The sequence below is a fragment of the Rissa tridactyla genome, chromosome 8 (genome assembly GCF_028500815.1).
Source record: "Rissa tridactyla isolate bRisTri1 chromosome 8, bRisTri1.patW.cur.20221130, whole genome shotgun sequence".
Classification (NCBI taxonomy): Eukaryota; Metazoa; Chordata; class Aves; order Charadriiformes; family Laridae; genus Rissa; species Rissa tridactyla.
The window spans coordinates 31131891-31256995 of record NC_071473.1 but is presented as its reverse complement, the minus strand read 5'-3'; the positions used below and the strand labels follow the sequence as shown (position 1 = coordinate 31256995).

Here is a 125105-nt window from a genome sequence, read left to right as displayed (position 1 = left end):
CAGACAAAACCATTTTATTGCCCCAGTCCTCAGACTGGAGACTAGCTCCAGGTTGTAGCCATTTAGATGAAAGCATACACTACTTTCTCCACGAAGAGCTTTACAGCATGGTTAAACATTGATATCCCAGGATTATGATACATAGACAGTACTGCGCTCACCTCTAAGGCTGCATGGTACAATACCTATTCACAGGATGTCAAAGGGCTGTCAGGTGTTTTGCTGTAAATAATTATTCTAAAGGCAGTCAGCTGTGTAGATGACCGGGTGATTTTTCAGCCCAGCCGTGAGTGGGTCAGGTTCTGCTTTCACACCCCCCAGAGGAAAGGCAGGAGTACGGGGCTCCCTGGGTGACACCGTGCTGCATTTACAGCTGCCTGAGCGCAGTGTGGCTTCTCGCACTGCAGTGCCACCGGCAGCCTTTGCAGCCGGAGCCCAACAGATTAAGTCTGCATACACTTTGTGAGATCAGACTCAAGCTTGAATAATCGGATGATATTTGATATATCAAGTCTCTTGAAAAATAGAGAGCAGTTATTCCACTGTGGGCTAGATCTGAAGCCTCTTGAAGTCAGCGGGATTTTTTTCTCTTTAAATTTGCAGAGGGCTGTAAAGCAGCATATGCTCTTTTATATACTTTGTCATGGTGGTTAGACTTTGAGGATAAAGTGGCAGACAGGTCACTTCATGCTCAAACTGAACTGCTTTTCAGGCTTCTTCTGGTCGGGATGAGAGCTAGAGAGCAGGTCTGAAAATGGGCTGGATGTGGCAAACTACACATCAGACCTTGCAGCTAGGAACCCTGAATTATCACTTGGTCTGTGCAGTACTGCCCTCCTCTAGAAACTCTCTTAGCGAGGCTGTAGAGGGAAGACCTGATTTTCCAAATTCTTATTAAAAACTGCATTAAAGAACTTTATTACTATGCTGGAGTGTATAAATCAGACTTTTGTTTACCCAATTAAAAAGTCACTATCATAAATTCTCATTTTGTCTACGGTACATGCAGCAAGTAAAATCATATAGATTTGCGCACCAAAACTCTCCAGAAATTGTGTTTCTCTTCCTCTTTTTTATACTTCTAATTATACTTTTAAAGGGAGGAAACTGTACCAAGCTACCTCACAGCAATGCTATGAATATTATTGGCTTGCAATGTGTATGAAATGCTTTAAAAGCAAAACATGCTATGTGAGTGTATCTTCCTATTTATTAAAGGAATAAAAAATTAATTTATAAGTCTGGTTAAAAAGATACTATGAGTGTTTTTTTCAGGGTCACTGATATTTTTTATCTGTTTAGACTGAGTGAAAGCTGGAAGCCAGCTTTTACAACAGATTTCGTACAAATCTAAAGAATTCGATTGTCTATTCTAATTCATTTGGTCATCAAATAGATTTTCAATTCTATTAAAAAAAATGAAAACAATCATTTATTCCATCAGAAAAAGCATGTCTTTGGGGACTGGGTATAAAATAAATGAGAAATGCTGCAAATGATACTGTGGTTAGAAACTTTCCACTGTGTCATCAGAGACATTGCTGGAGCACTGTTGGCCCATATACAAGAGTCTCTATAAAGGAATCTGCCGTATGTGGGGGAGAGAGATACTAAATCATAGGAAATATAAAGAAACTTCATGCTTTTGGCTTCAAATGCTATCATTCCTTTCCTTTTTTGCATCTGTATCAAATGTCAGGGTCACTGAAAAATGTTCGTTTTTTCCTTTCTGATACTTTGTCTCCATGGATAGAGGAATGTACGCCAGGTGCATAACCAGACAGACTTTCTTTGCTTTTCTTTATACCTAGTCCAGTGGGGGAGAAGAAACTCGTAGGGAAACTTGGGGATAATCTTTATCACCCTGTGATCCAGCAGCTCTATATGCTTAGCAGTGATATATTTGGGACCCAGCTGAAAAAAGTATGTAAGGGTGTGCGTATTGAGGCATACGAGTTGTATCACTGAAGCCAAGTACCTGGGTTTATGGCTGAATACCTTGCTTGATCAGGAATATTGAACTATATCTTTTCACATGGAAGTCCCTGGTAGAGCAGCCACTGACCTTGCTGGGAACAGCTGCTCCTAACCCTGGTTGAAGCATCATAAACTCATTTTGTATCTCAGTGTTTTTCAGGCCCCTCCCCCCCACCCTTTTTTTTTTTCCTCTTTTCGTCCTGAGAGGTGAGACAAGACTTTTGAAAAGTAGTTTTATTTTATTATTTCATATATGCTTTTCTGTCTCAGGTCTTTCAGGAAGATAATTAATTTGAAAACATTTTCTGTCTTTTTTTTTGCCAGTTCCTGTATGATGAAATTGTCCCTTGTTTGTCCCTCAGACAAATGTCCCCCAAAGAAAGTGTACCTGATTTCAAAAGCTTGGCAACAATCCCTCCTTTGACTCTTGCACATCATATTGTTTTGCAACCACTTAACACAAAAAATGGAGTCAGGAGGAGTTTCTCATCTCGTGGGCATTTTCACAAGTGGCATTTCATTTGGGCACGTAAGGTTGTTTAGAACAGGCTTTGGAAATGGACAGATGAATGAACAGTGACCTTTTCAAAGAGTTTTAATCCCTGACTTGCATTTAGTGAGGTCAGTCAGGATTTTGTAATTTTTCTGTAACATTTTGGATGTTGCTTTTCTTAATCCAGGATGGTCCTTCTTGTCTTTTTATGCCATCTGAAGGTATCATCACCTTTATTATCAATGCATCTCAGAAAAGGTAAATGTTCAGCACAGGACACATCAAGTGAGGAACGTGATCCTCGTTCTACCGAAAGTCCAGGGCAAACGTGGCATTGACCCTGGCATGGCGCCTACCAGGCATGAGCTCTCTGCTCCTGAGAGTAGACCAGTTGGTTTCAGCTGGAGGTTTGATTAGGTGGAAAGAGATTTACAAAGCCTGTTCTTTGATCTGGAAATCACTCTCTCAAAACTTTTCTTCATTTCAGTCCTTCCAATATTCCTCCTGATCTATCACAGACATTTAAAATTCTTTTGGATTCTTCAGTGTATTTTCTCCACCTTCATGAATTTTATATTATTTTACATGTGCAAAACCAAGGCATTAAAAATACAGTTTTATGACTTTCCCCCAGTAGTTCTGTAAAAGAAATTAAGAGAATCTGATATATCTGGCAATCTCCACCTTTTGGGTTTTTCAGTGAAGTAATTGCACTACTGAAATGTAAAAATCTAATTTATTAAATTATTTCCATCAATTGATTATCAATTCCTGTTTAGTCTTATGTTATGGATGCACTATTAGATGTCTTGTTAGTTTTGTTTTCTCACATATATATATATTTATCACATGTTATGTTTATCACCTCAGTAATAGAATGTAATGGCACTAAAATACATTTCAGTATATGCTACTCCTTACTGATGATTTTCAGCATATTCAAATGCAACTCTGGTGAGCAGTAGCATGCTAAGTTCTTTGTGGGTGTTCAAAATGCAAACTGTTTTCCCCGATTACATTAGTCAGAATATTTTAGCTGTTTCATATGTTTCTGTTCTCTGTTTGGATGACCAGAATTTAATAGAAACCATATTTGGAGATGAATAATGAATTGTAGGAATTACAAAATTGCTTCCTGTGACTTTTCCCTAATAATTACTTACGAAATTTTATTTCAGTGAATATTTCTGCTAATAAATTAATACTAGAAAAGGAGGTAAATGCAGACATTTGTAAGTACTTTCTTAGGTTAAATGAGCAACTAGGAAACCTTCAGGCCTGCTTAGGAGGAAAACTCAGTTCTATGCAGAAGGAAACGCACAGCTGTAGCTCACAGAAATCGTTTTTTGGCCTTAACTGAAGGAATAGCATGAGCTTTGGTGGGACACAGATTTAGTGCTAGCTCTCTGCACTGGAGAAATAAAACTTGGTGTGAGAAGAGCTATCTAGGCAAGTTTTATCTGCCTGCCTGCCTGTCTGTCTATGCAAGCAGCTTCAATTTTAATTTCTTGCATACCTCCTTTTCTTCAATAATCTAATTTATTGGCGTACAGAGAGAAACGATATTGATTAGTTACTCATGGAATCTTTTCAAAGCTTATCTAGGAGATATTTACTAGAAATGGGAGCAGAGTGTTTGACTTTGTGAGAAAAGGACAGATTTCTGTGAAATGGGCAGGGGGAAATTACTTCCATGTACGTAGCAGTAACAGGTGTTGTGAACTCATCCATCATTTCACACAGCACTCAGGAGCAGAAAACAGTTTCTTCTTAGTATACTATTAATAAAGTATCATCAATATATTACTTTGGAAGGAGGAGAAGAGAAAGAGAGGACAAAGAGTCTTAAAGTGGATCTTAAGTGAAGGAAGCTGCATGTGTGTTACACCACACACTGACTGGCTTTGTTTGAGACCATAGAGTAAGTGGGAGCTGAATCACAGAACCCCAGAACCACAGAATGGTTGGGTTGGAAGGGACCTCTGGAGATCATCTAGTCCAACCCCCCTGCCAGAGCAGGGTCACCCAGAGCAGGTTGCACAGGAACACGTTCAGGCGGGTTTGGAATGTCTCCAGAGACGGAGACTCCACCACCTCTCTGGGCAGCCTGTGCCAGGGCTCTGCCACCCTCAAAGTAAAGAAGTTCCTCCTCATGTTTAGGTGGAACTTCCTATGCTCAAGTTTGGGCCCTTTACCTCTTGTCCTGTTGCCGGCCACCACTGAAAAGAGCCTGGCCCCAATCCTCCTGACACCCACCCTTTAAGTATTTATAAGCGTTGATAAGATCCCCCCTCTGTCGTCTTTTTTCCAGACCGAAGAGACCCAAATCCTTCAGCCTTTCCTCATAAGAGAGGTGTTCCAGTCCCCTAATCATCTTGGTAGCCCCTTGCTGTACCCTCTCCAGCAGTTCCCTGTCCTTCTTGATCCGGGGAGCCCAGAACTGGATACAGTGGCCCAGAACTGGACACAGTAGCTAATAGAAGGTGGAAGACTGGCAAAAGAAAGCAGTTCAGAATGGCATTTCGTGTCTAAGCAGAGGGGCTCTCCTTACTGAAACTTATTTATTGAACCAGGAATAGAAGGATGTCTGGAGGCTGATAAACGGTAGAACAGCATGTAACGCACACTTGATGGGCCACCTTCCAGCCAGAGGGAGGAGGAATCAAAGTTTAGTGCTCAAGCAGTGGGTCAGATGTGGTGCAGAGGAACGCTTCCACTTCTTTCTGTCTTCCCAATGAGCGAGTGCAGAATTTGTTGCAATTTCAAAGCTGACTTTCATTGGGAAGGACGCTGGACAGGAGAGAAAAGTAGGGTAAAGGTCATTCAGAAATAAGGATTTCTGATCATTTTAATAACTGTGAGAAATGTAGCACCTGGCAGGAGAGATAAGTGGATTTTCCTAAGCTGTGTTATAGGCAGGTAAATATTGCTCTGGTTTATGGCACTAATAATTAAACAGAACACTAGTCTTTCTCTTGGCAATTTTAAATTTAAGGTGGTTGTTTTCCAGAGGCATATGCTGAAATCTGAACAACGGTAGCTACTTTAGATGTAAGCTTCATAATAAAATACCATATATATTCTGTCCAGTGGATATCTTCCATAAGCTTATGTAGCACTAAAGAAACACATTTTTTTCATTGTCTTCCAAGTCATCTAGGCACCACTCTTGGTAAACATTGCAGTTCTTAAAAAACAGGACAAGTAGACTTCAGATCTGAGAAAGGCTTCATTCCTTCAAGAACATCTTCTCCCTAGCGCAGTTACATGAATAATAGATTAGTATAACATATTAATTAATATTTTTATATCTTTTTATACAATGTCCTCACAGTTTGTTAGACAGTATACTTATTTTGTTTTCTATGCTTAGACCACAGTAAAAAAGGCAGGTGAACCTGGAACTTGTGTGCCTATATTTCTTGGGAGAGCAGGAGCACCTGGGATTTCCGAGGAGCCCTGACTTTCAGGGAGCAACTTTAAATCGGACTGTTAATGCATCTGCAGTGGCAAGCAAATCTTTATCTCCTGTTGCCATTCTGTTTGTATAGTGCCTAGACAAAGTTCTTAATCTCAGACTACGGGTTCTGGGTACAGATGCTCTGTACCCTTATTAACTGTAAACTCACATTATTCTCATCCTAAAACTGTTACTCTTGCTTTCCTCTGGTCACTGCTGCCTAGCCTCCCATTAGACTGAAATGCTTTTCAGTGATCCAGACAACAGTGTGTACAATTAAGATGGAGATCTGATCACGAACTCTGGAAAATACTGTAGTACAAATATACACATATATACATATATATAAGTAGTAAGAGATATTCAATAAAGCAATAGCAGGATGATAAAAAAAGAAATCAACCAAGCTTTTGACAGGGCCCTGAGTTCCTGATGGGTCTGACGAGCTTCACCTGGGCCCCCAGTCACATGGTCCTCGCCCACTAGGCTACAGGCTCATTTAAGCTCCAGCTGAGGACTCAGCCTATTTCCTGAGGTGTGCTGGATGGGGCCCTGTTCCTAAATTATTCTTTGGATTTTTTGGCTTGACCTCAGACCTGGATGATTTTATTGCTTTCACTCAATGGCTGCTGAAGCACTGGTAGGACTTGACACTACTCTACTTGACCGGCTCCTGTGCCATGGGACTGCACTCTGTTGGTGAGTTTCCTGCCCAGTCTATGTTGCTACTGCCCTTATTTCCCAGTTTACTTCCTATTAGGCTGCACCTGGCCCTTGCTCTTCCCTGACACCTTCTGTAGGTGCTCTCCTCATCCCTTTCTAAGAATGGGTAATAACTATTTCTATAATGAAGCATAGGGACTTGCTGGTGACTCACATGTCCTTTTCAGTTAGAATGTGGAGGCTTTTCAGAATGTGGAGGCTTTTCAAATAGCAGTCTGCTTGTCTTGGGATTCTCCCTATAGATACATAGGTTTGGATTTTTTTCTTTTATAAAGGGGGAAGCAATTTTGCTTGTATAGCTCACAACAAAAGACAGCTAAGAAGAACATGCTCTTTCCCTTTGGTGGTGTCTGAACAGGGTACCACTGTCCTTAGAATCATAGAATGGTTTGTCTTGGAAGGGACCTTTAATGGTCACCTAGTCCAACCCCCATACAATGAGCAGGCACATCTTCAACCAGGTCAGGTTGCTCAGAGCCCCATCCAACCTGACCATGAATGTCTCCAGGGATGGGGTATCTACCACATCTCTGGGTAACCTGTGCCAGTGATTCACCACCCTTGTTCTAAAAAACTTCTTCCTTGCATCTAGTCTAAATCTACTGTCTTTTTGTTTAAAATCATTGCCCTTTGTCCTACCGCAACAGGCCCTGCTAAAACATTTGTGCCAGTCTTTCTTATAAGCCTTCTTTAAGTACTGGAAGGCTGCTATAGGGTCTCCTCAGAGCCTTCTCTTCTCCAGGCTGAACAACCCGAACTCTCTCAGCCTGTCTTCACAGGAGAGGTGCTCCAGCTGTCTGATCATCCTTGTGGCCCTCCACTGGACCTGTTCCAACAGGTCCCTGTCTTTCCTGTGCTGGGGGCCCCAGAGCTGGATGCAGTACTCCAGGTGGGGTCTCACCAGAGAAGAGAGGCAGAACTACCTCCCTTGACATGCTAGCCATGCTTCTTTTGATGCAGCCCAGGATATGGTAAGCCTTCTGGGTTGGGAGCTCACATTGTTGGCTTGTGTCTAGCTGACATGACTTTTGCCTTTTTTCCTGATTTCTTTCACCTGGGGACCAAGAGCTCTTATGCTCAATGGAAAGCATTTTTAAAGGTCTGCCAGCTCTGTTCTGCTACTTTGTTCCTGAGGGCCTTGTTCTTGACCTTCACAAGATCTTGTGAAAAGCTTGCACCAGCTCCAGTTGGGGTGGTTGATGTGTGGGCCCTGCTCACTAGTGCCTTGAGAGGGGAGAGAGCGCTTGTTCAGGTGAGAAGTTAGGGCCAGAACATGTGTAATGTGCAGCTCAAGCCTATTTCTGAAAAAATAACCCCTGTGCCTTTTGTTACCATTAACTCAGTGCCATGTTTGACACTCATGCATCAGTTGATGGGAGGTAATGACTGAACAATAACTATTGATTTTTCATTTCATATTAACAGTGTGGCAAGTTCTGAGTCTGATAGTGAAGGTAGGATGCCAGCGTAGACATTCCTGTTTGCTGTAAAAGAAGTGTCGTCTTGCCTTTCCTGGATCCCTACCTTGTAACTCAAGAAGCTATATAGACTTCTCTCATTAAGGCATCAGAGTTTCATAAACTAAAAATATACACAATTTGGTGATGATTTTCAGTCTTGGAGCAAACATCCATTCAGGCTAAAATTAATAAACGTACCAGATCAATTATTTACCCACAGGACACTGAGACAAATGACAAACAATGAATGACAGAAGAGGGATGGAATGGGGTGGAAGTTTTTTCTGATTCAAGATCAGTGTTCAGGCAAACTGACTGACTGACTTCCGTTGGTGGAGATTCCAACCAGCTCTATCATTTTCTTTATAAAAAGAAATAATGAACTAGAATTGTTTCCTAATTTATCCTGCTGAGAGTTGCTTTAGTCAAGCCACTGACACTGTAGTTATATAAAATGTTGGGAAGGGACAAGAGCTGAGACTTACTGTTTTGAAGTTTCAAAAGTTTGGAAAATGTTCTGTGATTTTGCAACAGACTCTAGGATTTTGGCATGCAGTCAAGCATTTCTGTATCATTTCTCCTATAGTATCAGCAGACTTAAGAAACTAGCAGAATTCATGTGAAATTGTCGTAGCTTAAAATGTTTCCACAACATGAATAAAAGCATGTTTTGTTACTTCAAACACAAATGTCTTTATCTCTTGCTTCTTCATTCTGTTACTGTTTGATCTCATTCCCCCTCCCTTTGACTTTAGATGTCATTTTTCTTTTTTTGCCTGGTCCTTCACTGTCTTCTGTTGTGTATGGCTTTTGTCTGGCTGCTGCTTCCCACATGCGTCTGAAATCTTATCTTGGCACCTGCACTGAGAATCTTCTGAAATGCAGATGTTGAGGATGTTCCCAAGTTAGGCTTCTGTGCTTGTTGCAGTAACAGCACTGCTGCTGTTAGTAGAAATTATTCCTTTATATATAAAAAGGGGTACAGTATATATTCTATATATGCAACACTAAAATAGCAGGCAACACGAATAACCTAAGGCTGTACTCTTGCACAGTAGTCTTTGGAAGAATAAGGATTGCTTTTAACCTTTGAGCTTGTACTATATTTCTTAACATCTTTTGATAGCCGTTGCCTCAATTGCAGCACGGCATTTGGATTTTTTCTGCTGGAAAGTTGCAGTCTATGATGTTGTTTTGGTTCCCAAGTCCCTCTGACTACACCGGATGCGGGGGGCTGTTGGGACCCCATTCCTGAGCTAGTCTGTGCTGAAAGAGGCTGTAGAGGGAAAACCTGTTTTGCAGGGAGCTTTTTTTGAGCAGAACGGTTTCAAGTTTAGTGGTTCTGCGGCATAAAAAGGCATAAAAAAAAAAAACCAAAAAAACAAACCCACAACACCCCCCACTCCCTCCCAAAAAAAATCCAAACAAAAAAACCCACTCAAACCCCCAGAAACCCCAAACACGACAGCAAATGCTAAAAAGCTTTAGCTCTATGGCTTTATAACAGATTCTTCTGGGATTTGAAGCTAATCCGGATCCTATCGCAAAAGCTTGTTGAGAAAGGCTTCAGCTCAGACAGACATGTCAATATGTCTAACTGCTTCATACATAGGAGGTAACTGTGGTGATAACATCAAAAGTATTCACACATCATACCTGGAAGGGATCTGTTAGGCTGAGTTCTATACAGTCTTTACAAGAAGGTATTGTATCTTACCTGTGAAGCCTTTTAATGCCTTGACTGCTATAAAAACAACTATGATACAACTTCAGTATATTACAGTTTGACCAACCTGCCTAAAAACTAAACATCCCAGAACTTCCACAGCTATGTTTTTGATTCTGCCAAACCATCTTTGAGACGAGCTGACTGGAAAATACAATTTAAACATGTTAAAATGAAACTCTAAGAATACTGAGCCTTCCACGCAATACCTCTCTGTGCACAGGGGAATTCTGAGACCTGGCAGAGTTTCACAGGTTGGACCTGTAAGCCTGCAGCTTTCTGCTTATGGAAGATAAAAAGAACCATCTTTAAAGCAGCCAGCCAGAAGTGGCTGGAGAGTGAATGAGGTGATCCTCACTTTATCTTACTTGATTTCATTACCCACAATGTTGAAATCTGTCTGCAATGTATGGTACTTTGTACTTCTCCTTAAGCCTCAATTGCTTTTATACCATTGTTCTGAGAAGCCATTTAGAGAATTTTGAATCGCTGTGATGATATGATTCAGTCCTAGAGTCACTCCAAAGCACAAAGGCCCTATTGTCCCACCAGGTTACTGAATTGTTGTAAAGGAGAGTTTGCTACTTGTCGTTTTCAGAATGGTTTATTACGTTTCAAGCGTGCCACACAAGAGAAGAATCCTTAATAAAGTACATGACTTAGAGATGAAGCCTACTTAGTGCCCTTCCCACAGAGTGTGAACGTTCCTTTAGATAAGACACCACTAATACAGTCCACAGTTCTCCACAGCAAGTGTCATATTTCCAGGACCACCCACCTGCTTCATAAGTGGTTACATAGTTTCACTAACAAGGAATTAGGTTTTGTCACATGTATTAATGGTTTTATTATGGCCTAATGGTTTTCACAGAAACTTGCACTGGTTTTATGAATGTGTATATTAAATTAGGGTTGGATTATTGCCAGGTGTGTTTCTATTGGGATTATAGTAGAAACTAAGTGAGATGAGGGGAGGGCAGCAGATGTTGTCTACCTTGACTTCAGCAAGGTGTTTGACACGGTCTCCCACAGCATCCTCGTAGGGAAGCTTTGAAAGTGTGGATTAGATAAATGGACACTGGGGTGGATTGAAAACTGGTTGAAAGACAGAGCTCAGAGGGTCATGATTAGGGGCACGGAGTCTAGTTAGAGGTCAGTAACAAGTGGTGTTCCCCAGGGCTCAATAGTGGGTCCAGTCCTGTTCAATATATTCATCAATGACCTGGATGAGGGGATAGAGTGCACCCTCAGCAAATTTGACGATGACACAAAGCTGGGAGGGGTGGCTGACACACCAGAAGGCTGTGCTGCCATACAGTGAGACCTGGACAAGGCTGGAGATTTGGGCAGAGAGGAACCTTAAGGAATTCAATAAGGGCAAGTGTAGGGTGCTGCACCTGGGGAGGAATAACCCCATGCACCAGTACAGGTTGGGGGCTGACCTGCTGGGGAGCAGCTCTGTGTAAAGACACCTGAGAGTCCTGGTGGACAACAGGATGACCATGAGCCAGCAATGTGCCCTTGTGGCCAAGAAGGCCAATGGCATCCTGGGATACATCAAGAAGAGTGTGGCCAGCAGGTGGAGGGAGGTCATCCTCCCCCTCTACTCTGCCCTGGTGAGGCCGCATCTGGAGTGCTGTGTCCAGCTCTGGGCTCCCCAGTTCAAGAAGGACAGGGAACTGCTGGAGAGGGTACAGCAAGGGGCTACCAAGATGATTAGGGGACTGGAACACCTCTCTTATGAGGAAAGGCTGAAGGATTTGGGTCTCTTCGGTCTGGAAAAAAGACGACAGAGGGGGGATCTTATCAATGCTTATAAATACTTAAAGGGTGGGTGTCAGGAGGATTGGGGCCAGGCTCTTTTCAGTGGTGGCCGGCAACAGGACAAGAGGTAAAGGGCCCAAACTTGAGCATAGGAAGTTCCACCTAAACATGAGGAGGAACTTCTTTACTTTGAGGGTGGCAGAGCCCTGGCACAGGCTGCCCAGAGAGGTGGTGGAGTCTCCGTCTCTGGAGACATTCCAAACCCGCCTGAACGTGTTCCTGTGCAACCTGCTCTGGGTGACCCTGCTCTGGCAGGGGGGTTGGACTAGATGATCTCCAGAGGTCCCTTCCAACCCTACCAATCTGTGATTCTGGCTAAAACAATGGAATTACACCTGAATGCTGAATTGTACTGATTTATCAACGTTTAGCAAGTGCTTTAGCAATATTAACAGCTTTAGTAATATCCATCCTAAAACTCTGTTTAAATGGGACAGTCATAATAACAGAAGGGGAAATTCACTGAAATATAACATGCATCTTTGGAATCAGAACAACATTTTAGAGAGGCCAATAGAACTGGTTTGGCTGATTTACAGTTTCTGCTGGATTTATAAGTGTTTTGTTATTTCCCGATTTTGAATGGGATGAAGTGTTATTAGCTGAAATTCAGCAGATTTCACCTTCTTAGGGTGAAATGATGGTGGTGGGTGGAAGAAGACAAAGTCCTTTCCTTCTCCCCTTAGAAATCAGCAGGGCAGAACTCCACCTTGTGCTTCCTGGATGACTGGGCAGAGAGATCCCTCGAGTACCTAAGGAAGCAGCCTTACTCCCACCACGTCACATGTGTTTTTACAAGCAATTACATCATGTTCTATGGACTCTTATATTTCTTATTTGTAACTTTCTGCGGACAGAAAGTTTTTTGACTTTGTGTTACTTTATTTCTCCTTCTTTGTAGTTATCAAATGAATTAAAACAAGTCTTTATTGATTTCAAGAAAAATAATAGTGTGAGGCAATGCTGTTTCCATTAATGTAAGCAGTTTCTGTACAAAAAGGATTCAGCTCTGTTAATAGGGAGGAACTATTCTGCAGCGGGGTTTCCTGTACATCTGTGCTAGAGAGGAGCACATCTCATCCTAGTGAGGGAAGAGCAGCATGTGAAGCTATTAGAGATGACCTGTAATATGGAGTAGAAAAAATGTCCAGATGAATGCATAAAAATACCTTTATCATGTTGGTATTTGTGTTGAAGCGAACCATTTTATAATCCAAGCTGCTATGAAGGACTGCCCTACCAGGATGAGTACAAAGAGAAGGCAGAGTAGTCTGTTGATCTGCCTTATGTAGTCTACATAACATGCACTGGAGTTAATTTGGAAAGTGTCAAAAATGTATTTTTAATTGTGTGATGTGATTTGCTTTACAGGAAAACACCCCAGATGAGACATGTATAATAGTGTATAACATGCACAAGGAAGCTAGAACGCTTTTGGTGAGCTTTAAGCAGCATTTAAAATTGCAACCCCACAGGATGTTTTTATCTCATAAAATATTAGTAGCATTACAGCTGAGATCTGTTGTGTTTTAATACCATGTTATTGTTATATGTCTCTTATCTGTATACATGACTCTGCAACACCAGTTAATCACTCTTCACGTAATGCGATTCAAAAAAGTTTTGTTAAAGTCAGTAATGAGCTACACTGATTCACGCTTGCTGAAGATCTAGTCCAAGGTTCATAAAGTGCATTGAAATAAGAGGTAACAGGTACCACAGAAATGCAAAACATTATGTCAGCGAGATAAATGGAAGAAGGCTGTCTTCCATTTTTACCAGTGAGAAAACACAAAAGTCTGAAAGTCTTGGGCACATTGTACCTTTAATCTGCAATCGTTTACATTTTTCTGGTGTTGGGTCTGAATTTTGTTATGCCTAGTGAAATATCCTGCAATATCGGGCATGAATGGAGTTTTTTAATTAATAGACTGAGGCAAAAGAATTTTAGAAGTATTTCAGTTTAAAAGGGAGAAACTGATTGAAATGCTATTCATACTTTCAAAATGCTTGGTCAGAAAACCTAGCTCTATCATGTTTGGTTTTGCTGGGGTGGGGGGGAGGTGAGGGATGACTTCACATTGCAAACTTGATCAATGCTTCTACATGCTATCATGTTACAAATAATTGTGAAGAGGAAGATGTATCAGTGACACATGTGATAGACTCTGTCAGTCTTGAGGCCTGGCTATTCTTTATGCTTTTGCTCCAGCAGAGTATCTGGGAATTTACTTTAGTTTGGGAACCTTGGCCAGGGAGCTTGGGAGCCAAATCAGGAATGATGTCTATTTGAACTGGCAGACAGTGAATGACTGGCACTGAGCATAAGTAATCTGTGTTGTGAAGCTTTAAGGTGCCATTAGTTTTGAGAAAGTACTTACTGTCAGTATTCCTGAAATACTAACTTTTTGAGGCATAGAGGTCTGTCCTTTTGAATATTCGTGAGTAAAGCATAAGGTAATCCCTCTTGTAGGCATTATGTATGTGCATCCCACAGTGAAAAATGTGTGTCCTTGGGCCTGGTGGGACAAATTCTTCCCTTGGCTACATGAGAGAAAATGCAGAGTAAAGCCGTAGCTGTTGCTGATTTCTGCAGTGATGCAAATGAGAGCTGAATTCACCCCAATGCCTATATCTGGTATTTTGCATAGAAATGCTCACTGTGCTGAAACATACTCGCATTTGCAAGAATGTGTCTGTGTAGTTTACATTTCCAATTTTAATTTTTGAGCCATGCGTAAGAGACTCCAGGGAACAGTGTGTACTGTCAGCAGAAGTTATCTTTTTGATGAATCAGGCACATTGTTTGTACCCCTGCATTTGATAGACGTGTTGTAATAAGGTCCTGAACTGCTTACTGTGTCTTTATGTACCTTCCCTCTCAGCAGTTGTAACTATTGTGCTGCTTGACCTATATTAATGGTACTACAAACAACAAGTTTAACCATTAACTTGTGAGCCCTGTTTAAATGGATTTTTGCCAAGAGATGAGAACCAAAGATTTAAGGAGGTAAAAATTAAAAAAAGAGGGCTACCCAATGTAAAGTTTTTCAGTGCTTACTGGTCCGATGTGAAGGGTGGGAGGGAGTTCAAAGATCTAAGAATAAAACCTAACATGACGTTATTATGATTTGAACAACTAGAGCCATTCAAGGTATGTAAAAATGCCATCTTAGATGTTTTGTTTGTTAAATAGCTTGTGCATTTTATCTCTTTGGTTATTCCAATGAGGCTTGCTCGCTGTATTATCTATATCCATACATACTCTGTACCAAGAACAGGCTGAGAGGGTTACACTGAAGGGGGTAAATAATGCCTGCTACTGCTGCCTGGGAAAAGAGAGGCTGGCTCTCAGTAACTTGTGAGGAGATAGTGAAAGCCAGAAAGAGTCCAAGTGAAAGGATCCGGTGTCAGACTAGCGCTTGACATACAGAAAGAGCAGTCTGATTCAGCTTGATTTAGTTGGGCTGCATCTCGGAAACTTAACTTCTTGCACAGAACTTGAATTTTAGATCATTTAATAGAAGCCAAAACTCTAATTTCTGATATGCATGACTACGTCATCTCAGGAATAAGCATCTGTGACAGATTCATAGTAACTGCCCTGTACGTGCACAAAGCCAACAGCAAATGTGTGATGGGTCAGTACCTGGTGTGATTTGATCCTTCATGGAAAAGTGATTCTATGTCTCTAAGCTTATTGACATCAGTGATTTTTGACTAAGGCCCTTAAAGGGTGGGCATACAAAAGTTAAATGGGGGGTGGAGGCTGGGAAGTGGTATGTTCTGGGATGTCCTGCCAAAACCTCTGTTTTCCTTGATAAAGCTGCCTCTTCTCATGCATGCAGGCATTTAAATCTGCTACTGTTTTCATTTGGTGGTTATCTCTCTCTCTGCTGGGATTTCACCATTCTGGCTCCACAAGGCATATGTAGGGTGTCTTGTGCAATCAAATAGTGTGTGTCCTGCTGGGTCCTGGTGATAATGCCAGAAATGTGTGCTTTAGCTAAAAGTAGCAGCTGATATTCATAGGTGCAAATGTCTGTGGTTCATTCTCTGCAGCTGAGCTGTTCTCAGGCATTGTTACAGATGTGGGTTAAGCATTAGGTAGCCCTGTGCACATAATCAAAACTGAGAATCTGAGTGAAAATCCCTCACACTTGTTTGAGAGTCTGTTGCGGAAACACAAAATTACCTATTTTACTTTAAGTGCAGCAAAACACGCTGTTAGAAAACATGCTTTAGAAACATATGGCATTTGTGCGTTTGTCCTTATTCCGATGTAGTTAAACTGAGGTGAGTAGAACTTTATCTGTCTTGTCTGTCTTGTCACTAATACAGATTTTTTTTTTTTTTTTTTGGTTGAAACAGGTAAACTGAGACAAATCCTTGCCATTCCTGATCTCAAGAGTTGTTAACTGAGTAATACTCTTTGGGCCTTTATGTGAAGATTGCAAATAGGTTGGTAAACATTTAATTAAACTACAAGAAGCTTTGTAATAGGAAGGGAAGCAGTGAGCAAGACTATCAACAATTTAGTGATGTATAAGCCAAGTCAGGGAGGGAATCCCGTGATTGTGGCTGCCAGAATTCTCTAACCAGTGGCTTCCTTGTCTCTCTTGGATTCCTAAAGAAAAAAGAGGCACAGTCACCCTTATGAGGAAGTGATCTGAGAGTCAACAGGAAAAAACCAGAAACATTGGGGAAGGCTTGTTGGGAGCAAACAAAAATGCAACTTTGGCCACAGGATTGTTCTTGCCTCTAGGTTTCTGTCATTGCACTTCTCTCCCCTGATGCCAGTAATTCCCAAGGTTTCCATTTAAGCAAGTTAAACTGGTAAAAAGCCTTGCGTATAGGTGATTCCTAAGGGTTATTTCTGCTTGTGTTAGTTCGTTATTCCTGAAATTTTCAGAAGCAAGTTTAGCTGAGGGAAATCTGTTTTAAAGTTTGTCCATACATGTAGCGGCATGAATTTCTTTAATCTGGATTAGCAGGCACAGTTTTGCTTCACCCAGAGCAAAGGTGGGAGCAGGGCAGGCCCCCATGCTTACTCCCCTCTTCTGTGTCTCTATCCCTTCAATTCGGAAACAGCTATGTTCAGAATGAGGTCACAGCACGGTGATTTTGTTCTGAACATTAAATTTTGTTCTAGCAGCTGTGCTGGCTGGCACCCATGCAAAGAAATTTAGCATTTTCCACTGTATTGGTACAACAGTATGATTTTTATTTTCCTCGGAGCCTAATGGGCACGTTCCGGCTTGTAATCATGAGAGGGTCTGGCAGATGAGCTTTTGAGATGCTTGTTAGAACTCTGGTGAGCAGCTCCCTATAGTTTTGTGTGTTCAAACAGCTTGCAAGTCATTAGATTTTTCTCCTTCTGGTGACTCTAGGTGGGAAGGCTTGTTTACTTACTAGTTTAAAGCACCTTGTTTAGGTGTTCACATGTTAACCTGATGAGAAGGAAAGGGAAAATCTGAAGTAGAATGAACCTTTTTGCCTTTTTTGTGAGAAATGAAAGAAATTTAGTCACAGAATGTGACCTGTACAAATATGGGCAAGACAGGCTAAAGTAAAGCAGCAGATTCAACTTCATGTCTTCTTATAGCTTGCAAAACAGTTATCTGCAAAGAGGTCCAGTGACAATAAACTGACACAACAGAGCACAATGCAGTTTCTTTTTGCTCCTTTAGTCAGTCTATCCTGCAGCAGCTGCCATAATAGGACAGCATCTATTAGTATCTTGATACTTTCTATGTTAAAAGGTTAGTGTGAGCTGTCTTGAGAGAATTTTGTCTCATATCAGAGCTATAAACCTTATCTCAGTAAATAGAATAAAGCTGGCTAATGATCACTAACTTTATGTTCTTTTCTTTCAGGGGATAGGTTTGAAAAGGTAGTAATTTCTTTCAACAATACCAAAAGCATTTTAGAGAAAATAGTCTTCATTACATATCAGTAAAGATAAGTAGACTTTTTTTAGGCTACTTATCACCTGTATTCTCATGTAGAGTGTAAGTATGGTGTGGATAGATCTTGCTTCTGAGTATTTATATCCCAGGTCCATGCGCTTCTTAGGCAGACCTCCTATGGAAGTTAGTGGGAGTCTTGCATGTTTTAGGATTGTGTGATTTTATTTTTATTGAAGATATCTCAGAGAAGACAAACTCGTTAGAATAATCAGGGAGAAATGGAAACAACTTGTGTTCATTATGTAGCTCTTCTGAAACGGAGGGTTGCCAGCTGGAGGCAGACATATGTATGTACAAGATTGCAGCTGGGAGGGCAATCTAAATTCCTTAAAAGCAACTAGATGGTGCTTGTATTTATTGCAAACTGTGTGCAAGGTAAAGCTCAGGAGCAAGGAAATCTGTTGTGAAATGGCAAGAAAAGGATCATGTTTGCAAACAAGTACATTTTAAATGAGTAATAGGATCAAGTGAGCATTATATCCAGATCTTGTGAGACACCTTGGGATCCCCACGTGCACATCAAGCACGGATAGATAAAAAAACCCAAATTGTACAGGACCAGAGTGTCTCTATTTGTACCCAAAAGACTGGGACATAATGTCAGTTATTCACTGAAAATCAGGAGTTTCTCCAGCTCAGTATATTTGGACTTTTAATGGCATTCAAATTGATATACAGAAGCAGGTCTTTTACCCCAAGAAGCCCTTTCTTTTCTTTTTTCTATTTTTTTTCTTCTCCTCAGCCTCACTTAATTGCTTTCTCTGTTAATGCTTGCTGTACCTCTCTTAGCACTTGCTCCTGCCGGAGTCTCTCTTTTGATAAGTTTCAGCTATGCTATTCACTCCAGCGATCTTACTTGGCACTTATTCCAAAGGATGCACTAGTTTCTAAATGAAATAGTTCTGCTTCGTTTGTTTCCTTGTGCTTGTATCTGCTACCTTATGAACTCTACAGTACTACATGCAGGTTATCAAAAGCTGTTCTATTAAATTATGCATTAACCAGCAGTAGATGTTTACAGTGTGTGTTTAATGGCATAATATCACAAACATCGCACAGTATAAGGACAATAGCTCTGTAAAAAGTATATTGTTATGAGCTAAAAAACTGAAATAATCAGGATTTAGAACTCAGTAAAATGAGAATTTTGGTCAGACCAGCCTCAGGAGTTTACAGACTATAAAATGTACCCTGTGCAGACTGTCTTCCCTTGTCTTTATGTGGGAAAACACCTTGGAGTTTTGTCTGTGTGAGGGTTATAGGGCTGAAGCTCAATTGCAGTAGTATAGAACTTCAGCTGTGCCAAATCACATATCTCGGAATGATTTGAACATTTTCAGAACTGGTGATACTTGAATGTTTTAGTGCCTTTCTTCACAAAGACTCACCCTTATCAGCATCACATTAAAGGGGTGCTGAAAGCAGATGATGAATCTTATACGACAAAATGTTGCAAACCTTTGAGAAATATAATTAAACTGTTCTTAATATCAGAGTCATGAAAAGGTTCGTAAGAGAAGAACCTGTTTATTTGCAAGCTGCTTCAGGAAAGAAGCCTGCCTGGAAAGTGCCTGCCTCTACTGTCCTATTAGTTGGTTTTGGTTGTATAGAACTAGCATCCAGGCATCCAAAGGAATGTGTCCCTGTTTTGCTAGCTATTAGTACGTATGTAAGCTATTAGGATTTGCTTGGAGGTTTTTGTCATCTGAGGATGTGAAGGTAAAAGAAAGTGTTATAATGTTTTGGGTTTTGGATGGGGCTAGGTACGAAGTGATGAAGTACTTTACCAAGCTCGAATGAGACGGGAAGCAACTTAGTTCTTTTGATTGTGGTCTGATGTCTTACCAGGAAGACGTTATGGATGTGAGACTCCAAGTTAACGTTTTTCTTCAAAAGATGACTGTTTCCATAAAAAATGGCACATTGCGTTGTAGCTCAGCTCTTTCTTTGCCTTTTAAATCAGATTCTCACAAGACAGTGTAATCTTTGACAGAAGCGTTATTTCTGTAACAGCTGGTCTACTTGCTATTTTTGGTCCAAAACTCGTAGTCTTGGCCATCCACTCGCTTGCTTCCTGGCCGTTCCTGTATTCCTATAAAATATATACTGTCCCAACATAATAGTTAATATTGCAAGACTTAATATTTTGAGGTTGAAGATAAGAAATTAAATGCTGTTAATGTGGTGGATACGTTGTGGACTCTGAGGACATGGGTTGATTCTGCACTGGAGTAGTGTAGATCCTGAATGTCTCTATTTTTTATATTGGCAGGTTCTGGTCATGCTTCCCTGGTCCAGGGCTACTCGTGACTTTGTTCCTTGAGTTGCTAGTTCTGGTACACCTGTCTTCCAGCCGTGCTCATGGAAGGTCAGTCAATGTCCCTTAGTGTGTAATGTGGGAAGTAGGCACCGAGCCTTATTTAGTTCTTCTGCTTGAGTACTCCTTTCCTGCCCTATTCTAGTCATACTGAATTTTCCATTTGGGGAACTGTAGCTGGACCAAGGTTTTTGAGGACTGAGGAACTGGATTTTACTCAAATCCAAAAGAGGTCTTAGTTTCTGTGACATTGCATGGGATCAGCATCCTGAGACCATCGTGTTATCTAGAGTAATCAGAAAAGAGTCTTCCTGGAGACATGTTAGGAAACTAAAAATACAGTTTTTACTGGAGAATAATGCTGAGTTTCCCCAGTGGTCCAGATACTGGGGATGAGATAGAAGTGCCCATAAAGCTCACTTATTTTCTGGCAAACATATTTTTACTACTTCCACCCAGAAGGCTCTTCTTCACAACCACAGACAGGCCAGTCTGAAGTTACTCTTTCATGACCCTCACTTAAAAAAAGTGGCATCTCTTATTATGAAAGACTTAATGGTGCTTTTAATAATGTTTTTAATATTTTATTCTTTGGGGAGTCACCTGGACATGTTGTTGTGTATAATGAAATGAGCCAAATGGCTCTTCACAACAGCTGTGGTAAACATACAAGTGATTTTGCTGCTTTGAAAACAGGAAAAAAACCTCTTGTGTTGCATCATTCTGGCTGGGAAGTGCTTACGGTTATTGTGACAGGACTGTATTTTGAGCAATTGTTGGTGATTTGGTTTTTAGCACACAAAGAAAGTAATAAATCTGTCACCCTGAGAAATCAGGTTGTGACCTAAAGGAAGGAGCAAATTGTGGCTTTAGGTAAAAAAGAGTGACCTGTCTATGAGGGTCATTTATCATTATAACAAAATTGCTGGTGCCCTCCTAGCTGACCAGGAAAGAAAGGCTGTGGTAAGCAGAATAGAGGGATGCAAGCATCCGAATATTTTTAACTGATCAATATTTTCAGGATTTACAAGCAGCCAAAAACCTGTCAGCATGCAGAGTGAGTGCACTGTGCATTTGTTCTCAGAAAGAAAACAAGAGAGAATGGGTTTAATTTGACAATTAAAAATGAAATACATTTTAGATTTGGCATAAATTGTTTAATTCAAAACTGTATCAGATGCCCTTAGCAGCCTGTATATCTTGTACAGTGGTACAGAAAATGGGTATCAAACAAAACTCCCAAGAAGGTAAAAACCAATAAATAAGCAACAACATAAATCTCTTCAAGGCGGTGTTAGCATTATTTTCTAGTACTCCATGTGCCGCATGCTCAGTGTCTCAGAACTCATTTGGGATACGTGGCTTCATTGAAAGTAACAGTCACAAACTGTTTTTGATTAAAAAAAGAAACAAACCTCCAAACTTTCTTTCTTACCCCACCATAATTTATTCTACATTATCCTATATATAAATAATTTTACATGTATCTTATAAAAATAAAAAAAGGAATAGCAAAAAAATAAAAAAAGGAATAGCATAGATAAAAATATAAATTAAAAATAATTAAAAATTATTTTTATAATTTTATTTTTTATTTTATAATAATTTTAAATAAAAATTATTAAAAATAAAAAAAGGAATAGCAGAACAAGTTCAGTGCCACAACTGAGCTTGGCAGAGATCGTAACCATTGCAAAGGATATGTTCAATGAGTTCAAGTCTGACTTGCATGGAATACCAGCTGAACATGTTTTGAAATAAAAGATTGAAAAGAGGAGATATTTTTATGTCATTATTCTTAAGTATCAAATCTTTCTCAGAATTAAAAATACTTCTGGCTAATTCTGGAAAATATTTTCCTGCTGTTCAATCTCTCCTAGTTGTGAATTTTCTCTTTAATCTGTTTATAGAGTATGCAAAGGCATAATGAAAGAGTGGGGGGAAATAAACCCAACACAATTTCTTGTACAGTAATTTTCATGTCAATTGCTAATTTCTGTTGATTGCCTTAGTGCAGGAGTGTCTTATCAGACCAGAACATCCAATGCTAAAAACCATTTCTGACGTGTTTAGAAAAGCTTTTATGTTTTAGGCTATCACCTATTGTTAGGCATTACAAGTATTATACTATATTATGAATGCTTCACAAAGCTATTTTAATACAACTTATGAGGGCATTTTAATATATCAAGGCTGGCAAAGTACTGTACTCTTTCAATGCATCATAAAGGTAAAATAGTAATTTATAATATGAACTGTCTTTTTAATGCATATTGATAATACGTTGTTCATTGTGGCTTTATTGAGGAAATCACTTTGGCATAATTTTAAGCATAAATATAAATTCCATTGATTTATTCAGACTTGACTACATGGCAGTGCCAAAATCTGGTGTAATACCGCACCAAAGCACCCTGTCAGATCTTACCAGTGCAGAGGACCAGGCTGGGCTGAAAGCATTTAACTGAAGTTTCATGACTCATGCTCTAAAAAGATTAGGCTTTTTTTCAGCAATTCCTCCAATTTGAGGAGTTAACAAAGTTACCCTGGAAAATAGTATCCTAAACTTGTCATTGGAGAGCAACATTTTTGTTTCACTCCTTCCTGAGAATGTTGAAAGTGATCTTTATCCTGATAGCATGATTTTTTTCCCCCTACTTCTAGTTAAAAAGGAAATGAAGAAGTTCTGTCACCAATATGTCTTCAACATATTTTGTTCAATTTTGGTTTTAAGATTTAGTTCCAAATTTTGTGAGTGTGTGCTTTTGCCTTTGTGTTCAGGAAGGTTTTCTTCATTGTATTTGATATGTACCCATAAAATAAACTAGATTACTCTCCTTGTCAGATTTGCATTTGGTGAAAAACCAAATGGACTCTTTTCCATCTAAGACTCAGCCCCAGGGGAAAAAAAAAGAGACTAGTAATAAGTTATTAACTGAGGTCAGATTTCCAGAAAAAACATCCATCTATTCTTTTCAGTTTCTGTATTATGTATTCTGTTTTTTTGCTTTCATTAAAACCATTATCAAAGATAAGTTTCTAAAGGTGTCTTCCAACATTTTTGTTGCAAATTCTAAATTAGAATGTAGAAAAACTTGTCTGATATGTGAAAGTCCTTTTCTAAATCTGGTCCTTCTATTTGTATCTGATTCGGCATTTGGCTACGGATCAGTAAAGAGGTAAATGTGTAATGTAAGATTTCTTGTGTAAAGGTAACAGCATAAAAATGTGGACTTATTCTGGTATTTTTTTTGGTATCTTCAGGCTTAATATCACCCTAAAAAGTGTGGCTATAGCTTTTGCATGTGTTTGAAATAGGTCACTAGGTTTCCCTTGAGGTCTGGGACTAGGCTACCAGGAGTGAAGGGTCCGGTCCACCACTCAGCAAAATCAAGAGAGCGATCTCTTCAGCTCTCACAGCTTACGCTACACTTCAACCAAAAAGACACCAGTCAATATAATAACTTAGACTGCAATGAAAATTGCTACTTGTGAAACTACAGAAGCAAGAAGCCAAAAGCAAAAAAATTTTGCTCTGGAACAAAAATCAAGCTGTTCTGTGAAAGAACTGAAGCATGGAGTCCTGTAAAAGTGTTTCTTTTGTTGTTTTGCTCCCCTTGGCAGCAATAATTTGACTCTTTTTTTCCTTACCCCTCCAGATGCCTGATAGTGCCTGTTTTCTTCCCTCCTTTGATACTGACTTCATTATTTCTCAGATTTTCATCACTCTTGATTTAAACTAGCTGGTATTTAAAAAATAAAAATTTATTGTAGGAAGACCAAGAGAAAGACAGAAAAAAAAACCCCAAAGAAACAAATCTACAACTATGGCATATAGCTGTTCCTGTGCTGAAATGATGGTTTCTCCCCTTAACACCTTAATATTTGATTTTTAGTCACTTCATAAAAAATTGTCTGTGGCAAAAATCCAAATTACAACAGTGAAGTAATGCACAAGTAGAAAAGAAAACTGTGGAAAAGGTTTCTGTGTTTGTAAGGTATTTCACCATAAATACAGCTGTTTCCTGTAACTTTTGGAATGGATTTGAGGAAGGTTTGTCTGGAAATGTCACACGAGACCCTCTAAGCAATACTAATATTGTTCTGTCCATGAGGTGTAGTTTGTATTCATTTCAGTAAAGATCTATTGTACTTTTGTCTGCTTCGACTATTCCCTTAAGAATGAAGTTTACATTTTAGAAAGTGGCAAGATATTGAATTTGCCATGAGGTTATAGCAAGCTGTAGGCAGCAACTGAAGGAGATATATCTTTACACACTGAAACTTAGACATTTCTAATTTTTATAAGAGTATAAAACTTGATGCTGAAGCCTCTTTTCAGTTAACAGAGTATAATGTACATTTGGGCTTGCTCATCCCTGAGAATTATAGCTGAGATTGTGGCGATATAAAATACAGGATTTATGAAAGGGGAGAGCATACACAATTTTGACGTATAATCCAGGGTCGAAACTGTTTGGAGCTTAAATTATCAAATGTGTGGGTAATCCTTCCTTCCCAATATACATGTAAGTTAAGGCTATTAAATATCTACAAAGCTACCAATCAAACACCTTTTTATTTATCTAGATAAAATGTCAAGAGTTATGATTTCTCAATGTCTTGTTAGTACAGAAACCACTTAATGATGTCTGCAACAGCACCATTGCTTTGCTCATGCTAATTAATCAAATACTAAGTTGCAATGTGTTTTCCTTGCATCTTTTTTGTGCCTCGTAGGAGCCATAGATGTTGCTAATCAGCTTTTTTGTACCATATTATCTCTTTAAGAACTTTCTGATTCAGATGTGAAGTATTATTAGGACAAAGGTGGCAGGTTTTGTCTGGCCAACTTATTTTCTTTGCTATTTTTAGAAACAAATGTGCTTGTATTGTGCACCATAGATTGGCACTTAGATGAGGTTGGGGTAAGCAGCTAATCTATCATATCTGGATAATAGACATCAGTGATATTGCTTTGCAAGGTTTACCCTCTTTGATTTATACTAGGGGATTGTTTTTTATGGGACTTCTAGAATGTTTGTCACTGAATAATGTTTTTATGACCAAAGCACAAACACAAAGCCATTATTTCTTTTAAAGCTGTCGACGAACAGTTTGATTAAATTTGTACATATTTTGAGAGCATTCAGACTGGAAGCCATCAGGTACAATGAACACAAGATGCTTCTAAAACAATAGTGGAACTGGGCCTGAATTGCTATTGACCGTCACCTTGTAGAGTTGTTTACAACAGGGGGATGTAAAAATACGACCAAGTCAAAATGACAGCACTTAACAAGCAGCCTCTACTCCCTCTATGCTGATCTAAAAGTCTGCATAAACTTCAGCACAATGCAGACTTGAGCCATTGTCCATTAAGCGTCAAGAAATGTTCAGCTAAGACACTTCAATTAATTTTTAGCCTGCTTCGTTGGTCCTGAAGTGTTTAAAATCTTTACTATAACTCAATTGCAATAAGTTTAAAAACTGTTGTGAAAATGAAATAGGAATGCACACCCGCAGCTGGTATATGGATACATGGCTCTCTTCGTATAGTGATATTCTTGCTTGTAAGCAATAAGCGTGTGCTATGTTTGAGTATAATAACAGATATTACTTGCTGATGAGCAACTGATTACTTCATCTAGTTTTGTGTCCCTTGGTACAGGAAAGAATGGATTAAACTGGAGTGAGTTCAGTAGAAGCCATCAGACTCCTTGGGGGCTGGAGCAGAAGCCCTGTGAAGAAGAGGCTGAGGGTCAAGGGCTTGCTCAGCCTGGAGGGAAGGAAGGATGGTGGGGGACCTAACAGCAGAAGATGGAGCCAGGGTCTCAGAGGTGCAGGACAAGAAAACAAAAGACTGGTCATAAATTGAATCAGGTGGTCTGATGTAAATAAAAAGAAAAAAGTCACTAAAAGCATAACAAAGCAGTGGAACAGTTTTTTGGAGGAAGCTGTGCAATCCGTCTTGGAGGTTTTCTGGAACTGTAAAAGCCCTGGGAAATATGGTCTGGATTCACTGCTGAAGCCGTTTTGAGTGGGAGGCGAGACAGAGATGCTCTGAGGTCCCTTCCAGATGGAATGATTCTGTGACCTTATTTTTCCTGACAGGATTAGGTGTTGAGATTTTTTGGAACTGTCTAGGGAATCTGGATCCTCCAGAGGACTTTTCAGATGCATGCAAAAGGGTTTGGAGCCTAACTGGGCTGTCTTTCAGAGGCAATTGGGTATTGAGGGCTATGCCCTTGGGAATCTGTTCTTACCTCTAGCCTCACTTATCTGAAAGGTTCTAGTGATTCCAGTAAACTCATTAAAATACACCCAGAGCTGGTAATCTGCCATTTGATGTCGGTGTAGAACATAAAGTCATCAATGAGGCAATTGCAGTGAAAGCTCTCAAAACTTGTAGAAAAACTACACTTTTGGGTAAGTGATCAGGGCAAAATGCATGTGGGCACAAGGAAGATGGGATCAAGTTCCCTTTAGCTACACTTTAAACTGATGAGGCTTAACTACACTGATAAGATAAACCCAAGACATTACAACTGAAGCAATGAAGGCTTCTTAGCCTGTAGCTTACAGTCAAAATTAAATGCCATTTTAATTGTATCCTTGAGGAAAACCACAATGTAAAGTGAAGAGAACTACATGTTCCTTAATGCTATGCAGAGGAGGCATAACAATGAAAAATCTTATCTAAGTGTTTGTAAACTAGCGTTTTGTCTTGAATCTACCAGTGGACAAACTATTCTGATGCCCTTCTGTTTGCTTTGGTCACTCTAGTCCTCACGTACTAGTGCTTGATTCAGCTCCGAAGCATCCTTCCTAACCAAGACATTTTTATTAACAGCCAACATAATTCTGATGTTTTGTTAAAGATTGATAATGCTCAGCAAAATAGATCACAGCCTTACAGTGCCTTGTTTTACATGGCTCTGATTACAAAACATTCGCAGCAGAGTATGGCTGGTCAGTGCAGCAGAGAGGAACAGCATCCTGATTCTCCAAAGAAGAGTCTATCAGTAATGCCGCATGCTTCCTTTTCAAAACCTTTGCATTTTAACACATGAATTAGTATTTCCTCCCACTGTCTCAGACTGCATATCCCTGTGCTTAGGACTCTGAAGTCCAAGAGCCACATTGGGATAGAGCTTTCTGAATAAGGTAGTTTTGTGTTGTAAAAATACTTGTTCTAATTTTCTGTTTTCCCTCCACTTGTTATGCTACATGGAAGGGAGGTTATACAGAAAAGTAATGAGAGGAGTCTTGTTTTGGGACTATGGAAATAAATGCAATAATTACTCTGAAATAAAGGACTGGAAAGAAAAAATATCACAATATAGCAAAGAACAGTGCTGACAATCCCACCTCTATTAGCTGGATCTCAGCAGCTCTGCACTTAGATGTGACCCAGATATAACAATCAGCAGAAGGGTGTGGAGAGATTTGCTGTATGGGTCATCGGTATGATGAGATGTGCCTATTCAGGATGGCAGCAAAATTGTAACTAGAATAGTATGGGAAACTAGAGAGATCTAATAACTAGAACTACAAGTTCTAGTTCTTTGGGGGAAGTTAAACTACAGTTTAACTTCCCCCAAAGGCCTCAAATAAGGCAGCCCGTAAGGGGGAAAAAAGGCCCCCTGCAATGCCTAAAATGCTCATCAATACCTAAAATGTACCAAAGGCAACACACTTCAATATTTAATATCCTGGAACACTACTTATCTCAGTAGAACCCTTGTCCTGTCTGTCTTCCTGGGCCCTTCCCACAGATTTTGAGAATTCTTGTTCCAGAATAAGTATATCCACTTGAAGTTATATCCCAGGACAACTATTTTCCCAGAACAACTATTTTAGTACATTTTCAAGAGACAAACCTCAGGTATCTAGCTTAGGGGTCAGTTTTTCAAGAACAGACGTGTTTCCAACCTCCCTTTCTTACACATGGTATTCTTGCTGAAGGCCCAACTTTCATTATTCTTTAGATCACTGTTTCATCTTGCATCTCTCTAGCTGTGAATGCTGCTAATTCATGGGTTGTAGTTTTTTTCAGTGGAAGTCTATAGTTTCTGGATTAATTTGGCTGTTAAGCTTCATAGCATCTCTGGTTTGAGAGGATAAAAGCAGAAGTGTCTGGATGATCATCTAGTGTTTTCCAGCTTTGCATTAATTTTGGACAATGTTGTAGAGCGTATACAGATGACTGTGATGGGCTGGGGCAAACCAAATGAACAGCAAATGCATCTCAATTCATACGCACCCACTGAGCTCAAGCAGGGCAAAAATAATATCAATAGGAAGTTCTTGGCATCCTAAAATATACTTTTCACCTAGTTATTATTGTGAACGCTTGATGTCATGTACTTTTTTTGTCAACCTGCCTTTATGGGTTGGTTAGTATGATACTGAGCCGTCTAATGTCTCCTTTTGGTCTACTATATGGTGTGCATTTTTGTGTTTCATCTCCCTCTCTACTGATATACATGTACTAGTATGTACAAATAGCATCCCTATGTCATCTTCTAGATTTTTTGTCTGAACAGAAGGTTTTATGAGCAGTTAGGTAAGAAGCCAATTTACATAGTAGTAGCTATTCTTCAGGAGCTGTTTGCCAGAGGTGCAAGGTAACGTACATCTCTGAATGCAACATTGGATGCTGTGAATGTGGTCTAAAGCCATTCTAGAACTCCATGAGTAAAAAGGCAAGTTTCCATAGCAAATAGCTTGCTGTACTGCTGGGTTACTTTGCAGAAAGCACTTTTCTGCAGACCTGACTACTACAAAACTTCCAATGCCATTGTTGCTGGTGGAATGATACTGGCATTAGTGTGATGACGTTATCTTTGTGTTTGTCTCTCATATCCTCAAAAGAGAAGTAAAGTGGGGTACAACTGCTGCCGAATGTTCTGTTATGCTTTCTCACAGTCATGGGTGCCAAGTACCTCATTACTGGAGTGACAAGGAGCTGAGTATCTTTAGGTGCCATGGTTTGTAGCACAAAAGACTCAACTCGTAGAACTACTAGGCTTCAATATGAGCTATAGAGTTACAACCAAAATAAATGCACAAAGCAAATGCAAAAATTGGTGTTTGTACCAATATGAAATGAAGAATGAAATCTAAACAGACACCTGAAAGAGATCTAGACATTGTTTCTTTCAATGAGCAAGGAAGCTGTCTATCTCTGACTGTTGTAGAGGAAAGTGATGATATGGACAATATATTCATCACAGACAGTAACAAGCAATGTGAAAGGGGGTTAATTTTAAAGCGTTTGTTACATTATTTTTAAAAGAAAACATGTGCAACTGCGCTAGTACCTATGAAGACCGCATTGCTATTAAATGCTTGGTTAGTACTCTAAGTGTAACTATAACAGGTAAAATGGACTTTATTATTAAAAATATAAATTTTGTCCTTAAGAAGTTTAAATTCTCATGTCAAATCATGTAAATATATCAGTTAAGCTTTAAGGTAGGATCCAGACTCATTAATGAATAGCTGAAGATTTTGACTTGTAAACCTACACTCTTGGTTTTGGTGTTTTTTTTTTTTTTTTTTTTTTTTTAGGAATCACCATTTATTCCAAAATCAGGAGAAAATATTTATTATGGCTGAGTTAAGTTAGATAGAAAAATAACTTTGCTCATTTGATGTTTATTCTCAGTCAAGTAAAATGGGAACAGTTATCAAACTGAGTCCCCAAGTAACTGTGGTTTCTGGGTCATGTCACACACTGGCGTAATGGGGTGTGAAGTGTTTCAATGACTTGCTTAAGATAGTACAGTGATCCTATGGCAGAGCCAAAAATTAAACTCAAGTACTGGTTCCTCATCCAGTGACCTAGTCCTGTAAATATTGCTGCTTTAGTGTCAATAAGCAAGCATTTATGAAACATGCAAAATGTAAGAACTTTTGACAACATATTTAAAGACAAAAACGTGGCATTACCAGACAGACTGTCTCCTGTTTCTCTTTTTAGCTCCAGCCCCAAGTCCATTTTGGCACATGTCTGTTTTTATGACTGTGATAGCAGTTAGTCCACTTTGGATATTTGTAGAAGAATTTTTCAGGCAGGGACACTCTTCTGTATCCAAAGCACTTTACTGCAGAGAGGGAATGATGACTGAGATGGAAGTCTCCCAGTGGGCAATCTGTGATGCATGCCTTTGAGCCAAAGTGAAAATAATAGTACCGAATTGACTAACCCTGGTGTGCAATCTCTGAGCTCTGTCATAGGTCTGGAGAGCTTCTCTAGTTTTTAAGATAACAGATCATTTTAGAGGCGAATGAGCCTATAGAGTTACTCTTGACTAACAAAGATAACTGTGGGTAATGGAAACTGCCAAGTGTGAGGAAAAGTGTGAAATTTACACTCCTATGTGTGAATACATTTTCATTACACGCATGTATGTATTAACACACAGAATACTAAGACAAGTTTGTGTGGTTTTTTTATTTTTTTTATTTTTTTTATCAATATGAGCATCTACATCAGAGGACTTTGGGAAGGGAGAGAAAAGTCTCTATAGTGCTACTACTAGGAAAAAGAATAACACACAGAGCATCCTAGATGCTTCGCTTGTCTTGGAGCAGTGCCCTGTTCAGCTCTTTCATGCAGACTATGTCTATGTCGAAAGTCAGCTTGGAAAAGACAGATCTGAGAGTACACATGTGTATGAGGTTAGATGCCAGCTGCACACCAGACACTTAAGACAAAAAGAAAATTCCTGACTCAGACAATGCTTTTAAAGCTACTGAGATAACAAACTGAAATTCCTAAAATGCAGGATGTCCTGCTGCAGGAGGGGCCGTTAAGAAGGAGGTGGAAGGAAGCTGGACAATCCCAAAGAGAACCATTCACACAAACTTATTTTCAAGACCAAATCCAAAAACCTAACAAGTAAAAACCAAATAAGTAAACTTACACAAGAGAAATTATTGCAGCTAATGAACTCTATGCCGCCTGCTATTTTGAAGGGGACATGGCCAGCATTGGCAGTTTTAATAAAGGAGCTGAAGTTGTTAGACGTTTGATAAGCTTTCATAGAAAGGTATGTGATTTATCTCCCCAAGCTAATGATAAAAATAGTAATTCTCATCGTGATATATCTTGATATGGCTTAATACAGTTGATAAATATGCAATAACTTTAGCTATACAAAATGGTCTTAGGGCCTGCTCTTATTCCCTCTTTAACCCACTCAGCAAATCTTCGCAATGTGCTTTAGGTAAAATCTTAACTTTCAGAAATTTGTTTTTGCTTAAGCTGTTTATTTAATTGTTTCATTTTCCTAGTCTTCTTATAGCCATGGATCTTTGTAAAGAGAATTTTATTAACAAGATTTTGTGCTAAATACAAACACTAAATCAAAATTTCTAACCGTATTTGCTCTGTGTATGTGTTTGTGTATATATATTAAAATGCATTTAATATATATAAAGTACAATATTGATATGTGCAAATATATGTATATATATAAGCATACATACATTTTTATAAGCTTATAAACATATATGCATACAAAGTGTACAAACACTATAGCCACTATTCTCATTAGAAAATAGGTTGGAAAACAAAGGATCCATCCAATAAAATTGAATTGCTTCATTTAGTTGGGCGGAGATTTTTGCAAGAAATAGCACAGGAGAACACGTATACTTGACGACAGAAAACAATGTCAGAAAAGTGCAGTTTGATGCAGAACACAGAGAACCAATTTGTCTTAATGAATTAAGACGCATAGAAAAATGTGGCAGACAATGTATCTTTTTTCATTCTAATTAATGTTCATGTGTTTGAAGTGTTCTCCACCATTATGTTTCTAATTATGTTGGAGAAATGCACAATGTAGATTTTTCCTGTCGGATGAAGTGTGATACTATGGAAAAATATTAAGCTAAAGAAAAAAAGAAGAATCCTGGAACATTCTCACTGGCGTCCATGCAATGTAGTTCTCAAATATCAAATGGATGTACATGACAATTAGCTCAGGCTTTGCCTTAGAGAAGCACAGAACAGGATGCCAAAATTCCTATCCTGTGATGCAATAAATTATATTTTATTAGCAGAGCTTCAGTTTTTCAGTTAAAAACAACCAAATCCTGCACTACGTACTTTATTCTGTTTGTGATGTGACTCAACGCTCCTTCACAGAGCAACTGATGCAACTCTTCACAGACATTCTTTACAAGAGAACAGTTAGCAAAAACCAACTGGAAATTCAAATACTTTGAGTGTAGTTAAGAATTGATTTATACTAGCAAGAAAATATTTCAAACTATCCTATTGCTGGTTACGTTTTTTCCTATTTATTCTACACACACGGAAAAGTAATATAATCCGTGGAACATCAATCATGCAATAGGCCCCGTTTCTTCTGTGAATGCTACTTTTCTTCTTAGATTTTTCATGCAACTGCACTTTGAGTAGATAATAGTGCTTAATGCATTTGCTCATTAGGCCAAAAGTAGGAATAATTTTGCAGTTGTATTCTCTCAACATATGGAATATTCTACCATGTTTTGAAAAATGTAATGGACATCTGTGGCATACAGAGAGGCATATTCTTTTAGTAGATAAATGTTTCAGAGGATTAGGAGACTTAACCTAATGAGGTTAAATGTTAAATCATTGCCCAGTAGGGGCAAAATCAAGTATGGACACTCTTAAAAAAATGAAATGTCTGTATCTGTTAAAACATTGTTAAGGATTAATTAGACCTGATACAAGAGAGACCAAAGGTGATGGCATAACTTAGGTTCCGCTAAGTTTGTGTTTTGCTGGTACTATAAAAGGGTTTGCTAATGATCACAAAATTTCCAAGTGATTCTCATCTAAGAAACATGCAAAGTTAGTATGTTTATACTACAAGAACAATTACACATGCTTGTTTCCCTGATTTGCTTTGAGATCTCTGGAGATGAGAAGTCAACCTTATTTAAACTCTGACAGCTCTTCAGAATGTGTTTACAAACTGTTTACAGGAGCATGCTATGACTCTCGTTTCAATGCAGTCCTTCTCACAACATCTAAAAGACCTTACATCTATTCAGGTGGAATTTTTTTTCTGTTCAACTTCACTAAAAACCATGGCTTTCAATACAACCTCTCCTACTTAGAAATGTGTTCTACTTGGACTGTCCTGGCATCAGTTTGGGGTAATACCTACCTTACAAGGAAGTCTAGCTTTAGGGCATCCTTTTTCCTGTGGCTACTTTAGTCATGTTGAGATATGATTTCTAATAAGAAAGTGTATCACCTTCTCTTTAATGAGTGCTACAGCAAAATACCTGAGCCTGTGCTGAACCTTAAAAATCACAAGATGTCCTAAGTACAAGGAGCCTGCACTTTAAATTCAAAACAGTTAAAATGAATCAAAACATACCATTGTAATGGCTTGGCACTATTTTTTTGTCATGTCTTCAGTTTAAGTGTTTTGTTTGCATCATGGTCTTTATTCAGGTAAAAGATTAATTTTGTCTGATACCTCACACAGTAGGGTTTTCCATGGTCCTCCATGGAAGACATGAATACCTCCACTGATGAGCAACAATACAGCCATAGGTACTGGTAACATAGGTAACATCAGGTAACTACCTGACAGTGGTACATGATGAAAAAAGCTTGTCTGAACACATTGTGTAACCTACGTGAGCTCTGAAGGAGAAAAACTTTTTCCTTACAAGCCAAGCTAGCTATTTTTCCAGTGGGACCAGTGTGTTGCCACAGGACTGATGAATTTCTTTACTTCCAGATCAAGTTCCTTTCCTCTGTAGTCAGGCCAGTGTCAGGGCAGAGTGCACATGGATAAGCTGATGTATCATTGCTTGATTGGGTGTATGTTCTACCTCCCACATTTTTCTAATGCCAGACAGACCAGTGTGCTTTTCTTTACTATTGCTGTGTTTTTGGAGAATGAGTAGCTGATGCAGGAAATGTTGACCTTCATTCACCAGGCTTCAGTTTGGACCAGTAACTCTCTCAGGCTGTGGCCGACATTTGCTGCTCCCCAAAGGAGTCCAGGAAACTCTACCCTGGCCAGATTTGGGTTTCTGCTCCTTAAGGTAAAGGTTTTTCCTGAGGGATGTTAGGGATTTGCATATGCTGCTGGCCAAGAGGGTGACTCCTACCATCTGTCACGCTAGAATTATCCGCAGTCTGACGGTGTGCTAGAGCAGAAAAATATATGCTGGTATTATGTAATTAGCATACGGCAGGAGAAGTTACTTAGGAAGTATTTTACTGCCTGAGGGCAGCTGAGCATTGTGAAGAGTCATTACTGAGCTCTACCAAAGATTTTCTCAACTGGATATATGAACCCTGGGAGCATCATCAGGATTATAATGATTTCCTCTAGCTTGCAATGCTTTTCTTCTTTTTTTTTTTCTTTTTTTTTTCTTCTTTTTTTTAGCGGGGGAGGTGGGGGGAGAAGAGGAAGGAAAGCACATGGTAAAACAGTGCTCAGGGTTGCTGAGTGTATGTAGGTGTTTCTCGCTTGTAGCCCTGCCAGCTGGTTTCTGTGAGTGCTCTCATGTAATGCTGCCTGACAAAAACACTTGTAGGTACAAAACTCCCAGATATTTTAAACATTGAACTATTGCCAGCTCTCTTCTTTGTTTCTTTGGACAATTTAATAAATCTATTTATTGCTCTTGTTGTTTCAGTGTAAGAGTTCTGGGATAACTTTTCTCTTAGCTAGCTCAGCTTCACATTTGGGTGGCCGTATTTGGTAGCCCAGCTGTGCAGCACACAGGCCAGGACAAAGGCATTTTACAAATTGATCAACAATGCAAAAGCAATAATAAAAATGAGTGAAAGAATGAGCTCGGGATAAATTTTTATGGAAATTGGAGCTTGAATGTGGTAATAGTATAGAAACATGTCACAGCTTTTGTACGTTTCTCTGCTGGAAGCTAGATGTTTGGGGATCAGCTTGCACACGCACAATTGGGCTGTACCTCTGTGGGGAGCCGTAGTACCGGTGTGGTTTGGCTTGCTTGGGAGGCACATGGAGTTTCAGAGTACGCTAGGAGACATGCAAAGTCCTCCCGACTCTGCAAGCATCAGAAGATTTCTGCTGTTTTATCTGTATTGGAGATACCCTTTGTGAAGTAAAGCAATTCAAGTTACAGACTTGAGGGGAATCTAATCATGTAATGAGAACTTGTACGTGCTTCCTGTCAAGCAGCTCTGGGATACTTTCAGGATTTTCTTTCCTGAAATAAACCAGTAAACCCATTTTACAACATTTCGTGTTTTCTGATGCATCTGCAATGGAGACAGAATTTTTAAATTGAAAGCAGTGTGACTTTTGGTGCTAAGTTTAATGAGTGCTTGTTTTCATTCTGACTTCTCATAGTTGCTCTTACTTGATCGCTTTGTTTTATAATTTCCTTATGTGCTGATGTGTGCATTCAAAAGTAGATGCTTATGCTGCCACCTGCATACAATAATCAGCTTGTGCAACCTCAGGGATGATCTCTGCTGGTGGCATAAGCAGCAGTACTTAAACCAGGACATATGCCTTGATATAAGCAGATCTAACACACAGGTATCAACGATATACAAAGAACGGGCTGCTAAACCAATCCTTAGTGGGAAATAATCCCTGCTTGGGGAGAGGTTATGGGCTAGAAAGTCAGGCGGGGGGTGAGGTGGGAAGTGGAGGCAATGCTCCCAATTTGTAATGCAGCAGAAGAGCAGCACAGGCTTCATAACACCAGTCTAGTGTTACTTAGGGTCTTCTTCCACCTCCTCACTGCTGGGCTAGGTGCTGGCCTAGACCCCTTGTGCTTTATAGTCACTTGGCAGCAATAAAGGAATGTTTTCTTTTAGAGAAGGGAAATCTGCCTCAATTGGAGCACAAGGTGTTTCCAGCAGGCCAGGAAGCATATTAAAGCTTCAGGGTGGTGTGTATGAGAAGCAGAAGAAAGCCCATGTTTCATGAAAGACCACAGCAGGTCCCATATGAATGATTATTAGATAAGGAAAAACACAATCCAAGGAACACTATAATGTTACTGGAAGCTATTCAGTGTAGCACAGTACATGGCCATAAATTTCATATGATGGTTTTAACAGTTTTCTCCTCAACAATTACGCACTGTATGACTCAGAAAATGACTGTGAGTTCTTCTGAGATGTCTTTATAATAAAATATTAGCAAAAGGAAGGAAAATTGGAATGAGAAAAACAAGGAGAACTATTTGTATTTTGCCTTTTCCTGGAACATTGGGAACCACGTGAGGATGTACAATAAACTCACATGGTGGGCAATGATGGAGAGAAGTGAGAATTAGAATCGTAGAATGGTTAGACTTGGAAGGGACCTTAAAGATCATCTAGTTACAACTCTTCCATGAGACCAGGTTGCTCAAAGCCCTATCCAACCTGGCCTTGAACACTTCCGGGGATGGAGCATCCACAACTTTTCTGGGCAACTATCCTCAGAGTAAAGAATTTCTTTCTAATATCTAATCTAAGTCTACCCTCTTTCAGTTTAAAACCATTACCCCTTGTCCTATTGCTATACTCCCTGATAAAGAGTCCCTCCTCATCTTTCCTGTAGGCCCCCTTTCGGTACTGGGAGGCTGCTATAAGGTCTCCCAGCAGCTTTCTCCCCTCCAGGCTGAACAACCCACCTCTCTCAGCCTGTCCTTATAGGAGAGGTGCTCCAGCCCTCTCATCATCTTTGTGGCTCTCCTCTGGACGAGTTCCAACAGGTCCATGTCCTCCTTACGCTAGGGGCTCCTGAGCTGGACACAGTGCTCCAGGTGGAGTCTCACGAGAGCAGAGTAGAAGGGCAGAATCACCTCCCTCGACCTGCTGGCCATGCTTTTTTCCCATGTGCCTTAGTATAGTGTCCAGGAGGATCGGCTCCATGATCTTGCTGGGCACAGAGGTGAGACTGACTGGCCTGTAGTTCCCCAGGTCTTCCTTTTTTCCTTTTTTATAAATGGGGGTTGTGTTTCTCCTTTTCCAGTCAGCAGGAACCTCACTGGACTGCCACGACTTCTCAAATATGATGGATAGTGGCTTAGCAACTTCATCTGCCAGTTCCCTCAGGACCTGCGGATGAATCTCATCAGGTCCCATGGACTTGTGTACCCTCAGGTTCCTTAGATGGTCTCAAACCTGATCTCCTACAGTGAGCAGTTTCTCATTCTCCCAGTCTCTGCCTTTGCCTTAGGTGACTTGGGTGGTGTGGCTAGCGCATTTGCTGGTGAAGACTGAGGCAAAAGAGTCATTGAGTACCTTCTCCATATCCTGGGTGACCAGGTCTCCTGTTTCCTTCTGGAGAAGGTCCACATTTTCCCTACTCTTCCTTTTACGAATGACATACCTATAGAAGCTTTTCTTGTTGCCCTTGATGTCCCTGGCTAGATTTAACTCTATCAGGGCTTCAGCTTGCCTAACCTGATCCATGTCTGTTTGGACAATTTCTCTGTATTTCTTCCAGACTATCTGTCCTTGCTTCCACCCTCTGTAGGCTTCCAGTTTGAGTTTGTCCAGGAGGTCCTTGTTCATCCATGCAGGCTTCCTGGTGTTTTTGCCTGACTTCCTCTTTGTTGGGATGCATCGCTCCTGAGCTTGGAGGAGGTGATCTTTGAATATTAACCAGCTTTCTTGGGCCCTTCTCCCCTCCAGGCCTTTATCCCAAGGTACTCTACCAAGCAGATCCCTGAAGAGACCAAAGTCTGCTCTCCTGAAGCCCATGGTAGTGACCTTACTGTGCACCCACCTTGCAGCCTTGAGGGCCTTGAACTCCACCATCTCATGGTCACTGCAGCCAAGGCTGCCCTTGAGCTTCACATTCCCCACCAGCCCCTCCTTGTTGGTGAGAACAAGGTCCAGCATGGCACCACTCCTCTATCATCTGGAGAAGGAAGTTATCATTGACACATTCCAGGAACCTCCTGGATTGCTCATACCCTGCTGTGTTGTCCCTCCAACAGATATCAGGGTGGCTGAAGTCCCCCATGAGGACCAGGGCTTGTGAACGTGAGGCTGCTCCTACGTGTCTATAGAGGGCTTCATCCACTTGGTCTTTCTGGTCAGGTGGCTGGTTGTGGACCCCCATTGTAACGTCACCTATCCCTGCTCTCCCTTTAATCCTGACCCATAAGCTCTTGGCCAGCTCCTCATCCATCCCCACATGGAAGTCCATGCACTCCAGCTGGTCATTGACATAGAGAGTGACACCCCCTCCTCATCTTCCCTGCCTGTCCTTCCTGAAGAGTCTGTATTCTTCCATCCCAACACTCCAGTCATAGGAGCCATCCCACCACATCGCCGTGATGCCAATAAGATCACAGCCCTGCAGGTGTGTGCACATCTCTAACTCTTGTTTATTCCCCCTGCTACATGCATTTGCATAGAAGCATTTAGGTTGGGCCCCTGATGAAGATAACTTACTGGCTAGAGTGTTTGGTATTCCTTTGTGTTGCACTCCAGGTGCTCTCCTGTTGACCTGTGATCCTTCTCCAGGATCTGGGTATCCTTTGCTGGCACTGGCATCAAACTGATAGGAGTGGGATGGATTGAGGTTCCCCTCCCCCAACAAGTCTAGTTTAAAGCCCTCTTCATGAGCTTGGCAAGCCTCTGACTGAAGATGTGCTTCCCCTTCCATGACAAGTGAACCCCATCAGGTCCCAGTAGGCCAGGTTTCTCAAAGTGAGTCCACTGGTCTAAAGGGACATAGAAGTGCTGGAGCGTGGCCAGAGAAGAGCTACCAGGCTGGTGAGGGGTCTGGAGACCAAGTCATATGAGGAGAGGCTGAGGGAACCGGGCATGTTTAGCTTGGAGAAGAGGAGGCTGAGGGGAGACCTCATTGCCCTCTCCAACTACCTGAAAGGAGGCTGTAGAGAGGTGGGTATTGGCCTCTTCTCCCAGGGGAATAATGACAGGACCAGAGGAAATGGTCTGAAGTTGCGGCAGGGGAGGTTTAGATTAGGTATTAGGAAGAATTATTTTACTGAAAGAGTGGTCAGGCACTGGAACAGCCTGCCCAGGGAGGTGGTTGAGTCACCTTCCCTAGAGGTATTTAAGAAACGAGTAGATTTGGCACTTCAGGGCAAGCTCTAGTGGCAGAGATTGTAGGGGTTTTTTTGGTGTGTGTATGGTTGGACTCAATGATCTCAAAGGTCCTTTCCAACCATGAAGATTCTATGATTCTATGACCCTATCAGCCGCCTTCTCTTTGACTGGGAGGACTAATGAAAAAAAACTACCTGCACCCAAGAGTCCCTGACAGCTGCTCCCAGGGCTCTATAATCCTTCTTCATATTCTTCAGGCTGCTCCTGGCTGTTTCACTGGTGCCCGTGTGAAACAACAGCAGTGGATAATAGTCAGAGGACTGTACGAGGCTTGGTAGCCTCTTGGTGACATGCCTGATACGAGCCCCTGGTAAGTAGTATGCCTCTCTAGAGAGTGCATCAGGTTGGCAAATGGGTGCCTCTGTACCTCTCAGAAGAGAGTTGCCTACTACTGTCTCTTGTCACCTTTTCCTAGTTGTGCTGGTTGTTATACGGAGAGGAGACCGTGTTGCCTTACTCGGCTCCAGTGCCTCTCCTGATGCAATGGGTCTTTCCTCTTTGCTCTGCAGAGCTGTGAAGCAGTTGCGCAAGGGCACCTCAGGCTTTAGGGGAAGTCTCTTCTTCCTGCTGGAAAATTGTGTTCCCCATGGCCACAGCCACACACACAAAGGCAGAGACCAGCACTTCTTCCTATGGTCTGTGCCAAGAGGAGCGGAATACAGCAGAGAAGTCCGGAGGTTGAGGCATTCCAGACTACCCAGGTACATGGAGACTCTTCCTTCCTAAACTATGTGTGCAGAAGCTTTTCAATAACTGACATGCTCCTGCAATGAGGCTTCACTTTTCTGTCCTGCTCCCTGTCTCCTCTCCTTGAGGCCTCCTCCAGCATTTATCAGTTGTAGGCACCTGCTGCTCCAGGACCGGAACTGTCTTTCTTAGGTAAAACCAGTAGCTCCAGCAGCATCTGGCAAGGCTCAGGTTCCTGTTCTTTTCCTAGTTCTTTCCTAACCTCACCTATTAATGGAGATCTCTTCTTCAGAATGCATTGCTCTTTTTTCTTCCTTTTCTTAGTAAGTCCTTTGCTCTAAATTTTTTATCAATTCAATGCATCAGAGGAAATCCTGAATCAATTTTGACTCAGGAAACTAGTGAAATCAGCATAGAACTTTTTATTTTAATATATAAATATTTTATTTATATATCACATTTAATCACATGAGCAAAATGATATTTGTGGTGTGCCAAGAGCTGGAGGAGTTATACTGAATAATATTCCTGTGCAAGAGAATGACTGGGTGGTGCTGTGAGGATAGGTAGTATACTACAACATTGCGGAAAATATGTTAAAAGTTGATGCAGTTTTACTGTAAATATTGTTGAGGAAATTAAAAAAAGTTGCTATCTGCCTTTAGTGGAAATGAATTAACTGGCAGTATCTTCACTGTCCGTTTTCCTGTTTTACCCCAAAGCCTAATTTTGTTCTGTAAGAAAAGACTCAACACAAAGATACCGTAGTAGGAAGCTGCACACAATGACTTCTACTTAAGTTCTTCTATGCTTTAAACTTTTACCAGGGGTGACTTGGCCAGGACTCATATAGTGTAGTTAAACTTCCTTCTTCAGTATTGCACTTTTTTTTTTCCCTTTTCCCTTTTAAACACGTGTTTTTTCTCTCCCTCTCATACTAGCAGATGGTCTCCAGTTATATGCAGGAGCTTCTATTCCCTGGGTTGCTATGCAACAAAATGCATCCTATCTGCATCCTTTCTGTGCTGTATCCCGTTTCCGTTCAACAACTCAAAATAACCAGCTTAGTGCTTCAACATGCTGCTTCCTCTTTTCTACAGAGTTGAATATCTATCAAGTATCTTCCTGGGCTTCCTATCTCTTCCTGTTACAGCCTTGAAAAAAATGTGTTTGCCCTGAATTGATTTTCCTCATCACTTCCTATTTACATCAGTCCACTTAGTGCTAAGGCAGGCAAAACATACATAAATGAGTCACGCAGCTGCTAGCCCATAAAAAAAAAAAATAGTGTCAGCCAATTGTGTGATGTTTGAAAGCAAGATTCTTCATTGTTGTCAGGTGTGGGGTTCCTGTTTGTCCTTTTTATCGTGGCTTTGTTTCCCTACTGATACCAGAAAGTTGAAAACACACTTTTTTTTTTTTTTGCTACTGAATTTATGAAAAGGAAAATATTAATCTCCAGTACAGCAAGGGAGAAGATGAGATAGAAACGTAGCATAAGAGTAGCGTATTTTGCTTTGGCAGATGATGAGGCTAACTTTTTGGTGGGGTTAATTTGGTTTTACTAGATATTTACCATTTTGTTTGAAACTGCAAGTGCTATAGTGCTATGAGATACTTGTTAAGATGTGTTCACTGCTGTTAATACTGTTTTGCATGTTCTAATCTGTCTGCATTACTATTTGATGCTCACCAGGCTAACTACAATTAATTTGCACCCTTTTTTTTTTTTTTTTTTTTTTTTTTTTTTTTTAAGATAAGCTTAATTCCCTTTTTGATCATATGTTGGCTTTCCCCTAGCAAAGAATGGCAGCTCTGGAGAACCTCTCGTTGCTTACCCTACAGATAATTTAGTAGGTTAAAGGATATACAGACATTTATTTTGACTAACTTGAGCAGTCTAAAGTTGGGCATGTAGTCTGTCCTCAGCAGCTACATTCCCTCTTTCGTCAATGGAGCAAGAGAGGTACTTTCAGTAAATGAATTATAGTAATTCTGTCATTCACTAAGATAGGTGGGATGAATCACTGAGATGCAGCATTTCTGCCTCTAGTGACTGTCAAAAGAGTTTGGCTGATAGCTTGGATGAAATGCCTGATTCTTAGATTGCTGCAGTGAATCTGGATGTTAGCAGTCTATTTTCATATAATTCTAAAATAATACTCTATTTCTCCAAAATAATTTTCATTTGTTGGTATCCCATGCCACCATTTCCAGGTACAAATAACCCAATCAATGTTTTACAGAGGAAATAAAAAATGACTAATAAAACTACAGATATAAGAGTGATCACTCAGTCAATTTCGCTTCTCCTAATTTTTCTTCAGAGATCATGTATATAGCTAAATATATCTGTTCTTTTTATAGCCTGGGTTCAAACTATGTAACATAAAATTCAGTCTTATATCTCTGGAGCAGAGTTTGCCTAAACTCCCCCGTTTTTCCCAATGGAAATGCCCATGTTCAGACAATGACTAGGTTAACATCAGCTGAGTTTCAGTGACTGAATCTTTCGGGCTTGCAGTTGAAATAAAGCTTTTGATGAGAGATTATTCAAGGCAGAGTTTGAGGTGCTTATCCAAAGTACTGTTTTAAACTGTGTAGAACAATTTTCTATGTTGCCTGAAAGCAGAATTTCAACCACCATTACCTTTCTGAAGGAATATGACAAGTTCTTTTATTAGATATCATTAGTTTTCTGCAGATCAGGTGAACTTCGAAAGTCTATGCTTCCTGCATGGTTACTGCCTTTTTATTTCATTTAGTTTTCCTACAGCCATCAGCATTCCAGTTTTGGCTCGCTGGCGTGACTGTCCTCTCCCCTGTTGCAGCAGCAGCGGAGCTGGAGGTGCAGGGCAAGGCCTGTGCTTACAGGGCTTCTGGGCTCTCTCCTTGGCTGGGCTCTTGCTGCCGTTGCTGCGAGTGCCTCTCTCAGCCCTCTCCCAGGCCTCTGGCCGTGCTTTTTGGCTTTTACCTTCCATCCCATAGCCCAGGGAGGGCTTTGGCAGTGTCAGGCCAGTGCGGGAAAGCAGCTTTATGCAGCTCATGAGGGCTGGCTCCGCACTGCCTTCCTCCTTTAGTGTGGCCACCTCCTTGGCTGGGATCAGGAGCATGAAGAAGAGCAACCGAATTAAGTGAATTTCAGGTGAAGAAACGCAGCATTTGAGTTGAAGAAACACAGCAGTTCACAGTATAGCATTTATGGGGCTGGGGTTCTTCTGCTTCTCTCTTCCTTGCACCGCAGAGTGCAGTAAAACCTGGGCAGTGCCAGAGATGTCTTAGGGAGAAGCTTTGCCTCAGGAAGCTTAAACCACCGCTGCCAATTCTTTTCTCTGTGCGGTGGTAGCCCGTGTGCAGGCTCAGCTCTGTCAGAGCCCAGTCCCAGGGCTTCTCCTTTTCCTCCACCTCCCTGATGTGCCGCAGAGGTGAGGATCATGCGTTTGCTGCTCCCCTCACTCTGCACCAAGGTCTCAGTAGCAGAGACTCCCACCTTGCCCTCAGGAGCAACTAATTCTGGGCACCAGTTATAGTTCTGCTCGTTCTGAGGGAAATCTCCAGTTTAGTGAACTAAATTGATTTCAGCTTGCTACAGAAATAACAGTAAGAATAAATAATAATAATGATATCTTTATTTATAAACTGCCACTTTCAAATTGATATTAATAATACAATAAAATTAATGCACAGGGGAGTTTTTTCCCTGGTGGATCTTTAGAAAACTTTTACACTAACACAGAAAGAGAATGGTTGCTGTAGTTCAGCAAGGTGTGGGAGCTGCTGGATGTTATGCTAAGGGCTGTGTGCATGGGAAGGCAGCCTGGATGTTCATCATACTTTTTTCTAGCTATAATGTCTTGGAAAGCGTGCATTAAAAATATAAGCAGTGAAGGAGAGAATGGTTATAAAGAGGCTGGTGGGGATTATCCTTCTAAGTAAAGTGAGTCATTTTCTAATATCATGAGAAAGGAGAGGAGTTAAATTTGGGAGGGGTGAGTGAGTTTTACCTAATAGGAGCTTTCCCAGCAAAAGGTAAGATTGGTTTTGCCCTGAGAGATGATGAAAGGATCCCTCTAGACAGATGATGTCTCTTGACAAGACAGGATGCAAACTGGAAGTTAGATTATAGCCCACAAAATTTAATAAGACAAAAAAAAGGCAGTGCTAACGTATACTTTATTCCTTCATTCTGTTTAGTCCTCCACAGCCAAACATCCCTCATGTCCCACGTTGCTTATTTTATTTGTGTGCGTTGTAATATGTACCACTGTTTAAAGTCCACACTAAGATTTCTGGACTCAAGGTCTACTTTTACTCACATGGGGTACATATAAATTGCAGCAAAGTTGATTCCTTTTGTAGATCTTGCTACGTTGCCTGATGTATTTCCTTTTAATAACGCAAATGTGTCACCATTACCACAGAATGATAGGAAATGCTAGTTGTGGCCAAGTTATTTCAAAATAAAGTTTTTATTGTGAAAACGATACTTCCTCTTAAATGAGGTCAATGCTTACTGCTTCCAAATATAGAAACAGCATATTTAGAATAACGTATATGAAAAATGTATTCTCGTTATTGGTAATTAGAAGGTACAGAATATATATATATTGGATTATGACTCGGTAAACTTATTTAAAAAGCGGAGCTCTGTGCTCTATTGATATCTTCTTAGAGACATGCAATCTAGAAAGAGAGGGAAAATCTAACACAGAGCAGCACACCTTCAGTTCTCTTAAAGCAATGGAAATCCAGGTTTCATGGAGTTAAAAAGTTTGCTTGCGATGTTCCCTAGAAAGTCCTGATGGAATTGGTTTCTATTTGAACTTTCAAAAATTAGCAGGTACTTTTCCTGATTGATGGTGTGGTGTTTTTTTTTTTTTTTATTTTATTCTAATAATAGATATTTATACTCTCTTTAAAAATAAGTTTTCATTCACGGAATGGGTAAGGTCTTTTCTAGGTCTGCCTAAGAGCAATATGGGATTTATAATTCATGAATTCTCATAATTTTTCTTTTACAATTAATTTTAGACATGTCACTAAGTTTATCAGAATAAATGTGAAGTGGATATTTGCAGGCAAAGGTACTATTTTATTTTGACATGTTTGGAGACTAGACAGTAGAAGACATCTCTTCTGGGATGAGGATCTGCAGATCTAGTGGACCTGATGATGATGGAGTCAGAGGAACAGAAGAATTCATATTTTGTATCACAAAAAGCTAAACAAAAAGGTTAGGAAAAATCACCACTGGGACAAATCTTTGTACTGTCTTTTGTTTCAACACCCAAGAATGAACAGGTACTCCTGGAAGAAATTCCCTTTGCTATGTTTTTGGTTTTTATTATTTTTTTAAAAAAAGGGTTAACAGGACTAACCCCTGGGAACTGGAGACGCAGTCAGTAGGAGGTCAGAGTGGAAAGCAGAAATACAAAGCTGCAACCCACCTAACAAGAGATGAAATGATGCCCATACATTGCTCTAATAAGCAATTTGCATTAATCACTTTCTGGTAGACTCACTAGTGTGTGTCCATGGAGGGATGTTCTTTCCCAAGCATCGATTACCTTTGGACACACGAGTTACTTTCAACATATTTTCTGATCATTTTCAGTACGTACATAGAAAGGTTAGCAAGAGGAATATTGTACAACCAGATTTTAATAAAAATGTCAATTATATTGAAATGCTTCAACACCAACTCTATCTTTATTATTGACATAGTAATAGAAAAGAGGCAAGCAGAGTAATTAGCAAAGGAGTCGATTCCAGTGTTATGCAGATCTTCTGCAAAGAAAAAGAAACTCTTCTGCTCACGTACCGTGGATCCTTTACTTGAGAAATAACCTTTTCTGTTTTGTTTCTTTGTATAGCCTCGTCATTAGGACGCATTTAAAAAAGTCTGTCTGGGAATTCATACTTATTTTACAATATGGCTATAGGGAAATCAGTAGTATATCAATATACAACACTTGTTACATCTAAACAAGTTATGAACAATATTGATAGAGATAGGCCAAGTTCTAACTTGCTTTACTGGAATCTGTATCTAAAATTCATGATGAGAATAAGACCCATGTAAAAAAAATAAAATTAAAGAATTGCATTCTCATGCCTGCATGCAGAGAGAGGAGCTTTATGCTGCAGGTCTAGCGCTTTCAGATGCAAGCAGTGTGTTAGGGCAACTGCCCTTACAGACTACAACTCCTAACACACTCCTGGCAGTAGTGGAGCTGTCTCCTTCATCCCGTGCAGGTTACTTCCACTTCTTAAAGACTGGGAATTAAACTGGCAGTAGGATAGCTCTGTGGGCATGTGGAGTCGACCTAACCAGCCATGGTGTAAGGGTCCAGGCAAGGCCACCGTGGCCTTCTGAAAGCTGTACAGCAGCTTCAAACTCAACAGGGGTACATGTATGCAGTATGTATTTTAATATGGTGTCTTTACAGCATCATGTATGTCCTTAAAGAAACTTATGATATTCTATCATAATGGTTTGATTATCTTAAAAGTGAGTTGTCCCATTGCTGGAGAATACCTTTATATTTATTTATTTTTTTTTTAAACAGATTCGGTAATTTAAACTAAGCAGCTGGAGAAGCAGTTTAGTTATATAAGTATATTACCTCTGAGCCCAAAGTAGTCCTTCTCAGCATGATATGTTTAAAAATATTTCTAATCCAAACTTTGTAGAAGGTGCTCACAAGGGACAAATAACTTAATATTGACATAGCCTTAAATATATTGAAAAGACATAAATCAGAATAATGAGATTCATAAATCTGTTAATATTAATGGAAAAACCTTTTGGGAAATGTAGTGTAAAATCAAAGAAAAAGATGAACTTGAGATGTAAGTGATGATTCTAGTTAAATGAATAAAAAATTGGATATTTTGTTCCTTCTCAAGTCAGAAAAATAGATTACATCCTTTTGAAATTGCACTTATGTCTTTAATACTGTCATAAACAGAAAGAACACAAAAAAATATTAGGGAAAAAAAATCTAAAGGTATCTCTAAAAGCCTGTTAATAAATTAAAACCCTGGAACAATTTGTTTTTCGCATCACGGAATGAGGAAAGCACCATGAAGCCTTTCTTTCAAAAATTCTCTCTAGAATCCATAGACTAATTCTACACTGAATTTCAAGGCTATAAAACTTTATTAGCAAGAAGAATATGTATATTGTTATTCATTTGTTCACACTGCAATGGTTAAGGTTCTGTCAGCATTTCCGTTAAAAACCCCTATAATTTAACAGGAAATTCCAACACGCATAAAAATGCATTCAGGCTGTATTTTGCAAAAGGGCTTCCTTAACCATATTCTCAAAATTAATTCTGTTTTGATGTTTTATAGCTTGACAAGAAGTGAACTGTCGTTTCCTTAGAGGTGCATACCATCTCATACTCAATGCAAAGTACTACCAATGTCAGCAACTGCAAACCCAGTCTGTGCTCTCTATTTCTCTTGTTCCTGGCTGACCCCCTCTGCCCATCCACCATTGTGGCAAGGAAGTCCATAATGTCTGTCCTGCTTCCAGTTACTGTGCCAACTTTGACTTCTCTGCATTATTTACCATTGTTGGGCTGTTGTGATTTTGGCTTGAAAAATCTTCCATGGAGCTTTGGGACTGTCCATGGCATGGGGGCAGAGTCTATATGCAAAGATCCTATGTTGGCTGGAAGCTTCTGATGAAGATTTCTAGAGCAGCTGCAATGCTTGTGTTGGATGAGGACCTAGTTATGCCCCAGGCCAGAGAGCTGAGTGTGATGCCCAGATTCACTGAGCTTAAAGCCCAAAGGGGTGCTCGGCTGGTCCAGCCTGATGTCCCTGTTGTACGGGTCCTGGGGCTGAACCCGGTCCTAAACCCGACACTAAACCTCGGCAACTGCACTGAGAGGCATCGGTGTGCTTGCAGATGCTTCACAGTCTCTTCCTTGAGTAGTTTGCTCCCATTATTAATCACATCCTGTGCAAAAAGCTGAATTCTGTGTCTTAACAACATTGATACATACTTTTTGATGTGGCAAGAAATGTTTTATTGCTCGTGATTTAAACAGATATTTGTTGCCCATATGTCTAAGGGCAGAATGTAACTAAAGAGCATTCGGAAAGACTTTATTAGCAAAGATGACTTTGTTGGAACTATCACACTTTCATGTTTTAAGCTTATTTGTTCAGTGTAGGGGCCTTTTACCTGTAGGATATCAGACAAACCGAACTTCTGCGCTTAACACTGATAAACTATGCTTGTCAGGGTAAGAAACAAGATAGTTCAGAAGCTTTTATGTTTCATAACTATATCATAAAATCTTCAGCGAATGTCTCAAAAATCTGTTTGATTAAGATTTGTAGAAAATCAAGGGTTTTTCTGAGCAATCATGAAGTTGAAAGAAAAAATTCTCAGATTCTCCACTTCTTAGTTGAACTGGCTGCCGCACAACAGTGAAAATCAGACCATAAAATACTCTTAGCCCCATTTCTTTAAAGTTCCCTCAAAGATGGTTCTCATTCATGTGCAGCTGACTACTGTACATCAACAGTGTTTTCAAATCTCAGATCAATATCCTGGATGTTTTCAGAGAAATTAATTAGTCTCACTGAGGGGTTACTTTCCTAGGTCGGAAAAAAACCCTTTGCTCCAGTTGGTATTGACTACATAGTCAACTGGATAGGCACAATGTTTACCCTCCTAAGAGGTCAATTTAAGTGCTCCAGGCAATATAGTAAATGTAAGAACACACTTTTCTGCTGTTTCATTTGTAAGCATTGACCACACACAGACTTTTTGTTGAATAGAATTGTTTCAGGCTATTGCTTCAATATCTGTTTTCACTAAGATTTACCCTTGATTCTAATGTGATTCTAAAATTAGTCATTTTCTGTGTAGGGACAGTCTCTTCCCTGGCAGCACTATATCAAAAAACCTCTATTGATTTCACTGGAAGCAGATGGACTTTATAAAGAAGAAGCTCTGTGATCAAGTAAGAGATTTCAGAAGTACTGAAATTATAAAATCTTACAATATGCATTATGAAATAAGTTTTGACTACAAAACACAAACTCAATAATATAAATTACATATGTTTTCCACAACACTACTTACATATTTATTGTATTTTGCAGTGTAGGAGTGATGTAGTATTCGTCAGGGAGTCAGAAGCTGCAGTTCATGTTTATACATGAGGTATTTCTGCAGGAATGTGCTGCATCCACTGTGTAGCTTAAAGATGTCCATTTTTAAAACTACAGGAAAAGTATGTTTGCAAGCTGTTTATGTTTACACAGTGCATAATTTTGGCAGAAACTGATGACTTCATTAGTAGACTTTGGAATAGTGTTGCAGTGCCCCCCTTCCAGAGTTGCAGACCTTCTCCCATCCTTGGTTCCTAAGAAACAAGTTTGGAAACTGGAAAATTTCATTTTGATATTTCATAATGAAAGTTTTTGGGGTTTATTTCCTTTTCCATTTTTCCTCATGAACCATTTTCCTAAAAAAAAAATAAAAATAAAATAACCCCAACAAGCTTAAGTGACTTGAAAATGAAAGGATGTATGTTGGGCTGTCTTGCACTGGCTTTTAACCATCAGTCTTAAAGTCTACAATTTGTAATGTTAGCATGTCATCAGGAAATTAAAACCAGTGGTCAAATTCTCCCCTTATCTGAAATGTCTCAACTCAATTGGAGTTTACTTCCCAAGAGATAACATGAACTGTAGGACCACTAAACCGTATCTCTTTGTTTTAGTGAATGTTTCAATGTTTTGTGTGTTTCAAGAGACAGTGAGACTTTCCTTTAGCTTACTGTCTCAAATACATTCTGAGTAGATGGGAGACGTGGATTGAGGGCCCCGTGAGCAGAAGAGAAATTCAAACCCACTCTGTTTTCTGTGAGAAGCACCCTCACCTCTGGGGTCCTACTGGCCAGGCAGGGACTGCTGCCTTTTTAAAATTATTTTAGCCCTCAGTAATTTTGAGATGAAACTGTTTGTAACTTTGGAAATAACTTAACAGGTTTTTGCTGAAAACCACATTTGATAAAAGCATTATTTGCTGAAACAGTTCCTCAACTCTGTATGAATAATTATGGGTTTTAGTAAATTTTCTCTAGAGAGTTTATCAGATCATTTTATTGCACACAGAATAAAGTTAGAAACCCAGAAAGTGTTCTGCAGTCAGCTTCCTGACTGTCTATTAAAAGTGGGAAGCCCTGTTGGGTTTTCCTTCCTATGACAGCTTGCCCATAACTCTTTAATCAGTTTTCCATAGCTGAAAAGTGTTATTGGCTTTGTTTATTACTGAGAACTGTGAGTCTCTGTTCTCTTCTTGGTATGCCCAACATGAGTCATGGCTTATAAACATCCTGTTGGTATTGATGGAATAACTGGGGATTTAATAAGACTTTGATCTTTTCAAGCAACTCACATGTACTAAGGCACAATGTTGGTAGAGTCTTCAAAGTGCTAACATAAAAAAAAAAAAACAAACCAACAGAAAAAACCCTCTGTGAGTGTAGGATGTACGCTGAAACATTATTTCATGTGCAGTGATTCTGAGAACACCTCTTTAAAAACCCTGACATATTTTGAAATTCTGGGGTAAAACTCCAAAATAAGTTAAAAAAAATTTCCCTGATCCAAGGAATACAACAACTGATTTAGTGTGGTTTTGTTTTTCTGTTGGTTTTTTTTCCTATTTTACAATAATACATTGTGTAACTTTTTGTAAAAGCTATGAGAAGGGTGGGCTATTCAGAAATCTGTATTTTTTTCTTTTTCTTGTTTTTCTTCTGCTAATTTTTTTTTTATTTCCTATAGACGAAATGGCTGATCTCTGTTATAGAGATGGTTAGAGACATGTAGCTATCATTTAGCAAAGCACTGTTTCTTCTTGTGTCTAAGGACGGCAAACATTGCTTCATGTAAAAATAGTTTTAGAAAGGCATAATTTATGATGCCAGTATTCTGAAAATAGACCATTTGTGAACCAGTCAACAGTTATGAAACAGTTTTTAAAAGCATCCTTTACAGGAGATTTTTTTTGCAAACTAGAGAGTCCTTTAAAGATGACCCTGTGAAGTACAATAGATCGGACAAACAGTGAGAGACAAGTTTCAGATTGCTTTTGAATAACATCTAAAGCTTCATGGTGGCCCCTTTGATGTGAGCCCAAGGGGACTGACCACCTGTGTTGGTTTGTGCAGTGATGATTTGTTAATCAGGAAAACAAGAAATACAATATGGCCTCAAGTAAACCTTTAAGTAATCTTAGATGATATTTAGAATTTTTTCATGATCTTTATGTTATTCTTTACACAAAATAAATAATTTCATCAGCGTTATTAACTACTTAATTCTGTGTTTTGCATCCAGACTTCCAAGATAATTTTTTCATATTTTTTTTAGTTGTTTTCCACATACTTCCTAGATCAAACTGCACAAAGGACAATCAATATATATAGCCAGTTGTTTCTTATAACTTTACACATGTGAAGTTCACTTGGGGTTTTTTCACTTCACAAGTCATTACTGATTATTGAATATATTATCTCAAGTAGCCACTACTATAGAACAATCACTGCGTCCTCATTTTTCCCCTAAGAATAAACAAATGAATAAACAGTTATTATTTCACAGTCATTTAGAAAGACAAAGTGAAGTAAACTGGTTTTATAGGATAATAAATGCTGATGTCCACAGTCTTTCTTGTTCCCATGGATTTCAATACTGATCAATGAGGCAATGACAGATATTTTTCAATTTTTATATTGGCTGTAAATCAACCATGCTGCAGTCATCTGAAGTGGCAGTAAATACCCCCCTCTTTATAAATTCTGAACATTAAAAATGATATCCATTTCTTCAATTAGGAAGTTAACGTCAAGAGGATATATTGAACCTTGAATGTGAGTAATGAAGTCCTGGATTGGTAAGCATCCTAGTATTTAAGACACTTGCCAGTCATTTTTTCCTTTTCAGAGACGGATTGCAAAAGGAATAATGAGGATTATTCCAGGTGAGCCTAGAGAAATGTGAAAATAATGTCTTCTAGGCTGAGCAATGCTGTTTCTCTACAAAGAGCTCCAAGCAATCAGTAATGTCAGGTTTTCTTCAACAATGACAATTTAGCTTAATTGTTGTGTTTTTTCTAGAATGCGTATCTGAAGGAAAACTCATCCCTATTTAGGTAAAACTCCATTTAGAGAAAAAGTTGCTACGGAGTTCTTAAACTACAGATATTCTTAGGTTAAATAGCTGACTGACTGAGAAATACCAGTTTAGTTCAAACAAGGACAGAGTTGTGTTCAAGCCTGTTACACTGGTATAAAGGAGTTTTAAGTCCATGAAGTTATACTGGTTTGAGTGTTATGGGAAACCATTAGTGTCGTCCAGACTGGTTTTACAGATTGCTAAGCCACTGCAGTGAATTTAATTTTAAAGTGGTTTGCAGGCCTTCCTCAGTCATCAGGACCTGGCCTCAAATCTATCCTTTAGGATGTAGCCCATTAAGTGGCAAGACCAAAAGCTCCATTCTGTGACGTGCTGAACATCTGCTGAAAGACAATTTTCCCCAAAATTCATCCAACTTCAGTCATCACCAAAGAGGCTGGGAGAAGCTGAAAGCTCAGGCTGCTGCTGCCCTAGGCTGGTTAGCCCCACATCTCCCTGTTCATGTCTGGAGCTTTTCTATTCTGCACCTTGGAGTACACATCCTGGTTTTCTTCAAACCAGACCCTGGATCATAGTCTAAGCATTCAGAAACACAGGCATAGGAAAAGGTAGAATCACATGCTAATCAAACCTGTGTGTTTTGTTAAATGAGTTTTCTGGTTACAGAGTGGTAACCTGCTTAAGAAATGAGGTAGAATATAATGACATTGATTCATGACATCATTATGTTACTTTAGGACACTGAGACATCATCAAATTACTTAAAGTGTGACATCATTTTTTTGCCTCCTATTGTGCCATGTCCTATACCTCTTCTTTTCTGACATAATGAGATGGAGTCTGGTGATAATGGTCCTCTCCTGTGCCGCGGAAACCTTGTCCACCTCCAGAGAAGTGTCCTGCCTGGTCACTGAGTGAGACAAAGAGGGAAAAATAAAAGGATCATATCACTGCTACCAGCATCCAAATTAATAAGCACAAAAGGAGAGGTATAATTAAATTGCATGGGCAAACTTCCCTTACTACTGCTTGATGGAAGTTTTGTTTGTAGAGTTTATTTTTCTTTCAAAGCATGCCTTTGTGATACAATTCCATGTTAAGGATCTTCCTACCATCACCCAGATAAATGTGTTTCTACCTAAATGCTACTGCAAGATCACAAATTCCGCTTAGGAGTTGTTTAGTTCTGTTTAGTATTTTGACATATGTCCTCTTTTCAAGTGAAGTGTTGCCTTTTTTGCCTTGCTTACTTTAAATCTACCATTGGGATTAATTTGGTTATTTACTCTCAATAATGGAAATAAGTCAAAGGGGAAATGTTATTCACACGGAGCAGGCACCATGTTCTTCTGGTATGAACATTCTTTTCCTTTGTTTTTGAAACAATCTTTTGATTTCTTAGGCTTTCCTTTCATGACATTTAGGAGAAAAGGAAACTGCTGTTGCATACGGGATGCCTGGGATTTCTGTTTTATATTATACTTTTTAAATATTTGAACTCTGCTTCAGGACGGAACAAATTAGAGCTGAAACTGCAGGGTGGGTAAGGAGTTTCAAGGTTTCCTTATTTGATTTTCAGAGGCCTGTATTTACCCTACTCCGTTTTATATTGTGAAGTACCCTTTCTGCTCACTGTGAACAGTCTTTTTATTGGTAGCGGGCTTCGAACTAATAGTTACCTGCACAGCAGCTGCCAGTCTTCTCTGTGACTACTTTTTAAAAAAAACAACCCAAAAACCAACCAAACAAAAATCCAACAACAAAAAAGCAGATTTCTTGTGCTGTGTACTTTGACAGACATAGGAAAACTTCCCTCATGCACCTTCATTTTTGTTTATTCCCTCTGCCTATCTCAAAGAGCAATTTTTTGTACCTTGGTTTCAGCTTTAAAAAAAAAAAGCAACCTTAAAACAACATGTTTTCCCTTCCTTAATAAGAAGCAAGTGAGTCATAGATCTGTGTGTTGCAATTTTGTTCAGCGGGACACATGCAGTGCTGGTGTCTTCCCTGAGTCCCAGCTAGGCTCCATCGAGAAACCAGTGCTCAGTTCATATGCTTGCAACAAGGTGATGTATGATCTCCTTACTATTGTGTTGGGCATATTTGCTGTACCATAGAAACTTGATAGAAATTCACTTGTTGCAACAGAAGGCCAAGAGACGAAACTCATTTCCTTAACATTTTATCTATGCCAGCGGTTTGGTGGTTCCCATATACAGTAAGCAATAAAACTAGTTAAAAGATCATTAAATAACTCCCATGAAGTTATAACAATGCAATAAAAAAATCTAACAAATACAGAGCACCTTGCATCATAGAGCTCTTTAATCAGTTTTTTCCTGGGCTGCATTCAGACCAGTGACCATAAATCTACCAGCTATCCAATCTCCACCACCATATTTCTTCTTTTGCTCTGAGTTCTTGGGCCACCATGGAGAGAGAGCTGAAATCTTGCAGTACTCACTATGGTATGCGAAGCAGCTGTTCAAAGCTAGAGAAATTGCTTTGAACAAGGCAGAAAGAAGTTCTGATTTTAAACTTCCATATTAAAGTGGTAATGAACTGTATTTTTGTACATAGCTTTGAAAATCCCCGCTGTGGAATCATGCACTATCAAGGGTCATTTTAATAACATTGATTGTTAAAAGACACAGCTCCCAGTGTAAAAACAGAACTCATTAGAATTCAGGATAAAGCTGATTACAGAGGAATGCGTAGAATTGAATATTAAGAAGATTAAGAAGAGCTGGCTATCAGCGCTATATTCCAAAGGGAATGTGCTTACTGTCCCAATCAGCGGTACCCAAAGGCAATGTGTACCTCTGTGAGTGTGCCCTACTGGAGAGGGAACTCTCAGAGTTTGGCCAAGGGTAACTATAAATATTAAAACCTTTATTATCAATGTTTGATAGAAACATAAAAAATTTATAGTTGTGTACAAATTCTTTCTTTTTCAGAGGAGACGCATGAGATTTTATAATGCCACTGTTAGGCCACTTTTTAATTTTTTTTCCCTTTCAGACAAATTCTAATTATTTCTGCCAGAATTTCTTTCTTTATTTAATAGAGGTAGCATCATCCAAAAGAAGTAAAACAGAATGAATAGCTGAAGCCCTATATAGAGTTAAATAGTAGATTCTGTATCAAGGTCATTGAGATAGGCTGCTGTGCTACGTTTTGTTTCTTTTTTTTTTTAATTTCCCATCCCCTAGCCCCTCTGCCTCCTTTTGCTATTCAGCACGTGTTTGTCACAGAGTCTCTCTTGTTCAGAAACAAATGCATTCAGACATCATTGGTACTTACAAAAGCATAGTCTCAAATTACAGCAATCATTAACATAACAGTAACAAATAGGGGTTATCCAGCATATTGAAAAACTGGTGAAGCTTTCAACACACTCTGTTACTGTACAAGACAGAAATGAAAAGCGAATATCTACCTAAATGTGAATTTCCACCTCCCTATAGCATGCAAATGGAATTACTTTCCACATTGTTGAGATGGTTCATTAAATGGATGTAGAATCTTAAGAGTGAGAGACACCTTGTTTTGTAGTGGGAAGCTATATGAGAAGTGGCAACATTTATATATTTAAAATATGATTAACATAATTGAAATGTAGAATTAACCAATCCTGCACTATTTGTGGTAATGGAACAATAAATACGAGCCTCCTGCAAAATACGATGTGCCAAGAAACTAACTTAGAAGAGGATATAGAAGAGGATAGTCATTAACTGCACTAGTATCATTACAGAAAATTCTTTTATAGTTCTGTTGTAAAGTACACAAAAAATCAGCTAGGACGTCTCAGCTTTCCACAATTTACTACTGTTTTCTGCCTTCTCGCTTGGTGTCTTTTAAGTGACCAAGGAGATAGTACTCACCAGGGCCTTTTCCCCACTTCCAGCGTCACCTCCAGTAAGGCCCTGTATGGCTATGTCGTACTCTGCAACAAATAATCAGTAATCGTCTCTTCAGTTTGTCTTGTGCCCTGTGCAAGTCTGTTAATGTTATTGTTGCAGAAGCACTTCAGAGACAGATAAAGGGGACGGCGAAGAAACCAGCCATTTAAAATGTATTCCTAGGCTTCTTGTCCTGCCATGTAATGTGTACTACTGTCCTGCCATGGCCCCACTGTAGCTAGTAGACCTGCAGAAAATAATATGAATCCTTTTGGCTAGCAAGCAAGCTAGACTGTATGGCCAGCACAGTATATATAACTGTGTGGATTTTCACGTATTTTGAACAAAAATGCACTACATCCCCCCTGCCCCCGAATTTAGATGTAGCAATATGTTTGTGGTGACACTGCTGTTGCACTACTAACTTACAATGTTCAGTTCAGTTACATTGCTGTAAGTTTATTTAGTTCAGAATAAAAAAAGCCATCGTAATATTAAGATGATAAAAATTAAGATGAATCTCTGAAGTTTCCTTTGTATAAATCAATTTATTTTTGAATACTCTCTGCTGCAACCTAGGACAAAGTACCGTTTGTTGTAAAGATTTTCAGTAAATGTCCATGGACCCTCTCAGCTGTAAATGAATGTTTTTGAATAACACCAGTAATCTGAAGGTAATTAAAGTAGTTTATGCAAGGTGCAATAAACAGCCATTGTTGTGTCTACAGAACATTACTTTATGCTACTGTGAAGATGATGTCTTTTTAGCCTCCCAGCTGTTTTGAAAAAAAATTCAGAGGCCACTAGTCTGAAAGAAACAAGGACAAGATAATAACTAGAGACGCAATTAATCCCTGTGCTTTGGAATAGTACAAATTGTTACAACAATCACACAGAAAGCTGTACAGAGGTTATAGCAAGGCAAGTTAATGCAATGCTTAAAAGAAAAAAAGAGTGTTAGAAAGACCTAAATTACAAGAGCAAAGAAATGAAAATACAACTTAATAAGAAACAAATGTTGCATGCTGTGTATTAACAGTGGAATGCTTGCAGAAAATATGGAAAAGTCTTTGTTTACTCAACCCTGACTCATGGGCAAAGGTTTACATAAACAGGGCTTCTTTCCTGATCACAAGTATGTGGGAAGTCCTACGGGGGTGGGTAGTCAATAGGGCGTCTCAGTCACTTGAAATCGGGCACGTTTGGATTCATTCATTCAGGGTAAAAACTTGGTTCCGCAATTGTCAGCAACAAGCTCCCATTTTATCACTGGGTCCAGAATCCCACTAACGCACCAGGCTCCAGCTCTGTTGCCAGGGCTGGCTTCAATGGGAGCATGCCGGCAGTCAGGATCCGTCACTGGGTCTCAGCCTTTGCTCCTCTACGCCAGCACACGTTGCCGTGTGTCTTCCCAAACCATCTCTGGTGCTCTGTTTCACTTACTGGCACAAACGAGCTTTTGTCTTATGTGCGAAGAAGGAAACATTAGCAATAAAAATCCTCATTCATGAACATACAGAGCAGCTCCTGCTTTCCAAGGCCATCTTGCCTCTTACCTGGACTCTCTCAAGCCTGCATCACCTCCAGAAATCCAGAGAGCCTTTGGTAGGCTAAGTGCCAGGACCAAGAAAGTAGAGGTTTATATAGTGGGACATCAGAGTGGGAAGGGAAAATGCACCTAGAAATGACCACAGCAGGTAGTGTAAACCCTTACTATGGTCTGTGGTAATTTAACAAAAGTAAGTAAAAATAAATAAATAGCTGACTCGGATCTGAGATGCAGCTGACCTAGTCTGAATAGGAACTAAAATGCAGTTGACCTATTGCATCGCTAAATTAACCTCCTCAAGGGGAAGGGATGAGAGTTACATACTTTTTTTCTGCTTTAAAAAAAGTTTTAATAATTCAAAGAAGCTTCTAATGTTGGTAAATGTGAATGGTAAGTACTTGATGGATTGGATTCATTCCCTCTTTGTGTGCTGACATCCTACTCGCTGCACAGGGAGATTCTACAGATGTACAGAAATGCTGCACAGGATGGGATGTTTCTTTATGGCATTTCCGTGTGCTTTAAATCTCTGAAGAGTTTTCTGTGTGTGTGTTTTATATTGAGTCATTAAGTACAAAAACAAACTTATTCACAAACCAACTTTGATCTAGGTTTCCTGTGATTTATCTCTGCCGTCTATAGCATGCACTGAAATCCTACCTGATTGTTATTAGCTCCCCAAATATTTATATCACTCCAGATAATCAATGCTTATCACAGTCAATACAGGCGTTACAAGTTCCTCAAAGAAAGGCACTGTCAGCATAATAGCATTTTAATTATTGCAGCATATGTTTTCAAATGAGTCTTTTGTTTACAATATCAATTAAACAGAGTAACCATATATATCTAGTTAATAGATGTTGTTAAAAATACTGTACGTTTAAATCACAGCTTTTCCCACTAAATGTATGAAGCAATAATGCAATGTCTTGGAGGTATTAATGTTCACTTAATTAATTTAAATCATGTTGCTAGTGCTGTTTTCTGTTTCATTCCCTTGCGTTGGCACTCTCTACAGGATGTTTTTCATTCAACTGCTGTGTAAAACAAATTTGCTTGTGGGGGTTTGGTGATTTACAGTATCTGACTGGCACCAGTACATTAGTTATTCTACATATAACTGAAAACATAATTGCAATATTTGGAGAAGTAGAGATAGCAGCATCTACTGGCTAGAAAGACGCAGACGACATGTTTTTTGTTATCAAGTGTGCTGTAAGTTCATGGGGAAGTTCAGTGGAGAACACACTGAGCCCTTCTGTCCCTCAGCTTCCCAGATTTATGTGGCCTCTTACTCCCTGCACCATTTTAAAGTTCTTCAAAAAGAAGTGCAATGTTGCTTTTTTTAAAAAAGAAATTTCAGAGAAAACTGCTGTAATATCTACTTTGTAAGGGACACTTACATACATCTATCTCCTAACAGAATCTAGTCCAGGAACTTCACAAGGATATTTCTATAGGCAGCACAGTCACGCTTTGAAGAGGGGAATTACTCTTTGTCTCTTTTTAAATGGACTTGCTGCTCATGCAAGATATCGGGGAGCCAGTTCTGAATCAGAATATTGTATCTGTCTTCTGGCTAGATACAAATCAGAAGATAGATATCATACAAATCAATGTGAAGACTTTTCATGCCTTAACTACCTAAAATTTCAATTATTTCGTGTCGGAAGAAGTTGTTGCAGGCAAAAGGTGCATTTTGTAAAGGACTTTTTTTTTTTTTTTTTTTTGGCATACATCTGAGACAAACCATCTCTGGATTGAAAAAGGTCTTTGGAAAAACCTAAAATATTTGCCAAGTAAGTAATAGGCACACCTTGATTTTTCAGGGATTAATTTATTCTAGATTTTTTTTTTTATATCCTCTTTATCCAGGCATATGATCATCTGGGCGTTTGAAACCCAAAGGCACAGAGAAGACAAGCATTAGTGGTTGGTAAGTATTTCCTAGGTACAAAGACCATTGACCATAAAAATGGTTTAAAATCATGAGAAAGACAGTTAAACTGGTAAAAGGCTCTTACTATAAGATTTCAGAGGGCTCTGGATATTGTCCCCTTTATACATTTTTCTATCTTCATATTGACACAAATACAAGAATTGACATATTTGCCTATTTCAGTAGTTTGACCTTCAATAGTGACCTCATCTTGAGCTGTATTACAAGTCTTACGTACTGTACATGTCTTATTTACTCACTGTAGCTAATGTCCAGGAGCACTGGATTGTAATGCCAGACATTTTTTGTTGAACCTACTAAATCTTTCCATAAAAAAATTAAAATAATGCTCAAAGCATATGCATATTTATGTTCAATATTTATTTTTCTATATTTGGATTCACTTCTCACTAAAATAAAATGAAAAATATTGCTGAAATGGGTGATCATGTTGCTTTTATTACTGTTCTAATGCCATAAATCTACAATTTTTTGGCTCTGATGTATACAGATATATATACACACACATATATATGCACGCACAAGTAGACATATATATGTCTGCTGAAATTCTTCGTACTTACAACTCACAATGGTTACAATAACCAAAGTTTTTCTGGAAAATCCTTGCTCCTGGGGTTACTGGATTAGTTCAAAATTTCAGCTTCTGTTCAAAACACAGGCTTCCCGGAACCTCAAAAACATCTGTTAAATTGGAATCTTCCAGTCCAGATTCAAAACGCATATAACATTAGTAAGTTATCTCTGTATTTAGAAAGAGAGAATAACTTGGATAAACACTTATTTGAAAGTTTATAATCAAGCTGGATGAGTCTTCTACTGCTATGTTTTGCAGGCATACAGACTGGTCATTTTACAAGTAGCGCTGCGTAATCTTTCTAAATCTCCAAAGACTCTGTATTTCTAGTTATGTTAACTCTCAAAGGCGTGTCTCTTCTGCTAGAAAATGGTATCTTATGTATCATCTTTATTGTTGCTTACTAGAATTATAGAATCATTTAGGTGGGAAAAGACCTTTAAGATCATCGACTCCAACTGTAAATTAAGAATTTGGATGAGGTTTGTTTTTTTTTTTCTTTTTGAATGGGTCTTTTTTCCCAACAGATATGTTTTGTCCAGGACCTGGTTAGAAAAACTTTCCTGATTTTATATATTTTCACTTTCCAAATTCCAAGTGATGGCTTGAGCTCACTTAGATGGTGTCATAAGACCTTTGACCACCATCACAAGACTATTTAAAGATGCAAACCAAAAAGTAGGCTAAGGTTAAGTTGAATAAATTCAGGATTGAATGTCAGCTCTTATTTCTAGAAAAAAATTGCACAGATGTAGATAATTTTTGATGCAGTGGATAAAATCTATATCCTTTTGTCATTCTTTTGATTCCTTTTGTACAATGACCCTGCTGAAGGATTCTGAGAAATGAGATACTCATGCTGTGTGAACGACCGTCCTATCCATGTACAAACTGCATCAGTTCAGTCTAACACCCAGTGCAATGGCTTCATATTTACTTCCCAGATGCATGAGTGGGAATAAAGCACTAGCTATTGACCTGAGACTGTAAATATGAAAGAAAATTGGGAAAAAAGGAACATGTTGATAATGCAAATTCCATTTTAAGATTAAGGAAATAGTCACAGGAAATAGTTGTGGTTGAACATACTCTTCTTCTGTTGATTTCTATTTGATACATACCTTAGTTGTCTCTCTTACACCATTAAAATATAGAGAAAGGGTTTTAACGCAGATAGTTAAATTCATGGTAACAACCATTATTCTAAATGTGCAGAGGTGCCCTTGTGAGCTGTATCTTCAGTGAGCTGGCCTGTTGCATTGATCTCGGAGGACAATAACTAACATTAGGAGATTTGGTGCCACTAGACGGGCAGTAGATTAAAAGTTGATCCAGTGTTTTCCTTCAGCATAGATTGGTTCTCTTCAAGTAAAGTTTCAGGTCACTTCTGGGGCATCTTTGCGGGTAAATGAGCACTGATTTTATTAGCCTCTCCAGCAGATAAGAAGGTTTCAGTTTTAATGAATGCAAGATCAAATATTTGACAAAAAGTGAAAAGCAAAGACCGGAGGTATATGCCCTAAAGTGAAAGAGGGAGGAGAATAATGAGTTTGAAAAGAATAAAACATGGATTGCTTAGTGGAAAAGAATGCTACAAAGGTCTCTGTGCGAATCTTCAGTTCCAGGAGTTTCTGCCGATGCCTTTTATTACTATTTCAAGTAACCAGGTACATATGGCATGTTTGTAAGTAAAGCAGTCAATGAAGTTAGTTACACCTCTGCATTTATTACCTTACCCCTGAGTATTATTAACTTTTACATTCCCCATAAAATATAATTTATCACTTAAATAATTTGCTTTGTGTCAGGGTTCAGTGTGCTCCAGTGCTTTCCTGCTCATTAAATGAGATATTTTTACTTAATGAGCCCAGAATGTCCTTTGCATTTAACATTAGAATTGATTTCAAACACTCCATTTTTCTAACATATTTGTGTGTAATTTCAGAATGTGGACTTCATCCCACAATCTTACAGCGAAGAAAAAAGAGCTACAAAGAATAATGATCCATGAATTCTAGAGAGGGACACAGTAAGTATGGGTGAATAATTTAAAAAAACCTATTATCTACTTGCACTTGCATTCTTTCATCTAGTTTGAAAGTTTGACTTACTATTTGAGCCTGATGCTGCAGTTATCACATGCATAATACGCTATTAGGAAAGTGTTTTTTGAAGGAATAGCAAGATACTGATTTCCATGAGATTAACAGAATATAAAAACAACCCTGCCTTTAGATATGTGTGTGTGACATGCTGATTCATGTAACAGACAGGTAGTCTTTCAAAGGTGTGCAGTTCACATATAAAACATATATCTATAGGATAAATGAATATCGTAGAACTCTAGCAATGTGCACCTAATGGGGATCTGCTTTATCTCTTCACAGTTGCGAATAATCACTTTGCAATTAATTAATAAAATCTGAGTAGAGAAACCCTCTGTTGTGCAGTAAATAATTTGCTTATAATGGTCATTGGAACAAAAAAGCAGCCCAAACCTCTGAGCTACCTCAGCAATTCCAGGGTAAAAGCTGTACCATTACACTTTAAATGGAATTGTGCCACCAGCTAGATCTCAAGGAGTCAGTGAGTGTTATATTATGGATTCACGACTGGGTGTTCATTTGAGTCCATTATAACAAATGTGACCAACAGCTGTACATCACTAACACGCAGAGTGCTAGTCTGATCGGTCAGGTGCTCATGATCCATGGCGATGTGCGTGGCATGAAACACTCAATAAAGGATAGTAAAGCTGAAATTTAATCTCATAAGAAATACTATTGTAATATAGATATTTTTTTATTCTGAATGAAAAGTGAAAATATAGTAACTTAGGAAATAAGCAAACCCAAAACTCTGGTATATTTAACTGAATTGAACAGTGTCATCTTCAGACTGTTTTTAGCCATCATTAAACATCATATGCATATTTTTCCATTGTTGCACCATCTCACCTGATTAACAGCTTGGGCCTCGCTTTCTGTTTGTTCCTCTGTACGAGGTTCCTCGGCTGGACTCCTTTTCCTATGCAGCATGTGCAATCATCTAACTGCTGTGAGTCAGCTGAACACGGTGGAAGTGTGTGTTGTGGGATGTGCCATGGCTACCATGGCACGCAGCGAGCAAAGGAGGCGAGCATGAGGGAGCACAGGTCGCCTAACTGCAGGTAGGCAATCTGTGGCTCAGTGTAGAGGCTCAGTAGCCTTCCTCAACACGCTGTCACGTTTACCAAGGGAAATCTCAAAATTCTTACTAGACCGACAGTATCACGTCATTTGAAAAAAGTTTTTAAAATAGTGAAATAATATTGCATGAGATTGTGTCATGCCTAATAGGTCATGGAGAAAAAGAACAGTTGTGGTAATAGGAGTAACCTAGTAGTGTGATTATCCACACAAGTGTACTAAATGTGAAATCTTTATCTTTGTCATGTAGGGAGAGAAAAACAAACGTAAAATGTAGAATCAACTGTTGATTGTAGTTTAGTGAAGGCTGAACACACCCAGGTTACTTATTAACACTATCTCATAATTGAACCGGCTATTAAGTAACATACACCTGTGACATGGATTGGGGAAACAGTGTTGTCAAACGGTAAAGTCTTGGCGCTGCCGCCAGGGAGTGCATCATGTACCCCCAGAAAATCAGTTCGTTTTGCTTTTCCTTACTGTCCTTCATCTGTTTTGTCCATTTAGGCTGCAGATAGTTAAGCCTCGTACATTCAACTAACCTGAATTAAGAATGCACAATTCTTTTTTCATATTTTTTCACTGTAAAATAGAAAGGAAGAGCTGTTTCCACACGCCCCCAACTCATCCCCCCCCAGGAGTTTGCTTCAGGGAAATACAGAAATATCACTTTAGGTACTTACTAAAGTCCATAATATTGTGGTGTATTTATATGGACTGATGAGACCTCAAAAGATAAAAGACTTTTTTTTTTTTTCTGATGCTGTACTAAAAATAGATGTGCCCTTCAGTTCATTACAATTTTAAAGAGGGATGTGAGATGTTTTAAATTTTTTTTTAATTACTAGAGGATTATTATCATTGACTGTTATGTTTCAAACTCTAATACCAAGGAATTTATTTTTTAAATGAAAAATAAGTGATTTCAGTAAAATATCTAACTGAAATAGAGATCCATTAAAAAATGTATTATCTCCTGCACTCTGGGTGGACAGTAATTTGGTTGCTCTGGGTGGATAATAATTTGGTTGCTAGAGAATAAAAATGCTGGGGATGTCTCAGTGTACGCAGGAGGGAAAATGTGATGACTGCACGTACCTGAGAAATTACTGTGATGGGTCATCAAGACTTTTGGGAGAGGGTTTTCTGTGCTCCTGAGTTAAAATCAAGACTGGACCTGTGGTTGTTGTAAAACAGGAGCTTTTTTCCCCTTTAGCTTCTACCAGTCTTACAGGCAAATACAAGTTCTAAGAAATTGCAAGGATATTACACAGGGGTCACCCTACCTACTCCTATGACTGACAGAGTTTCTGTTTTATTACTATGTGTACAGCTGATCATGGTACAGGTATTAGGATATCATTTTTCCCACCAGGGAACTGCCAAGGCAGGTTTTTGGTTGCTGTTGTTGTTGTTTAGTCAATGGTGTGAGCCTAAGGCTGGGGAAAAGTACGGTTTGTTGTGGAAAGTCTCTGGCAGACTAGGCAAAACCTGCTGCAAACCACTCGCACATGAGATATTGCAGAGCCGTGGTCATTGTCGCTAGTGAAAAGGGACTAACAAGTGCCCTCCAGACTAACTGGAGGATCTTCATGTGGGCCATTTCAGGAAAGTGAGGAGCACGGCAACCTAAGACAATATCTTGATTTTTCTCTGCTATTCAAGGTCACTTGTCTGAGACCAAAAATGGTTAAAGAGGAGATAAATGTCAGATAGATAACGCATGGTGTTTAAGGTGTTTAAGGGGTAGAACATTGCTCCACTGCGCTTGTATCAAAGGCTCCAGTATATGCATCTGTAAGCAACAAATTTCACTTAGATTTATATTTGGTTTGTAAATCAACCATTTGTAGTTGAGAAATAATCTATGCGGTTTCAGGAGAGGGTGAGATAAAGGTGCTTATCAGATTCCTTTTGGGGATGGCAGTAAGTAGTTTATAGCCAGTTTCAGTTAACATTAGCTTTCCATAAATAAGATACATAACTTTTTACACATGTAGACTAAGGCCAAAGGCTACCTTCACTCCTTGAGAGCACTGACATTAAATTTTTTATTAGTACCCATGATGAATAATGCACATGACTTCAGTTTTGACGACTATTGAGAGAAACTACACATATTTCTTGCAGATGTCCGTAAATAGCCAACTTTAATGCTGAAGAAAAGTTTGTTTTTCTTTTAAATTAATTACTACTTTTCTGAGTTTAAGCTGTTTACCTCCTGTTGCATGCAGCCTTTCTCGCAGCACTGGTATTCCTGTTGCTGCCATCATATCATTTGTGTGCTCATGGCTGGCTTTCAAGCTGTCATTTCTTTACGTCCCGGGGCTATGTGGTATACTTTTACAAAGGGGTCCTGGATTTAATATTGCCGCTGTCATCCACTTTGCCCATACTGTGTATGCTTGGAGGTGCTCACAAACTCTTGAAGAGAAGTGCGAATTGCTGTTCTTAAATCTTCTAGACACTAGAGATTGTCTTCATTCACGCTATCTGCCACTGCGTGGGTGTTCATCTGGAGGTATTTGTGCACTCTCCTGCTTTTATAGCTCAGATTCTTCATGCTTTTCTATTTGAGTCTTGTAGTGCTTTGACTTCTCTGTTATGTTTGGGATGCTCCCATATTGGTTTCAATTTGGCTGCAGTGTCTTCCCTTGCTTGCTAAATTCCAGGCTTCATTTTAGTTCTTCCATACACTGTTTTCGAGTGTTTTGTACCAAATCCCAAACACCATCTGGCTTTCCACCAGGAAGCTAACTCTTCCCTCCATATTGTGAGATCAGTTGTAGTTCAGACGAAGATCAATTAAAGACAGCTCTGTGTTTTATCTCTCCGTTTGTACTGCTTGCTTGAAATTGAATTTCTTGGATCTTTTTGCATTGCGAGCATATTGCAAGTAGGCTGATTCAAATCTCTTTCTAACTACTGCAAGTCTTAAATGAACTTTAAAGTAGATATTTGCTGAAAGTTGCGAGTGATACAGGGCAGAATTTGTTAGCATCCTATGTTCTTGGGAAGTTAAACTGCAGTGAGAAATGCTAGGCAGCCTAGAACTTTGACCTGAATTTCTGAAATTTCTGAACCGTGATATGAAAATCATAATTTAATTAAAGAAAAAAAGACTCTGTAAATGAAACTGCTTCTGATGTTCAGGAATCTTAAAACTTTGCCAGTCTGCAACAATTTTCTTCTTTTACATGTTAAACGCATGATGCTTCCGTGAGGAAAATGGGCTTGACTCTCATTAGACATTGTGCTGTATTAATGGCACTGGTTCACTCATATTTTATTCATTAAATAATATTTGTCAATGTGTTTTTCTATTTTAAACTCTTACTGTAAAAGAGAGCATTATCACCTCAAAGCATTTGGTTCCTAGAGTGAATGCCAATACTATCCAGTCACGCCATGTTCTCCTAATTATGCTGAGGGTTTCTTTCCTAACAGCATCTATTTTAGGGTGTCAACAATACTTCAGTTAAATGTAGTGTAAAGTGCACTTATTTAGCAAACTTGTCCTTCAGAAAAGGGTTTTTTTGCCTTTAAAACACCGCTAGACTGTTTCTTTCTGTCAGTGCATGATACAGTAGAAATCTTAAATCAATAACACTTTTTATTCCTGTGCAGTTGATGCATAACATCCTTCTTCACACAGAGGTTTAATGTGTTGTAAATTAATTATCTGGAATGAGTACAGGGTCAATGGACCTTGGTATGACCGGGATGTAATGTTAAAGTGTTCCATTTCCTCCCAGCCCTGCTCAGCTCTCTTGCCGACTCTTTTATATGTGTCAGTTATGCCATCTTCTGCAGTTTGTTCCCTTAAGTGTTGTTAATGCCCCTCTAGGGCTTGATCGATAGGAAAAATTTGCTTTACCATAAATTTGTCCAACAATTTTCTTTCTTCTGAAGATGGAGTATCTTTATTAACTGTACTTGTATAATGCTTCTCAGTAAACTGTTCTTACTCTTACTGAAGCTTAAAACAATAGCCTTATTTTAAATCTTCAAGAACTTGCAAAGATTCTGCATAAGCAGATACAGACCCAGTTTTTGGCTGTTAGGTGGCTAAAAATTAATCAACTACGCTTGAAGTTTCTGGCAGGAGAAGTTTTGCTTTACTGCTTCTATACAGCAAAGCACATAGGTGAATAAAACTGTTATTAGCTGTGAAAAAATACCGAGGGAGAGATTCTCAACCATGAACAGCGCAATTAAAACAGGCATTCACTGGGTTTAAAGTAGCCAATTTCCTTTAAAAATTGGAGAGGCCACCTCTATTATTTTTTTTGAAGCCAGCTTGGCTATTAGTTGCTAGGGTAACAAGATCCAAGACAGTGAATGAAGCCTGTCCAGGCAGCACAGTGTTATGGGGGTCTAAGATAAGAAAGAAATGCTGGCAGGAACATTCAATTATAGATAATTTTAATTTTTATTTAATAATTTATTTATCCTTTTACTGCAAGAAGGATGGTCAAAATATGTATACGTTCTAATTAAAAAGGTGCCGATACTGCAACATTTTAATTGTCTTCCCTGAGTAACAGATGACACTAAACTATTTAAGCAGCAAACACTTCAAATCTCACTGAAAAAAAAAAAAAGAGATGCTACTTAAAACTCATGGCATGTTGGTGGGATCAATTTAATGTACTGTGCTGTGTCAATGTCACTTTCATAAACTTTTGCTGAAGTGCTTTTCCTACTGTATGTTGAATGATGTTGTCAGGACCGTGAGTCGGGGGTACGGTGGATTCAAGTCTACTTTACTTCCCTTGATGAAAAGGTCACTGCCACTTGTAAATCTGTTTTACTCCCTGCACAGTTGTTAGTGTCAAATTCTGTCAGCTCTGTGGGATGTTAAAATTATACAACTGTAGTAGGAACAAGGATCGCAAATTCCCAAGTGGTACATCCCAAGAAAAAGTCTCTGATCTTTGTGTAAAAGTTCTGTAGAAAGTTTTTCATCCAGGATTTTCAGCTCACTTTGGCTTGATTGCAGAAATAAACAACATTTCTATTTCATGCCTCCCATCTGGTGGGCTTTCCCTAACGATAGCTCATCACAGGGCCACTTATTATGTCTGTAGCCCAGGGTTGCAAATGAAACAATCCCCTCTGCTTTATTTTTTTAAGGCTGTAAGGCCTCCAATTAGAGCACAATTAAAACTTGGCCTGTGTTGTGTTATGTGACTATGTTTTGACAAATCATCACAATAGATCAGCCTCAGAAGGCCTCACAATTATTCATAAATTATTTGGAAAATACAAGTAATAAACAAGAAATAAAACAACTGACCAATTTTGGGCAGGAAAAACAAACTACCAAACCAACCTCCCAACCAATGCAAGTAATGCAAATGATAAAAACTTCGAAAAAACTAAGCTCTTTTTTTTTCCCTTACTCCTAGCATCGTCTGAACTCATATGCAAAGACAGTTTTTTATTCAGCAGTTTTCCCATATTAGTCGCCATACTTTACTAGTGAACTACAGCAAATGCAATGAGAGTGAAACCAGCTGGAGTGCCAACAGCGGACGTGTCCTGCTGAGTTTGATTGATTACGACATAAAGAGTTTTTGAAGTTTTATGATCTGGCTGTACAGGAGATGGACACAAAGTCCTTTGCATGTGAAGTATGGCCGAAGCTTTTAGGTGGTCAATTACCTGCTTAATCCAAAGGCCTCCGCTAAGACAGAGTCAAGTTTTTCATGCTGTGAGGTATTTCCATATGACCTTGCAACTAAATTGATTTTTGATCTGAGTGGAGTAGTTTGCTGCTGAGGAGACAGAACGGGACCTGAAGGGGGCAAACACTGAATCTTTTTGGCTTGACTTTCAGTCAAGGAAACTCACTGGGGTCCTGAAGGTGATGCAAGTAAACATCTGCCAAGTGAATCTTTGTGTCAAGGCAGCCATTGTGGGCGAATGGGGGTAGGCGGCTGTGGGTGCACGTATATCAGTGTGCCAAGTAACCATCAGCATGAGGGGGAATAGGACACGCCAAGATCCTGGTTTCATTTTGTCTTGTTTTTGACTGGAAAATACTCTTCATGCACCCCTGGATCTAACCTAGAAGCTTCATTTCCATTATATGAAAGCAGAATCTTTAATATGAAGTTTTTCTTATTGTCTGTGAATGATTTGAATAACAGATGTACAAACAAAAAATAGGGAAAGACTGATGTTTTAATTACTGTGAGGAAAAATTCACTTCCATCTCTATTAAACACTAACTTGCTTTTATAGATATCTTTCAAAATGTCATCCAATTTGCCTTTAAGATCACAAACACTTCTGCTTAATTCTCCTTCCCTGCCTTCTGAGAGAATTACAATATAAAAATTCACCCTTTCCCTTTCTTATCAGATTCATTTCTATTGTTTGAAATTGCTAAAATCCAAATCGGAGATATTTGTACTTACATAATTAGAAAGCCGAATAGATGCCTGTCATATCAGTGCTCGTGTTTGCTGAAGACTCACAATGTTAGACAGAGGGCATGTCTGAGGAATGTAAACAAACATCCACCTTATCAGGACTTTTACCACTGAGAAATAGAAAATAACATTTTTTCACTACCCTCTGCCCTCCATTATCCCTCCAATTCTCTAGGCTTTGCTTAATCTTTGTGTGTTTTCTAATTTTCAGCTTTTCTAGGCGCAGGTAAATGAAGAACAACTAAGAGCTGTTGGAATGGTTCACCTAAGTGGGAAGAGCAGTTCCACACTTTCAGGTCCGTATGTGCCCATATGGTGGGTATCTGGTATATAGCTATTTTTTCGCTCTGAAATAAAATCAAAGGGTGTGTATATGCTAATATGTCTGTGTAAGTATTTGAGATATTTTAATCCTTTATAAAAGCAGATTTTCATAAAACAAATGTTACATGTATTTCAACACAAAATTAGATATCCTAGTTTTGATAATAGATAAATCCCGAATAATCAGATTTAATTTGGACCAATCATTTACATATATTTCTAGGCGAAAAGGAAAATAGAGCCTAGGGCAAAGTCTCTGATAGTATTTAGAGAGCTTTGGAAAAGTTACTTATTGATCAAGCCTACTGACTGAATATTTGAGATGATTTACAGACAACAAAATGTTTAGGGCATTTTGGGAGACTTGCAGCCTTCCCAGAGAAAAGGGTTGCCTAGGTGTAGAAATACCCAGTAAAAATGGCTTTCCCTTTCCCTTAATAAACTGATTTGAAATACTGAATTTAAAAATTATTATAAAGCAGCGTTGTTGTTCTGTTAAATGAGAATACTTAAGTGCTCCCTGTTCTTTGAGCCTTGTTCAGCCATCATGATCTTCATAAAGATAATCTGAAATTGCCTTGTCAGACTAGCCACCTTGCAGTAGTCTTCATGTTTACTTTTGCTCCTTTCTTGCTTGAACACCTGCACAACAATGTCTCCCAGGTATTGCTGATGCACGTTGCTTCTACTTAGCCCTTGCCTTTCTTCAAATTTTCAGTTGTATCCTTACTGCTTCCTTTCATGGTCCTTTGGACTTCCTAAATGTCTTTAATTCACCATATCAGCCTACAGAGCTCTAGCTATTTTCTCAGAGTTTGAGATTATTATTATGCATGCCCTCTCTTTTGTTGTCCTTTTCATACAGCTTTCAGCTTTTTTTTATTTTAAATGCACCAAAACAGCTTTTCATGTTCATCTCAGTTTTCCAGCTTTCCCATCAGCCTGCACAGTCTCTGCCATCCAAGTTGCGGCCTCTTCTCTTTTCTTGTTATTCCAAGAAGGCACTGGTTCCTTTTAATTTCTGGCCTTAAATCTTGTTTGGAAACTTTCCCCCTTTGCTTAGAAGGTCAATATTTTGGGATACTCTGTCAGAGGGACTACCAAACGCTAGCACTTTATTTTGTAGATATAGTGACATGCCGGCAGGCCCCAGAGCAGCACTACTAGGTAGTGCGTCAGTCCTGGCTGTGTGCAGATGAAGGCTGTCTCTTGTTTTGGACTTTCTTCAGTGACTCCCCTGTTATCCTGGGGAAAGACTTACTTTTTCAGTCACTTACTATGGTCTAGTCTCCAGAATGAATGTTGTCTTTTCAGAGTTGAACCATTCCTAATTTTTCCTCAGCTAATATTTGCTTTTGTTTTGTAGAAGAAATCCAGTTGGCATACATGAGGCGAACAAAGCCGTTTGATATAGATGAGGCGAACCAGACCAGGTATGAAGTTCCTTGCTATGTCCAACCCCACCCTGTGAACATACTTACCAGCCCTAGCACTTGAGTTCATGTAAAGATTCCTTGTGTGAATTCTTACTGTGGCAGCCCAAAAAAAGCCTTTATTTGCATGTCCAAGGCTAAAGGACTCGATGCAGACATGAAAATTTGTAGTAAAGGTTTGAAATATATGATAAGAAATGTCAGTATGTTGACATTAGGCATTTTTTTTTGAGAGAAATGGATGTGTGAGATCTGCATCATGTTACCAGTGGTTATGGAGATCTAAATGGAGTGGACAAAGTTTTTTGAAAAAACTTCAGTTCAAAACTGTGTCCCAAGCAGAGGCTGAAACTGAAGCTGCCGCTCAGTGAGATGGGAAGCTGGATTTGAGGAGGGGTGAACAAATGCCCATGCCAAATCCTCAGCTGCTGTAATTCATAATGGAGGAGCCTTCTTCATAAATGATCATTCCCAAACAGAGGTTCTTAGTGGCAATAGTAATTCAGGCTGGTAGTGAGAAGAGTGATGCTTATCAATTTGTGACAAGCTTTCTGCTCTAAAAAATGAAATTTATACTGATACTTACATTTGCATTAGCATAAAATCTTTAGAAAAAAAGTCACAAGAACATGTAACACTTTAATCAGACTCATCGAATTGCTTTTCTGCAGACATTTTGAAGGAAAAACAATTAGGAAGACCTAGTGTATGCATAAATGCTAAATATTTGAAGCATTCCCAGCCAGGGCCACATGACAATGATCCTGTCCCTGGGGTCAGGCTGTTCGCTGGTAGTTTCAGTGTGAGGAATCTCTGGGCTAGTGAGCCTGCTGGGAAAAAACTGGTGTCCCTTCATTCCTAAACCAAGACATACTGTGCTCATATACTGGCTCATTCAAGAACCTGTGTAACAAACCCAGCTAAACTGTCTTTGCTACTAAGATACAGAGCAGAATACTTTTCTAACCTGTTTCTTTTGTAATCATGTTTCTAATCACTTCAACCAATCTTTTATTGTTTCAACTGCAAGCTTTGTGTATGGCCCCACGTGTGCAGTGGCATTCTGCATTATTTATACCTAACACTTTGATGATCATTTTTAATGCAAAAAATCAGTGACACTTGTGAGTTCCTTTATGTAGTTGAACCAAAAAAGAAGAAAACAAAACCCTGCATCATTTCCATACACTTATCCTCCACGTACAGTTATGATCTAGGTTGCCCCTATTGTTGGTTAATGTATGAATAACAACATGCATTTGCTACTTGCTATCAGATTTTACTGCAGGAATAAAGCAAGGTCAAAATACTATCTAATGTTTAGACAGCAGGCTGGTAGTCTCTCCATCGGCAAACTATTTTTGAATAATAGTAACAAATTAGTATTAAAAGGTCTCCACAACAGGATGTGCTAAAATCATACTGGATGCTCAGTGACCTGTGCAAAGAAAGGAGAATGTAATACACTGCTTTCTAGTGCTCCCAGCCCCAGCTGCTGGAGTGTCAATGATGTCACTACAGCTTTTCAGAGGTGGAACCAGCATGACTCAAGAAAATAGCAAAACAAGAAAAAGAGAAGAAAAAATAAAAAAATAAACTCCGGATGCAAGCAGAGAGAGTGTTGCAAGAGGAGAATGTTTTGCTCCAGCACGGAGTTTGAGGGGGCTGCCCTCTTTAGCACAATGGGAGCCAGCTTCCCTGCTGTGTTCTCTGAAGTGGCCCATTGCAGAGCAGTAATATTATATCTTAATAAGCATAACACTGTGAACTGAGGCATATTTTTAAGTCAGACACATGGGAGGGAAACATATCAGAGAAGAGCTGTGTTATTTTTAATGGAGCATGTGTTTGTCTTGTAAGTGTGTCAGAAGAAAAGGAACAGGTCTCGGGTTTCTTCTCACCATGTCTAATGTAGGATGGGCACTCCATCTGCCTCTCTAAGTGACATTAGTGGTCTTTGATATTACAAATGACACAGGATGGTCTGGACTGCACTTGCACCTCACATTCTTTTCTACTATTTGTGTACCTCAGTGTTCATTTGAAGCTATCATTCAGATGAAGCTCTTCAAAAACCACAAAGCCTAAGATGGTTTTCATTAGATAAACAAGATTATAATGAGATCCTCTGTCCTTCCCAGATTTACATGAGTATATGGTACAGATGATGGGGGACTTGCTCTGCAGGAAAACATAATTCCTTTTACATTCAACTGGAAAATAGATTTTGCAGTGTGGAATTGATAGCTGCCAAGTGTACCGTACTGCAGGCTATGCCACTCACCTCTCATTCATAATATCAAACCCAATATTAGAGTAAAAATGTTTGCAGTGAAATTCCAAAGGACATTTTAAATTTCAATTAATATCAATAATGGGGTTTTTAATAAGTCTTGGGTCAAGATGTATCCTAAAACTATTTTCCACCGTGCACAGAATTCTTATTTTGTCTTTATGATATGACTGGATCTAGTCTTACATCCAGCAGCCAGCTGAGGCTGCTTGTCTATTATAGTCTCTTCCACCATTCCTGACAAATGAACAAATAACTAGATGCCCTGTGAAACATTTTAAATAGAACTGTCTCCTGGAAAAGCTGTTACTGACAGAGACAGGTTCGATCCAGATCAAGGGAACCTGCTTTGGGATAGAGAAGATCAATACTGGTCACTGTGTTTTTTATTCCTGATTTTTCTTTTTTCCTAAGCAGAGGTAAGGATTATGATGAATAAAGTAAAGCAGAAAACAAGCAATCTATGAACTGAAGTGCATCCTTCTTATTAAACCTTATTGTGCTCTTAAAGCAGTAGCAGAAGCTGTTGCTATGAGCTCTATCATGCAAGTGGCTTTCAAAAAAGCATTTAAAACTATATTAGCTAGAAACCACTTTGTCCACAAATTCAGAAAGAGTTGAAAGTGGCTTTTGAAAAGGAACCAATGTATTTGAAAAGGAACCAATATATTTCATGGCAGAGTAAATTAGCTGCTATTTTTTACTTTTGAAGTGTTTGATGAAAATCCAGTGCTGAGCACGAGTGTCTTAAATTAATTCTATTTGGAGTGCTGCTCTGTTGGTTACAACCCAGATCCTCTGACCTGGATCTTATAGTACTAACTGTTCCCCTTTCCTGCTATGTTCTTTGGCATGTGCATGAGAATTACCTATTTCCCACACCAGCTGGAGGTGCTAAGGTTACGTTCTTATGTTTGGGAATAACACATGGGTTTGTGTGAGCTGGACAGATCAAAACTCTGATTGCTTTTGTTAATTCTATTTAAATAGTGTCATCTACTCTGATTTTTCTTAACAATGAAAACACCGATTAAGAGGAAAGTATAGTCACCAAGCCCAAATCATGCCAGTAATGGAAAATTATAAAACAGAATTTGACAGGTCTTGGGAAGCAATACTACCATTATAGCAACAATATTCTCCGTAGCCTTTGGCTAAGACCAGGAATTCAGCCTACAATATAATCAATCCTCTACAATCCACAAGCATTAAATTCATCATTAAAATGTTGTTCTCCCCTTCCCAAACCTTCCACGTAACAAGCATCTCGGTAAGATGAAAGGCATTTGTTACTGAGAACAGCCTTAAGGACAGCAAAAAGAGCAAATCTGGAAAACATATTCATATTTTTCTGGAAATGGGTAGTATTCATAAAACATTTAGTGAGTTCAAGGTCAACCTGTTCTCCTTCTGTATACTATTCATAACAGGCATTTGACAACTCAGTGACAGTCAATCTAGCAGCCGAACTGAATATATTGGGTCATCCAGTTTAAATAATAGCTAAATCTTTGTTGTGGAATGAGCACAACAAACACAAGAAAAGCAAAAGGCTTTCCTGTTTCTGAAATTTATATTAAAATCTAAAAAATACAGTCACAAAAGAGAGGAAATAGAACTAATTTTGGTAAAAGGGGGTTACTTGAGCAGGTGTACACATAAACTGCAAGAGATTATGGTCCTTCACACCACAGTGGGTGTTGTCTTCTCATTTAAGTGAAACTTCGAGCATTCCAAGATTATTATTCCTGAGCATTGCACAGATTATTTTTTTCAGCATACCATGCCTGAGAAATGACCCAATACCAATAAGACATCCAAATTTTGCAGTTACAATCTGGATTTACCTTATCTTTTCACTTCTTATACAAGACCACCCTGGAGTCTACTCCCACTGTTGACTGTTTCTCAATATGTTCTGTCATTCCATAAAAGGTATCACTTAGTGGCTCTTGTCCTACTGAAAAGTGAGGAGATTATGCTCACTAGGTTGGAATAATGAAATTTTCACCTGACTTCAAAGCTGGTGAAAATAGCAGCTCGGGGAGTCCCAGAGACATATGTTTTGGAAATCCCAGGAATTTTGAATTTTGTATTCGTGGAAATTCTGAGGTTGGGTCCATTTGTAATTCCAATATTTTTTCTCATTGTATTTACTGTCACCATGAATCTTAAAGAAGTTATACTCTGTCCATGAATGTCCTAAACAATATACATATACATGGCATATACCCACCTTTTATAAAATAATCCTCCTAACTAAATAAAAAATAATCTTGTATGGTGCATGTTGAAGACAGATGGTTCTCAACAACCAGCTCAAACCTTCCCTCTGCCACTTCCAAATTGCGCAGCTATTTCTAACATAGTGAAAGTGCATCATATCACCAACTACCTTCTCTGTTTCAACAAGATATAAAATGAAAAACAACTAGCAATTGTTTTGTGGGTGGGTTCACAGATTAAAGATCAACTATAAATTAAGACGAGTATCAAGTTCACAGTATACTTTGTTCCTTTTTGGAAACGACTACCTGGTTTTGTTTTTAAAGCTGCCGCAAGTTTTCAACAGGATTCTTACTCTAAGAGCCCCGTATCTTTCACTAGCTAGCACCCACTGAATGACTACTGTAGACGTTAGTGTCAAATTCTTCTGCAGATGTCCAGCTGGACTCTCTGCAGGGATTTAGCTGAAAGGACTTGCTGGAGGAATGATGCTACTAACAGTTCCACCTCCCCCGCCTCTGCATCTTTCAAATATCAGCTATAAATATTTTGAATATGCTCATTATTTAAATTTTTAGATCTCTTCCCCAATTTTGTAAGGTATTTTAGAAGTGGCTTTCTGCTTACAGTTATAATGTATGTCTGCAGTCCAGGAGGACAGCTGACAAGCACAGTGAATCTTGCTCTATATTTGGAAACATCTGCTGTTTCATTTCCATGATGCACAGTGACGTGCTATTCTAAGAGGAAGAACAAGTCTGGCACAGGATACATTACTTTCTGATTATACATTGTTATACTGAAGTTGGGATTCCTCTAATCTACTTCTTCTTAATTACCCACTGGTGGTACTTCTCCACTGAGTAAAGGATGCCGAAAGAGTTGGTTAATGGTCCTTTGAGTGTCAGAACATTTGCTGAGGAAGTAACTCCCATCCCTAGTGAGGCAGCCCTTTCAGGTATCAGCAATCGTCTTCCTCCAGGTCGTTGGGTCATTTTGTCATTCTCAAAAGAGAAGCATACAGGCAAGGTAACCATAAAGGGGAGGTAAAACAATTAAATTGACCTGGGAGGGGCTTTGCTTTGAGCAAAGTCTCTAGACTCAAGGTGAGGTGCTAAGGATCTAGGAGAACATTTGCTTTACTGTATGCTCTATAAAGCAGTCGCACCAAAAACCCAGTCGCGTTATCAAACATATAAAAGCCCAGATGCGTATTCAGGAGAAGTGCCCATTGGTGAGTCAAGAAAATTTGGCAAAATTCTGTTCATGATAGAGGCAGAGGAAATATCGGTTTTGAATAGTCTGTAAAATAATTTGAGAAGAAAACAGTTGTGTGAATAATCTTAGCGAGGCTTTATGAGTGGGTAAGGCAAATTACTATCATTGGTGCTAGGGATAGTTTTGACTCTTACCTTCAACTGACCAAAAAAAAGGCCATTTCATAGGTATTTCCATTGTGATCAGCTGTTGATCGCTGCTGCACCCAGGACATTGAGCTAGCTACCTCTGTGATTTCACCCAGCACCATTACGCCTATGGGCTTTTTTTCCAGTGAAAACGTAGGAGTTAAAGTTAAGCTTAAACCTTGCATGTGTTCAGAACCAGACCACGGTTAATGGAAAATTTAGATTTGATCTATAAGAGGGATGTGAGACAGGGCATTTGCGAAGTGCTCTTACAATGGTAGTGTTTGGCGTTTGGGTGTCTTCTGACTGTGTCTTCAATCACACTGCTTAGTGGACTGACATGATTTTAGGAGAATGCTGAAAAAATGTTAATTTTGAGAAGCATTCATGCAAAATTGTATTTAAAGTTCCCTCATACCTTCATTATTTAGGAGCGTTACAATGTATACATTACTTTTAAAGCAATGTAACCCTCTTCGCTAGGAATTCTTAACTTTAAAAAGCTGGGGCATGAAGAGCTGCCTGTTTCTACAGAGAGGACAGATTTTTATTTTTTTTTTCCTCTTAAATTTAGGCATCGGTGGAGTACATTTTGATCTGCCAGATTCAATTTGATTTGTCGAATTTCTGAATCTCTGTGATCAGAACTACAAAAACCAAACTATTCCATCAATTGAGCTGAAAGTAATACAATATCGTTTAATATAGCAAGAATATTTTGTCCTGAATGTTATGTCGAGGCTTTCTATTAATAATTCAGCTTTTATATAAAATATTCTTGCAAATAAGATATTGTACTTCAAGGACAAATGATCTGCGCAGATATATTTTCAAAGAATATCAGTCTCACTGTTTACGTCAGTGAAGGGTGAAAGCAACCTGAGGGTGAAAAATAAAACAATGCAAGGTTTCATGAAATACATGGGCTTGGAAGGAAAAAATTATGCACATTTGGAACAGTTGGACTTGTATTGTGGAATGCATCTTAATCATTCCATTGTTTTTTTTCTAAAGTTTTAAATCAGCTTTCAACAGATAAAAAGTGCCAAAAGAAACATTAATGGCAAAATACCCTTCAATATGCAAGAAACGTAAAATAAGTGCAGCATGTAATGCTGAAATGGGCTGTTCCAAGGCAATACACTCCAAAACTGAGAACTAGAGATGAAAAAAATAAAAAGAATTATTACTTAAATCTCATTTAGGGTATACAAAAGAATCAATACCTTGGAAAAAATCTATGAATTTGCCCTGAGGTGAAATGCTAAGGTGATGGGAAAAGCTTTTATTGTAAGATGACTAGGTAAAATCCCTGCATTTCATAAAAGAATATTTTGTGATCTTTTTTCTTTACACATTGTTTCATGTTCGCTTACATTATTCAGGAATGTTTTATATCTTCACCTTCTAAATAAGCTGAAGCGGCATTGTTCAGCTATCCATAAAGGCAGGAGCGACTGCTTATACCAGTGATTTTTAAGAGGTATTTTTGGTTTTGGAGTGATAAAAGTTATGTCCCAACACTTGCAGCATTGCCATCCCACACTTCAATAAAATATGATTTAAGCATCTAGAAATCATGAGACTGGCTTCAAAGCCATGAGTTTGAAGTTAAGTGAGTACATTTGGCATGTCTAGCCTCCTAGGCCTTGTGGTTTTAGAAGTCGCTTCCTAACTTCTCTTCACAATCATGAATAGAATTTTTTTTTTTTTTAAATGAGCACTGGATGATTTTACACAGCTATGTGACTCTAGAAGTTGATGCTTCAGTACGCCGTAAGAAATTCAGATACTACAATAACTGGTGGTAATGCTAACACTGAGGAGAAAGTTAAAAACACCTGAATTCTTTCTGCTAAGGCTGTTATTTCTTACAGAGATCAGCAGTGTAAGAATGAAATCTTCCCCCAGGCTTTTTTTTTTTTTTTTTGACAGCCGGATCTCTGTAACCATCAGCTCTGGCACGTAAGTTTCTTTTTCATGCCTGTACATCTGTACAAGGAACAGTGAAATTGCAACCTCCTGAAGAAGCTACCAAAGTTGTGCTCTCATCCTGCAGAGTCGTTTTGGTAGAGTTCTGCTGCAAGTCTTTCCACAGCTGGGGAAATGGAAATTTATCCTGGTTCCCGGACACCACTACTTGTAATATGTCTTTTTGTCCAGACTCACTTGTTTCTCTACAGGTCGCTGTCACTGTTGCTGATACACAGCTTTATATTGTTCTAGGCAGCTGGTCAACTTCACTGACCTTAGCAATTACGAACGAAGATTTTCACGTGGGCAAGAGTCAAAAGGGCATATCACTTGAAAGCTTCTGAAAAGGGAGAACTATGGGACTGCCTCGCAAGCAAAAGATAGTGCTCGGTCTCCAAAGGCCCCATCAGACTTTCCTGGGGAAGAAGATTTGGCTGGATCCAAGGGCAGCTGTCTTGCTTCCTCCCATTCAGATTAACCCATCGGTCCCCTGTGTCTTGCAGTCGGTATGGAGCCATAGCATCTGAGGTAGGATTCAATCTACATATGCTTGCATTTCTGAAAGGGATGCACATACCTGTGATCACAAAATATAGATTATTTCCTTGGGGAACTGCACACTGTACAGTTAAGTGTACTCCAAGCAGGCAATATAATGCTATGGTTAGAGTAGGTCTACGACATCTATTGGACTATCAGCTTTGACTTGATAGCTAGTAAACGCCTGTAAAAACATGATATTGATGTGATGCTAGTGTGAACTATGAAAGCAATATTAACCCAGTTGCTTCACCAGCCACAGAGCAAAGAATTCCAGCTCAGGATTGCTTCTCCAAAGGAGAACAATCAGTGTATAAATGAAAATATGGGGGCCAAATGTACCATTGGGTAGAGATGAGCCCCCTCCTCTTCCTTCTTATTCCAAATAGGAATGGTGTATTTTCAGATTTATAGTGTTGTTTCTTTCTTTCTCTTGCTCCATCACTTTACTCTTTCTCTCTCCTACCCTGTCAGGGTGGCAGACAATATAGCATCATAAGATATATTGGTGTGGGTAGGACGCTGAGATGGGATTTTTGTTTCTTCATTCTTTTGGTAAGGGAAGCTGAACAGACTCATATAGATGGATGGGTGAAGTGAAGTAGAATATTACTGAATAATCTTCAACCTTGAATGAGGAAAATGAGATACAGGATGCCTAATGTTTCATTGACATCCATGAAAACAGACATGAAAACATCCAAACTTCTCTCTGCAGAAGAAAGTTAAGGGGATCACATGCCAGCCCACGGCTCCAATGAGAAGGGTGGCCCTGGCAGCCAGCAGGACAACATGGATCCCACACACCTCTCCTTGTGTGGCCACAGGGGAGAGGCTGTGCCTGGTGTGTGGAGGAGAAGCAAAGCACGTTTGATGAGTTCTCAATGCAATGTTTTCCCCTTATTTTTGTGCAGGAGGTAATACTGACCTAAAAGAAAACGAAAGTTTTGTGTAAAATGGATAAAATACAACTCCATGTTTCTTAATTTCTGGAGTAATTTCATGATTATGTTTCTAAAAGAAAGGACGCATTTTTATTTTCATAATTAACAGGAAATACATGTTATACATTAAATGTGACACAAGAGAGATGAATTATGCAGTAAACTCTGTGTGTGCTGATCAGCACAAAGCCCAAGGCACATTCAACAGAGTTTCTATGAAGATCTGTAATGAGTTTCAAGTACATCATTTCCTGATGGAGTGTAAGAAAACATCCATCAATGCTAATTTTCCCACACTTTTTAGCTTTTTATGAATACTTTACAGTTTACAAAAAAAATGAATTTCTAAAGTGCAACTTCAGGAAACTCTCTTAGTAATTAGAGAGTATTCCTAGCCAAAACTAATGAGGTCTGAACCTTAAACATGGGGATGGTTCAAAGTTGACAGCCCCAGCCTCTAAACTCTTCCAAAAGGTTAAATCTATTCACTAAACCTGAGCACGGATATTTTGTTTTCTAGTTGTACTCTAAACCAAGTTTGTCATTGTGCCTTCAAAAAGGCATAATTTAGTTAGTCTCATTCCCAATTCTCTGAGAGTGTTGCACGGGATTAAGGATTAAACAATCTGAAAAAGCAAACTCAAATGAGATTGGAGCATCTCTGTCACAAGCTTGAGGGCTCTGTGAAGTACTGCTGACTCTGCAGTGGAGCACATGATCATGTGCACTGGTTTATTCTTCTCTTAAGCTTCTGTCAAGCTGTTGCAACAAAGACATCCTGACATTTTAGGTGTGAGAAAGTGGATTTTGGATTCTGGCAAGTAGACGGTGGCAACTTTTCTAGTTAGGCGGCTGCCCATTTTATATTGAAATATATTTGTTTGATTCCAGACTTCTAAGAACCCAAACCTAATACCTGTCAATATTTTTCCAGCTAGTGTATGTTGCTTATTTAGTGAGGAAACATTAAATATATTCCATGTTTATATAATAATATATATTAAATGTGTGATATAAATATAAACATCAATATATTACATATAAAAATTATACCTGCAATAAGAAGGTACTTAACCCCTTGAGAGTCTAGTAATTGTAAAGAATTGTAGAGAAAGTGGCGGTCAGGCCAAGAGTTCTGAAGAACTTTCAGAGAGAATCGCTAAACCTGTGTGTATGGAGGATGAAACTGTTTAGTAGAACTCAGCCTTCCTGGAAGCATCAGGTTGTTATTTAACTGTATCTGTTTCCTGCTTAGTCCCTCAGTTATGTTAAACAAAAGCTCACTCAGAGGAGATCACTAATCTTATTCAGTCATAATTTAAGATCATATTTTTTATGAGAGAATTTAAAATTAATGTTCAGGTTTCTTAACACAGATTTCTTTCCAGCACCTCTCGCTTAAGCCAGAAGGCTTTTCTGTGTCCACAGGGTAGATTTTATTTGATGAATCACAGGATCAAAAGCCATGACCTACTGAATGACTTGAAGGCTGGAGACTGCACGGCAACAAACAAAATAAATTCACATATATGTAAATAAATCGAAGATTTGCTCATAGAATTTAGAGCCATTTGAATTCTGCAAGACAATGCTCGCTCTTCAGTTGTGCTTCAGTTCCAAAGCAGAGTCTGTTTGTATCATGTTTGTGATTTTGTTAGCACTTGCAGACATTCACGGGAACAGGGTTTTGTTCGCAAATGTGTTTTAAGGAAAGACTGTGCTTTGTGTGAGTCCAGGCATGACCAACAGTACTGCAGAGACACCACAAATCATTCTCTTTGAAACATTTCATCTGTTCAGTCAAGACACAGAAACAATTCCATGGCATTTGAATGGCCAAGTTGTGAAAAGTAAATAATCACTCTGGACTACTCTGGATTTCTACAAAGAAATTATGTCCTGAAATTTTTTCATCCCATCTACCCAGCGATCACTGCGGATATTCAGAGAAAGCAGGATAGGAGCTCTCATGCTTTGGTATTAGGAAGAAAGGCTAATTTATTCTTAAGGTAGACAAAAATAAGTTGTTGAGCTCTGGTACTAATACAAAATTATTTTGTGATACAATAGGGAATAGGAATATAACACTGGATATTATTCATTTATCTTCGACACAAAAAAACCTTTTGTAGTTTGATACTCCACTAATTTCCCTGTTCAGTACTTAGTATGTCAAATGTTCATACTGGATCTTAAATTGTGCTAGAAAGCTCAAGAGTATATCAACGTTTGCAGCATAAAACTGTCTTCTCTTTGATCATTCAATCTTTCCTTCACTCTAGGTGGTCCTAACTAATAAGGAACTGTGATCCTCTTCACTACTTGATTCCAGTAGCCATGCAACAGACCGCATACAATTAGTGCCTGCCATTACTTCTTAGTCAAATACAAACACTTATCTACAGACTTACGATCCTGGCAGTGAATTAGTTCCTTTTAATCACGTATTTATAAATCATGTCACTATATGTATGGGACACAAAATTCCTCTTTTAAGAATTTAAACATTCTATGTCTTTTTCTTGTAGATCTTTTTTCCCTCAAGGCAAAAAACTGTGCAAGAGTTTTAATATATGTAATTCCTGTTACTGAGTTGGAATGCTGCTCTGAAGTTTCATGCAAACACGTACTATGAAAAATAGAAATCTCTGATCTTCTTCAGATTTCTATAAGAAGGTCTTTGTATAAGAATCTGGTTTACAAGTCTGACATGCTCATGCAATACCCATAGGGTCAGCCTTCAATCCCATACCTCTGCTTCAGCAGCCCTCGTCTGCCTTCTTACGGATGCTGGGCCCTAACAGCCCCGCTCACTTTGTTGTACTGAGAACTCTGAAAAACACATGAGCAGAAAAGGAATTGGCATCCTCACAATTAAATACCTGCTTCTGGTAACACTCTTTTCCCAGGCAGCAATTCTGTAATGAGTTTAGTATGATCATTGAATCTTTGAACAAAAATGATTGCACATGGAACACCAGTTAAGGTGTCCTGTCCTAGCTAAGGGGAAGTTGTGGCCGTTGATCACAATGACGCTGAGCAGATACACAGGTGTGGAAAAGAGAGGTATGTATGTTTTGTTTAGATATTAGGGTTTAATGATAAATGAAGAAGGGCTGATGATAAAATTCAGTAGTGTGACAACAGTTCCTTCTGAAAGGAGTTTCAAGCAACTTCAACCAGCCAGGTCCTCCACAAATTTCTTTCTTGTTATTTTAAAAAAGTCTGATGAATTTGCGATTATTGAAAATGAAGAAGTTGCCAAGGGGAAAGTGAGGAATGACCTACAGTTACATACCTGATCTCTGTAGAAACCTTAGGTCCACTCTTGCTTTGATTATAGGTTGATTTGATTTGCTGACCTCATAATCTTGGAAAATCTGTGTTTGCGATGGGATGGTGGTGAGGTATGTAAGTTCAAGAAAGCCCTTTTGATGCATAAATAATGCCTATCTCAGAGGTTTATAATAACCCTCTCTCCCCAAGTCCTGTGTAGGCAGCACTTTGTGTCATGATCTCCCCAGTACATACTCTGTAATGGTTTGCGACTTAGAGGCAGGGGATGGTCTTTGTTTCCTGCTGTAGTGTCTACAGCACCTAAGGTTGATCTTACAGTTACTCCCAGCCCAGCTATTCAATTAAGGTACTTTACCAGGCTGGATTATCTGACAGGTCTTTCTAGTGCTCTGAATGTTTCATGTGGAGTACCAGCAATCTGAAGCACTGAGCACCAATTTTCAGCACTACTCAGCTGAAAAAAATATTAAAAAAATTAACCTTTATGGTTTCATTGCCATACAGTCCCTTAATTCCATGTACTCCCTAGAGTTTGGGCTAAACCCTCCTGGTAGTTATATGTTAGTGGAACCTACAGATTTGAGACTTTGATTTCCTTCCATTTTAACATATAAATGTAGATTTTAAATAATTGTGAAAGAAATAAACTTAAAAGAGGGGAGGTGTCTGCCCTAAGAGAGGAATGACACAATGGATTTGCTCTGAACTGCTTGGGATCATTTAAAACCAATGAATTAAAAATCAGATAGTCAGTGAGGGCTATAATTTACACTACAGAGGTGATAAAGCCTTTTGTGTTCGTATTTACAAAGAAAGCATTAAACTACAGTGATTTTTGATTTTTTTCTTCCCACCAGGGAGAAATGTGAAACTCAATTTTACCCCCGATTGGTAAGGTGCTAATTTGTCTGACAAGTTGTTGGAATCTCAGCATGTCTGAGGTATCCTTGATGTATCAACACCTTCATGCTGAATGAAGGATGCCTTTAATGTGTAAATGTTTAGTACATATCCTATATCTCATTAGCCAAGAACAATACAAACCACACACAGGCAAGAAGGGTCAGAAGCAAGGTCCAGTCAAAGAGAAAAATCTTTTATGTTCTAATTAAATGAGCAAACATTTGGAAGACATCTAATTTGCAAATAGTTTATCAAAAAATACACTTGAAATTTGCAGCCTAACTTGTGTCCTAGAGGCCAGATGAGTCTAATACCAAATGGTGCGTCAGGAATCAGAGCGCCTTTTTGTAATGGTGATGTCTTGAAGTTCTTACTGCATGCAATATCACAAAATACTAAGAATAGTAGAAGATCAGTAGTTGTTAATAAAGCCACAAAGGTATACTTCTCCAAATTACTTCTGTTGTTAGTCTAAACATTGCTAAGTTATATATAACCTCAGAAATTTAGCTTCATTGACTCTTTTGTGAAAATGAGAACATTTTTAGGGAAAATGACACCATTTTCTAGGGAAATACCAATTCTAGGGAATCTCCATTTGAATGAAAGTTAGAATCTCCAGTTTCATTTCATTCTGTAAGTGTAGCAACACCAAAAAGAAGGCAAACCAGTGAAAAACAAATAGGTTAAAGAAAAGGTGGTAGAAATGTATGCAACTGCATTGAGCTGTGGCTTGGGTGGAGACCAGAGGGATGCTGGTGAGGTGGAGAGAGCTCTTTGCTAGGTATCTTCTAACAGGACTTTTCTGTTTGTGAGATGCGAAAATTGATGGCTCTGAATGAGGAACTGGAGGATGTGGTCACACACTCTCAACTGGTTATCACTGGCACTTTTCTAGTTTTGGCTGGTATTATATTGCTTGCCTTTGAAAAAAATTTCCAGGCTGAGATGAGCATCAGATTCAAGTACAACAGGACTCAAAACTAGAATTTTTGCTCATTTGTGTTTCTGGTTGTTACCTTCAATCTCCTCCGGGCTGTAGTACTTCAGACATTTGAAACTGTGGTTTTGATAAATATGAACAGTAAGGGGAACAAAGGGCAAAAAAGCCCTGCAATTAAAACATAGCAAAAAAATAGCTAGATTTTACTACTACACTTTATTACAAAGAACAGGAGGCATAGCTGAGTAGCACAGGCTGCGGAGCAAGGCCAGAGCCTCAGTGGACTCCAAGTCCCTGCTGTGGAGAGGGACAGGGAGAGACTGGTCTTCTGCAATTCATGGTCTCAAGAGGGTACAAAGCTTGCCACATTTCTGAGTTACTGAACAAGGTTATTAAGAACATGGCTGCGGATGTGTTTATATAACAAAGAGTTTTTACAACAAAGCTATAGCTTATCTGTCTAACATATTCTGCTTCTCAGCGACCTAAATAGTCTATATAGACCCATTTACTAATGCAGTTATACTGAGCAATACACAGTGTGAGTTCATTGCAGTAGGTGAGTACATCTGGGAAACAAGTGGTTTTATTTGTCTTGCATGGATTGCATTAAATGCATTTATGAAAGGATACTTAGAGAACCAAAATGTGGACAAAGATTTCTCAAAGTTGTGTTAAATATTCCCAGCTTGAAGAATTTTTTTAAAAAAATAATCCCCTTTTGAGAATCTTGATTACCAGCATCTCAAGGGAGGAAACATATTTTCAATACTGAGATTCAGTGTCAGAAAAATGGGTCGTTTGTAGTGCTGGTGAGATGCATAAAAATTATCTGCATCTATTTGCTTATTATGCAACTTTTGAAACCTAGTATTTAAATAAATCCCCATGATGAGTTTATGAAATTTTGCAAAATCCTTCTTCCAGCCAAACATGTTATTTTTCCATCTTCATTTCAAACGTTTAGAACAGCTCCCTCTGTCCTGCACCAGAGCCGGAGTGAAGTCATGGCATTTAGGGGCATTTATGTCTGGGAGATTGATGCAGATTCTGTCAGAGGTGGTCTCACCCTGCCTCCAGGGCGCCCAGGCTCTCTGCTCCAGCTGTTCCCGTTGCCCTCCCCATCCCCACTGCCCTTCAGCAGGCAAACAGCGCTGGGAAGTGGCTTGGTAAGCCCCGGGCACTGCCATCTGCTGTCACTGTATTCCCTTCCTGAAGCAACCTGAACAGGGCTGGTGGGTCTGTTACCAATCCTGTTGCCCATCCCACCTCACCTCTGGTTTAGGTGGTGCTTCTTGCTCTGTCTAGACCGAAGCATAAACTGGGCATGGGCCCATGGGGAGAAACATGGAACTTCTGCTCCATTTGGAGCCCCTAGTGGGGGACACCCGTCTCACCCAGCCCTTGCTGTGGTCCTCGCCAGCACCCCCTTCTCTGCACGCCACGTGGGCACACCAGTGCACTGCAGAATTCTGGCTGGCTGCGTTCTGATGCTATATAGAATAGATTTGAGAACCTCTTTTCATTACGATTTATCCACATTACGCAAAACCAGCCTAAGGCTGTTTGTCAGTTCAGTTGCAATAGTGCCCTCATCCTGCATATGGGTTCATTCCTTCTTTCTGCTTTTCTTTTCCAGAGGTTGATCCCTTTGAACTGCTGAAACCTGATGACTTGCAATCAATAGTCTGTAAAACAATAAGGTCAGCAGTGCGAAGATTCAGATTTTCTGCCTCTAAATGCAGACTGCTGTGCTGGGCCGCTGAGGTGAGTGTGGCCTAAGTTGATTGCCTGATAGAAGAACAGAGTGGGAGGAAAGGGATTAAAAATGCCTGGAGACATGTTGAGCTGTTAGTACAGTATCTGTCCACTTCATATAGATAACTGGGGGAAATATGGCTGCATAAACTTACCATAGATGTGACTGACAGATGTCATTTTCTTGTTAACTATTAAATCACTTATGGACCCTGTGGCTGGATTTCTAAGCTCCATATTATACACTGCAACCTTGCAAAATGATCAAGAACATTTACAAGCCCAGTTATAAGATCAGCTTTTCCAATGAAGGTGAAACAGGAGTCTAGGGTTTTTTTTTTAGTTTTTTTTTTGGAGTGTGTGGGTTTTTTAATACCAATGAGATTACATTTACTTGTTCCAGGCAAATAGAAATTTGTAAGACTTGCATGAATGGCTGAAGTGTTAGAGGGTGACAAGCTTTGACATAAAATGCAAATAAAGCTGGCACCAGCAACTCTCAACAATTTAGGTGACTTCTATGGAGATGGACACATTACGTGGGGCGTACAGAAACCAGCATCACGCTTACCCTACTGTCTAACCTGCCCACCTCCGAGTGGATCAGTGTTGGATTACACCCAGTCCAGTCTGGCTCCCCGGACAGGGGCTCGATTGCACCCAAGTTTATGTTGCACTCATGAAAGAAAACAAATGTAAGGATCAGACAGTCAACCAGTGAAGTGATGCAAAGGGAGAGCTTTTCCTTAAATTTTGACAAACTAGCACCTGAGGCGTGCTGAGGTATTCAGAAATGACGCAGACAGTTATGTCCACATAAACATGTGTCTGCTATTCTCCACCTAAATAAGAGAGAATGTATCTCCGACAGGAATAAAAAAGAAAAAGATGGATTTGCCTAACATGTGAGGAGGGCTGGGATAACAGTTCCACACTGATGGAGTAGCGGGGAGTGCCTGGGCTTAGCGGGTGCGCGGCAGAGCTCTGTGGGGATGGATATAAGGGTTGGGCTGACAGCACTGCCCGAGCCCATGGGTTAGAAGGCAGGGCGAGCTGTTCACAGTCAAGAACTTGCACAGACCACGTAGCCCTTAGAAAAAAGAAAAGAAAGAAAGTGCTTTTTAACTAAAAGATTGAAGCTTCTTTTGTGGTCTGAGGCTATCATCTCATGAACAGTTTGTCCAAGAAATTACTGCTAACGTGATTATAGGAGTGTCATGGCAAGTATTCCAAATTCACAAGATAAATCCCGAGCGATCCGGCCACAGCAGCGGGGTGACCTGTTTCTGTGCCTGGCTGGCTGATGAAAACTCTCGGCATTAGTTAGCTGTGTCAATACGCATGACCATGAAGTTGCTGTAGGCTTTACGTAAGTTCATTCTGCTGGTCTCAAATTCATGTTCCTGCTACTAAGTCAATTTACTAAAAGTACTGTTAAATATTTCCCTTATACTAGTGTCTGGAGCTCAAATCAGAAAAGCTGCAAGAATCAGCCAGTCCTAACAAGGTTCAATTTCTGCCTGAAATTAAAGTAGCTGGCATCAATTCGAAGAAAACCTAGCATAATGAGGTTTTCTTGTTGAGAGTGACCGAAACAGATCATAGGAAGAAGCACAACAAATAGGCAAAGAAAGAAAGAAAAGGCTAGGAAGATAGAACAGGTATGTGAACACATTTTTCATGGACATTTTGACTTTCTTGCTATAGTCATTTACTTTATGTCACACAGTTTTATGTCACAGAGTTTCATGTCACACAGTTCCATGTCACAGTAGCAATAATCTTAACAGGAACAAAATTCTGTCTCTGCTCTAATACAACAGAGACAAGTATTTACGTATTTAACTTCAGTTTAGGTGCCTGTACTGAAATCAGTGGGAGGTAGAGGAACTTAAATAAACTTACAGATTTTGCGATTGCTCTCTTCAAACACAATTTTTCAAATCCACATATGAAGTTCTGTTTTTGTTAGGGTAGTGATCATAGATCATTTGTCTACTAATTGATAGAAGTACATATTCATTTCAGCTCTGAAGCCAACCCTCAGATTCCTACACATTTATCGCTGCAGGTTTTCAGAAGATTTACAGGGGTGCATGTGCAGAATTTTGAAATCAGACATGAATCCTTGGAATTGCACATTGGCCATAAGTGTATGCAAAGCAGAGCACTGCTGTTTTCCTCTGGCTCATTTTCAGTTTTTGGATTCCAGCAGGCAATGCTGAATGCAAACCCCTCAACACTGACCCCTCCTACATTCCCATTTGCAGCTGCACATGCTAAATGCTGCGAAAGCAGATCACAGAGCACGGTGTGATCTGCAAATGTATATACAATAGATGAGCCACAATAACTGTTCAGGTTGGTAATGAGTATCATAGTTCATGAAAAAGCCGTATTTTGAAATGAAAATATAAAGATGTAGGAAGAGATAAATTAGCCCCTTTTCTTCTGTGAAGCATTTTGCTCCAAATAGCCAAATGCCATTGCCTAAAGAAAGCCACAGAATTTCTTGTCCCTATCTCTCATTAAGGGTGTTTTCCTGTGTGGGATCAGCTCTAATTAAGACAAAAATCACACTTGTCCCAGATCCATATTCCATTCCTGCGCTGCTGGGAAGGTCTGGCAGAGCCTCTCCTCGTTTCTGGGCATGTTACATTGAAGCACGGATGATGCGAGTTCAGGTAGGGAAGCGTTTGCAATGCTGAAAGTGCTGCTGCTGAGAGCTGGGTGGGCTTTCTAGCTGCTCCAGCTCTTTCCCTTGCCGGGTTCCTGGCAGCCTCTTGGAGTGCACTGGGATGTCCGTGTGGCACTGGGCCCATCGTGCTGCATCTGAGCAGCACTGCGGGAGCCATGGGTCTCCTCCTGGGTACATCTCCTCAGCTCCTTGCTCTTCCCAGATAGCAGACACTGGAATACAAAATTGCTCTGCCATCTCTAGACTCCTTTCCTGTCATATAGGGGCACGCATATATTTAACATACAGGTTCACAAACTGCCAGCCTGAGTACTATTATTCTCTTTTCCTAGATTAAGAAAACCTATCAGCAAGATAACTAAAGCTTCAGCTGATTTAGAGCACTGCAATTCATTGACTCAGCAACACAGTCAAGAATATACCCCCTGGGCACTTCTTTTTTTTTCCCACAAAAGTTCCCAGGGCGCAGAGGGTCATTTTCAAGGCTTGTATCTATCTAAGGCATTTGAAGGTCAAGCCCAAGCGGTCTGTGGAACTGCTTCATACTCTGAAATCAAGTCCTTCCAAAACTGGTATCTCCTGATAAGGAAACAATATGCTGGATATGGAGATAACATATTTCTGAGTGAGTGGCCTATTTCTCTAGGATTTGTCCTTGGGAGCAAGCAGGGTGACCTTTGCGCTCCTGTGTAGTGGGTCTTGGTCACGGACTTTTTACCAAAGAAACCACGATCAACCAAAAAAAAACCAAACCAAACCAAAAAAAACCAAACCAAACCAAAAAAACCCAAACTTCCTCTCTACATAAAATAAGGCATCCTGGCAACTCAGGCAGAACCATACTAATGTTGAACAGATCTTAATGATTTTAAATGAGTTCAAACTGAAACTTCACGTATGCTGACAGCACTCAAAGTACAGGATTTTGTGTCAATTTTTCTAAGCGAAAACCTGAACAGAACTTAGGAGGTAAAGCAGAACTTAGCAACTGGGTGCGGATGCAAGATTTGTACTAGATATTAGCTTTTCCTTAGGGGCCTAAATGAAATAAGGGACACCTAAAAGCTTCACCACCCAGAGCTCCTCATGACGCTTGGGGACAGACTTTCAAATCTCTAAAATTTCAGAACATTTAAAAAAATTGTTGCCGATGGCCTTTGAAGCCCAAATGGGAGCTGGGCAACACTGAGCCTGTGAGGGGCGTACAGCCCCCCCCGTTCTGTGCTGGTGCCCCCCTGGCACAGAGGAACCGCTCTGGTTTCTCAGGGACAGCATTTGGTTGTTAAATTCATTTCTCACAGGGGCCATTCCCTCTTTGCCAGTCTACTTCAAAATGACAGGCAGAACCAAAATCCCATTCGATTAAAAGAAAGTGGAAAAGGGAGATGAACTCCTAGCAAACAAAAACAGTTTGAAATTTTTACTTCAAAAGCACGGCAGTATTTTACCAGCAAGGACTGAATTCATTAACGCTGCCTTATTTGTGCTACTAGCATTAGAAGTTTTTCAGTGTTACTGTTCAAAAACGTTTTAAAGAGCCAACTGTTTTACTGCTTTGAAATAGCTCTACCCAGGAGTGAATCTTTGTGTTCATTTTCAAAACAACCAGTTCTTCCATGCGGAAGCTATGCAAGTCCATCAGTCTTCAAAGACAAATAAAAAAATAAACGGCTTCCTTATTCTAGACCACTTTCCTTTCCTATTCACCGTCTACTTCCACGTTTCCTTTCCTTATTTGTTCTCCAGTAGCAGGTAGTGTGGTTGTGTGCTGGGGTAACACACACACACGTATGCACTCACACACACATGAAGAGGCACAAAAAATGAAGACCAGTACCTTGTAACTGCCCTATGTATTACTCTCGAATCAGTTTTTTTTTCTCCTTATCTTCCTCTCTTCCTTTTCCCTTTCCTTTATATGTGTCCGCCTTCTCTGCTAGCTTTTTGTGACACTGCTAATTGCCCTGATATTGTGAATCCAGGATTAACTGCAATCCCAAACTGCTTTTATTTCCAGCATCTCTTGACACCGAGCACTGGCACCACTTTTTGTGGTGCCGGTGCCAAAGGCAGAAGCCCGACATTTGAACTGTGCAGGACCCAGCCAACTCACCTCCATGAGGTTACCCTTAAGTTATTCTGGCCCTGTTAGATCCCGAATTAGGCTGTTGTTATTACAGTTTATTCTGTGTATGGCGGCTGGGACCTGAGCTAGAAGAAAATTAAGTAAGAACATGTTGGATGTGGGAGATGGAGTAAAAAGCAGGCTTTTGTGCTGAAATCTGGGAGTCCCACCAGAGCAGAGTGCTGGCAGAAACACAAATTCAGATGAGCTCAGCCACCTCAGCATCTCTGACAGGCATTTTAGTCAGTTTTTGTGACTTTGGCACACAAGCGTTACACAGCTACTTAGATTAGTAATGTGAGCAGACAGGAAGCAAGAAACATTAATGCAATGTCGGCAGCGTAGTTAACATCACTTCCTTGATAAAACATTGTGTACACTAACAAACTGACAAACACATCAATCTCATTAGAAAACTCCTGTCCTAAACATTTCTGTAGCTTTCAAACATGCCATTATACAGTCGTGGGCTTTATGCAGAGGCAAGCCACAAAACCATTGAAGAAATTGTTTCTCGGGATTAAAATAAAAAAATAGAGGTAAAATAAATGTGGAAAATTGAAATGTGGATGGAGATGTCATCACAGCCTGATGTGGTGAATTTCACAGGCTCCCGCTTTTGAATATGGTGATATGACGGACTTTTTGGTAAGCAGCCGTACACGTGGCTGGTGAAGGCTCAAGTCAAAAGATTTTGGGATTTTTTTTTTTTTCAAGATGGGTGCGTGATAGCAGGTAATATTTTCAAGTGAAGATAACAAACAAATGGTAAATCCTGAAGGAATGGTTTTCCTCCTTTAGTGGAGCAAAAGGTCCAAGGAACAGGCCATATTGCTGATTATAGCCTCTGAAATTCGAGCAGTAGGAATTCCTAGCAGTGGGGAAAGCGGGGGGGGGGGGGGGGAGTTAAATTTAGGCGTTAGCCGGGGTCGGGTACAGACAAACCACAGTTTCTTCTGACCTCGGGGCAGGCGGCTGCAGCACCTGAGCCGCCCCCCCGGCCCGGCGGCCCGCGGCGGCCGGGGGGGACGCGGGGGCCGCCGCCGCCATCCCACCGCCTCCACCGCCACCTAGCGGGGACCGGCGGCGGGGAGCGGGCAGCGGCGGCGGGGACCCGGAGCGGGGACACCGAGCGGGGGTCGCCCGCCGGGGCCGGGGCCACGCACCGTGGTTCCCGTGCGGTGCTGCCGGGCTGGGACCCCCTCCCGGGAGCCGGCCCCGCTGCTATATGTTGTCTTTTGTCCTGTGCTGTCAACTAGTTTTCCCTTTAGTATCTCCTTTTGATGTAAAACTCCAATTGCTTTCCACCGGGTCCTCCGTTTGGAGCACCGTGATTAACTGCGTAATTAGAGAAACAGAATTGGGTCCTAAGTTACACCCCCCCCAGCTGTTGCTCATTTTCATTTTAACTGTGTTTCCTATAGTCACATTGCTTACATTATTAAGAGGCCATGATACTCTGACACTATCTAGCAAGACAAAGTTAAAGCATTATTTTTTTAATCTCTTTCTTTTATTACTCACTTTTCTTGTACCAACTTGATAAAGATACTGAAAGGGGGAGGATGGGGGACAGGCATTTCTAAAGACAGGCTTTATAGCTTGAAAGTGATAGTCTCCTAAAATACAGAGCTGGTCTATGGAAGAACAAGTAAAATAACAAACTACACGGCATCTCAGTTGTTAAACTGCCGCTGTCAGTCAATGTAAGTCCCACCAGCTAACAATAAAAATGTTTTGACGTGAAATCTTGTACACACTTCAGTAACAGTTACCTAACAGGAATTTTCAACCATGGAAATATTTCTTTTTTCCACTCCCTCAGAATCATGAAAATTTCGATGAGATACGAGTCCTGTTGTAAAGGGCACCCTGTCAATGGCAGCAGTCACCAGAGCTACTCTGTAAATTGCGCTGTACAGAACAGTCATGTACAATACAACTGTTATATTTCATAATAAAAACCAGCTTATCACCAGGGACAGAAGGCTTTAGTTTCTTACAAAAAATACCGTCTGACCAGACAGTGCTGATAAGTGGAAATTTAGGGTCTACCAGTTGCCTGTGGCCAGTTAAGCTCCATTCAGGCTCCAGCCTGAGCAGAAGTGAAGGTTCATTTTGGGTAAATACAGAGCTAATGGGTGCCCAGCTTGTGCTTGGCCCCATGGACATTAAGAGCATCCAGCACAAGCAGATCCTGACGCAGTGACTGCATCCACAACGCCCCCGTTCCCAGTTCCGAAAGGCAAATGAGACCACACCAGCCTCCAAGGGGGCTCCAGCCGCGTTTGCAAAGCAGCGGGACTACGCGCAGGAGCCCCGCTGAGCCAGGCTCTCCACCACGCGCCTGCTTTCAAAAGTCATGCCGGGAAGTGGTTTGGTCTCCCAGTGGAGGAGATCTGTAAATGATTTGAGGGTTCAGAGTTCAGGGGTGGTTTGGAAAAACACCCGTCGGGCTGCAATGCCCATGGGGCAGCCGTCTGGTTAGATAGGTTGTCTCTGGGTATTTCTGGCATTTCACCTCCTGACTGAAGTCAGGAAAACTCAAAGAAAGAAAAAAAAATATGGAAAAATACATCCAGACACTTCCAAACTTGGAAACCAGTTCCCTAATGTTTAGTCAAAGGCACAAGTCAGTTTTTGTTTTACCCACCCATCTCTCTTTGGACTAGAAAATAGTCCAGTTTCCTTTAAAATATCAGATAAGCAGCATAAATAGCTGCCCAAGAATCAGAGATATGACTACTTCCTATTCATTAGACCCGTGCAACATAAATAACTACTTGTTTCACTACTCATTAATTACAGTGAGATGCCTCCAGCTCTGTCACGTGCGTCCAGGTCTGCTTCCACACTGTCTCCTTCGAATAAATCCATGTCGTCATTCTGCAGGCTTGTTCCAACGAGAGGAAACGGGGAAGGCTGTGCGCCACTGGCATCCCCCGCCGCCGCTGCAGCTCTGCCGCCTGGGGATTTGAGAAGAGAGGATGGGCTCCAGGGGGTAAGATACAACCACTAATTTTGTTACTGGCATAACATCTCGTGTCGGAGGTACAATTCCCAGATGGCTTTCCTAAGCCATCAAATTGCAAATACTTCTGGGGATTTTTGTAATTCACCTCAGCAGTATATATAAACACTACTTAATGGATGTCTTTAATGCTGTCTTCCTGCTTCCAGGATTTTCACTGGGCCATTGCCCTGGTGTGGAGCTTTCCCTGGGGCTGCTCACATGTTGCCACGCAGCTGAGGGCAAGGGAAACCGTGCCATTTCAGTTCAAGTTGATTACAGATTTTTGACTGAAACCTGTTTTTTTTCTTTTTAAGGATACACGGAGTCACTGAAACTTAAACTTACCTTGTAAATGGATTGGTTTTGAGGGCAAATTTCTCCAAACAGGGTGGACTTTCTGTATATAGAAAAAGAATTCTTCAGTGATGAGGACACTTGCATGCGGGAGCCCTGCAGTCAGCAAAGTGCAGTGAGTTATGAAAGAGGGAATCGAGCAGGGCAAGGATTTGAACCTGCTTTGCAGATGAATTTCCCAGTCATTGGTGCATGGGCTCAGTATATCCTGCTAGTGCGAATCCATTTTGTAGAGCTAATTAAAAATTCAGTGTCGGGGAGAAAATGCCCATAAGCCAGCAAATTAGAGCAGCTGGGCGAGAGAGGGACTGGTTGTGCTTAAACCCGCGATTCAGGCTGGTCAGGGGAAAGACTGGCACAGGTATCTCCCATGCAACGAGCCTAGGGCTGATGTTGCTCTCTGCTCAGCATGACCAAATACCTCAACTCTTTTTTGTGATGCAGACTGCCTTGTTTCTACCTACCCCAATGTAACGGAAATGAATAGGATTAGAAATTGGGATGTCTATTTATAGTCTCATTTTCCCCTCTTACGTCTCTCCTGTTTTAAACGCTCCACTGTGCATTTCTGGCAGTTCCACGATTGCCCTGAAAGGACTAATTTTGCTTGACTTCAAAACTAAAGCTGGTGGGAACCAAGGATGCCCCAAAAGTAATTGTATTAACAGAAAGTGGTGATGTGAGGTCAAGGGGAAGTGCAGGACCTGAGTGCTCAAAATACCATCAGCTGCGTCATGAAAACAGATGTGCTCTGTTACTCCTTTCTGCGTACGGGGAATAGTCTCATGATCAGGGTCTACTCTGAACAGCCCGACAAAGGTTTTTGTCCCATTCTTCTACTTGCTACCTTTCAGAATGGATTCTAGCTTTTTTTTCCCCTCCGCTTGGTTTTCTGGTCTCTGTGAAAAACCTGCAGAAGTTATTCTACAGAAATTCTGCTTGGTTTAAGAAAAAAAAAAAAGGACAAAAAAAAGAAAACATCCTCATCCTAAACTGCTGGAGGGACCAGGTGAGCCTATGGAGAGTGTTTTAACTTGTGACACCAGCCAGATCAGCCCCATGGCAGGAAGCTTTGGCTCCGGGCAGAGAGCAGCGGCTGCCCAACGACAGCAGCTCTCACACAGGAGGGAACAGCGCTGAGGAGCAGCTCGGTATCGCTGGCCACACACCGGCTTGTCACCAGCACTTCCTAATGGTCAGCTTGACATGTCAACGTCAGCTTTTCAGGTGGTGGGCTGAGCTAAACGGCGGCAGTTTTCCTTTAGCCTCAGGAGCGCAGGGGGCAGGGGCACCTCCCGCGCTCCTGCCCGTGGTGGTTCATCACTTGGACACTGCGGGTGGCTCAGTGAGCACCACAGGGGAAGCCAAGGTCAGTTTTTAGCGATAATTTTAAGTTATGCTGTTCTGGGCTTATGCCAGAGCTTAGTATTACTCTAATGAACACTGTAGAGGATGTATACACACAAAAACTTGATTTACTAGGAAATCAAAAGATAATGCCCGTTTGGAGCTGATAATCAAAAATGTAACCAATGTATCTGTTGACAGAGAAGCACTATACAGTAACAGAGCTTCGGAAGAATCCAACAGGCCAGTCCTGCCTCCAGCAACCCAGCTCAAGGCCCTCTTTTGACTACAAGATTATGCCCTGACTAACCCGCTGCAACCTTAGTGGGACGGTGCCCACGGCCCAGCAGCCACGCTTCTGTGTTGACTTGAAGCAGCAGGACCGTGTGCTGTTGGCTGGGCTTTGTTCCGCAGGGGTAAGCTCTCTATTTAAACCATATGTTGAATTATAACCGTGTAAGTAGGAGGAAAACTAAAACATATTTCACTGGGTTCTAGAAAATGAATGAATGCCGTTTTTATCAAGGTTTTATGTGCCCTAACCAAACCCCAAACAACTGTGCTGGGCCATCAGATTTAAAGGGAGCTGTTGTATTACACGTCTAGAGGTGACTACATGAGTGGCAGCGTGCACAGGTTGTAGCCCCTGCCTCAGGATTCAAGGCCGAAGCTCGGAGATGAGTTTTTGGGTGGTGGAGAAGGATTGCTAAAATTAGAGCTGCACATTTGATTTTCATAGGTACGATGGGCTATTTCTAGTGAGTTTTGAAGTTGCTCAGCATGAGCTCTTGGGATTCACGTGGCAGCAACACAAAGTGCTCCTATGTATTTCTGATACACCTGAAGATAATGTAAGTTTTGCAAGCTGGTCTTGATGGTGGGATTAGGGCTGACATTGTCTCAAAATGGCTATTTGCAGTTGTTGCAGTCTTCTGTTAATTAGGTGGGTGGTCATGGCTAGAAACCCGAGCTAAGCAGCGTAAGTGTGGCCCAGAGTGCAAAGGACGTCTGTGCTTGGCTCGCAGCTGTGGTGCTGTACCTGGCCTTGATTACATTGCCGAAGCTCTGTGGAAAAGAATTCTCTCTTGGAAAATGGGAATAAGTGTTATTTTCCTACCACAGAGCAGTACTACAACAGGCTAGTAGCTCAAGTGGATTGTCTATGTCAAAATGTACTAAACTGCTCTGCAAACTTCACTAGTTAATTGGTTTTTGGACCTGAATTTATCAAGTGCCACTGACTAAATTCCACTGTAACGATTGCAATGGATCCATTTTCTGGTCCATCTCTAACTTTGCAAGTCTGTGGAAAGGAGCTTTCTTCGAAAACAGATGCCAAGCTTGGCAGCACTTTCGTCAGGAGAGGAACTGAATGGTCAGGATTCCTGCCAATTTGGGCTGAAATATACGTGGAAGAGATTGTGAGATTTTTTTTTCTGTCTTCAAATCAGAAATGCAGTTTAGCCTAAGTTTGTACTTGAACCGGATTTTAATTCAAATCTTAACTTCACTTTTGACTTTTCTGCAATTTTGACTTTTCCTAATAAAAAGATACGGGTAAAGCAACACAGAAGCAGCAAGAAAAGGCCTAGTTTGCTGAAAAAAAATGCCCTGATGCTAGAGGAGTGAGGCAGCCTGACAGGCTAACTCATGGTGTTCATTCTTGCCAAGCTACAGCGAAGGCAGATTAGGATAAATTACTCTGTGAGCAAATGTCTTGTTTTCTCTGTGACTCCACCTCTTTCGGGCATCCTGCCCTGTCCCCACCCCTTGCACTTGTCTGCATGTCTTAATGGCAGTATTCATGCAGCTGGTAATTTATGTGTCTGAGAGAGAAGATTTACGCAGAGCCTTCCCTTCAGTTATTCAGAAAATTTGAGCTACAGTATGTGATTTGTTAGGTCCCAAACTCCAACCTAAAAATCACAAATGTCTTAAGGGCTGGGCTCGAGAGGGAGCAATTTTAAAAGGAATAATTTCGACTAGAAGTTAGTCCTTAGGTCCTCCCTTTACACCTAGTTACGAAAGTTTGTCTTCAAAATAAATACAATGCCTATTGTAACATAAGCACTCAGTCATTTGGCTTCGACCAAGGCAGTTTGCTGTTCTGCTCGGGAAGACAGACGGAGCTGATCCAGTTACTGAAACCTACTTGATTCAGTTGGTGTCTCATGTCATAAACACGAATTGTTAATTTCATATTACTCATAACAGGCGCACTGTGAATGTTTGCAGAGTTTATAGGGTATCAGTTACAAATGTGATTATACCAGCCATTCCTCAGGACTGACACCAGTTTCAAATTAGAAGCTGACCGGCCTCACCTGCTCCTGAGTTCACTGATAGGTCACCTTCTTGTCATTTTGGCTGCCCCCCATCAAAATGACATCTGTGTTCATAAAGGGGCAGCGAGGGACTCGAAGTTGTTAGAATTGTTGAAGAATAAGAATAAGGTGTCATCTACTCCAATAATGTAGTGCTCAACTTTGGCCTTTCGGATAGCTCGATGCTCGCAGCACCTGACAATGTTTCCAGCTACAAGAATAGCTGGATCGGAGGGTCAGCAGTTGTTCCCGCTTCTACCCATGGATGCTAGGCATTCAGCTCAGCCCTAGCCACTGAGCGTAGACAGTCCCAGAGACTTGAGCAAAGGGCTTGCAAAATTCCGTTACTTCTCTACATATAGGAATGGGACATCAGGATAAACAAACGTTCCTTCCAGAGGCCCTTGTTACACATCCATGTTTTTAACCAAACAATGAGTGGAAGACAAAAGGTAAAAATTGTTCCACAAACAACCGGATAAAAAAATGTTAAACTTTTCCAATTGGTTGGACATTTCCATTAATTTGTTTACATGCCATTTATGCAGATGCAAACCATAATTTTATGTGGCAATGTCCTGACTCTTGGGAACCTAGTTCTTGATAATAGATTCTTCATATTCACACAGTTAATCTAATGGAGCTGAGCTAGATCCGTCCAATTCCTATATCCTGACAATTCTCAAAACTAGGAAAAAGGGCATGCATCTTCAAATACAGACTTTGGGATTAGCTCTTATTTCTGTCATTAAACAAAACGTCAGATGCAAACAATATGTCAGACTTTGCAGGTTAAAGATTTGGGCTCCCCTAGATTTCAGGTTTACCAAATAATATCTAGTACATGTGCGCCACCACAGCCGAACAGCTATCTTGTTAACGCTTGGGTTTTACAGACAATTAAATAAAAGCGTATACGTAATCCATTGAAGTTGCCTGGCCCATTATTGCACTGTGTAGGGAGGAAGGTCTCTGAGCTGGGGGATGTTGCAAGCTCGTGTACACGAGGCCCGTTCTCACCGCGTGCTCGCTTGTGTGCCGGTGGGAAAAGAGCACAGATATTCGTGAGAGGGTAGGCATGGATAAACAAGATGTTGAATTGCACTTTGCCAAATGAAGGGCTCAGAACAGCCCGGGAAAATCTTTTTGTTTTCCCCTCACTAAATTAGACCTTTATTTTTGTCTTAGGCACTGTGGCTAGCAGAGCTGTCAGGACGCTCAGTTATCATAGCTGCCATCGCTCCCTGAAACCTGTCCTTGATTTTATTTTCTGCTCCAGGAAATATTATAGTATTGTTATTTTATCTATATTAAATAAAACTAAGGCCAGATTCCTCATGGTGTAAACAAGCATGACTTCAGGAAAGCAATGCTGATTCATGCCATCCGAGTGTCTGATTCTTAATATAAAAGAGAACATGTTACAAGAGAGTAAACAGAAGCAAACATTTGTTATAGAAACTCATGTCATCAACATAGACTCCCCCCCACAGTGTTCAGCAGGAAAAAAAAAAAAAAGCTAAGGTAGATTTACAGAAGCCACCACTTTTTTTTTAATGATTTGGATATTGATCATTTTTAATCTTCTTCTCAGAACAACTGGGAGATCTATTATAGCTTGAGCCAGCCATGAAAAGCGGGTCCGTTCTTTAACCTGCCCCAATTCACTTGGACATATTTTATATCTCCAGGGATTCAGCCACGAAGTCCATTAGAGCATCAGATGCAGGGAGGTCAAATCAATTGTCCATACTGCAGACAAGGTAACCATCATTTACTGTAATTCTCCCCCGTCATGGTAGAGGAGAGGAAAGGTTAAAAGCTGTATTACCACGAGGCTGCCTCATCTATCTTTCAGTATATTGGTAATACCTAAACATTGCTTAAAGAACTGAATGTACAATCTTGAATCTGCGTTAAACTGGATTTAATGGTTAGATTGCCAAATCAACAAATTTGCTGATGATCTTTTCTTCAGGGAGGGGCAGAAGAAAATACCATTTTCAAAACAAAGCAAAAAACTTTAAATATATTGTCACGTTGGACACAACACATCCAGAGCTATACTGAACGTTCATCTCAGGATGACCTGAATGACTGATATTTATCCTTCCCTATACATAGATATATTTACCTATGAAGTAATTTGCTGTCATCTCTTTAAGCTGGGGATGCTACGGCAGCCCAAAAACAAAAGAGGAAGTAAATTCAGGATGTATATTTTGCACTGTAAATCAAATCCTTATGTGTTTGCACTCTAGGATGGGCAATAATAATTGACTGAAGCAATCACTGCTGTGGGAAACAAACGTCCTGGTGGTGTCGCGTCTGAAGGTCAAGCCTGATGACATAGTAAGCACCTGAACTCTCACTGACTCCCGGGGAAGCGGCGGGCGCTGAGCACCTCCCGGAGCTCGCCTGAGGGGACAGATTTACACAGCCACCGGGGCTGGGGGTGAGGGTGCTTTTTTGCTCCCACCCCCCTCTGTTGGGTCTGCAAAGTCATTTATTTCCATTACAGTGCCATGGCATCTCTCTGACTCCTGTGCTCCGTGCGTTAACTGCATGAAACCAGAGAGAAAATGTTTTTCTGTGCCAGGGACTGCGTATTCCTCCTCCTCTGAGCGATTGCGATGTGGCCCTGGTTACTGTCACATGAGCTGAGGTGCGTGTAGGGGATCCATGCCCAGGCATGTGGGAGCTGGGGCACCATGGCGCGGTCCTCGCAGGGCTCCTCTGTTTAAGTGGGAAGCAATAATCAAGCCCAGCTTTATTCCCTTGACTTGCCTATTTGCCTTTTCTAGGTTAATCTTTTCTCTTTCCCTGGATTTCTTTAATCCTGAGTTGTTTTCATTAGGAAAGTGATTGAATGAGGAGCTATTGAGATTTTCCATATTCCAGAAATGCCTAAAAATTCACAGCTGTAGAAATCAGCAAATCTCTGTGTTTTTCAGAAGCTGAGTTGCTGACCAAACATGCACATGTATTTAAAACAGAGACAAAGCAGCAAGAAATAGAAGATCGTCAAACACTGTTATTCTGGTGTAAGTGTAGCAAATATACTTCTGCGGCCAACGTACATTCACGATAGTCTTTTTGGCAGACAATGGGATGAATTTAGTGAGAGTGTAAGAGTTGGTGTAGGTTACAGATTAATATTTTTATTATGAAGCCTATTTTTAAGGTTTACGTTAGAGTTTAACGCCCAGCATAGTAAATTCCAACTTCAGATAATGTGGGTATTCAGTAACCATAAAAAGAAAGTAGTGAAAGTTTTGTGTGTGCTGAAGGAGAGAGAGAAATGTGCTTTAGATTAGGTGTTACATACCATTCACTTAGCTGCTTTCCCTCTTCTGTTCCCTTTTTTTTATGGTTTACCTTGACACAGATTCTGTGTGGCTCCTTTGCCTCAGTTAATGTTACCCATCATCTCCAAATTCATCGCTCTGCATGTCTATTCACAAGGCCTTTGCTAATCACCACCACAGTGCAGATTGGCCCTGTGTCATTAAATAAAAGTAATGTCACCGCTATAAATATATACTGGGAAACTCGTTACAAAATTAAGCACTAAAAGAGCTAAAGCTTTTTCATTTTAATACAGAAATTCAGAAATAAATAAGGGGAATGTAAAGCTAGGAAAGAAATAAATTCATCCAAATCTGGAAAGAAATGAAGGGCTAAAAAGGTGCTTTCCTTCATAATACCTCATAATTAGGGCTGCATGCAACTTGCATGGTCTGTTGCTTTCCTTGTTCTGGAGAACCTCTCAGATAGCTCACAGCTTAGTAGTACCCTCTCTGCCGGTACATGTTCTGCAACGCTAATTCAGAGAACACTCCGCTGGGTTATTTAACTGAAACCGGAGTCTCAAAAAAGATCAGAGCAGCTTTGCTGTCCTTCGACTGCAATGGATATCACAGCCCCGACTGAAAGAGCACTGAACTTAATAGAAAGGCTTTGGATCTGGAAAAATGCTTACTGAAATCAATGGGAGAAAGAGCTTTAACTCCAATGGTTAACACTTCATTCTGGCCCTTTTCTCAATAGATACAAACCCTGGCTCTGTAATGCCGAGTCATTTTTTAAAGATCAATACGGCAAACCTGAATTGTGCAACGGATGTATGTTTACTATCTGCTGTGTTAGCATTACTAGTCAGATCAGACTTCTGAAAAATAAGTATTTGATTTACAATAATTCCACCCTGTGCAGCAAACAAATATATTTTTAAGGAAATCTGTTTAACCAGGAAAATCACTAAGGAATTCCGCATGAGTTATATATAGCTCTTAGTTGACAGACTTCCTTAAAGAACTCCTTTTTCTATGTCTACAGTAATTAAAATAAAAGTTGTCCTTTGAGTATTCGCCGTTGGCAAGATGTATTTAGCTTAATTTTCTCCAAATGCTAAAGAGGTTGCTACAGTTACGGGGAAGTAGTTAGGTCTTGTGAACATGAGAGAGATTCAGCTTCTCTGAATCTGCCACAAGGCCATGCGTTCAAGCAGACCTTTCTGGTCCTCCTGGCCGCTCGAAGGGAGTGCAGTTTTGCCTCCGCATCGCGCCAGCAGTCGGTGTCCTGGAAGCCGAGTTAATGGCACGACAGCTGCGGCAGTACAGAGGGCATCAGCGTGGGGGCTTTGGGGAAAAATTCTCCTCTACGTAACCAAAAAAGGCAGCCCTGACTGCAAAAAATGATGACATTAGACAGAACCACCCTGAAAACACGCATGAAATGAGCAGAAGAGAAGTGCGTTTGTGAACAACTCTTAACCCGGCTGCAACATGGGTTGGGTGGCAGCACGACTGTTTCACAGTAAAGATGAAACACAAACGCTCTAACAGGAGGTTACAAACATAATCTTTTATTTAGAAAAGTAACTTACTCTGTTAAAATTGAAATAATTATTAATGAAAGGCATCTTACATCTTACAATATATAAAAATATTTCCTACAGTGCTATATTCCACCAGAGAAGAACATATGGGCTGCTGCTGCTTCTTCTTCTTTCTTTTTTTTTTTTTTTTTTAGCAGCAATAAATAGGGTGAAAATTAGTAACTGTAGATTGCCTGCAGTTTCTTGGCCTTCACAGATAATTTCAAACTAACGTGAAAGCTTTGGAGGGTCTCTTTACGTAAGTATGCACCTCCACAGAATTCATTTTTAGTGATTCATTTTTCCCTTGTGCTGAAGTCCCTCCCTTGCCCCAGTCTACAATATATCATCCTGCAGAATGTCTCTGGGAAGTCTTACTCAAAACAGATTATCCAGTAGCATTTTCTATTTGCACCTCTTGACTTGGTGCCCTCTGATGTCCAAACTGAGTGAGTCACAGAAGAAAGTAGGGGCCTTCAAGCTTTCATAAAGCTATTTATGCCTTTTGAGTCTGAAATAATGACGGAAGAATATAAAACTTTCAAATTGGATGTGTAGTTTTAATTTCTGCTGAATTCCTGATGTTCAAAACATGAATAAAGGCACTGGTATTTGTGACCAGAGGAGAAAAAAAAAAAAAGCTTAAAAAGAACACACATCCAAACGAAACCTAAGTGATTAATTAAACCTTTTGGTATTTGTTTTGGGATTGGATTTTGGGCTGAAATTTGTGGTAAAAGTGCTTCAAAAGCTGAGCGGAAGGCACAGCAACCAGTGGGTGAAGGTTCTTGCTTTACACAGATCCATCTGCCTTGCTTGAGTTCATTATTACCGGCCTTAGATGATGGTTTAAGATCAAGGTACATTTGTCCAAACCAACAAAATGGTGAAAAAAATGTGTCAAAATGAAACACTGTCCTGAAAGATCTTCCATTTTTCTACAAGTTCAGTTTAAACCAATTTGTCAGATCAATTCAAGGACAAAATTTACCAAGGTTTTGGAAAACAGAAAAGCAGTAGAAATATTTCCATCAATTAGACGAAAAAAAATCTATTTGATTTTGTCCTCAGTGTCCTCACTTCCAGCTCTGAGCTCAGTGTTAATATAATCTGCTGCTGAATGGAAACGTGGAAGAGAAATTGGCTTTAAACAAAAGTGAAGTTAACTAATTTATTTTCGTTACTGAAGCTGAGGAAAATGCGAGCTATGCGACAGGGAAAACATACTATTGGAACAGGAAACATTTATATAAAGAAATGTAAAACATAGGAAAAAACAAGGAAACTAGATGATTTTAAAATGTATTTTTTAATCAGGCAAGATATCCCTTTCAGCACAGCGTGGGATATAACATTAATCTTATTTGTCTGTGATTTAAAAACCTGTATACATTTCCTCACAGTCAGGACTTTGCTACATTACCTCATTTTTACCCACAGAAGCCAAACTGCTGGATTTTTGGAGACTGCTAGCAATAAATTTTTTTCTATGACAATTAGTTCATTACTAATCTTAACCATCTCTCCAATGAACTCATGAAGAACCTTAATATTAAAAAGCACCTCATAAATCATTTACAATAAAGCTGAAGGAATATTGAGCATTTGTAAATATGACCTCCCTTTGCAGGATTTGTCTCTCCTTTAGCTTTTCTTCCTGAACCTTTGCTACAATTATCTTTAAATCTCCATGAAAGAAGCCAAAGAAATGGGAACTCAGGTTTGTAGTAATATTAGTCATCTTATTAATGGATATTCTATAGCTTGTCCTTTTTTCCACTTCCTCTTACCTGGTTCTTTCATAATTCAGTCAGACAGACTCTTAAATACCCTTTGGTTGGAGCCAATGGGTCTTACAAATGTAATTTATACAGTAGTTGATGATTTAAATGGCAAAACCCCAAAATCTTGTGCTTTTTAAAAATGTAAATCTGTCTGGATCTCATTAATGAAGGTTCTTGACTACAGTAGAAACTCTCTCCCCTTTGTTTGGAAAACCATTCATTTATTCATGAGATGATACAGGTCTTCTTTTAAAAAAATACTTTGAAATCATGGTTTTATCTGTTGATTTTTGTCCAGCGGACTCTGCCAAAACCTTGCCAGCAGTGATGTGTAGGATGCTGTCAGGGGTGAGATTTCAGGATAACCACACTGTCAAGACAAACAGTGCAACGGGGGGTTTCCTAACACAGGAATTCTGGGGAATAATGAATTTATCTTAACCCTGACACTGAGAAACTTCTAAGCATCTTTAAAAAAACAAAGGGTTAAAAAGGGTGGCTGCATATTAGGGCCAAACCTTTGCCCATGACTAAAAACTTTGCTACTTTTCTGCTACTTTGCTATTCTATTTTGACTGTATGGAAATCAAAACATGACAACGTTGCCTTAGCCATAGTATCCCAGAAATCCCATGAGAACGAAGGATGAAACCAGCTTACCTCCATGTGAGAACAGCTGAAGCTCTTTGGTGGTAAATAGCTTGTGTGTTAATTTGTGGATAAAGCTATCCTGATGCAGGTTGTCAAGTTGTTTATTAGCAGGGTCATAACTTGAGGAGAGAGAAGGTTTCACTGATCTACTCCCTGCAAAAATTTTGACAGTTATTTCTGGTTGAAGGTCCTAAATGAGAATTGACTCATATTGGTGGCTAAATCTCATTTTTCCAAAAGAGAGTGACAATGCCTGCATGAAAGATTCTATAGGAGGGTCAGGCTTACTTTATTTACTATAGTTTTGTGAAATCCACCAGTGTCCACTTCTTTTCTTTTGAATTTGGGATAAGGATACCTGAGAAGTCTAGGGTAAAGCGACATTAGTGATTGGTGATGTTTCTTTTTGCCTCATTGTGCTCTGTTTAGTACAGATTAGGCAGGTGTGCTTGAGGAGCTCCTACTGATACTTCAGATCTCTCAAGATATCACCGACTGCACCAGATATTGTTGACGTATCTGACATCTTTTTTGGAAGGAGATCGATTTTCTTTTAAGGGCTTTTACTTTTTTAATGGAGGGAAGTCCTGGGAAACTGCTTCTTCAGCCTGAAGGGTCTAACAAGATTCAAGCCAGATTCCACTTGCTTCCCCTCCTTGTTATGTTTAATGTATTATAACTGCATTGGAAGTATTCAGAAAGAAGGCATGGTCCACTACAGTAAATGCAAACTTAGCTCACCGGATCTGATTCAAATACCTGCTAGTTTGGAAATAAAAAATGAGCGATGTCTTATTTTTCAGCTAAGTATTCAAATTAGACATGGTTTCTGCCTTGTTTCTCCTTCCAGTCTTCTTGGCTGTGTGAAGGAGAGACTAAGGACAAGACAGAGACATCTACAAAGAGAAGCGAAATATTTCTTCATGACCAGAACAGAGATTATTTACTCTTTCTAGGTGTGCCTTTTTTGGTTGATGCATTTTAGTTGATGCCTTTTAGTTGATGCCATCATCCCTTACTTTCCAAATTTTTTAGCTTTCAAAGAACAGGGAGACATTATTAGAGACACTCTCCTTTATTCACCACTAGTACACAGAGAAGTTTCTGCGGTGGAGCTGAAAGGTTTGCACTGGCATTTGTCCTTTCCCATCCACCTTTGGGATAAGCTGTGCCATCTGGTTGCTGTGTTGCCACAACCGGGCCGTGGGGAAGGTGCTGTCCACGAACAAACTGGTCATGCAATGACCAGCAGGAGTCCCGGTAAAGGATCTTTTAACAATTTCTTGAAGAACTTTACTTTGTATAACATATATAAGCCCAAACTTACTTAAACGTTACTGAGTTTTGTATACATCAAGAACAGGGACATCATCTGGCAAGTGAGGAATAATGCTTTTCTATACAGTTTGGTTACAGAGACTTCCAGTTCCTGCTGAAGAAGAGTCAGACGCCCTGCAGAACTCTCAGAGTTACCAAGCGATTTCCCACCTTGAGAGAACAGCAGCAAAGGACCCATTAGACTCGTCCTGGGAAGGGTGAATGCCCAGTCAGCTGAATCACCACACCAGAATTATAATATTTTAAGACCTATACTATATAGAATTATTTTGCTTTAAAACGAGATGCTTAATCCCTAGTGTGTTGCTTGATCACAGTGTTATGTGATTGAAAAGAAACCTGTTGAACTATGTTCTCTTCTCTGTGGTACTGCGATGGGAGGATTACAGAGACTTACTATATGCCATTTCATCATCCTTATCAGCCAAGGCATAGACCTCTCTGGGTGACTGCTGTATTCACTGGCTACAGATCTGTTGACTGTGGCCAGACCTGTTATGAACCAAGCAGGGTTTTATTCCCCCTACAGAGATTCCTTGCTGATATCCCTGCTGTGCTCAGCACTTGGCCTTGCAGCGTTCTGCTTGCACACTGCTAGTACGCACCTTCGGGTTCCACTGGGAGGTGATGAGATAATGGCATACTTGGGTAAACCTTGAAACTAGGATACAGAGCACTAGGCCTGCTTTCTTTTGCTTTTTTACTCACTTGACCACATCAGCTTCTGGTTTTAAAATGATGACGTATTTTAGGACAGTATTACAAAACGCCAAGGTCAAATATATTTCTATTAGTACTATGTCCAAAGAAAGTTACAAAATCATGAAAATTGCACTGACAGAAAACTTCCTCTACCTCCACCTCTTATTTACTCTTATTTCATCTTGAGCACCTGCAGTATTGGAGGACAATACATTAATCAGACATCTCACAAGCCACAATCCTATGTAGCTTGATCACTTTTCAGGTAAAATTTATCTAGACTGCCTAAAAATGCTTATTGGTCTCTATGGATTTGTGCTGAATTTATTTAATACACAGTGTAATATAAAAAGCCCTCTCTGCAGTTAATTAGCCTCCAGGTTATTGCAGGCCCCAAGGCATTGTGTTGTCATTGCTACTTGCAAAGATCAGCAGTATTTAATTCCTGTGTTACACAAAGTAGATTGCATGTGCTTATCTGGCTACTGTTAATTCATTGTTTCTAGGCTCTAATTTCATTTTTAATTTTCTTGGCTATTAAAGATGGTGCTAAACACGAGGAACCTTGCTGGAATCAGATGTGTTACGCTGAGACAGCCCCAGTTTAAATTACGGCAGGACTAAACCTGGAGGTTCCTCCAGAATTATGCTATTGTAGCTGGGGGCAAGATTTGTTTCTGTTACATGATAAACCTAAAACAAATAGGCCTCATTCAGACTCCTTTGGGATAGGGCAGCCCTAAGCTTATTAATTATTCCTCTTTCCTAAGGAGAAAACATCAGGTTTCCTTCATTTGATAATCCTGTTTTCTCAGAAAACATTTACACATGTTCCAATAGCCAGTTAGCAGTGGCAGGAACTCTTTAGTGGTTAGAGAAGTGGCAGAAGGTTAAATCATCTGACTTTGATGTTATGTTGATTGTTTACCCTTAGTGTACAGTAACATCTTAAAAAAATGAAGCAAAGTGGGTGTATTCATTACTGGACAAACACAGTTGACAAGTTAAAGAATATGTGACTCCCTTAAGCTGGGACCAAAGTGCTTCATTTATAATGGAGATTACGGTAAGAACCAGATGAAGTTGTCTAAGGGAAAACGATGTCTCCTGAGCCTTTATTCTGGTTTGGCCACAAGTTAATAACACGACCAGCACTTAACAACAAAATGCAGGACTGTATTATCTTTTAGCAAATGCCAGTCATGTGCAATCCAAACAGGTCAATTACCAGCAAATCTCCGAAGATCTCCTGAAACCTCAGAAGAGTTAGGGATGCCAAGAAAATGTCTGGATGCACAAAGATGCAGGAACAGAAATAGGGCACAAACCAATTTGCAGAAATGGAACTTAACCCTTAGAGGGAAGAACACAGCCTGCTACATATTCATTTCCATTTCATTAAATATTTATGGAGAGACATGCGTGTAATGTGATTCTAAATTATGGAAAAAGCACAAACGGAATCTGTGCTGTTTCAGTCAAGTTTAGTCTATTTTTTACAACGTTTCTGTATCTTGCAGGTGTAATGGCCGAATGTGTTTTTTTCTGCCACTAACGCGCTAGACATTTGAAAATTAACATGTTCTCTTGAATAATTCTAAACCAGCACACACACAAAATAGAGCGTAGAGGCCAGTGACAGCCTATTCTTCAGCTCAATACGCATGTCTGCAACCTATTAATATTAATGAAACCTGCACACGAGTGCGTGGGGATAATTGACCCCATTAAATTCCATTTACTCATGAGCTACTTTGTAAGGTTTGCCCCTCAGTTATTGTAGTTTTTATCATGGATGAAAGTTGGATCAGTGTTTATGCCAACAGAAGACTACTTCAAAAACAGCTTTATGAAAAAAATGAAAAAAAAAACCAAAAAAAAAAGAAAAAGGAAGTACCACAAAGAAACATGTTTTCATCCAAACTTTCAACAGCTAATGAAAATTAACCTATCTTGCTTTCAACTTTTATTGGGACATGACATCAAAATACTTTAGGAGATGAAGAGCCTCAGCCTGGGTATATTTGTACTGGAGATCTCTACCGGGCAGTCTTTTCATTTGCAGGACTTTGAATTGAGCTGGGCAGACATGGGACAGATGAGCAATATACACATACCTGGAGATCTGAACTTTGAATATTTTTTCTTAAATTCTGCGAATCTTGTCTTCACTGAGTTTTCTTACATACTTTTTCTATTTTCTGTCTGAGGAAGGGAGTAAACCAGGAGAGTCAATCTGTTCTCTTTTTAATGGCTCAGCACTAAGCATGGGAAGATTACTGACTTAGTTCACCAGAGAGGATGCACCTAACATCTTTCCTGATTAGTGCTAAGTGGATTTCAAAATTATAGACAGCAATGTATGAATCACTTTTATTATCCTTTGTCAAATAAGTGACATATTCTCCCTGGCTGGGAATGGCTGATCTCTTTCAGCTGATCTTTTCTTTAAAAGAATCAGCCTGTGATGTACAACTAGTTTTGCAAAGTTACATGCAACCATAATATAACTCCCCAGACATATAGAGAAAGGAAGAATACTAGTGTTACTACTGCTGTGGCTAGTGCTTTGTAATAGATATAAATCAAAATAATTTCCCTGACAGTAATTTTCCTTATTAGTAATGATCTCAAACAAATCTCACAAACGGTGAGATCAGATCTGTCCCAAAAGGAGCAGTCAGATTACATGAGCATTTCACAACCCCCTTGTTGAGGGCTGCAGGGCACCTGAGAAGGGTCCGGAATCACTCTGGCTGTCCCCAGACCTGCACTGGGTCTACACAAGGCGCAACGTCTCCATCAGCATCAGACCTACACAACGTCAGCTGCACCAGACCAGAATGAATAATCTCCAGACATGAGTTACTGGCACAATTCAAGCAGGAGCGCGGCTGACTGACATACTCAACAAAAGAGCTTTGGCAAAGCTTGCGGTGGAAAAGCATATAGAGGAAATTCACTCTTGGCGCTGAACGCACCCGAGTAAAAGCAGGACAAACTGCTGATTAACAAGCTCCGACTCTGCAGACCAAATATCAAAGGATGAACAATGGCAATAACATTCTGTTATGTCTCTCTACAGCATGCATGCAATTTATCATTAAGTTATATTCCATAGGCAGCTCCAGCAGTACGTTTTCACAGTCTAATTGATGCATATGAGATTTGGCTTGCCGCTTTCAAAAAAATCAGGAGTACAGAGAATTCCGTTCCATCCAACCAGAAAACCAAAGCCCTGCAATATCAGTTATAACTGCAATAGACTTCTATGACTCTAGCACAGCCAGTTCACTCGGTAAGGTAGGCAGCACGCAGCTGTGGGTCGGAGCGTGAACATTTAACTGGGCTGCTGGGCTTTCCTCATAATGTGCAACATGCCGATCCCTCCACAGAGCTCCAGTAGGCTTGGGAGGCGTGACCGTCTTCTACCAAAGTCAGATGGACCCTTCTCTGAGGGATGTATTTTTCCTCACCTTGACCAATTTGATTCTTTTTCCAACTTCTACCAGTTTCTTCGCTGCAGAAGGCAGGTTTACTAGTTCCTAGTTCTCAGGGTCACCTCTTGGAGCCTTTCTCACAGATTTTCATCTTCCTTTTCCCTGCCTGTGGTACTGAGGTCAGTGCAAACAATTGATTACACGGAGCCATTACTGGCAATTTCACATCTGAGTTCATTTGGAAATTTGGAGTGAGTACCCTCTGCTCCAAGTGTCGTACTTGTTTGACTCTTTAATCTGATACAGTCCTGGAGACGCTTTTGGTCTCATACAGGAACCTCCCTGTCCTCCTTTACTGATTATTGGTGTAAATAACACATTTAGGTTTCCTGCAATGACTGTTTCTTCCAGAACTGCTCCTTTTGCACCTGTGTCATGCGTCGGCATCACAACTAGTAGCCTTCTAGAGTCTGAGGTAACTGAATAGAGTTTTATTAGGTTTGTATGTTCAGCAAGTCACTCTTCAAAATGTTGTTGACCTATTTATTGTGGTTTTTGTTAAATTCTCCAAGTCTATTCTATCTGTTTTTCTCCATTGGACACGACTTACTTTCTGAAGGATGGCTTTTTACTCCTGATAACCATGTTCTCTGCCCTTTTGACATGATAACCACTCTTGATATTTGAAGAGGCTATTTAATGATATACGTTTACACTGAACCTTTATTGTGCCTTTAAGCTGACTCCATGAGTGTGGTAGCTGCTCCTTTATTTACTTAACCTTGCCATCTTAAGGTAAATTGCTGCAAAGCTTGATATTTTTGACTATGTATTTCTGTGAGGAGTTGAGTTTAAGAATGGTAATGTCAGTGCATAAATCTTTTCCTTATACTTAGAAAGTTATCTCTGGTGAATGTATCTGACCACTAAGTGGCCCTGGCATCCGGGTATCTCGGCCAACGTCTCACCTCAGCTCTCACTCCTCAGGTAAGCCATTAGAGCATCAGTCCAGAGCTAAAGGTATAGCTGCTGACAGTAGTAAACGGACTACTGTGGCACACAACACGCTCTTCTGGGGCAGCTGTGAAAGAACCTTCTCAGGGTTAGACCATCGCCAAGTGAGGTGCTGTGCACACGTGCTAGAGGAGGCGCAGCCCTCAGCTGAGGAAGATGCTGACAAAAATATTAGCTTGAGTTTCCAACTTTTCAAGTTCTATGAGAAACAGAGTAATTTAGTCCTTTGGTGAAATGCAATGTGCTAGGAGAGCTCTTCCTAACTCGGTGCTTTCATACTACACTCAACCTGCTAGTCGAGTAACACGGTATGGCGTTATCTGATTTCTCCAGTGCTTACAGCTAAATGACTTCATAACAAAAGCATTCACGTTCACCTACACAACCTCAGAGTTTGCAAGACTGTTATGTTTCTAATCATGAAAAACATGGCTTTATTGAGATGATAAAGTAGCCATAAATAAAGAGCTCACAGGAGCAGGCTGACAAATAAACTTTTTATATGTTAGGTATGTATGGTGATGTAGTTTGTGGTGACAGCACATTGCTCAGAAGAGCAGGTCATATTCTGCTTCCTATTATACCACTGTCAACCCAGAGAATTTCCATTGTCTATATTTCAACCAGTTCAACTAAGATAAAGATCTCTACACAGGATTTCATAGCCTTTTGTGCCACTGTATACTATTATTAAAAAAAGAAAGTACTATAGGGGTCAAATTACTTTCAATATTGTTTCTGATAATAAATGCACTACAAATGGTTTAGTCTCATCCATTAATCATAATAAAATCATAAAAAAAGAAAAGGCTGAAATAGATTTCAAGAAGGTATCGAGCCCTTCTCCTGCCCTGTTATGAAATTTAGGCTTGTGACAGAAGGCAATGCTTATCAAAGCGACTGTCACTGGAAACCAGACACCTCAGGGCAGACATTGCCATTTTAGGTCTCACAATGACAGGACTTTGCATGGATCAAGTCCCCAGTCCTTAGATTATTCGTAGTAAGAGTAAATAAAAATGAAATTATAGAAAGAAAAATAGAGAGGGTGGTTCTGAGGGACAAGTTAAGAGGTATTAAAGAGCATCATGCCATGTGCATGTATACGGGAAGCACAGGAAGGAGAACGGGAAGCTGCAAGCAGAGAGGTGGGTTGGCAGAACAGAGCCTGGGACCACGCACAGGCGGGTCTGAGCCCAGACTTTGATTCCCAGCCTCTTCCCCTGCTAATCCGGTCTCTGCACCTGACTAGCGGGGGCAGATGTGCTGGGAGCCCTCCCAGCCCGGCGATGGGGCGCTGCCTGCCTGGGCTGGCTGGGCTCAGCAGCCCCCGCCACCTCTGCATTCCTCTGAGGGCAACTGTCCTCATCTGAAGGGGAAAAGAAAGTGTTAAATGTGTGGCAGGTTGGAGAGGGGCAGCAAGGGATGCTCTGGGCTGTGGGCACAGGCCAGCCAGAGCCCTGGAGGGGTTCTCTCAGCTGGCAGAGCAGAGCAGGTAAATTGAACTGCAGGCACCCAGAGACAGCGCGAGGAAAGTAGGGCAACACCCGCACACAAAGGCTGAGCGGCTTAACTTACACTAATGGAAAAAGGGATTTGAATAGCTAAAACCTGGTACATTGAACCGAGACGAAAATATAACTCTATCTTTCTGGGCTCTAAGAGGACTGGTAGAGAGGAGACATGATATCCATCTTACCCTGTCCTGCAGGATTTGTTCTCCCTCCCCTCCCCCATTTTTTAATAACAAGTCCGTCAGATTAGCTCCACCGTTCTCATTGGAGCGGGAGTCATGTAGGTTCATTCCCATGTTATGGATGAAATTATTTTGAGAAGAAACATTGAGACTTGCCTGATGCAATGCAGAAGAACATTGGCTGAAGAAGAGAAGGGACCCAGGTCTGTGACCACCTGCTTGTGCGCATTAACCTCTAGGCTTTCCAGCAGTGTGTCACATACCAGAAAAAGAATTTCCTACCTTTTTTTTTTTTCAGTCCCAGGATAACAGTAATATTTTAAAAGAAATTAGTGGGTTTTGTATTGGATGAGAGCAGGTATTTTAGGCGGGTGTATGGTTAATTTATTTCCTCTGGGGCAAATTCTGCCTGTGCTTTCCAATGAGCAGTTTATGCTGCCATCAGCAGCACTTCTCTGGGTCGCTGTCTCAGCTGCCTGGACTGGCAGAGTGATGAGGGGCAAGGAAAGAGCAAACCCACAGGTTTACCCGCTTATTTCATGAAATGAAGGTGTATCCAGCCCCTTGCGTCTCTTCCTGGCCTCCCTTGAGGGCCCTTCTTAGCATCAGTACTATGCCTAGAACATGTTTATTTATTCTCATTCATTTGAGCTATGGCAAAGCTGGTGGAAACCGTCATATTGCCCTTGGAGAAAATTAAAGATCTCCTGGGAAATGCAGAATTTTACTATTCTAATCTACCTTTCTCACCCCCTACTTAAAAAAAAATATATATATATTCTTTTTTACACATTGATTAAAAAGTTGTGCTAAAATGCAGATAAACCTCTCTCAGCAGTCAGTGACACCGTGCTACATGTAGTCCGTGGCAAAGACATACCTAAGAACACGTTCCATACCGCTTCCCTTCTCTTTCTGGCACAGCATGGAATTTAATCATACGTGTGTTAGAGCCAAACGACAATAGTTTTGACAGCTGTGGGGGAAGGGTGGTCAGCGTTGCGGCTGAACTCCTCACCCGTTCCCATGGGGGAGAGGGTGCCTTGCAACTAGACAGATGGCTCCTGCAGAAGGTCAGCAGAAATGTTCATGCATACCCTACTTATTTTCGCAGGGTATTCATTGATTCAATCTGCTTCTGAGCCTCTCTCTCCCCTTTTTAATAGGAATTTTATCATGTTTTTACATCTTTGCCAATTTCAACGTGGCTGATTTAATTTCACACAAAAAAGTGTGGGAGCAGCGGTCTCGGTTCCCCTGGATAAACACCGGGCTACGTGCTACTTGTGTTTGACTCTGTCAGCCCTGGGCTCTGGAAGTATGAAGTCCTGCCAGGCAAGACATAAATCTTTTGTCAATGAAAGGGGTACATTATCTACTTCTCAGCTGTTTCTTTTCTAAACAGCTACCTGAGGTTTAAGATAAATATTCAACATGGTTATTTAAAAGAAAAAAAGAAAACCCAGAACACTTTCTCACATGCATTGAGCACTAGCGGCAAATCCTAGAGAGCAGGGATCGGTCCTCACGGCATGTCCCTGATCAGCCTAGAAATGTAGTGGTGCAGTGAAAGGATTTCTATGGAGGCAAAGAATTCAGTAACACTTTGGCTGTCATACACTTGGTACCTTCTGAGTCAGTCTCTCGCAGTGAAGCTGCCAGATTAACTCCCGAGGCAACTGGGCACAACTTTGCTGGCTTAACAAAGCTGTGCCCTCCTTCCCCAGGAACATGTTCAGCCCAAGCACAGGATTGTGAAGAGGGTTAAGTGGAACTGGGATCCTTGTTCTCAGCCGATGTCTTATTGTTCCCAGGTATCTTCGTACTGAAAAGTGTGAAGAAATTAAACGGATGACTGGCCAAATACCAGCAGCTTAAAGGTTCATGGATTTAATAGCTATCCATGAATCTAGTAAATCTGTGCTCCATTTTCAACGCCTGTACATGTTGAATTTGAATTTTGGTATTTCTGATACCATTTTTAAGGTGATCTCTGCCTTGCATGGATAAGCTGATACGGTTACCCGGTACTGTTGGCCTTGCACTACCCCACTCCCCAAAACACCCCCAGTGCTCACCCTGAGCTTTCTGTGAAATTTGGCCGTTTCTCATATAAATCCTCCTTAACCGCCCATGAATTCCCCACAGCACTGTCTGTAAATTTGTCAGCTTCTCACCCTGCGATCTGCCTCGTCCGGCAATTCCTTGTGCCATGCCCAGTAATATCTCCTGTCTTGTTCTGCCAGGTGCGGCCCAGGCCAGGGCACAGGCAGTGGCCCCATCACCTGCCTGCGGCCCTGGCACTCAGCATCACAACCTCAGCCTGCTGCTGTGGGAGACAAATGTGTGTGTTCTGCCAGGACTAAACAATAGTAACTACGTAAAAAAGTAAAAATAACAAAGTTTATGTAAAATAAATAAAATAAAATATGTAAAAAGTAAAAATAATGACTTCTATGGATTGAATGTGATACCCTTTTCTCATGCTGCTTATTTCCTGATCACTTATGGAATGAGTTATTAAATGAGAGAAGAGGATATACCATCTCGTCCCACACAAAAGTAAAGCCTTCAATTAAATAAGAGCTTGAAAGGGACGTAGGGATGTTTATGGCCAGCCTAAGGAACTGCAGGCCACTGTGGGAAGCTGCTGCTTCGGTGGATGATGGGTTCAGATCTGACAAAAGAGAACTTGAAGTTGGGAAAATTATAGTTTAGGAGACATGTCTTTGAATGAGGAGGAATGGAAAACTACATAAACCCACAATGATTGTAGGAGCCGTAGATAAGATTATATATGTTAGGTTTAGATAGGTCCTCAGAGGAAAATAAAAACATCCCAGTGTAAAAAAATCAGCTACAACAGCAAAGTGAATGGGTTTGCAAGTGCATAGGTCCTTTTATATGCAATTTTGGAAAACCAAGCTATGCATATATGATTTGTTGCATTTTTGTTGTAGAAGGCTTGATCCCATTTTTATGATTTTAGGATTAATAAACATTATCCAAGTCAAGCATAAAATGAGCAGCACCTCATTCAGCACATTCACTGGAATTTCCAGTGTATTTATCATTTTCTGCTGGGAGCATGGTTGTAGCAATGATTAGAAAACAATATGGCAGGAAACTCTTGATGTTAAACATTTGAGTTATGTATCACAGATTGTCTCAAATTCTCTGACTTTTTAGACTTAAATCTTTTCAAAGTTTTCCTGAAGCTTTTGGCACATTTTTTGCAAAATGTGTACGAGAAAGACAGAAGATTCATGGAGGACTCTAGCCTTCTGTTATTGTTTAAACACTGATGCTTAAGGTTTAAATTTACAGGGAACAAATCATTCTACATCAAAACTAAGGTGTTGCATGTTTATTTACAGACCAAGCTCCAGTAGTAATGTGTATTTGTCATGGAAACTGATTTGAATTTAATTCTAAACCCTGTTTTGCACCAGGAAAATGTGAGTTTCATTTTACCCGTCTCTGTTTTCAATTATAATTTGACAAAAGAAATAACCGCATTACCTATTTGATTTGCCAGAACTTTATCCCAGCACCACCTGTTGAGCCCTCGGCACTCGAATCCTGACATATAGCAGAGAACAAAATTATGCAGTTGGCATACTAACCAGCGAGGATGCCAACAAAAGCATAATATAGCCTTTGTACTCGAAGTACAACAAAATATATATTAAGCTACCAACTGCAAAGGTTTAAGCAAGCCACATTTAATTATACATGAACATATCTTTCCAACAAATAACTCAGTAGAAAAACGGTATGGAAGTTAGAAAGGACCCTTTTAGTATGGTCTGCTTTGGTAAATATTGCAAGCTTAAAATAAATAAAGTTTCACAATACCATAGTAGATTTACATTAGAGATGGCATGAAGATAGCCGGCCAGTTTATACAAACAGATGGGTTCAACACTATCAGCTTCCCAGTTTAAACAAAATGCCCCATGCTCATTTCTGGTGAGGGAACCGACCTAGCGCAGCACTGGTCTCCCAGGAAGGTGGCAGAAGAGGCTGCCAGCACTAGTCTGCATCAAAACCTCTCTTCTGCAAGTAACTGGGACCAAAGTAGGGATCAACTGTGTCTCCGAGATGTGCTTCTTGAAGCAGCTCTTTGCCAGGAAAGTAATCACAACTGCTTTCCTGGCTCTTCTGACCTGAGGTCTGCACAGAAGGGGGGCAGAAGTTGAAGGGAGGTGGGAGAGGTCAGTAGGGATGAGGCAAAACCTCTGCTGCCCAGTTCTGCAGTGGTCAGATGGGGTCTGCACAGGGGCTGTGAACTCCCAGGGGATTTGCACACTGGGAAGGGCTACCAGGGGTTCTAGTGGTGATGCTAGAGTTTCCAGAGTTTGTCCCAAAATTATGAGTTAAATCACTGCACGCTTTTTAAGGGGCTATTTTTAAATATTGGTGACAATGACAATTTACAGATTTTTACCACCTCCCCAGTAATCCTAAGAGAGAATGAAATCTAGAAACGTGATGATAGCATTGCTAATTCAAAGGAACTGTTGGCCAGAAAAATTACATAAGGTATAAAACAAGGATTGTGTTTCAAGGTAAGGAGAAAACAAGGAATGAGATCTTACTCCTACTCACCCAGAAATCGCCTCAACTGCCCTTAGATGGACCCAAGGATGAGGATAGGGTAAGGCAGAAAGAGCTTATTGACCCACAAGGAAGGGAAAAGCCGCTTGGGAAGTATAAGGGGAGGTTAATTGCCAGTGTTGGAAAAATTCTCCCGATGCATTTGTACAGGGCTGAGCACACAGGTTCTGATGCTGGCTAAGGCTTTCGTCAATATTTTCTTATGAAGCATGAATGAAAGACCATTACAACTTTGGATAAGGAACCAAAACGCTGTAGGTTAAATGAGATATCTAGACAATCTTTTAGAGACAATGAAGTACAGCTTTAAAACAGACTGGGAAAAAAAGGGTAAACAAGGAAACAAGCCAGCTGTAAATCACAGAATAACCAAAAGATTTTACTCACTGTCCTAAGTTTTGTACTCTGAGCTACTTAACTGATTATTAGCACTATAGGCTGGAACGAGCCTAAATAGAGGAAGTACCTCTTGGCATCTGTTAGCTAGCCCTAGATACAAAGTTCTGATACAGTTCTGATACGATTCCTGAATGGTATATATGCAATCCAGAAATTTTGGTGAGTGAGAAAGTCCTCTGTTAGAAAGCGGATCATTTCAAATTGTATCCAGAAAAACAGAATAATTTTGCACGCGGATTATTTTCTTACCAATGCATTGCAGCAACCAGCATCCAGCAGAGGTTGAGGAATCTCCATCTTCAGAGGGTTCAATTCAGCCACGAGCAACCTGATGGAATGAGACCTGCTTTGAGAAGGGGGTTGGACCAGATGACCTCCAAAGGTCCCTTCTGGCCTAAATGATCTATGATTCTAAAACTGGCCTAAAGAAATCAGAAAACTTTTCCTTACAGTTGCTACTAAATTACATTTTACTGAAATGCAATTTTTTTGTCTTATTTGTTTAAAGGGTGAAATTATGTATTTAGTATTTATAATTGCTCATAAATTGTATTTTTTTAATTATATATGTAAATGTACTTTTATTATTTATTTAATTTTTGTTTAAGGGATTGATTAAATAGAAGCAAAGTCAAGTCTTTAAAGGGTCCAGTAAGCATACTGGGTGCCTGTGGTGTAATCCCAATGAGCCAATGAGAGTGCTTGCCTAAAACTCTAAAATGGTGGCTTGGAACGAACCCCAACATCCTAAATTCTTCTGTGCTGAAAATGTAAAGTGACAATGGTTAATGAGAAAAACTTTCCTTCAAAGTTGTAATAGCAACTGTAAAACACTTGCTAAGAGATAGACCACATCTAGGAAAGCCAAATCTAGTTGATCTCTCCTTCTCAATTCCAAATATCCTTTGTGGTAACCACTTTTCATTCAGGAAAACAGGACTAGAGGAAGTACACATATGGCAGATAGTTTGGTATCCTCCACTTCTAGATTTCTCAGATGTCTAACAGACAAGAAAACGTGCCAGCATTTTAATTTCTTTCAGATAGCTGATCCCATGTAATCTTCACTCCTGATGAAGACTTCAGATGAAATATCTGGATAGTGTTTGAGTAGGGCATTAAATAAGTCTCCTATAACAGAATCCAACATCTTCTCCTAATTTCTCCCTTGTTCAAAGTAACTACAGATTCTTAAAATGTAATGTGGAGCTTTGAGTTTTATGATCATAAACTAGTAAGAAAACTCACTCCAGGAACACACTGCATTGTTTACTGCCTTCCATGATATCTCCCAACATACCTAATTTTTTTGCTGCCTTTCAAATAGCCTTGCAAAGGCACTGAAAACATGGCAACACTTTCTTGCCCATCAGACACGCGAGGAAGCTGCACGGATTGATCAGCAGTCTGAGAGCTCCACAAGTGGCTTTTTCACCCTCGGCTATGCTTTTGGGAATGTAACAAACCTACCCTGAATATTTGAGGCTAGCATTTCAGCTTGAAATTGAATTTTTTGCATGTAAAAAAGCCATGGAAATTGTGAAGATTTACAGGTAGATTACAGTGGGCTGTAGAAAAGGCAGCATCTTTTCAGGCAATCTTTGAAGTCTGCTCTGAGTAACCCAAGTGCCTCAGGTACTGCTCAGCTCCATTGCCGTTCAACAGGTAATTGCTATTAGTCCCTTGTATCATCATATAAAGTGGGATTCACTTCACAATTTAATTGAATTCAGTTCATTTAATCTGGACCATCTGGGAAGAATTACTAATTCTGGAATGAAATGTTGATGGTTCTTACATCAGGTTGGTGTTCTGTGTCCGCAGCACTGCTCCAAGTCATTGCCCCCAGTTTGCATCGCATGTCTCTTACTGTTTGAGTATTCTGATAGCACACACATATCCTTCAGCAGAAACCAGTGACCCAGGGGATCCTTTCACTTTAAGCTTGAGTTTACCTGTCACCGAAGGTGACCGAGGTCAGCTGGCTTAAAATGACTGATCTGTAATCCACACTTCCTGAAGGGATAAATTAAATCCAAAGAGAGAGTCTCATAAATTCCCAGGGAGACCTTAGTATCATAAAAATAGACTTGACACCACTCCAAAGTTTAGCCTCTGCCTTGACAAAGAGGAATCAAAATCGGTTTTGGTGCAGATCCTCCACGGGAGATACTTCTCAAAGTGCTACTGAGCAGCCTGTGCCTTCCTTATCTTGTGGCAACTTGTCGTTGATCCCTCTGCCAGCTTTCACTGATAGTGAGATACCGCAGCTGACTAGAAGTGGGAGAGAAAAAGTGCAACGTGTTTTTCATACTTCCCCTTCTCCTTCTCTGTATCTCCTCCTTTACATCGTTATTCGTGAAGATACTCCTGTAGAAGTGGGCTCAGGGTGATGCAGGGCACAGACAAGCGTTTCTACAGAAAAATCCGAACATATTGGATAGAATTCTATAGAAACAGCTCCGGGAGCTTAATGTATTTGTAGCATTAATCTTGGTATAATTTTTTTGAACATCAAGAATAATATTTGCTGTTGCTTTCTATGGAGTTTTTGCTGGAACTCGTCCTGTTCTGCTGCCTGCCCGTCAGAATCACGTCGTTCCTGCTGCAACCCGAGCCTTTCACCGTACTGGAAGCTGGTTGAGATCTGCCCAGTACTGCTTCCCAACACAAAGTGATTTCCTGTCTGGAATGACTAAACTGTTGCATTGAGAAGCGAAGGAATTTAATTTCACTGTCACCCTCTGAGCTCGCAAGATGATTCATCAGTTTGTTTATGTACTGAAGGCTGCCAGTGAGGAGCATGCTTTGGTAAGGGGCACTAAAACGGGTGATGATTTCATTTGGCAGCACCTAATACCGACTGTTTACATTGGCGCATACCCATTCAGGCAGCTATGTAGGCTGGGCAACTTAAGAAACAGGCATGAAATTATTACCATAAATTGTCTTCAAAGAATTGTCTTGATTCATGATTGTCTTAAAATACATAAACACATTTTACCACAATGATTTTGCCCATTTCAAGGGATACCCGATACACGAGGGACTTTTTCCCTTCATATGGCAGTAAAAACAAAACCACTATGGCTCTTGCCAAACTTGTTCAAAGTTTACATGGATTTGGTTGGACAAATGTGGTGGAAAATTATATCCAATGTTTTGGGTACTGGCCCATGCACCTCCTTACATCTCAACGGTGCCTCTTCCAGCTTTTAATGCAGATTTCTAAATTAAGTTTGTTTTTGTTTGGATTATACTATTAAAAAAATAGGCCATATGAATAGAATGTAATTTTGGCTCAGTAAAATGGAGCTCTTCCTGGTGCTTTTTTTCCTAATTGGAAACAGTAGCTAGTGATTTCTGCTCTGCTTTTCTTGGATGCTGCTGTTTTAGGGTTATCTATTGCCTGCAAGAACAATTGCTCCGCACATGCTATTGAAATACATCACCTTGTGACGGAGCTAGAGACGGCACAATGCTATACTGAAGGTATCTGGTACAGCGGCAAAAAACATGGGGCTTGTCCTGTCTCACCACCAACTTCATTAAATTTCCCTGTGGTGGGCAGTTGAGTGAAATCAATAGGGTATTCTGCTGGACTTTTTAATGGACTATGATATATGTTATTGACAAGAATATAGCAATGAAGAGGTTCCCGTTTCCCCTTAAGTTTCAGCATTATACAGGAGGAGAAGGGAAAAATAACCTGTTCAAAAATCCTAAAACGTTATTTTGAAAGATTTCATTCTTTTGCATGTCTACAAGCTAAAAATATTTCAGATTTTTTTCAATGTCATTGGAAAGAATCCCAACAGAAATATTTTGCCAGAAGGAAAGTTTGCAGACAGCAAGTTAAGATATTTGCTGGGTTGTCTTTGGCATTTCTGGTATTTAAATCTGGGGTTCCGGGACTGTCGATACGTACAGGACTCTTAACAGGAGTTATAAGCAGAGATCAATAGTTATTCCTACAGCAGGTCATCAGGCACATAACTTACTGAAGTGGAGGGCTCGGTGCTTTTGACCTCTCTCCTACCTCAACAGATAAATCTGACACTAGGGCAGGCATATCACTGGAATCAGGCTGGGGTCCTTCTGGCAATTCCTCCATTAATTAGAGACGCTTGAGGAAAGAATTAATTCATTTAACCTGGTTTGGTACCGTATTCGCATATGAAGCACGAGCACGCCTGTGACAGCTGATAATAATACATGGCTGCATTCCCGGAGGACTTGGGCTCCACTCTGCTTCCTGGCTTAAAGGTTTGGTACGCTCGTGGGGAAAATCTTACAGGGAAAGTTCAGTAGGTGTCATCAGAGATGGGCTAAAATTCAGGAGAATTATCCTCTGATCGGGAAATTTTCCCTTCTGAAAGCTCCACCTTCCTTCTGATGATCTTTATGTGGGCCAGGAGACTCCGCTACTCAGCAGGAAAACGGTGAAGTAGTTATAGGGTGCTTCCCCTATGGAACGAGAACTCCAATCTCTCCAACCTCTGCGGTGACTTCAGGGGTCTGGGTCACCTACAGCCACAGGATTTGATCATTCCTGCAGAGGCAGGAATCTTCCTTTTATTTCGTTTTCGCCCCGAACTCGGCCGTGCCTCTCCGGCGAGGGCACCCGTGGCTCCTGTCAGCCAGCAGGGGGCGCTGCCGGCCCGGCCTGGCGGCGGGACGGGGCCGGGCCGCGGGAGGGGGAACGGGGGGGCAGGAGGGTGCTGCCGGCACCCGCAAACCGCTTATCGGCGGCTCTGATAACAGCTACACATGGATCAGCACGTTTTCTGCTTTTGAGACGCCGCAGCTGTTTTTCACCCGTGTAACATCAAGGAAATTTGTGATACTGACATCATATTTTTTTTTCATATTCGGAATATTCCTAAGGAGGAATGTGAGCATCCAGAAATTAATTTCCGAAGAAAAAAAAAAATATTGAAACATAACGATTTAGAAAGATCCTTAGATACAATTTGGATGTGATACTATTCAGAAAGACTTTTCTTGGGCGGATTATCATTATTGTTTTTTGAGTAAAATGAATTGCCATTCTTGGATTTTGTACATGGAGATGGACTGTCCAAAAACTGCCTTACATTTAAATATGCCCCCCTGGCCTTTCCTCTGATTTATTTTTCCC

General features: G+C 40.0%; 1 long non-coding RNA gene across 3 annotated transcripts; it reads left to right on the top strand.

Annotated features, from left to right (window-relative positions):
* Nucleotides 1-14726: 14726 nt before the first annotated feature.
* On the top strand, nucleotides 14727-101206 carry LOC128914152 (uncharacterized). 3 transcript variants are annotated; one of them, XR_008468200.1, is made up of 10 exons: nucleotides 14727-14817; nucleotides 16035-16124; nucleotides 59248-59308; nucleotides 61855-61938; nucleotides 69761-69836; nucleotides 71231-71297; nucleotides 79449-79724; nucleotides 87463-87590; nucleotides 95213-97534; nucleotides 101134-101206. It is a non-coding gene; the product is annotated as an uncharacterized LOC128914152 (long non-coding RNA). The 3 variants fall into 3 exon arrangements; XR_008468201.1 differs by lacking the exon at nucleotides 14727-14817 and adding an exon at nucleotides 15550-15594 and having other exon boundaries at nucleotides 95297-97534; XR_008468198.1 differs by lacking the exon at nucleotides 14727-14817 and adding an exon at nucleotides 15550-15594.
* The last annotated feature ends 23899 nt before the right edge of the window (nucleotides 101207-125105 follow it).